Here is a 130440-nt window from a genome sequence, read left to right as displayed (position 1 = left end):
TTCCATATATGTATGTATGTATGTATGTACATATACTAATATATAATTTTTATTATTAAGTGACCCATTGAAGAAACAAAGGAGCAAACACTACATGGAGTGAGCAATACTACTCAGAGACATTGCTTTCCCTGTTTCACTTGCTTTGGTAGATTGTTATACTGTGTATAGATATCTCCTCACTGTTTTCTCTTAATTATCCTTAATTCTATTAAACAGGCAAACATCAACTGCAAATAATGCTTGCTTAATTATGCAGTGTTGGTGGTTGATACTGTATTAGTACCAGCTTTTCTTTTAATATTTTGGCAACACACAAATGAAACTGCTACAATATGTTTAAACAGCCTCTATCAGAGTAGTGGTCATGAATCTACTGCATGCACAGCAGCCTCACCTCTGCCCATCGGGGAGAGAAGGCCATCGGGGGTGGTGAAAGGGAGCAGTTCCCATCCCAAATGAGTTTCCAGATGTCCTTACTGGATATGGATCTGATGGCAGGAGGCTAGCAAATGGTTGCCAGGTGACCCTGGAGATAGGCTGGAAGAGCCGTCATGTAACACAAAACAATCATTTTCAAAATAAAGCAAAAATTCCCCGGGTTTTGTCATCATTATTATTTGTAATCTCTTCTGAGGATGGAGAAGGTTTGTCAGACCAGATGGGACCAGCATATATAATGAACGACACAGTACATTGCACAAGAACCAGAGGTAGCTGAGAGTAATAGGGCCCCAGGACTGTCACTATTGCATTAGGGCCAAACAGGACTATGGGGATGCCAATAAAAGATGCAGCTATTTCACAAGGACTTTGCAAAGATGCCATGTGACAGACGGCACTTTTTACATGCAAAATCTGACATAGTCATAGCAGCCACTCTTTACCTGTGCCAGGGTATACTTGGTCTGGACCTCCAAGGTGTAGGATCTTCTTGAGTTTGGCTTTGTGTGTCATGTTTTCCACAGACTCTGTAATTAAAACCAGAATAACTTGCTTACGTTGAACATTTCCAGGAACAGGTGTAAAAAACTTGGTGAAATGGGATTTCTTTTGCTAGATGCTTGACTTTGCTTTATTGTCTTTATTGTTTTTTCCATCTGTGTGCTGCCCATGTAGAAGTGGTACATTTTCCTGTCATTACACAACAGCTAAAATAGATCCATGGGTCCTGTCCCCATTTCAGAGGGCACAAAACACCTGAGGAGGGTCCTGTGCCAGCGTCAAGGTAATGAGAAAAGCTGAATCAACTCCTAGGCTGGATGGCAGTGGGCCCAAAGGGTGGTTTGGAAGTAACTAGGTAGAACAAGCCTTTTATAGTGAATTGGTCAAACTGTTTCAAGTAGATTTGTCCATGTGTTAATTTACAGGAGTCCTGTTTGAGGACATTGCGTTTCCTCAGAATGAGATTATAAACAGGGTTTGGCCCTTGGCCCATTGAATATGCACCATTCCAAACATAACAGGCCAGGTGCAGTTCTCCTTCCAGACCCATCCAAAATACTTTAAATGGGTTGGGCAAAATAGGTCTCAAGCCAGTGCTGGCCCTGCTTGAAATGGGAGTTTGGACCAGGTGGTATCCCAAGGTCCTTTCAGTGTGAACAGTACTGGAGTGGTGCAGTGATGAGGAAGAAACCTGGGCACTGTGAAGCCCATTCAGAGATCTTGAAGCATCCTAAAGCTCGTATTGCCAAATGTGCGAGGAGCAGAGATTCTCTTCTTTGCCGTCTTTACACAGAGGCCACTGACTGAATCAGTTAAGAGCTTGAAACACCTTCAGGGTGCAGAAGCAGCTCCCTGCATTCACAGGGCTGAGTCACACAGGCCAGAGACAGCCTCCCGCCAACGTGGGATTGGCACAAAAAGCTGAATAATGAAGAGATGTTTACGCTGCTGCTGCTGCTGCTGCTGCTGCTGCTGCCTTTACTCCGGGACTCGTTTTATTCTTGCAGGCTCTCAGACACTCACCATTCATGCACAGGTGCAACCATAAAGGGGCCAAATGTGGAAGGCAGGGTGTGACTAAGCCCAAAAATGAGCGACACGAATGCATTATTCATGCAGAGAGCTTACAATGCTCCACGATTCCTTTCTTCAGAGCAAATCACTCCGCTATCAACGTCAGCTACACGATTCTTCATTTCTGACACCTGCCTTTGTTCCTTTTCTACCTCGGGAGCGAGGTGACCTGGGTATTCGCACGAAATGGTTGCTCAGGACAAATTTTCCAGCAATGTTGGGTAACAGTCTGGGACATTTAGGGAGTAGCAGTGACACAAGTGTCAATAGGGTCTGGCCATCTTATGCCATCTGCCCCTCTGAGCACAGGAGTCCGTGTGTTGTCAGGAACTTTGCTAGAGAAATGTATTATAGGAAAAGAAGGGTATAAAAAGAGAGGAAGAGGAGACCAGAGAAAGCAAAAAGGGAAGCTGAGGATGGGAAGAGAGAGAAACTTCCAATCAACATTTAAAAAAAAGATGGAAACTTGACTATGTTGTTGAAAATAATAGGGGTTTTAACAGTTAAAAGGTTTTAAAAGGTCATTATGCATTTAGCAGCAAAAGAGCAATATGAATTTCTAAGCAGCAACATCTGGAAGATCAAAAGAAATCATACTTCAATCAACATGAAAATCTCTGCTCATTACACACAATCATATTTAGTTATTAATAGACACAGGCTAGACACTGACATTTTGCACATTTCATCCTATGATGCGCCAGGGACACTTCTGGCATTTAGTTTATCATTTTCATCAGTGTCATGGAAAGAGTGACCGATATGACCCCAAAAAATCTCACACTGTCAGTCATTGTAAGTGAATTTATCAACACATACGAAATAGGAATCCACATGAGAGTTTTAACTGTTTGCATACTAAATTACTTCATTCTTCACGCTTCAAAAAAAAAATCAGTTTTGCATAATAAATAATGATAAGGGCCAGCGGACAATTATATAGGTGGAAACAGTATGCAAAATACTTGAAATTCAAATTTGATGTGTGAATATATCCAGAAGTTGCTTAAGTAATCAGCTCAGCAGCTGTATTACCCATTGTTAGAGCTTAATACAAAAGCTCTTCAGCTTATATTAAAAGCAGCCCAACTTAAACTGCAGTTGGCACATGTCCTATTAGTATTTTCGTTTTGTGAGACAGCTTCCAACTGATTCAGATGTGCAATTAGGTCAATATTAAAATTAAATGGTCTGTTGTTTTAATTCAGAATATGAAGAGGTCTCTGAGAGGAAGGAGTCAGTTCAAAACCAATGTTGACTCCAAGATGAGCACAAAAGGAGAGTGCTGTAAACCAGCAGCCCCAGCTTAAATCTCTATCTACCTTGTGGTGTGAGGAGGAAGGCTCTTAGCTGAGAATTGTTTGCTAAACTGGCATATTCGATTTCATGACTGATTTTTGTGTGTAATAATTGCATTAAAAAAATAATGAGAGTGGGTTTCTTTCTAGTTTTACCAATCACTATGGCAAACATGCTGAGACGCTTCAGACAGAAATGTGATTTTACTTCTAATGACAATTATTTTTGGACTGAATTGTAATTTAGTTCGTTAATTAGATCTGTCACTGCATTTTCTAACTCGGTTATTGCATTCTTTGATGATTTTACCAGAATTATACTTCTATTTCTGCCACTTTGCATTCTATGCTTTAATAATTCTTCAGACAAGTATGCTAGGCAGTTGATTACATTTTGTGGCAGCCGTAATGTAAACCCTCTCCTGTGCTACATTGATTCAAAAATCACACTGGCCACTGAACCAACACTGCTCTGAACGAGTGAACTATTCAGAGGAATTCAGCCAGGGACAGATTGTGGACATGCTTTTTTAGTCATTAGATGGATATAAACAGCTACAAGCCATTGTAAATGAAAACAAAATTTAAAAAAAAAAAAAGATACCTTGAATGTTCTAAAACTCAGTTATCAGCAAAATGAGATCTTACTTACTAAATTATTTCAGGGCAAGTTGGCATAGGATTATTATATATTAATGAAATGACAAGATTTACCATTTCAACAAATTTAAAAATGAGATTGTTTTTATATGGGGTCTGGCTTTTTGCTGACTCAGAACTGTGGATGTAGTTAGAAAGTAATTTTGAAAATAAAGACAATATGGTCAAAATAGTCATGTCCAAAAAAAACTCCTGCACTTCCAAGCTACTAATTCCTTCCAGCCTCACTGTGTATCCAGACATCTGACAGTCAGGTGCTGTGTGACGCGGATTACAAGACAAAACCCTGACACTGAAAATACCCACCACTAAACATAGCTGGTACAGCAGTGAGCACCCCACTAAACTGTGCTGGTTGTGATTCCACTGTCTGCCCAGCACAGGCAACAGCTTGTAGATGCCCTGCAGCCCGGGCAGAACAGGGAACGATCACAGTTTCCCTCCTCTCTTTGCATGCTCAAAGGAGAAACATTTGCTCTGCTTCTTTTCCTGGAATTAAACTGCTTCTGTCCTCTTTGTCATATAAGAGAGGGATCACAGAGCCAGAACTCCACAAATTAACGAATTCTGCCTGACAGTTCAGTCCCATCCCTAAGAAAATGGATTTGATAGATGATTTTTATTAAACACATTCAGTGATAACACATTCAGTTTAAGAGCATTTTTATGTTTATTGTAGTGTTGGATTTTTTCAAAGTAACTGTCAGGCCCTAGGAATATGTCCTGTGATCCAGCATTCAGTTATTTGGCTTTAGGGATGCTATGAATTTCCTAGTAGTGCACTACAGGACTTCCAGGACACAGGGACCAGCTAATCACTTCCCAATAGTTTTCTTCCCACAATTCATTTAATTCATCCAAGTGGGCTCAATTTTCAATTCACTAAGCAACAGCAGAGGGTAAAAATATTTGTAATTCTAATAGTTGATTTGTAATTATTTCTTAACCTCCATGGATTTCTTTTCTGCAAGTGGATGCTTTTTTGAAATGTTGTACTGCAAAATAGAAATGGATGTTGCCTTAAAAGTCTCTATAAACCTGGAAAACAGAGCAATGCTCATATACCAGACTAATAGTTGGAAAGGAAACACCGAATCCAGGATAGGAAGGAAACACTGAATCAACATAGCCCCATGAGAAGCCTGCCCATTATTCTGTAGTCCAGCACTGAAACTGAGCACTAATTTTCTCTCTTTAAATCCTCTTCCATATGGTTTTTGATCATAAAAGTGCATTCCAAATAACTAGACTTTATAATAATAGATCTGAATCTGAACTGCTAAGATTTCCAAGAATTGTACTAAAAATAACCCGTATAAAGGTGATTTCCAGACTGAGGCACACATCCCAAGCAGGAAACGTTGGTGGGGATGAGCTCATGGGTTTGGAAATGGAGGTGCAAGAGAGGATGTCTCAGAATGTCTATCTTATCATCTCTACAGATTTTTGTCATGTCGTCATGGTTTAATTTTGGCAATTTACCTCCTCTACTATAAATGTAGTTTAGAAATCCAAGAGGCAGTTCACTTATGGTTTTCTTGAACATGGTTTTTCTACCCCAGTAAACATGTCGTGAACAATACTGATATTTTAATATCTACTGTGCTCTGTGGAGAGGGTAAAAGGAGAAGAGTGGTTGAAGAGACAAGACAGAGAAAGTTGAAGCACATGGGCACGTGGAAAAGGTGGGATATTTGCCCAATTCTTGCAAAATTAGACACTGAACAAAACAAAGCTGCTAAAAGTATAAAGCTGTAGGAGCACCATATGAGCAGGACAGGAGGGGGGTGGGTTTGAAGGGCAACAGTAAAAAAAAGAATCACTGATCTTTTAACAACCACTATTTATACCTACTTAAAACTTTGCAAAATCATGTGCAGAACTTTAGGTGGAAGGAGTAGTAAGAGAGCTCCTTTATATTGTGGTAATGCTACACATGTTCCTTGGATGTAGTAGGGTGCTGGCCCTACAAGTGCTTTCCTCCCACCTGCCCTGCTCCAGACACTGGGAGGTCACAGCAGAGCACTAACTCAGTGAGGACTGGACATGCTCTTCTCCTGGGACAGAAGAAAGCCCTGAGAAATCCTGGGGCATGGCTTCCACACTGGGTCAGTAACTGAGTGGAAGAAGGGAGAGGGGAAAAGGGAATAAGAGGGCTGTCGGGCAATCGGAAAAGCAAAGGAGCAAAAGCGGTTGTCTCTCGGCACAAAAACTGCCCTGTGACATCTGGTCAGGATGCTCGTGGAGCAGTAGGATTCGTGCAGGTAAAAAATGCCCAGCCTGACGGAGGCCTGAAGCAAGGCAAGGTGGGCTAGCTGTGGGAGGAATGTCAGAAGGGATGTAGTCACTCTGAAATAGAGATGCCTCCACACAAAACTTATACCAGTGCAGCTCAGTCCAAAACAGAGTCATGCTGCTTCCAAAGTGGTTTAATTAAAGCAGGACCAAAATGTCAGCTTATAAAAAAAGAAAAAAAAAAGACAAAGAAAAGAAAAAAAGAACCTTTGTATGAAGACACAAGGCATCTGGTGCCAAACCCTAAAGTTACAAGGGAGGGGAAACAAAATCCCAACATTTCCATCTTGCCAAAGACCTTTCTTACTGGAGGGAATTTCAGTTGAATAGTTGCCACTGCCAGCAGCTGGAGTTGCAAATGGAGCAGGGGAGCAGCAGAGTTCTCATTCTCTTGCCTTGCTGACCAAGGGCTCTGACAATCCAGCTTGTTATTTTCAAAGGCACAGATCAAAGCAGCAGTCCCAGAGCTTGCTGGGCCCCCATTAGTCCATTTACAGCGTTTGTACCATCCAGTGACCAGGTTTCTGGCAGAGGCTGAGATAAAATCCATTTTGGAGAGGAGTTTTGGAGAATGGCAGCACTGAAAAGCACTTCTGGTTTTGCCATGCAGGGGGAAATTCAATGAGAAATCCAGCACAAGGCTGCACACAGCTGCAGTTTTGGGGGAGCAATGTAAGGGATGGAAAAGGAGAGTTTCACTCCAAGTGGAAAAGTCATGGGTACCCCTTTTTCCACTGAATGTTTGCAGCTGGTTTATGGACATTCACATGCACTTTGGAAGGTCAGTTGAGAAAACTGAAACTGTGATTACTGCTTTTGCTCCAGACTGGCTTGGGCATCTGGGCAATTCCTCAGCTGCAAACAGCACCTGCCTTTACTCACCCTCATGCACACCACAGGCAAAGGTCCAGGTAGCAGCTCCAAAGATGGTTTTGGAAATGGCACCTCAATGCCAGATCAGGCAAAATCAGCTCATGACAAGAAGAAACGCAGAACAACTGCGAGAAAGGTGCTTATTTTTGTTAAACATTGTTACAGCTTTTCTAGTCTAAAAACAACAGCAAATAAAAGCTAGCAAAATTTTCCCTGAGAAATTTTGCCATGGAGAAAATATTTATGCCTGAGTTATAAACCCAAGGAATTAACAACACTACAATAGAAATGATAATAAAAAAACTCATACTACAATAGTGCTATGGGGAATGCCTAATTCTAGGAGATGTTCTTCCCCTTGTCTTGTTATGGTTCCTTTCTTCCCAAATTAGAAATAAATATATAAGTTAAACAAAACAAAAATGCCCACCTAATTGTGCAGATGCATAGTTAATTAATCACTTAATTTAACTCACTTAGCTTCAATAGGAAAGAAATGCAATCTGACAGTCAAGGCAATAATATTTTTTCATTCACTTTAGTGTTTGAAAACATCTACTTTTTTAAATAACACTTGCATTCATTGGATTGATGCTAATGTTTTTGCTTAATTTGGTTTTAGAAAGGTTGTGTAAATCTAATAGGTAAAGAATGCACCTTGGGTAAAAATAACAGTGCCATTATGTTTCTGGTAAATATTAACAAATTTTATTAAAAATAAATATATATATATTTGCGGACAGATTGATTAAAAAGGTACTTAGCTGTGGAAATTTGCTTTGGGCTGAAAGTTGATCAAAAAATCATGTGCTTATGACTCCAAAGCTGCAAAACACTGCACCGTGTGGTTTGTTATATTTTAAATCTGAGATTCCCATGTTAATGGCTCTCCAGTATGCATTAACATAATGCAGCATTAAACAAGCCATGCTACACTGCCTCCACAACACACTGCTGTCCATCAGCAGGGAGCTGGGCACTGGGGACCTGATCTGGAGCTCTGTGCAGCCAAAGGCTGATCTGCCTGCTTTCACTGGCTTTCCTTTCACCTTCAGCACGAGGTGGCACCTGCGCCCCGGCACCACTCACGTTAATCAGCGCTGAGCACGTGGTGCTGGTCCTGCTGCACCTCTTGCTCAACACACACTATCCATATATAAAGGCAAGGGCAGCTCAATATGACTCAGGAGGCAGGCAAAACGGAGATTTGACCTTGAGGATGAAGGATCAGGGCTGGATTGCTGGATTCATGCCCATCAAAGAATGCTTGGAACTGCGGCAAGCATACCTTCTTCAAGACCTGTGTAGTTACTGCCCTCAGCATCCTTATATACAGCAGTGTCAGATTGTTCTTCAAGGCATCAGGACCGTGACTCTTATATAGCAAACTACAGCCCTGCTTGTTTTGTCTGCTCTTAGAAGTGCAGACTTCTGAGAAGGAACCAAAGGAAAGCAGAGATCCAAACACACAATGCGTGCAGCACACAAGCTTAAGCTGCATATGCAGGTATCACAATGTGGTGTTTTCCAGACTAGAAGAAAATGAGGAATAGGGGGAACTATTAGAAGGGTTAGTCACAAAATCCCACACAGTGTATTCATGGAAGGTTTTTGGGAAAGACTTAAAGAAAACTTTCAAGTAAAGCTCGGTGCAAGTCCTGATATACTCAAACATAAGTATGTGCTTAAGTCTTGGACTGGGTCCAAAGCTGTAAAGAAATGATATCCATAATAATGCAAACTGCATGCCTCTCCATAAGCTACACTGAGCTACTACATTTGAAGGCAAAACCACTATGGCACAATGTCCTTGTTGTTTACAAATATACACTCACGCATTCATACAGATATATATATAAACACATACACATGTATATATATATATGCATAGCATCTATGAACTAAAGATCATAAGATGCTTTCAGCATAACTTTCATAGCTTAGACTGCCTACTCTGAGCTTTATAGATAATGGATTTTTATCTTACAAGTGGCGCTGAAATAACTGTCTCATGCCAGACTGGTTTGTTAGTTATCAGCAAAGAGAGAAATATTTTTAGATCATTGTTTCAGGTATGCTTCATGAACCAAAATAATTTATTTTCCATTTGATGTTAAGAGTTTAAAACTTTTTTGAAATAAATTTTCATGTCACTTCTAGCTGAAATGTGCTTTCAAATAAAAAATATCAAATATACCACCCTGACAATATTACAAAGGAGCAAACTTCCTTTGAAATCAGAAAAAAAATTATTCACAGTGAGATAAAATTTTTTTGCAAGTAAATATTTACTATCATGGAATCATCTTGGTTAACCAGCAGTTTTGCAAAAAATAGGCCATCCAGTTCTGTCTTTTGGGCCCAGCATCTGGTTCTCGTCGCAATTTTGAAGTTGTACACAGATTGGAAGCTGTTTAAGGCATGTCCCAAATCCCCCAGTCTTTCTTGTGTAATTATATATTTTGTGCTGTTGGGGTAGGAGACATTAGGGGATGGCATACACATGCAATGAATGGTGCTGGGGCTGCATTAGTACTGAGAAATGTAACATTTACTTTGGCAACGAATATATTAACAACAGGAAAAAAGTGAAAAGAGGAGTCATTACTCGTCCACAGTGTAGGAAACTATTTTGCTGAGCATGCTTCTGAGTGCACCACAGTCAACAAGCCCCTGCAGGTTATCTCCATCCAGCTTTGCCTTTGTCCAGAAGACAACTCAGCAAACCCAGTGGGTGAGCACATCCTCCTGCCTCTGACCACGGCTGTGACAAAGAGGCTGCTGCCTGCGTACTGCCACACCAATGCAGGGAGGGGAAAGCTAAAAGATGTGGCCCAGCTTTCCCCAGGATGCTGCCCCTGCATCTGGCTCTTCTCCTTACACCTTCACTGAGCAGCTAGGGAAAAGGGAAGGGAAGGAAAGGAAGAAGCTCAAAACCCAGATCCACTCTTGCGGCTACAGTGACCTACAAAAAGCTGTTTATCTCCTGCTTCACACATATATATATGGCCAGTCTTCGCGAGCAAAGATTTGGGAAAGGTCATTAACCCTTCGAGCCTGCGCAGTTGATTGTTTTAGGTGAGACACAGCGTGCGCTGAACTGAGCCCACCCTTTAATCCTGAGGTTCGTTCATCTGCCGGGGCCAAGCAAGCTTGGACAGTGGCAGTGAGGGTCTCAGAACGTAGGTTTGTTTAGAGTGACCTTCTCTTAGATGGATTGCCTTACAGGGCTGATGAGCTCCATCTGCCCGGGGGGCTGGGAATCGAACCCGGGTGGCAGCGGTGAGAGTCCTGCACCCTAACCACTAGACCACTAGAGGCTTCACATATACTGACGTCACATTTGTCAGAGGCATCCTTCTCCTAGGACAAAAAATGGGTCCATGATTACTCCTGGCACTTCTGGGGTCTCCAGCTGCCTGCAGACAATGAAGTCTGATAGACCCATGTCCAGGGATCTGAGAAGTAAACCAGTCTTGAGGAGCTGGAAACGGGTGAAGGAAATCAAAGGAATTGATTTCCTAAAAATTTTTATTTCCTAAATGCATAGCAATAGAGTTTAATGATTGCTCAGCTGAAAAGATAAACATCAGCATCTGGAAGTAACTCTGAGCAGGAAAGAACAAAAAGAGAAGGGCCAGGTTATGCTATCATTTATTTAATCAGAAATATAATGGGTGATGATGAAGGAAAAGGTCTTGCCAGCAAGGCAGTTTAGTTGAATCCTTAGTGAGGCATAAGCTTAATCTCAGGAAGTCTTTCTTGAAAAATAAATTCATATTGGCTTGAACACAGGCACTGTCACACAGAGTGACAACTGGCTGAGTGGCTGTAAACAAAAGGTAATGATAAACGGCACTGCACCGGCTCTGGGTGTCTGTGTGGAAGTGACGGCCAACGAGATACCATCGAGAAGGGGCTGGAGCTGTCAGAGAGCGAGCCTGGTTTTGTTTAACGTCTTTGCTAATGATCTGCAAAAGGAAGGAGAAGTGCACCGCGTTTACTTCCTTTGATTTTCAAGGAAAGAGGCAAGACTCTCACCTGCTCCTGGGAGACCCCTAATACCGAAGCACTGTTATCCCAGTGCCGGCAGAGAGATGGATTGCTTCGAGGCTGCGCAGGCAATTGTTTGGGAAAACGCCCGATGGTGGAGGTGGTGGCAGCAGTACAAAAGAATATGTAGCAATTATCTGCCTGGCGAGGCGGCTGTACAGGAGCAATCCAGCTCTTGACGTAAGCAAAATGCAGTAAAGCAGATAAATAAATCTGTGTGTGTCAAGGGGGGTGTTTTCAGTAAACCTGTAGGGATTTTTGCTCCAAATTATTTTAAGCATATGTGATATTTCCATAGGGAATTTCTTATCTCCTCCTTCCATTGTGAGAGTGTTAATTCACCTCGCAGACATAAAGAGAAAAGAGAAAGAGGTGAGATGGCATTCATTACCTGGATGTTGAGGTTTTACATGACAAGGAGGGGGAAGAGTAGCCAGGAGTGTTTGAGTGGGCACATCAAAGGAGGAGGAGAGGCAGAGAAAGAGAATGGTGAGGGTTAGGCAGGGATCCCACAAAATATGCTAAATCCAAAAGGAAAAGGACTGTTTTCTTTTCTGCATTTTAGATGAGGGCAGGCCTGGTTCTGCTGTGTCCTGCACACCTTGCTGCCAAAAACCGAGTAACACTGTTTAAATGAGAGAGGGAAAAACCTCAAGACAGGGAAAAGAAAGTAGATGTGGATGAAAAGGAGTCACAAATAACCCTTCATGCTGGAGGAAGGGATAATCCCTCCACAGCACAACAGACCCAGGGGATTGAGATTGCTTTGGTCCACTCCTGTGGCTAGAGGAAAGAGGAGGGGAAAAAGCATGAAAGCTCTGATGGATTTTTCCTGCACTGTGTCTGACTTTTCTTATTCATACAGGCTGCTCAAGAGGCAGATCACCTAATCACTCCCCTGATTTCTTGATCATTTCTGCTGTATTCCATAGGTGGTGTTATTGTCAGATGCTGAAAGCCATCAGCATTGGAGAAAGAAAGAAGCAGAGCAAGGCAAGGAAAATAAAAACATATAATTAGTAATTTATTCAAGAATTCAGCAAATGACTCTAGAAAATAGTGCAGGTCTGTACTTATGACCAGGTTTTGGCAAACTAAGTGTACTACAGCTTTTTCTCAATTTTGTCTTATTTTCCTAAAGGTATTTTTAGCAGTGATTTTTCCTGTGTTATAAGCCGGGGAATAACATCCTCATAGACAGGGGAGTTCTGCCATTTCATCGTAATGTGCAGAGCAAAGTATGTCGTTGCTCCAGATCAGTGTGATTGCAAAACCTTGACTATTGAACCTGAGAAGTGGGAGATGTTCCCAACAGCCTGAACCACATCCCCAGGTTGCACAGGTAGAGCAACAGCTGACGTGAACTGATGGTGTTTCATGGAAGTCAGTCTGGTTGTTCCCACACCTACCCTGAAAGCTCAAAATTATAGGACTTTCAGGCAATGTCATTCTGTGTGTTTGGACCAGATATGTGCATTAGTAGGTGCTGTTGGAGCACAAATAATTAAAATATAACCAAGAGTGTGTCCTGTAACTGCTGCAACGGAGGAACATCAGGCATCAGTATCCAACGGCCTTTTAAACAAATCTTTCCCCATTGCCATCATAAAGTGAAACTGGCCCTTGACTCTTTAAAAGGTTATTTCCCTCAGCTCTGAGTGGTATAAATGCAATATGATTTCATGACTGTAGACATGTGATACTGTCCAGAGCAGGCTGTTCTGTATCACCAAGATGCCAAAATTTGGCTAGCAGAAGTGGAAACACAGCAGGTAACAACCCAGCAGAGGCAGGCTGATGAAACTATTTTATTCTGTTCTGTGCTGTGACCCATGTTACAACAGAAAAATATATTGGATTGTTGGTCTATCCTTGTGAGCCAAAAAGAAGGGAGAGTTGTTGTGCCTCCCTGAGACACAGTCATGACCCCAGGTCAAGAATTACTGACATGATTGTCTAATAAAACTCTTCTCTTTGACTACGGCAATCAGGTCATGCTGGGAAATTTCCACCTCTCTTGTCAAAAGAGATTCAACAGTCAGAATTCAATCCTATTCCTATTCAAGGGCAAAGATGCCACTGGCATCAATAGGAGCAGCACTGGTATGAAAGAGTTGAAATGTCAAGTGTGTATTTGCAGAAACTGATTCTGCTGAAGACTATGCAGATATAATTATGTTGCTCTCTTCCCCATTGCTCTCCTTTTATATTATCTAAGGCAAAGTGCCCACAGAGGACACAGATGCACTCTATTAGATGTAGAGTGTGTATTGTTAAAAATATCCTCTCTAATACCAACTACATATTTACTCCTTTGTAACCTCATCAACTGTGACACTATGTAATTACAGATTGTTCAAGAGTCTTGTCTGCCCACTCAGTGCCAGAATGAAAAACAACTAAAGAAAACATAAAAAGCAAAACAGACAACTGAGCATGAGCCCTCCACCATGTTCCAAACGGGCTCAGTAACCAAATATACGCTTCACATCTCAGGGAGATAGTGCCCATCAACATCCTCCTCCTCCTCAGCAAGGCACTTTCAGAACACTAAAGTTGCTGACAGAAGAAAACAGCAACATGTGGGAAAGTAAAGGTTAGAAAGAATCAACATGGATGAGTCACTTTTAATTTTTTATTTCTGCTGCACAGACTTTCAAAAAAAAGCCCCTTTTTCTTTCTGGGTAATGATTTCCTCTCATGCTGAGTTGGTAGTTGGTGCACCCAGTGCCAGGATTCCACCTGAAGGCCTCAGGAAGGGCTGTCCCTGTTGAACAAACCTCAGTCCTTGTCCTGTAATCAGCCTCACATGGGCAGAGCATCAGTACAGGCAGAGCTCCGATGAGTTTTGGGAGCTCTGCATGGATGAGACAATCTTCCCACGCAGATCTAGGATCAAAAGTGGGACTTAAGAGAGAAAATAAAAAACAAGAGGATAAAACCCACTGTGAAATATCGGGTAATTTTTTAAAATATAATTTAGCGGTTGTTTAGTTATTATCCTGAAAATAAGGCGCTAACACTTTTCATGACTCATATTTTTGCTTCAGTTGAATACTCTCTTCATTGCTACAGTTGTAATTTAAAACTTTTGCTTCATCCTGAGAGGAAAAATGAAGATGTTTGAAATAAATCACTGCTGAGAACTTACTCCCTTAGGGTATACACAGAAACTAAACCACCAGCAAATGTTGAATTCTGACCATGGTTCTTCTTTGGGGAAGAGTTGTACTCTCCTTCTTGTTGTGGATTCCTCTCTCCCTATACACTAAATGCTTTGACCTGGTCAGTTATAAATAACTAATATTACAGACCCACGGCTTGCTGGGATGGGGACTGTATCACATTTTTGTCCTAATCTAGTGATGTTCTACACTGGCAGGTCTATCTTAATGCTTTCAGAATGTAAAAGTTTAGCGCTAATTATATAAATTAATAACTGGGGGGGAGGGTGATAAACGACTTCTTGACAGCAAATTGGTAGTGAAACTGTTACTATTCCTTTGTGTTGAACATGGACTTGCTAAGTTAAGTGGTTGGGGTTTTCTATGGTTTCACTGTGACTCTGCAGAGCACCGTACAGGATGCTATAGGTTATCACTGCTTTAGCCAGTGTTTTTTAACATCCACATTCCTCTTTGTAAAGCACTTTCCACATCCTCAAATGCTATAAAGAGCATTGACCTCACTGAGGGTTGGCTGGTTTATGCCAGTTGTGGTCCAGAACAGGGCACTGCTTATCAGTATTGCAGAAATTAGCTGACAGCCTGTTCAGGGGCAGGCTCTGAGTGTTTAGCAGAGATTTGCTTTTCAAGACAAAATGCCTCTTCCAGATACACAGAAAGTGATCACTCATCAAGCAATTCCTTTCAAACCTCTTCTCTTTCTGTCTTAGATAATTTCTTCATCTTCCCTCATCTCTTGTTAGAAGACAGTGTTGGTTTCTCACCATCCAGCATGTAGAATAAAGAAATGTCTGCCGGGGAGATATGTGGAAAGCAAGAGTTGAGAAGTACTTTTTAGACACAGAACTTCAGGTAACTTATAGAATGACTCTGTCAGTTTATATAGGCATTTCCTGGTGGAAAAGATACCTAATAAAGGGCTTTCAATCTTGTTGACAAAAGCTTGAACAAGATTGAATGGCTGGAAGTTGAAGTTAGACAAATTCAACTTTGAAACAAGATGTAATTTTCTTGCAGACAGTGTAATTAAACACTAAAAGATTATCAGTGAGGGTGAGGGTCTCACTATTGGCTGGAGGTTTCAAGGCAATACCACATACCTTCCTAAAAGATGTGGTTTCAATACAACCTCAGAGCAAGGCTGGGCAGGAAGGATTCTCTCTCCCTCTCATTCCTAACTGGCCAGATGGAGATGACTGGGGGTTTGGAGATTGGGATTTTTTATTTATTTGACTGTTTGAGGGTTGGAGTTTTTTTCAAAATTACAGACTTGCCATAACTGACAAGAAGGCACCAAACAAACTAGATCTGTCTTCTAACCAGACAGAGACAAATGCTCCTAGATACTACATTTGTATTTCTGGCTTACATGCAGAGAATCATATTGATTAAAGGTTGGGAAGAATTTCTCAGGTCCAATTGAAAAGAAATTAGCTCAAAGATGGGAGAAAGTACTACTTTCACTTAATTGTGATCAATTAGGTGTGTCCCATTTAATAAACTCTCCATCATCACTGGGGCCTCACACATACTTGGCACTATAGCTTTTTCTTTCTGTGTTATGCCTGTGGCATGCAACTGTTACCTCTGAAGACTTAAATTCTTTAACTAAAATCATCATGTTGAAAATATTTGTGAACCATGTAAAACTGAATTGACCATATTATACAGGAGATCAAACCAGATGATCTCATGGTGCTTTCCTACCTCAGATGAAATTACTCTTAAAAAATCAAGGGTTAATGTTGTTTTCTTTTATCACAATGTGAGTTTTGATACAAAATTCCTATAAATTCAAAGCTAGCACAGGCACATTCAAACATGCCAACTTTGCCAATACCTGTGAGTTCAAGACCTTCTTGAAAAGCTCAAGCAGTGCACAACACAGCAGCCCACTGCATTACACAGGGAAAATGGAGTTTTGCTTGCAAATAAGCTGAGTAATGTTTTAACTATTACACACTAATTATCTATGCTGCTTTTACTCACACAACCTGCTACCATATGAACATTTTTGCAACACAGGCACCTACTCCTTATGAAACATCCATAATTCTGGTATCATAGTCCTTTCTCCAGAAGGAACCTATCCATCACGGTATATGGCCTCTATTATATATGGCCTTTTCTACCCAGGCCATATATAATAGAAGCAATTCGTAATCTAGTAGAATTATGGCATGTGGGATCCACATCCAAAGTCCTGTTATTCCTCTTATGTCACTGTTTTATCTCAGTTTTGTATAAATGGCAACATCTTGACCAATTCTATTTGATCACAGAACATGGACAAAACAGTGAGGGGTGTCACTATGGTAATTGTTGCAAATACACAGTGGTTTCTGGAGATGTATTGGACATCTCACTGCTGGCTGGCTTCAGTTTTACAACCCAGCTGCCAGCTGACTTGGAAAGCTGAAGCAGCTACCAAGCTGCTTTTAAAGCAGATTCTGTGGCTACACTTGCAGTGATCCTGCCAACAGCTGCTGTATGACGGGTGGGAAGGGAAGGCCAGTAACCAGTTGCTTTGGAGTAATTGTTCTTGGCTCATTCAGAAAAAGGCTCTTTCCAGGCTCACAAACAAGCTTTGTGAGGAAGAGGATTGTGCTGCAGACGACAAAGACCAGCAGGGCTGAGATGTTTCACAGAATCATAGAATCTTTTAGGCTGGAAAAGACCTCTAAGATCATTGAGTCCAACCATTAACCCAGCACTGCCAAGTCCACCACTAAACTATGTCCCTAAGTGACACATCTACACATCTTGGAAATACCTCCAGGGGTGGTGACTCCACAACTTCCATGGGCAGTCTGCACCGGTGCTTGACAAATCTTGAAGACATTTTTCTTAACATCCAATCAAAACCTCCCCTGGTGCAACTTGAGGCTGTGTCGTCTTGTCTTATCACTTGTTCCTTGGGAGGAGAAACTGACCCCACCTGGCCACAACCTCCTTTCATGTAGTTGTGGAGAGTGATAAGGTCACCCCTGAGCCTCCTTTTATTCAGGCTAAACAACCTCAGATCCCTCAGCTGCTTCTCTGCACTCCAGACCCTCCCCTAGCTTTGCTGCCCTTCTCTGGACACCCTCCAGCCCATCAATGTCTTTCTTGTTATAAGGGCCCCAGAACTAAAAACAGGATTTGAGGTGCAGCCTCACCAGTGCCAAGTACAGGCACTGGTGAGTACAGGGGAACAATCACTACCCTGGTCCTGCTGGCCACACTATTTCTGATATAAACCAGGATGCCATTGGCCTTCTTGGCCACCTGGGCACACGCTGGCTCATGTTCAGCTGGTGTTGACCATCAGGTCCTTTTCCTGTGGGCAGCTTTCCAGTCACTCTGCCTCCAGCATGTGCTTATTGTGACCTCAGTCCATTGATCCGGCCTGTCCAGATCACTCTGTAGAGCCTTCCTGCCCTCCAGCAGATCAACACATCTACTGTATCATCTGCAAACTGACTGAGGGTGCACCTCATCCCTTCATCCAGATCATTGGTAAAGATATCAAATAGGAATGCCCCCAGTACCGAGCCCTGGGAAACACACTTGTGACAGACCACCAGATGGATGTAACTCCATTCACCGCCACTCTCTGGGCCCGGCCATCCAGCCAGTTTTTACTCAGTAAACAGTGTCCAAGCCATGAGCAGGCAGTTTCTGCAGAAGAATGCTGTGGGAACAGGTGACAAAGGTTTTACTGGAGTCCAGGTAAAAAATATCCACAGCCTTTCCCTCATCCACTAAGAAGGTCACTTTGTCATAGAAGATCGGGTTGGTCAAGACCTGCGTTTCACAAATGCTTGCTGGCTGAGCCTGATCCCCTGGTTGTCCTGTACAGAGACCTTTTGAAGGAGACAAGTGAGTTTCCTGAAAAGCTAGGGTCACCACAATACATTGTTGCAGGACATTGGTTTTGGCCTTATAATTCCAACACACATACTTCCAGAACATGTGCTTGTCTCAGCCTAAGACAGAACTAAATAGATCAAACAAATATATCAGATTGTATGCTGAATAATGTTTTTCTCCAAAGCCTGGCCTCACCTGATCTGCTATAAATGTCTACTCTGTAAATATCTAACATATGATGAGATAAATGCTATCACTGGGAAGAGGAAGGTTTGGATCTATAGTAGATTGCATCATATTGGCTGTTCTTTCTCACAGGACAATTACTCTGCAAACAGAACCAAATCTGAAACACAGCCTTGCTCTAATAACCACAATGGTTTGTGGCACCAGCAGTCTCTGAGTCATTAATCTCTTTCTTCCCAATCTATATCTCCCAATATCCACTATTCAAACAGTAAAATGTGAGAACATATTCAAATATTATGACAATAATATTCTAAACGAGTAGGCCTCGTCATTTTGACCAATGCCCTGGCTGAACTTATAGATTTTGCACTGAAGAAGTTTTTCACCTAGTACCATATCGTAAAGATGTATAAGCCACATCCCACAGCACGTTGACAACTTGCATGTTATAAAATACATTGTACAGCGTTGTATTAGGATTTTTCCTCTAGTACAAAACATAACATTCAAAAACTAAACATGAACTTAAGGGATACCCAAAAATTCAAAGAGATTACAAAACATCAGTAAGGGGCTGTTAACCTACAAAATTCTGAACAATCATTGCAAAATTCCTTCTATTCCACAGCATACTGTGGGACATTTACAGTAAAGTGCTTATTACAAGGCCAAGCTGCTTTGCTGTTCATTCCAGAGTGGATGTCAACAGTCTTCTCATTTTGCAACACCTTGCTGGGGACATTTTCGCAAGCAGTATCAGCACATATCACGTTCATTCTCCCAAACCAAATCCTTTGCTGCCTAGTCGCATGAAATAGTGTCCCATCCTCCATGAAAGGGCTACCTATAGAGAGGTTCATCCCATTATTACCCTCCCCACACAGTGGTCCTATTTCTTCAGATGTTTCACCTGTCAACTTAGTGTTGTATCAAGTGGTGGTACCTCACCACTCACCACCTAAACACTGCAGAATAGCATCAAAGTGCTCGAAAGCAAAGGAGTGCAAGATGGAAATGGACATGACACAGGTACTATTAAATGCCATGGCAAAAAACAAGGGGTGAAGAGAGATTCTTGCTGTCATGGCAAGTGAGAAAAAGAGCAGTTGCCCACTATTTTCTCCACTTTCAAGGCTTGGCACTGAGCCCACATGTCTCCTAGGAGGAGGATTTTCCCTGAAATCCCAGTCTTTAGCAAACCTGATGGGGAACATTAGAAAGAGCAAAGACGGTATGTTTTGAAAAACTCCCAGCAATCCCACAGAGGTGAGCCCAAATGGGATGAATTCGTGTCTGGGAAGCCAGAAGGAAGCCCAGGGATAGATTAAAAAGAACTCACCATATCCTTGTTCATACTAATAACAAGAGCTGCCTGTCTTAGGGTTTGCTAACAGACTGTTCCCAGTGCCCTTGACCTGAAACTCACTTTACTTTTGACATTTCCTGAGCAGCTGGCATTAAACAGAAGGTTTCTTTATCTGGGCTGCAATACTCTACTTTATCCTTTGTTGATTCTCATCAGCTTCATCTCACTATACAATGTTTGTGGATTAATGTAAACTCTATGAAGATTACTGATACCAGAAACCAGTTGAAATTACTTCAGCAGAAAATGTTTTAAATTATAGAAGGATTTTTTGAACAATACGTTTGTGCTGAAGCACTATTTTAAAACTATTATTGTTAAAAATCCAAAGCTTTTCTGTTTGTACAATACTTAATAGAAAAGGAGCCTTAGAAAGCTTGTTTTCTTTGTAAGTAAATTGAAAGAAGTCCTTTGTTTCTGAGGGAAAGAAACTTCTACTGAAACAATAACATTGAAAATTTGGAAGAAAATACAACTTTGATATTTTCCACGGAAATAGATTTGATTTTTTTTCAATCAGATGTCACAGATATGAAGAAAACAAAATACAATTTACTCCTCTTCCTTTGTTTCTCGTAACTGTTCCTGCATTCTGAAGGTTACCTTCTACTCCACCCTGGCCACACATCAACCTTCTGCTCATAATGCACCAAAAGTTCCCTTTCCTCATTCAGCTCTTTCCCTAAGAGCTGCTTCTTTTGTGAAAACTTCCTGCATCATTTTTCTCCCTGTTGGTGATGCCAAACCTTCTCACACTTGAACTATTGTCCAGTACGTATTGTATCCATTTGAGTCAGGTTGTTAGGTCCATACCACAAAGGCCTCCAGCCCCTCCTTCGCCCCTCAGTGCACAAACACAGCAAAAGTAATTATAAAATCTTAATCAGGAAAACTCAGCAAGGTTCCTCCTGAGGAGCTGCCTAAAAAGCATGCTGGGGTAGATGCAAGGCTTGCTGGAGTTCACGTCTCTCTGCCCCGCAGGTCCAAGCACTCTTAGTGAAGTTAGGACCAATGCATGAGGGCAAAAGCTGTGCTGCAGACATCATTACAATGCCCAGCTCTACTAAGAGTTTCTTACAACCTGACAGGATAGTTACAGAAAGAGCTTGGCTGCTCCTGGTTGAATTTCTTGTGATTCCTCAATAGAAAGCACGGGAGAGACACTAAGGTCATTTATAGCACTGAAAATATATATTTGTTTAAATTGCATATGTGCTTAAGAAGTCTTTTTCTCCCTCTTTGCTGACTATTTAAACTATTCTCAAATCTCATGGTGCAGGCAGAATGTATTTACATAGGTGTGGAAATAATCATCTTCCAATGCATTAGGCACAAAGTATTATATAGAAAAATAGAGATCACTAAATGAAAAGTATAAACTACAATTATTTGTTTCACAAAAACATGACCTACATTTCCTGCAAATACAAATTGTCAACTTTTTTTTGTTTTAATGTATGTTGCACAAAACCACTGTCACCAAAAAAAAAAAAATCAACAAAATTAACACATCCATATATACAATTTTTAATACTGTCTTTTCAGCAAACCGCTTTTCAGACTTTTTTCAGCTTTAAGCATCATTGGGTCTCTAATGACATATCTATAGCCTGGATTTTTTTTTTTTAATGGAGTTTTATAAAAGGTCTGTCAAGAATGGGTGGGATAGGCAATACTATTTCACCTTAACCATTTTCTTCAATAGAAAACATTTTAATAATAGAAAATAATAAAACATAAGGACCATTGCAGTTGAAGCTCTTAGGGACTGCCTAATGGCCAGAGCTGAGCATGTTTTCTACTCCTGTATGCAGTGTTTCACAGACTTTCACAATTATGTTTTTTCAGTGCTCATTGTTTTTTACACAACAGAACATTTTGTTTAATAATCCTAGGTATCATTCTACTCTGAATCACAGAAGGCTCAGATATATTTTGTCTCAGAGCTCTTACTTAAGTATTTACTTCTGCCCGGTCAAGAGCCATGAACCAGTCAGGATTTGAGGTGTATAAGGCATAAATTCCACGATACAAAATACATAGAAATTAATCTAATTCCTCAGTCATTTTCTTGCTGAGTAAATCATTTAGTGTGCACTTGTCTGAAAAACAGAGCTTTGAGGAGGAGCAGGGCTATCTCATCCCTCACATCAGTCATGAACCTTCAAGGTACCAAGAGGCTTCCGCCAAGGTCAATATTTGGACAGCTGAGGATGCCCACTCTCAGCTGAATCTGGTCAAAATTACACAATATGATTCAAAATAAGGATCAGGTTCATTATTTTCTCTAAAATTAAAAAATTTTCAATTCATGTTTGTCCATGGATGCTTGACACAGAAAGCATTGAAATAATTTGTCACCAGTATGAAAAGGAAAACCTAAACCCAAACTCTACATGAGCACGAGAGAGGTGTCTCTTCTGACATCAGTATTTAGTAGGTATACGAAAATATTATAATTTCTCTGGCATAACATCCACCACACTTCTTATTAGAAGAAGATTAGGGGAATTAAATTAAATGTAACAACCTTTTTATTCAGGTATGAAGCACCACAGGCTTTGTTTTGTGATCTGTGGGGAAGAATATCCAGTTTACGGAGGAGGGAAGCAGGCATGTTATAGCTGTGGCACTCACGGGGAACATCTCTTCAGGCAAAGGGTCTTGACACCATTAGCCAAGGCCTGAGCCGCATGATCCACGCGGATGGAAGGTCTTGGGTCATATTTGGGCAAAGACATCTTTTAGGAGGTGAGAAAAGCCAGCCCAGCTGCTGGATTCCTCACGCTCTATCGTGCTCTGAGGGGACAGTTTCCTCTCTAACTGTTAGAAAATACCACTTCTGGTGTTTGTATCCTATTTTGTCTCTGAACCAAAGAAGGGGGGAAAAAATAATACCCCAGCGGGTCACAGAGTTCAGCAAAAATCCTACAAGCTTTTCCTGAACAAATAACAGATAGTGACCTCTGGCCCTGCCTTTGCATGAGAATTGCCATCAGCATTCGGAGCCACTGCTGCGGCGGGGGACGCGCAAATACCAGATTCTGATTTAAAACTCAGATTATTTTTTTCTTTTTTTTTTTTTAATATATTTTTTTAAGAACCCAGAAGAAAAGGCTGGGGAGGGGGGGAAGGCCTGGTAGTTCATCTGCATTACAGATCAGACCCTCTTTGAGAAAACCAACCATCCATAATTCATTACATGTTTCCTGCGGGGCCTGGAGACGGCAGAGCCTCCCTGGCAACAGCGCCATGGCAACAGCGCCCCAGCGACGGCCAATCCGCGGGCGCCTTTCAGCCGCCGTCCGGCCAATCCGAAGCGGCGACACAACCAGAGGGCGGGCGGGCGGCGGCTGGGCGGGTTCTGAGGGAATTGCGTGGTCGGGGAAGTGCGTCCGTCCAAACCTTATCAGAGTGTGTTGGTGCTAAAACTAAAGGAAACTAAGGGGTTTGATCAGCAAGAAGTAGTATAATGATTTATATTTTTGCATATATATATATGTGTGTATATATATATATATATATTTCCTGACAAGCGTATGTATTTTAAAGCATCTTCCCCTGGAGGAGGACTTCCCTGAGGAAAAATGCCATGTATGCACCTGGCAACAAAAAAAAAAAAAAAAAAAAAAAAAAAAAAAAAAAAAAAAAAAACAACCAACCAAACAGGGTCTTATATCTGGTCTTACCAAAGCAGAAATTCTCCTCACCAGCTCGCTGTACTACTCAATAAATGAGAGATCACTCTAAAGAATGAGCTTGAAAATCAGATTATGTTTTTCCCTCCACTGCACCCTCCAGCGATAATCATTGTGTTGTGGCTTTGCCCCTTCCGTGCCCATGGCTTGTCTTACCTCACACAGTCATTGCTCTTGGGTGACGTGGGGGAGAACAAAGCGAAAATGCAGGAAATGTGGAAGCGGAATAGTGACAGAAACAACCCAAAAATGCTGTAGTAGAAACGCGTACATGGAAACAAAAAGTGCTGAAAGCATTGAGCCTTACCACATGCAATTCTTTTGTAAAGTTTTGTTTACTCTTGTCATAGTACTGCTAGACACACAAAAGTGTGTAATTTCCCTTTTTGAGGGGGAGGAAAGGGATTGAGCTTTGTTTAGATTAAATAAGAACAGTGAAGGCAGAAAAGCTCCTTGATCACTAAAGGCACGCAATGGTAACTTACCACAACCATCATGTTCTGTAAAATAGTATCATTTTTCTCGGAATGGCATAAGGAAATACTTGCTTTTGCAATATTTGTATTTAACATACATTTTAAAAGCAATACTTGTTGTCCATGCAGGTACAGAGGTCTATAAATCCTAGTATAAAACTGTATCTTTTATCTTTGGGGAAAATGAAAAGCAATCATTTATCCGAGCCTGAACATTGCACTTGAAGCTGAGATACTGTAGGTTATCTAAGTAAGTGTTTCACCCCTCAACCTAAAAGCTGATCCCAAATTCCACTCTAATGCATATGTTGCTCAGATAGTGAAAGCAGAGATTAGAAGATTTGCTATGGATGCTTCAAAGTACATTTTAGGACCCAGTGCCCTGTATTGAACTTCAAGAGATGATGCATAAATTGACTAAAGCCATGAAGGCTGCCAGGGGAAGATTGAAAAATACATTCCAATCTCCCCTCATATATTTTATAAAATGTTGCAAACTACCTGCTTCATCAAGGCCGTGCCTTCTGAGATTCCACAGATGAAAAAATACTGCATCGCTACCTTTTTTGATCTGACAAATGGCTGAGAACTCCACTTAATCATTCCTTTCTTTCAACAAATTAGTACAACTAATTACTATGTTTTCTGCTTAGAAGTGGCAGTTTCCCTCCTTGTTTGAAGAGAAACCATCTTAGGATTTTCACAGCAATATGTTGCAGCAGTTAAACCTGAAATCAAAATGTTTATTTTACCTCAAAAAAACCCCTCAACAACAATTAGTCTGAAAACATAATTAATGACCGTAATTTTTTTTTCTTGTCAAGAAAGATCAATTTAGCAATTTCATATTTTGCTCGCAATTAGCCACAAATGAAGATTTGAACATCAGGCCTGTGATGTTCATTAAAATAATTTAATGAACCCTGTGGTCGGCATAGTTAAAAATCAGAAATTGCCTTCCAAGATGGTTAAGTTGTCCCATACCTTTATCCTTAACTTTGACAGATTCCATGTAGGACTGGCATACTCTCTCTGAAAGGCACAGTGCTCTCTAATGAGCTGTTACAATCACACAACTTAAGCTAATGAATTTCTTATCCTCTTATGTGGATAAAAGTTTCTGTTAGAAGTCAAAAGATCTCTGCTTTTTAAGTGGATTTGTACTTTGCATTTGGGGAGGGAGGGGAGGAAAGGATACTGCAATGACTGAAATTCATTGTATTCTTCTTAACAAGCAGCACTGTGTGGCAATAACAAAATCATCACAATTAATAAAGAATCCTGACATGCTCCGTTTGAAGTGTGGAATGCTCCAAGGCGAAGGCACGGATCCAAGGGCATGGGTGGAAATAGGAGCTCACACTTGAATGAGTCAAGTGAGTCTGTCCAGGAGAGAGGATCCTTGTTCCCCCTCACATCCTTGAATGACTCTGGGTGTGGGGAGAAAGGCTCAGTACTGGGCAGAGGACCAGCATCCCCGCCTGTGTTACTGCAACACACAGTGTGTAGAATAATCTGTCACTTCCATGTGCAAAGGCTAAATCCTTCATGTGTAAGGGGGGCTGTCTGAAGCACTGATGAATGGCATCAGTCCCGAACTCCACAGTGGTGAGGTGATCTAGAATAACAATATTGCACACTTAGAAGAGGAACTCAAATCATTTTATAGCCATTTACCACCCAAGCCTCACAGCACCACAGAGATATATTTCACCCAGGCCATAAAAACTGCGTTGTTCCACATTTAAGTGCTGCCACTTCTAGAGAAACTATGTGTAATCTCTAGAGCTGGAAGGGAAAGTCCTGAATTATTTCAGTGCTCTGATGTGCAGGCTGAAGTCACAGTGCCAGGGGTCAAATCTGCCTTAAGAGAAGTCAATCTGACTTTGCAAAGGAAGTGGGGAGGAGGAGAAACGAAGGAAAAAAGAAGTCCCGACTACAATTTGTTCTCCTATAAATGGTCTTGGAGTGTGTCAAAAGGAGATTTGAATCTTGCCAAGGAGTTTATGTGGAGGTTCTGGGTACATGTTAATTTATGCTGCTGAACTAGTTTCTCTACTCATCCAGTAGAGAATTAGTTTCTCTACTCAACTCTTATGAGTATGTAGACAGCCTGCACATCTTTTTTGAGCAGTTTGCTGTTCATGTCATTTAAAATAGTGAAGGCTGAAATTGTAGGAACCCTTAAAAATGTAAAACTGTTTTCTACTTTAATTTCAGGACCAAATTCTTGTTCCAAGGTAAGTAGCTACACCATGCTTATTTCCTCTCACCTAGTAGAGGTGATCAGCGCATTGAGTTCAGTGGGAACTGCAAGCCCCGACCTGTGAACAGTGTTTGGCTCAAAGACTTGAAAGAACAGAAGATACCTGTAAAAAGTAGCTCTTGACAAGTGCTCTTCATTCCACATTAGCTCCTCAAAGATCTTCTCAGAGACTAATGTAAAGGCAGAAGCCCAATTGTGGCCTGACCCAAAGCACATGAAATTCAGCCAGAACTCTTGTGTTATTTCAAAAGATTCAGACCAGGCCATGAAGGAGTCACCTGCAACAATTCAGACTCCAAACAACAAGCAGTGTAGGTGATTTTATTTATTGTTTCCTGTCGGATAACACAGAACCTGAATTTTCCAGTGTATTTCACATGATCCTTGATTTCTTAAAGTGCTTCACGGGAGCTTAGTGTTTTCCCCAAATTTAGAGCTTATGTGTAGGGAGAGGTCAGTGGATTTGCTGTGGATTTGCAACTGCACTGGGCAGTGTCACCAAAACCTCCAAGTGGCTCAAAACCTGTATTTCAACATTTCACTTTTATTTGGATTTTAAAGCTTTGCTCAGCTAATTCTACTATGCCCCAGCAGCCTGGAAAATCCTCAGGAAAAAAAACAAAACAAAACCCTAGGGACTGCCCTTTTGTTATTGTCTCTTTCCAAAAGGGGCCCAGGTAGTGACTTGTGAGTTCCCTCTATACAAAGCAGAGAGAGGAAAAAAAGAACTAATCTCCCCTGCCCCCCGTGCGCGAGAGAAAGCGAGGGCTCAGCAGCGTGTGTGCGTCCCAGCGAGCAGGGCTGGGGCAGGGGATGACCTCTAGCTGCCTATCCACCACAAAGGGACCGTGGCATTGACACAGCCTAACTGCTCTCCTTCGGAGGGGACAGATTGAGAGGAAGTGACCCTTGGTGCCCCCCTTCTGTGGGAGACCTTGTGAAATAACTGTTGCTCTTCTCTTCCTTCCTTCCTTCAGGCAGGTCAAAGAAATTAATGGTGAGAAATCACTCGCTTTTACTTGGTTATTGGAAGAGCAAGAAATGAAGAGGCTTTTTCCTTGAAAGGGATGAGGAGGAAGTGTGGAGGTGCTAACCTTAACTACTTCTGTCTTGTGAATTGCAAAGTCGTTCCAAAACCAGTTCACAGGGTTTGTGGATGACAGGGCAGCAAGGCAAGAGCAGCAGGAGCTCTGGGTGAGGTTGTGCAAGTCTAGCAGGGATTGTTTTCTAAGGGGACTCATAAATGATCCCTGAGGCTCCATTCCCAAGAATCAGGAACATTGGGAGGTTCAGAGCTGTTTAACACAACTCCCTAATGGCATCTGGTTAGTTCTTAGTCAAACCCAGATCTGGGAGGAGAAGAAGGATCCTGGGGACTGCAGGAAGGAAAAGACTTTGAGAAACAGAAAAGGAAGCAGAAATGGTTAGGCCCACAGCTGTGTGAGCATCTCTGCCCATCTGTGCTGAAGTTCACAGTGCCAAACCTTGAACCAAGGCCAGGCCTGAGCAGGTTTGAGCATCAAGACCCTATGAGGAGCATCTGAGGGAGCTGAGGGTGTCTAGTCTGGAGAAAAGAATGCTCAGGGGGAAACATCACTCTTTACAACTGCCTGAAAGGAGATTGTAGCCAGGTGGGGGTTGGTCTCCTCTCCCAAGTAACAAGTGATAGAACAAGGGGAAATGGCCTCAAGTTGTGCCAGGGGAGGTTTAGGTTGGATATTAGGAAAGATTTCTTCAATGAAATGTTGGAACAGGCTGCCCAGGGAAGTGGTGGAGGCACCGTTCTGGAGGTAATTACGAGGCGTGTGGATGTGGCACAGAGGGTCGTGGTTTAGTGGTGGACTAGTGGTGGACTAGGTAGTGCTGGATAAATGGTTGGACCTGATGATGTTAAAGGTCTTTTCCAGCCTAAACCATTATGTGATTCTGTGATAAACATTTCATACGCAGCCCTAGTTCACATCTCCTGGCTATTGAGGGGCAGTAGGTAAAGCACGTGGACTCAGTCTCTCCCCTCCCTCTTCAAAGGAGTTTTAAATGTCTCTCAGATGCACTTGGGGTGAGTTGGGGAGGGAGGGAATGACCTTTGGATTCTCCCTCCAGAGGGAACCTGAGAAAATGACCTTTTGGCCCTCAGCTCTGCAGGGGCTCGGGAGAGGTCGGGAGGAATGACTCTTGGTCCAATCTTGCTCACCACAGGGGCTAGGGAGAGGAAAAAGAGAAAGAACTCCAGGAATATGTGATCACGGGAATTTTTGTCGTCTTCTGAAAAAGAGGCATGTTTACTCCATAGCCTCTGTGAGAAAAATAACCTGCCACCGAGAAACAAGCAAGTCCATTTAAAGCAAGAAAAAGCCTCAACTCGGTGACCTAGAAATCAATGCCAAAAGTAAAAGCTGATAAATAAATAAATAAGTAAATAAAATAATCAGCGATGTCGCACAAAATCAAGGGGTGCCCTCTGAAGAGGTGTAATCAAGGCTCTGAGCCATCAGTTATAATGGTTTTGATTAAAGAAAGCTGTGCAGAAGTAATCTATTTTATTTTTAAATGGCCTGATTTTCCCTCGCTATTCTCTTGGAGGCTGAACCTAGAACAATTTGGAGGAGGACATGAAATGTTTAGTGAAAAAAGGCAAGTGAAATGGCATGCATTTAATAAAAAAGAAAACCCACATCTGTTTAAGTTACTTTTGGGTTTTGATGGCACACATTAAAATTCACTGAAAATAGCAATGCTCTAGTAAAATAAAAACATGAAAGACCTTCCAAATCCTGGCTGATCAAGCCACACAATTCTGCACTTTTTCCACAAAACCTGCAATATAATTACAGGCTTAGTTGTCACCCTGAGATGGGGATGGAGCTCATCATATGCTGTGTACCTAGAAACATTTGGGGTTTGTTTATTCTGTGTATTCTTTACAATATAAAAAACTTTAAAACCTTCTTCTTACAAACTTCATTCACAATTTTTAACTTCTTCACTTGTTTCCAGTATGGCTGAAAACTTCTTTAAGTGTGAAAGTCTTCTCTTCTTATATAGGGTCAAACATATTGTCTTTGCTTGATAAATAAAGACAAATAGTAGAAAAGAACCTCAAAAGAATCCCAGCTGGGGTGGGAGGAGTGGGAGGTTTACATTTTCTTCCTCAAGAAGGTCAGATGTTTATTCAAGCCTATCCAAGCCTTTTGAACAGAGCATGAGCTGTGCTGGAAATCTCCTGAGAACACCATTTCTTAGAGAATGGAAGGGATAGCTGCCTTCAGAACAGCCAGCCAGGGTGCTCTGCTGACTTTAGAGTCTGGCAGTGCCAAAGGTGAATGAAATACAAGGTGCAGAAACGTAGTCCATTCCAAAAGAGTTATTTGAATAAAGCCGGGGGAGTTTTTGTAATAACCTGCATTGTGGCAACAAGAATAAAGTGTACATTATTTCCTGCTCAGCATTCCAGTTCCTCCTAGATGACGTACATGTTGGAATGAGGGGATTCTGTGCCCTCACCTAGGGTTTTGCAGGTCAACATTTTTAGTCAAAGTGTTTTTTAGGAGAACTTTGAAACATTATTATCAAGGCTCAGCTCTTTCCCCCTTTCTTTCCCTTTTTTTAAAATTGGCTGCATAAACTATTAGAGCTTGGAAAAGCAAAGGGAATCCAAAATTTCTATTAAGTGTGCAACTTTGATTAGGTAAGTTACATGTTTCTGTGGAAACCTTGGTCTAATCTTCACTTTCCTCTGGTCAAATTTTTAGGAAGATAAAGCAACTGATTGTGGTCGGTTTTCTTCACCTCTTGATGCTTCAGGCTTACAACTGTGTTATTTTCACATTTGAAGTTTGATATACAGACTGATATACACAGAAAGAGGTATGTTTTCATGAAAAAAAAAAACACCATTGTGTAATCTGCCCTGTAAAGCATCAACAGCACGTTTACAACATGGCAGAGCTGTTTAAAGCTGAACATCTTACCACTGATTCACAGAGGATGGCTGTGAACATGAGCACAGGCAAGATGCTGATGTCCTCTTCACAAAGGTAGGCAAGAGCATTAGACAGTGTCTGCAGCCACAGCTTCCTCTGCAAGGACTAGGAGCTGGAAGTACTGCTCTGCCAATAAAATACAAGAATCCAAACAGACCTGCAAAATACAATTTTTGTGAAGGCTTGGAAATTATCTTTGACCACAATGAATGGGCAAAAGCTTATTGTGTCCTCCAATCCCCACTCATAATTAACATTTGATTTCTAAAAGCGTGGCAATCTTGTATGTTCTTTTCAGTATCAGCATGTGTTCTCTATTCATAGGAAATCAAAGTTGTATGATGTTTACATTTCAGCAGCATGCTTCAGAGAATGAATTTAGCCATTTAAAGCAGAGCTGCTTTTAAATAATATTAAGATAAAAAGGAAGTCAAGGAACAGAGGACCAAATGAAGTTGCATTCCTCACCTGCTAAAATCACTTTCTTAAGTGCTGCCTTAGCTTCTAAAGTCTGAAGCTAAAGTAATCAATGGTCTAAAACAAAGCTGCTTAACCCATTTGTGAGGAATAATGTATATATGTGAGGAATATCTGGACCATCCTTTCTCCCAAGTGAGACTCACCCTCCACAGCTATCTGGAAGCATCCTACACAGGAACCACTAAGCATTTTTTCTGATGGGAGATAAATTTATGTCCTTTAAAAAAACTTTTTACAAGTTTATTTTTGTGCATTGATATACTGGCCATTCTGAGTGACAGTTGTGGGAAAGAACCACAGAGGTCATTTATAAGGCCTGTGGTACCTTTAAGTGCCCTGGTTATCTCTGCATAATGGTGAGCCATGCTGTGTAGGTACATCTTTGTGTTGCTCTTCAGGAGAAAATCTACTCTTTCAATGATGAGGAGAAGCTGGACAAAATTTGATTTATCCTGAAATAATGTCTTTTTTTTTGTAATGTTCAGGTCAGCTCTAAGAACATAATCACTTTAAATAAACAGGAATTCACCACCTAATTTTCCACATCAGTGTGGTGTACAAGTGCACTGGACAAATCCCCATGGTTATTAAGGATGGTGAGGTTGCTTGGTGTGTGACCTACAAAGCCAGGACTTGGCTTCAGCAGATGGTTTTTCTCTTGGTTTGTGTCCCAGTCTTGTTTAGTTCATATGAACACTTTGCAAGCTACACAGGGATGCCCGGAGCTCACATTCCATGTAGACAAAATGCAAATCTACCAAGTTTTTTGCAATTGATGATTGAAAGGTGTTTAGTACATTATTATTAAGTGAGAAAAAGCACTGTGCAACCAAAATCCATGTCTTTGACACCAGTAAAGTTCTTTCAGTTAATATTGGTGAGTTATGGTTGTAAGTAGGTGAATATTTGTGTGAACAAGATGGAAAATAATCAGAAAGATGACTGGAATCACAGTAGTGTAGGGATACTAATACAACCACCACTCTTGTACAAGGATTCATTGCGAAACCCTTGTGTTTTTGACAAAATACCACTGAGCAATGTGTGTTTGCTGTGTGTGTATTGTAGCACATACTAACACAAAACAGGGAGGGGGTATTCAGTGACACATTCTGATTAATTGGTTAACAGGAGCTTCCTCATACTCATTACAGCTATTCAGCCATATCACTTTCGAAATCTGAAGACACAATTTTATCTGAGAGTCCATATGGCTTATCAGGAAACTGTGCATATAGAAAACTACCACAATCCTGAACCAAGATAATATTTATCTAATAGACCATAACAGCTTGGAAAGAGTCAATATGGTCTCTCATTTGAGCATGCATTTTGATATGCATTCTACCTATCCAAACATAAGTCATTTACATTGCAAGCTATCTGCCTGATAAATCCATGTTTAGGTAATTCTCATAACAGTGGGGCTTTTTTACAAGAGAGATTATAAAGATGACTTGAATGTATTGTAGTCTGGACTAATTTGGAAATTACTGAGTATTTGCCTGATAGATTGTAATGGACTCTGATGGAGCTGTTGGCTTTTATCAGCTAAACCCATATTTTGATATGTAAGCAAATTTGAAAAAGCAAAATATTTGCAGAATAATCATCCGGGCTGCTCTGTTTGACTTGCAGCATCCTGCCTGCTCTGAGTCACCAGGTTGATGAAAGGAGCAGACTATTTGTTACCAGGGCCCAGACCTGGCAGAAATGAACCATTACCGTAAATTCTCTCTTGTCTCTTCAACTCTGAGAAGCCTGAAAGTATGGAGAGCAGATTGCTGGGGGTTAATGGCTGAGTAAAAAGTGAAGAGGTAACCCTGCTCACCTAATCCCATAGAACTCTGCAGACAATATCCTACAGTGAAGCCATACTTGCCCTGAGAGTCCCGAGGGGATCACTGGTTGTGTGTTTAGAGAGCCTTTAACAGGATAGTTAAATGGGCTTAATCATCCTCTCTCTCTCTATCTGTTTTCTGTTCTGTTTTCCCTTCATTGGAAAACCAAAGGAAAATAAAGAGAAAAATGGAAAGAAGGCAGAGAGCACTGAAATATGGAAAAAGAAAGTTACTAGCAAGAGATTGTTTAGGTTTTATTTCAGTTTGGATACTGTTCAAAGTGAAGGATCAGAAAAGTTTCAAGGATCACAGGTTTTTGTGAAAAATATACTGACAGAGATTTTTTTTTTTTAGGGAGACATATGTGGCAAACCACAGCCAAGAAAAGTAAGTCTTCCTGATGAAGGACTGTCCAAAATCACAGTGGCCCCTCAGCATAAGCTCTGAGACCACAATAAGAGGGATGAAGGTGTCTCTCCACTGAATGTAGAGGGACCCCACGTGGCTGGTGTAAATTATGTGCCTGCTTCCTAAATGACTGAAACTGGGAGAGCTGAAACCTACTCAGATTCTGCTTTTTCACCAGATCATCTCATTGAAGAAAAATGGAAAAGCAGTCAGGCAGCACCAGCCTTTCCAACAATTTTCCATAAGTTATCAAAGCAAATCTCCCCATATATCGATTTTAATGTTAACAATCCTTTTAAGCAAATTGATTTTATTCATGTGTTTATAGCATCTCCAAGTCATTTGGTGGCATTTCCAGAAGAGGCAGGAGGTACTGACACCGGCTGGCATAGAGAGAGAGTTATTCTGTGTTGGAAGCACACAGAGAGCAAGTGATGCTGCGTGCTACAGTTTTGGTAGGTCTTAATGCAACTGTGCATAGAGTTGCACTTATTATCGTTATGAGACATTTATGAAGTCTAAATTAAAATTCTGATAAATAATGTAAACCAAAATGCAAATTTTTATCAGATCTCACTTCTCTGGAGGAGTATCTGTGAAGCAGCGGTTGACATAGTGACAATAAAGTAGTATAATGAAAGGTAGTATTTAATTTCCTTGAAAATGCATTTAGATTTGATTATTGAGGGTCTGTCATCAACTGTTAAGCTGCTAGAACTGGCTTCAAGACCTACTAGATTGACTACATTACCCAAACCCTTCCTATTAGCTAAATAAATAAATATAATCCATATTCCAGTGTAGCTATTGAAGAAACAAGTTGCTGTGTGTTAGAAATGAAGGTGGCATGAAGAAATGAAGATTCTGAGCATAGACCTTGCACTAATCACTGCAGGTTTGCCTTACTTTTTAAGAAGGGGATTAGGAAGGAATATACTTAAAAGAAATGGGTTCATTTCTGCCCTGACATGTTTTGCCCATCTTACAAAGTGAATGAGAGGAGATGAGCCTTTCCCTAGTATCTCCCACTTATGCTGAGGTAGTGTGAGGATGTCTAGGATGCTCCAAGCTTGTTCCTATGTATTCTGCATGGTAATCATGTTACATTTAATTTCCATTGAAATAGCAACATGGTTTCAAGAGTGCATCGTCCTAATGCTTCCTACGTATCTTCCTATCTTGTCCGTCACCTCCAGTCACAGTCCTTGCTCTTCCTCACTTCCTACTGCCATCAAACCAGTGATAGTTGTGCCTGATGTTCTCAATAGTACTTCTGTCTCAAGCCCATTTCTGACCATCTCCTGCTGTGGTCTTCAGCTATATGTACAGCTTTTGTCTCAGCAAACTACACAGACGCATATTTCTAACCACGGAATCATTCTAAGAGCAGCCATCACTTTATCCCTGTTTTAAGGAGGAGGGATTTGAGACAAACAGTTACTAAGTGAAGAAGAGCAGTGTTTGCCACCAGCAAGGATGGCTCCTGTTTGAAGCATGTATTAAGTGCTTTGCATAATCAGGGTCCCAGACACCTACATGCCTCAGTTTCCCCTCCGTTTCACTGTGGGATTTGCCAGTGACAGACATTACTGGTGTGTGGTGAACTCCTGCTGACTGTGTGCTCATGATGTGCCATTAGCTTTTCCAAAAGTCTGAATTGCCTCTCTTTAATTTTAACTGCTTTTCTTCATAACCTCCAACATTCTTTCCCTGTAGATTGTGTCTGTATGTGATTTCTTTATGGGTAAAATTAAAATGCATCAGGAAAGTTCCTGAATAACAAAATGCAGCACTCCAAGCCTCCTGGAGTTTAACTCTATTTGTATGCCCACTCCTGCTTTCAGTGACTCTTTCAGAGGTTCCTGCTCACAGCTGCAGCTAAGTGGGCATGTCTAAAGGTGACAGATTGAGAATATATGTTCAAGTACACATATAAGTGTGTATATAGATTTCCATTCCTCCTTTGTTTCTTCCTCCTGTTCACTGACACTAAAATCACACACTTGCAATTTAAAACCCAACATACATTGTTATTCTGAAAAAAAAAAAGTATTGATCACCTTCATCCTTTTCCTTTTACAGAATTTCACAAACATTATTTCCCTCATTCCTAGTTGACAAGGGGTTCTCATAAAGCTAGTGATCCTCTTCTTTGACCAAATCCTTGTCATCCCAGCAAAAGTATTTCCTGTACCACAGGTTTCCCATGTAGGTCTAAGCTGACAGTTGACTAGGAAAGCTTCAGATCCAAATCAGACTTCTTGACACAACCGATATGTTCCTCATAAGACTCTGTGGAGTCTCATGGCTTGTATCGCATTATATTTACCTGAAAAATTCAGAGTCTGGTCAATACTGTAAAGCTTTCAAAGTTGAAGGCACTTGCACTGGCAGGGCTGGGGGGAAGCCATGATTCTGAGCTTACATTTTTACATCTGTTTGCTTCAACCACCCTTGTGCTGCTTTTGTGTTCACTGTCTTTGAATATTCATGTGATTGAATCCTGTGTCCATTAACATTCACAGAAAGTGAACCTCAGAGCTGCACATGTATTTGCAGAAGCAGCGGTTTACATTTGCACACTTAGGTATTCATAGCTAAAAGCACTCACTCGAGGAACAAAATCACTACCATTTAGCCAGCCAGTCCCATGCAAAACTGTTTATTACCCACAAAGAACTGATTTTTGATCCTGCTATAGAAATTTTTTTGCTTGCTTATGGAAAAAAATTGTGTATGGAAATCACTACTTTCCATACATTTGAGCAAGCAGAAGAGAAGCTTAGACAGATTATGTATTAGAAAGTATATGTTTAGGATTTGGATCCTCCTGCCACAAAAGCGTGACCTCTGGTAGATGTTAGTGGTATAGAAACTATGACACACAGCTGAGCAGATACAGGCTTTTCAGCAGAGATGTTACACATCCACCTGACACAGTTAATTAAAATGTCACTTCTATAGGAGTAAAGGGAGATGAATGTGAGCCAAACAGCTGAGCAGAGAATTTTGTTTTGCCTTTGAGCAATTCACTGTAATTTTGTTTAAACACAGGGTGGGGTTTTTTCCATTGTATTGATCAATATAAAGCTACAAAATTTACCCTAAAAAAACACTGGTATATTCAAACCATTTTCTTCACAACTTACATTTATTGGTCTTAAACTTTCCAGCCTATTCAGCGGGGTGGCCTGGCACACTATCATTCCTGCAAAGACCCCTTTTGATTTCAGTGGGAGTTATAACAATCTTGCCAGGAGGGTGTTTAGCATCAAATGCTGCACTAAGTGACAACGTGGGGTTAAGCCATGCTCCATCAGGGTATGTGAAATAGCATGTGGTTTGTTGAAAATGTAGCCTGAATGCACATACTAAATTGGCATAAATGTCAGGAGCATGTTAATGGTGTATGTTGATGACACAAAGCTGGGAGGTGTTCCCAACAGAGAAGAACATGGCACTTTGGACTGAAATAATGGAAACAGGGTGAAATTCATTCAAGATGCAAAATATTGCCTGGTACATCTGGAACTAACACCCAAAACACCTCCTGTAAGATGGGAGCTCCTCATTGGAAATAACTGAAAGGTCATGAGCTGATTGTGCAGCAGCTGTGAGCCACCAGCCTGGGGCACTTGTGAGAAGAATTTCTTCAGTCATACCAGGAGTAATATTTCTAGGAGAGCTAAGAATTTATAAGGCTAAATATTATGATCTACTGGGCTGATTTAATTGCTCACTGCCTTAAAAATGGAGACAGGAGTCTTGTGCTGTTTTCCTGCACTCAGACACATGCTCCCTCTATCTTCTGAGCACCATCTCTAGTTTCCTCAGACTCTTCTCATGGTCTTTTGCTGCCCTTCAATCCTCTCTCCTGCAATTTTTGGGAACCAAGTTAAAAAAAAGGGTTCTTGCTGAGTTAATAAGCTGCATCCATTTGCAGAGGGATTCAGACAGACACAGAACTACCACATGGTAAATGACAAGAGGAAAGGGAAAGGGTTAGGTACTTCTGTTAGGTCAGTTCCCATTTCGGGAAAACTGCTGCCACAGTGTCTCTGAGTAAGGCTTTGTCTAAGAAGAGCTCATCTGAAGCTTTGCATACACATGATGGTTACACAGGAATGGGTCTTTTGGTGGTATCTTTGCAGAACAGACAGAGAAGGAATGTTCAGACTGCCTCAGTGCCCTCCAGAGATGCTCCTGGGACAGTTAGGGGTTGGGATTTGCTTGCCAGTTGAAAAATGTATACTGCCAGTTGGCAGCCTCTGTGAGAAGCTTGCTCCCGGATCTCCAGTCCGTGATAGCAACTTGTTAACAAGAAGCAGACTCCACAGAGTCTGGCATGCCAGCACACAAGTGCTGCAAACACCATTATATGGTCCTTTTTGTAAACCTATTAGGGTTTTTCTGCCCTCTGCTGAAAATATGGTCCAGAACCTGACTTCTCCACTCAGTAGAAATCTAACGATTTTCAGCTAAGTGTATTTAAGACAAGTGTACGCAGCGGATCGAGTAAACTCAATGGCAAAACAAGAGAGGAGGCAATTAGCAGGATATATGGCCAGGTTCTTAATTACCACATTGAAAGCAAGTGGTCACAAGCATAAAAATACAAAAGACAAAGCTACTCAGGGATAGCAAACAGCCTTCAGCACCTAGACTCCCTCAGAGCCTTTTCAGCTGCCAGACCTGTGAATCGAGAGCTCCTGGAGACACCCTGCCTTCCCTCCCTGTTTTCATAATTATTTCATAATACAGGTATGCTTTCAATACAAGTATGCTTGTATTCCTGGTGTTGTAGCAGCTTCAGGAGCTGATGACCTGTTTTTAACCAGTAATTCATTCCTGGGCATCCCTTCAGCATCGGGAACTTTCGCCATACAGCAACTTACCTATCTTTGTCCCAGGGACTTTGGCACATGTTACACAAATGATGACTGTCTCAGGACCCAAATCTGGAGTAGTAAGAGGGATCCTTTAATCCTTTCCCATGTCATCACTTCAGAGCAGCCATGCCATGCAGCACTCTCTCCCCCTGAAGATGGTCCTTTACCGCTGTGCCCAAGTCTGCAGGTCTCAGCATCCTGTAAGTGGTGTCTGAAGGGACACAGCACAGTGCTGAGGAGTGCCAGGGACCCCATCCAGTCAGTGCAGTCAGAGAGCAGGAGCATGAGGAGGCTGGAAAAAACATGAAAGACGAGGTGTTTTCTGCCTTTCAGAAAGAGCACAGGGAAATAGGTCTGGAAAATAGAGCAGGAGTTGTGAGAACTGGGTGATTTATGCGTAGGTACACATGAGAAAATGAGAAGCAAAGTTTCAAACTGGCAATTGGTTTGGGTTTTTTATTGATTATAAATTGCATCTCCAAGCTATAATTAATAACCTGAGCCTGGATTGTACCTGCTATACAGAGTTGCTAACACATCTCTATAAAATGTCTTACAAGGCAGTAGCTAGACATAAATTCTGTGAAGCTTATGATTCCCAGCATGTTACCAACTTCCTATAAAGGCAGTCCCTTTTTATAAAACATGGCAGCAGACGTGGCCATGAAATGCTGCTTGGAAACATCTTTTCTAGCAACTGTTTTCAATGTTGATACACTTTTTGCTTAACCTCTCTAAAGGGCCCATTTTTCCCACCTTCCCCTTAGTTTTTGAGTAAAGCAAATGCAATAGTCATATGTGAAAGTATGTTCAATGACCATTAATGTTATTTTAATGTCTGTGTTTATGTCATAATTCACACTTTTTCTTTTGAATACAGTTATTTATACTCACAGCTGAAAATTCAGGTTTGGGCTTAGGGCTGTGTGATTTGGGCTGAGGTGGCATTGCCATGTTTTGACTTTGTGGATGGGGGTTTTTCTATATACAAAATTCTTTTAACTTGACAGGCCTAAAAAGGGAGCAAAAGCACCCAAATGCTTTTATCTCTTCTCTTACACATGACTTCAACAATCATATAATAATTTTCATTTTAAAGTGCACTAATGTCAGTTTAATCATTTTTTGAGCAACTAACATAATACAAAGGAAACTATGAAATGGAATATTTGTGGCTGCAGAGACAGATATCATTATTCAAGGGTAGAAGCATGTGAAAGGGTAAAGGGGGTTTAAAGAGATACTCTTTTGTTGTACTTAACACTGATAAATGACATACAAGTCAGGATAACGGGGCAGAGCTCCTGTCAGGGAGACAGTGATAAATGTGGAGGCTGGGACAGAAAGGTCCACTAAACAGAAATCTGTATATGACACGTTGTACATTTGATAGACTTGTCTGCATGGTCTGACTAAGCCACAAAGCGTTCCTCTTGGCTCAAAATGTGGCCCTCCAGCACATCTTATACAAACACTGAGCTCATGTTTGTTTTCCCATTTCCATGTGGCAGCAAAGATCAATTCCCCTTAATCAGTGCAACACACAGGGCTAAAAACAGTGAGGAAAAATGTTCTTATACAAATATAATTGATATCTCTTTCAAACTAATCATTGTATAATATGAAACAAAAAGCAGACTGACCTTTTTATTACTACTGCTGTCTCCTTTTAAAAAAATGCCCAACATCAGCCTGTTAATCAAAAGATTCATTTAAGAGAAAACAAAATCTCCAATTATTTATTTATGAATAGAACAGAATGTCTGTGATTTGTGCATTAAGCTTCCTACATCCCATGCAACACGACCTGTACTTCTCAAATGTCCTCAGTGTCAAAGATTAAGATGGAGGAGTGGAGACAGCTAGAAAAGGCATTCATGTCCTCCAGAAGCAATTTTAGCAGTTCACAAAAAAAAAAAAAATCCAAGAATACTCTCATTTAATATTCACTGTGCCCTCCTAACAGATGACTAAGTCTTGTGTTTGCAGTAGGAAGAACATGCATGAAGGAGAGTAAATGTGATATCAGCTAAGGACACGAAGGAAGATTGAATGAAAGCAATTCAGCAAGATTGGTGGAGGATCAGAGACTGATGGTCAGTCACTTTTGGATTCCTTTAAGCACACAGACATTTTGACCAGCACACACTGTCAGTCTCACTGAGCACTGAGAGTCTGGTGGAGCAGTGGAGAATTGCCAGGTTCTGGGTGGGGACCCTTTCTCTGTTACAGCCGGTTGTGAACATAGCGAGTATCATCTCATACCTTAGGTGAAACTACCATACGTAAGTCTGTGGGTACCAGTATCATAGGATCATACCATGGTTTGGGTTGGAAGGGACTTAAAAATCATCTAATTCCAAGTCCCCCTTGCCATGGGCAGGGACAGCTTTCACTAGACCAGGTTGTTTGAAGTCTGACCCAACCTGGCCTTAAACACTTCCAGGGATGAGGCAGCCACAACTTCTCTGGGCAACCCATTCCAGTGCCTCACCGTCCTCGCAGTAAAGAATTTCTTCCCAATATCTAATCTAAACCTACCCTCTTTATGTTTGAAGCCATTTCCCCCTTGTCCTATCACTCCGTGGCCTTGTAAACAGTCCCTCTCTAGCTCTCTCATATAGCCCCTTTAGGTACTGGAAGGCACTCTAGGGTCTACCCAGAGCCTTCTTTTCTCCAGACTGAACAACTCCAACTCTCTCAGCCTGTCTACATGGGAGACATGCTCCAGCCCTCTGATCATCTTCATCACCCTCCTCTGGACCTGCTCCAGCAGGTGCTGACACAGTTTAACAAAGATGAGTCATAAGGGCAGTTTGAAACCTGAATTTCAAAGTTATCCAGCTTCATGTCTACAAGTGCCACCTGCAGTACACTGACTGCTTTTGTCCCTTTCCCTCTCCAGCACATCTGGAAATAGAAAGGCACATCTGCACTCCAAGCCCCAATCACCCCTCGCTTAGTGAATTTTGGGCTGGGAAAACAGATGGGACAGAGCCTAATTCCCTTTCCAGCAGACAGAGACAGCAACCCAGGTATCTGTGTTCACTTTTTTGCTGAGAACTCCCTTCTTCCAAAGTCTACAGGGGCTGCAAAAGGGACCAGCAATGGTGCTGTCAAAAAGTTTTACAGGGAAAAAATATTGGAGACCTTCCACATAAGCAGCTTTGGTTCCCAAGCACTCAGTAAGTTCAGGAACAGGTTCTCCAGCCTGTTTTGAGGAGGACCATCTCTGCAACCATATAATAATATATAATAATGGCCAGTCTTCGCGAGCGAAGATTTGGGAAAGGTCATTAACCCTTTGAGCCTGCGCAGTGGATTTTTTAGGTGAGACACAGCGTGCGCTGAACTGAGCCCACCCTTTAATCCTGAGGTTCATCTGCCGGGGCCGAGCAAGCTTGGACAGTGGCAGTGAGGTCCCCAGGACGTAGGTTTGTTTAGAGTGACCTTCTCTTAGATGGATTGCCTTACAGGGCTAACGAGCTCCATCTGCCCAGGGGGCTGGGAATCGAACCCGGGTCACAGCGGTGAGAGTCCTGCACCCTAACCACTAGACCACCAGAGGCCCCCAGAGGCAACCCTATAACTGAGAGGAAACTGCAGAGAAGAGTTCCTGAAAGGTGGTAAATCACATGACCCTCTTATCCAGTTATCAGTGTGTAAGGTGCAAAAGCCACAGATTTTAACACAGGCAGAGGGGGGTCCACACCAAAGATGCGTATATGGGGGTAATCTTAAGAAGAAACAAGCCCCTTTAATAGATTTTGGTGTATTTTGGACCACTGCTTTATAGAAGTTATGTTTAACTTTATTATAATACAATCTCAACTTTGTGCTGAAATACCAACTGCTGCTATCCACTCAAGTCCTTTGCTCCTGGATCTGATGAGTCTTCAGTATGCTGGAATTAGTGGGAGGGAAGTGTGTGCTTGTTTTTAATGTGACTTTCCTCCTCACTGCAGCTCAGTAACAAGAGCTCGTGCAGAGAAGGGCTCGTTCCCTTCCCTAAGTTTGCACGTGTACACTGGCATCTTCTGCATCGGGTCAGTTCTGCAAAGTCAGTAAGGAACAGGGTTTGTATGTGCCCAAAATGGCCTACAAAATACCCTGGCAAATGGATGGAAGCTCCTTCAAAGCATCCCTTTTTGGAACATGCTGCTTTGATACTGCAGCTCACACAGTCCAAACAGATTGATTCGGGAAGGAAAGAAGGAGAAGAGAGGAAAATAATATGTTACCCCCCAGAAAACATGCTGTTTTCTGTCTTAATTTGTTACCTCTTGTAGTGTGGGTGAGAGCTGGCATCCTGATCCAGAAATCTCCTGTGCGTCCCTGTAATCAAGTAATGCATTAAACAACAGACCTCACATTCATGATTTTAAAACTGTATTACAAGAGTTTCTATATTTAAAATGCATTTCTGCTACCAAGTCTAAATATTGATCTCAGGCTAAAAAATGTTGCACTTTAGGAGGAAAAGAGAGAAATATGCTGCATTTTCCCTTTTTTGGCTATTACAGTACCTTTTCTGGTATTAAAATACTAAAAAGGGAAGAATTGATTAACTCTTAGCTGTTATGTATGTCTTGAGTTTTTTCATTTTAATACTGTAAATTTTTGACAAGAACTGAAATAAACTCTAGAGGGATTTTTTGAAGAAGAAAAGTCTATTCAATAGTAACGTAAAATGCAAATTAAATATTTGTTCAGTGTTTAGTCATTCCTCAGAGACTAAAAGAAATTCTTCGTCACAACCTCTATGCTGACCTTCACATCAAATTAGAAAGTTATAGTGTTTGTGTGGAACTGTATAGATTGTCTCTATAAGCAATTGTAAAGAAGAAATGAACATTTTACAGCAACTGCAATTTGTTTCAAGGATCATTTTGTGAGATCTCTGCTTGCCGAAGACTACAATTTACCTTTTTACAATTTCATTTAATGATGTGACATTTGAGACACTTCCTAATTAATTCTGTCGCTGCCTAAGCCAGCTGTGATAAATATAACCTGTGCATACAGGATTACATTGTCGTCTTTAGAAAATACATCCAATAAGAAAAGGTAGAGCTTCCATGATAGGACATTTATATCATCCATACTGGAAACAATAAAACTCTTACAGTTAATCTGGAGTAGCCATTGCACTGAACAGCTGGTGTGAAAGGCTGCACAAAGTAGAGATGGGGGCAAAGACTGATTCATACTTTACAGAATATTTTTCATGGTTTAAGTTGTTTTTTAGCACACAAAACCAGTTGTTTCAGAGTTTGGCATTGGTGGGATGCTCGTTCACAAGAAGTTTGCTAACCAGAATAGTTCCGGTGTGGAGCACGCTGGCACAGCAGGGCGAGGCAATCCCCCAGGAACGTGGGGTGTGTAATCCCCTTGGTAAACCAGAGGGAACGTCCCAAGCACAGCCAGAGCCCAGAGCGTGGGCTGCAGCTCGTCACTGGGTCAGCTGGGGGATGCTGTGGTTAAAGAAGTCACGCTGCAAAAATGGTCTCCTGCAAACCAGCGATGGGGTCATTTTAAAACGGCTTCGCAAGCAGCAGCTGTGACAACTGTAGGCACGGTTCAGAGCGACAACTGGACCACCAGGCACAGCAGACCCTTTGTTATCTGTGTACAGTCAGCCACGGGCCTTGCTTATCAATGAGCAAACAAAAAAAGTGTTTTTAAATCTGACAAACCCTTCTGGATACTGACCTAAAACTGTGCACTGCAAGTGCAAACTTCTTCCTTGCATCTTTACTTCCGAGTAAATATTTCAAGTTGCCTTTTTTTTTTTTTTTTGTTCAGTAAGTTAAAGCAGGGATGTGAAAGGGCAGTTTTTCTTGCCACAAAAGTTGGGGTTTTTTCCATTAAAGAGCAAAAATCTCTAGAATATGATTATAACAGACCTTGAACTGTTCATTATTTGCTATATAACAGATCCTGCTGTGGAGGAAATAGTAATTGCAACAACTGGAATAAGTCTCATACGTCTAAATTTCAGTTTCTATGGTGACTTTAATAAATATTCTTTTCAAGCTAAATTTAGGTACTCAGGAACATAAATGTTTCCTGCCTTCTGTTTCAGACAAAAACAGAATCACATTTGCACAGAGATGTGTTTAAGGCATATTTTGCGTGTCTTCCCCAAATTGCCACTTCCTCAGTGACTGTTATTTTTTTCTGGAAAAGTAGTGGATAAACATAAATACTAGTTTATTTAGCTTATATATAAGCTAAATATATATAAATATATATAATGTAATTGCAATAACGAGAGTAGACTTGATGTGGAAAAAAGAAATTTCCACTTGATGTGGAAATTCTGCAGCTTCCAGGGACTCAGTTTTCACCCTTGCTATGACCCTCACCCCCCAAAACCCTCAGCAGCAAGAGGAACAGCCTGGCCATCAGAGATTATGTGGTTGCCTAGATGCATCTGGTGGCTGCAGACTTGAGCTATGGATGTTCCTGGTCTAATCTTGGAGTCTTTCCTTGTGTTAGCACAGGTGCCCTGGAAGTTGGCCTTAGCCAGAGCAGGCCTTCCAACATCCTGTTTCCCCATGGAAGTTCTGAGCTTTAACACTGGTCCAAAGTGATATGAGAGTTTTTCCTTTCTTTCTTTTCCTCCTGTGTTTGTAGAACTAATAACTTCATACCATGTTAGTTCTTTGATTTTAAACCAGAAGTAATTTGCAACCAGAAAAATAATACCCATGTTTGGAGTCTTCCATCTGAGAGAAAGAAGGAGGAACGAGGCTGGAAGTGCTGGAGCAGGTTGCAGCTGGGTTTGGTTTTGTAGTGGAGGTTTCCCTCCAGTGGCTTCTCCAAAAAGTGCAGCTCTGAAGAAAGATCTGGGGTTTTATGCTGCTGACTGAAATGAGGTGCTCTCACGTTTCCCAAAGCTAACCTCATGCCCTGTTACCCTAGGGAAAAAAAGGCAAGGAATTAGGCAAACTGATGTCAACACACATGGCTCCTAAGGGAGTTTCCAACATTCGACTGACAAGAAATTTAGGCACGTCCTTCTCTTGAATGAAAAAGTTATTACCCTCCTTTGTTTAGCCTTATGGTGTAGATATGTTTTCTCTAATAACAAACCTTGAATGCAATTCTTACCCCAAAGAGCTTACAATCAAAAATTAAAAATATACAGGAAATAAGGAAAATTGTGAACAAGTATATTATATCGTATAACATATTTGTATAGTGTACTATGTCAGAAGTTTTGGGTTTTTTCTTAAGCCTTTTGGCAGAGAAGAATTAAAATAAGAGCTTTGAAGGCAGGTAATGATGTAGCTTTGTGGCTGTTTCCAAGATGTCTCTCCCAAGCCCCAGGGCCTGTGGAAGAATGAATAGAGGTTCTTGTTGGAAAAGTTAACAAGGAATTATGGCACCTGGGCAGGGAGTAACTGCCTTGACAGGCAATGGAAGCTGAGGCAGAAGGTAAGGAGCTGGACTGGAGAGCCAAAGCAAGAAGCTGATGTTCAGTGTGTCTGAGAGAAAGGTGTCAGTGTGGGAAAAGAAAGGTGAGAGGCAATCCAGGTTGGAAAATTACCCTTTATAGCCCGTGGATAGGAGCAGGGTAGGAATTGAATTTCTCAAGGATAACAGAAAGAAACATGCAAGGATCTAGGTGTGAAGCACTGGATGTTTGGAGGACAGGTTTACCTGAGTGCATTGCTGGGAAAGGTTGGCTATTAGAGAAGTCAGAAATCAAGAACCATTGAGATTTCAGTAATCACAGCTCTGCCAAATCCCAGCTAATATAATGGCCAGGTTGGGAGCCTCGGTGACAGGCAGAACAGTGTTATCACCTCCCATGATTAGGAAAGGATGTAGAAAGGAGGAAACATTGTGAGAAAAGACTAAAAACTGAACTAAAACCAACTGATCAGTCATAAAGGTGTGACAGAATTTTAGTCTGGACAACAAAGGTAGGATTCAGTTCCTCCTTAGGACACGGAATTCAAGGGATCTGCCAGGGTGACTGTGTGTGAGGCCCTGTTAGAGTCAGTGTCAGTCTGAGCCTTGGAGCCCAGAGGGCAAGTCAGCTGGCCAAAGGTAGTTCAGTACTTTAGGACGAGCTTCAATATTCCTGAGGGTCAACAAATTGCCTTGACTAGAGCTTCACTGTCTGCTGCAGGTGCTTAGACAGCAGCCCCATGGAGACAGTTCCCTATGGGTGCTTGCCACCAAAGGAATTTGGTAATCCAGACATTGTCAGCACTGAGGGAATACTGGGACACAGATCACTGCTGCCCCAGAAAGAGGGAAAGAGAAAGAGAGAAGAGAAAGGAGGAAATGGACACAAAAGAGCAGAATCAATAACGGACAATGCTTACTTTTAAAATTTTATGTAGCCTGAGTGAGAATTTTTTGAGTCCTAGATGGACTTCTTTGAAAGGTAGCTTTTGTTTGTTTGTTGTGTTGTTTTGTTTTGTTTATCTATCTATTAGATTTAAAACAGAGATACTGTTTTCTCATCACAGCATGACCCAGCACTGGCCAGGTGAGAGAAATTTTGACCACAGTTTAGCAAAGCACATTGTATGCAGCTTAAAGACTGTATCTCCTAAAGCCAGAAAATAATTCACACATCAGAATGCATCTAAAGACTTAACTTGTTTTTAACCATAATCAGAGAAAATTACTGATTTAAATACTGCCAGGGAATTGTAAGTCTCTTTCCCACACTCACTGACTTTACAGCACTTGATTTTTTAGCATTTAACATTAAAATATAATTGTTATGATCTTTATTTTTGGATGTGCTCTAGAGCCGCTTAATTCTCTGCCATATCTGGAATGACATTTGCCATGGATGTCAGCCAATAAGTTTGCAAAAGTTTTTCTGGTTCCCTGGAAACCTTCCTTAACATCCCACCCTGCCCGAAGTTTAGACAATGACACATCTCAGCGTTACATACCTCCCATGCCTCAGTTCTGAAAGGATTTTTCCCCTTTGCATATGAAGAAGAGCTGACATAGCCTAGACTGGCTTTTGAGACATTCTTGGAATAGTCAAGATGCTCCGTGTTTAAGAGAAATATTTATTTTGCAGTTCACAGCCAAGGGCAGCTGGCCTGGCTCAGAACTGGCTCTGGCTGATGGAGGCTGCTCTCTGCCTGCCAACAGATACGTGACCGACCAAAGGTATAAACCGGAGAACTGGAAGACTTTGCTACCAGTTAATAAAAAACCACAAGCTTATATAGATAACACAAACTGAACAGTGTTTGGCCTGCAATTTTTAGGAGGATTTACGTTTGCCCAAGCTTTAAACCATTTAGAGAGCCACCGAAATGCAGATCTGGGCCCCAGTCCAGTGCACCCTGGGAACAGAAGAAGAGGCACACATACCAGTGTGATTGAGTACCAGACTCCAAACTAAGAGACCCAAGCAGTGGATAAGCAGCTCCTGTGGCAACACTTCCAAAGGGAGAACATCAAACGAAATTAAAATCAATATGCAAGTTGGTTTACTGTAGAAAAAAAATAATAACTGCTCCATAATAATATTCTTCAAGGTTCTTCTCCATGTAGTGAAGTCCTCCAGTGCTTCCTCTGACTGTCAGAGAGATTTCCAGCAGATTTCCCAATTTCCAGGCTTTTTGCACTGTATCCCGTTTGTGGAGCATCTGTTTCTTCCAAAATAAGCAGGACTTGCTCCTGCTGGTGCTATCCTTTTTACACATAAAATAACACAGGTAGAACAATAACAACCAGATGTGAAATATGATATATTATAATCTATAACAGCAACATCTCTCTCCAGCCCAGGAGGGTTATTTCATTCATCAGGTTTAACGAGTGTTCAAGCAGTTTATGACACATACTGATTCACACAATCTAAATGCAGTTATGTCATTATATCAGATAAATCTTTCTAAGCAAGGATCTATCCTTTCACACAAAAAAAAAAAAATTATATCTATGCTACACCAAGGGCTCATGTTTTGGCAAATTAATTCAGTTGGGATTTAGGCTGGTGGTTTTAAATACAATTATTCTACACTAACAGTGAGTTTAGGGCTACCTAATATTAGTTCTGCTCCTGTGCTGGGTCAGTAGGAAGGTTCTAAGAACATGCAAAGAGTAACTAGCTCCCATGAGAACCCTGGCAGACAGACTGGTATTGGGAGTGTCCTGGTAATAGTGTGATTTTATTCCCAATTCGTGAAATCTGCAAATCCTACTTAGTAATAAAGCCTACGCAGATTGCAAATAAAGAGAAAAGAAAAAATGAATCCTGAATTAACAATATAGTGGTTTCCAGTCAGGGGTCAAGGTCAAAGAGCACATTGATAGTGAAATCAGCAGCCGTTATTTCCATGTGCCTGTCTCTTGTCCCCAGCCATACCTTATGCTGAAAGACACATGTATACATCACGAGCAGACTGCTGAGAGCTTCTGGCAGTGCTCCAAATGTAGGCTATAAGGAGCAAATGACAGTTGGGAATTGGCAAATTTCTGGATTTCTTCTAAGTTTTTGAAATACGGATGGATTTCCCAGGGGGTGAGGCAGTTACCAGTAAAATATTTCCCTGCCGTCAGAATTAGCAATCTGAAATAATTCAAGGAGGGCAGTACTGGTCTGCAAAATCCTAGTTAGAAGAATTCTCAAAACAGGAAAACTAGGCAGAGTAGGGATTATGGTCACTTTACTAACAATATAGAACAACACACATATGTTTATTTTGAAAGGTTATCATTAGTGCCAACCATAATAAAATGCCTGAAGCTAAACATGTAAACTCATAAAGGTATGGAATCCATTGAACCCACATATTTAGCAATGAGCAGTGGATTATTTGGTAGAGTTTGCCTTGATACAGCCATATGCACCAATAGCATCCTTGATTTGATAACATAATATTCATATACTGGTTTTGGAAGTCTTGAGGTTAGAAAGAGGGGATGTAAATTCAAACTGGAGTGATAGCTTCAGAATAAATTACCTGTTTTAACTTTGTGAGTTCAGTTTACCTTATCAATGCCATTCCTTAAGGTGTCTGACTTGCAACAGTGCTCTTTTTAGGTATTAGAGTGCCCAGGTTCTGCTTGTAAATCTAAGTAACTCATCAAAGGGTTATAAGGGTAGGGGCTAAAAAAACCCACTTTCTTATGAAGCTCTCCTATAGAAGGGACTCTATTGATGGCAGACATTAAGGTCAAGTCTACCAGATTTTACAAAATGTGACATTTCAGGGGCAATATTACTGCTGCAGACCCATGGGCTCATTCCATGGTGCCCACAGTGTTCATGGGCTGTATGAGTCTTCTCACCAGGTCTAGCATTGAGTACATTCTTTTGCTGAAGCTTTCCCACACTTACAAAATCCTGGGATAGCTGTTTGAAATATGCCCAGTTATTCTCCTCCCTACAAGTGAAGAGCCTTGTGTGCAGCAGGTAATGCTGTGAAGCCTTCAGACAGCTGAGGGATGTGAACTTGCAACTCCTCCATCCCAGCAGGAGGTTTCATCTGTAAATCGAGACCACCTTTAGGCACGTGGCCTTTCCAGGGTAGGCTCTGAAGGTGAGAATGGGCACAGAGCACCTCGTGTGTGACCACCAGCAGGAGCACAGGTGGCTGCACAGGCTTGGTGGTTGTGTGTCTCTGAATGCAGAGCATGTAGGGATGTTTAGGGAAATCTCCAAGGAGAACCTGACTTCAGCCTTGGGGCACTGTCAGATTTAGCCAAGGAAAGTTGGTGGCTGAAGGCTGGGCAGGTAGACTTTGAGCTTTGTCTTTGGAATTGCTTTTTTATCTCTTCGTGGCCTGCCCGTAGGAAGGAGATAACAGTTTTTCTTCAGCTGGTGATAAAGTGGCAAGGAAAATTAAAAAAGAGAAAAAAACAAAGGAAGAAAGAGAAAGGGAGACATCTATATAAAGCTAGACAGAGATGCATTACCTTGACAGCACCAGAATCTGAGGCTGAAAAACAGAAAATTGTGTTCGTCCTGGAATTAATAACTTTTAGAAGAGTGAGTTGGAAGCCCAAAGGTAGACTCCAAATCAAAACCATATCTGTTCTCTGTTTGGGGGAAAACTGGTGAAAGACACAAAGCTGGTGGGAGTAGGACTGAAGCACAGAGAGACAGTGAAGGACCAGTCACTGAACACACATGTCTGAAGATGGGCAGGTGAAGATGCCCAGTTATGCAGCCCTGGCATAGTTTTCTATAAAATGACTGCAGAAGCCATACAATAAGAAAGGCAAGGGATGCACCAAATGGAAGTGAGCTTCTATGTTTCCCTGGAAGCTCCCACCAGCCCAACCTGAGAAGCTGCAGGAATGAAGAAAAGATGGAGCTGGACTGAGCCAAGAGAAGATGGTACCTGGAAGTAACATCATAAAGGACTAGAGCAATGAGGTGACTTGTGCCAGAGCTGAGGATTCTACAGCAGCACTTTAATCACTGCCCTCCCCTCAACACCTGGACTCAAGTACACGCAGGAGCAAAGGCAGAGTCTCAAAAGTTGAGGGCTCAGTGAAAAAAAATTGGATTTTTTAATAAGGAATCATTTCTTCACACTCCAGCAATAATTTGCCTAATTTCAGCTCCTTGTAAAAGCAATCACACTGTCTGTGGGGACAGGGAGGCGGCGGGTGAGTGCAGGGCTCCCAGCATGGAGCAAACAGGCTTGTACGGCGTTCTCACCACAGAGGCTGTGCTAATGTGAGTATGCTCGGGGCATGCCTGGTATTTTTGGAAGACTGAGCAGATTCAAATAGCTGAGCGCTGATGTATCTGGGATCAGGAGCCCAGGTCAGAGAGGATTAAGAGGCAGGACTCGTGGTAGCGTCACTGCTTCCAGCTCTCCTGCAGCATCCGGGACCCTTCATCACAAACTGTGCCCGCTCCTTCTCACAGCCAGACCAGCTCACTCTCGTGTTCAGCAGGGTAGGACACGGGTCTTCACAGATTTATCCAAAGGTATAAATGTTTCACACTGCCTTTGGTCACTGTGCAAAGCAAAGCACTTTTAAAATTGTTAGAGTTGATCAGCCTGGAAGGAGGACGCAGGTACTGGTCCTGCTGGAAAAACATCACCTTGGAGATGGTATTATGTTTATTTTTTCTTGCAATCTTTGCCACAGCTGGAAAAAAACAAACAAAAAAACAAACAAACAAACAAACAAACAAACAAACCAAAACCACCACTTTCTATTTAAGTTGCTGTAAAAATCCAATCCGTGTGTGCTTTGATAGGAGATAGCCTAATCCTCTTCTTGCTTGAGTGGTCTCTCCAATTTCTGCTGTAGAGCTGACAAGTCCCTTTGGGTTTATGGTGAGGGATTTTTTTTTTTTAGTCCTTTTTTTTTCCTTCTTTTGCTCTACTGATTTTACCTCAGGGGAAATCACTGAGAATTATTTTTTTTTTTACAAGCAATAGCTTCTTATTTATTTAGCTAAGCTATCTAATTCCATTAAAGATAGCTGCTTTGAGGGTCTTTTTAAAGATTCCTCCTTTTGCTCTGGATTTTTGAGATTTTACAGCATCTTTTTACCACACTAGTTGGCTTGGATAGTTAGGTTTACATTACTTTGCCTAACAAGCAGGAAAATATATTTAAACCCCTCACAGAGAGCAGTTACAGGGTGTGTTCCACTTCAGTGGGATTCATGTCCAGTGTGCTGGGACAGAGTGAAGGAGAGGCAGAAGAGAACAGATTACACTGCCTCTGCACTAACCCATGTCTCCAGACTGTGTGTGCCTGCAAAAGAGAAGATTACAAATGCAGAAGATAAATAACTGAAGAAGTTTAATAACTTTTCCTGTAATGGATGTGCTGAAATTTTCACCTAAATCAAGACAGTATCTTCCTATAGCCCGTCTTGGTGTCGCATCCCAGAGTGGAGGACATCATAGCACAGGAACAGCTGGACAAGGAGTTACAGGCTGAATTATGCCAAAGGGCAGGAATGCAATGTTCCTCCAAATACCACTTCAGCTGTTCAGTTTTGTTTTCTCTTGAAAAACATGGGATAAACTAATTACATTATATTGCAGATAGCTGTGGATGGAAGTGAAATAGAACCCCTTATCTCTGGGAAAGCCCTCAGATGTGGCTGTAGTTGTACAAATACTTGCACTGCAAATACAATTACACAGAAGGAGAAGGGATGTAAGGAGAGCCACTGGCAAAGGGTGGAGCAGGGCACTCAGCAGACCCCACCCAACTCCGTCTCTGGTGTGTCTAGATTTCAGGGACAGGGAGAAATCTGTTGTGTCAGTGTTGGCAGTGAGGGGAAATACTCTGTAGGGTTGAATATCATCTTTATAAGCCACAAGGCTGTTTAATTTGTACTAGTCCATGTTGTTTCTCTCTGCGCTTGCCTTGTGAAACAGCATGATTGAATTCCTGGTCTGAAGAATTAATGAGCTAAATGCCCTGAATGAAGTGCAAGAGAAAGGAATTAAATTACCTTTTTTCTATACATGGGGAACAGAGAGATAGGCTGACTGGTAACCATTTTAATATTGGCTCAAGAAGACAGGAGCAGAGGCAAGAACTGCATGAAAATCCTCTAAGTCCCAGGCCACTCTTTTCACCATGAAACCCACCTTCTCAAGGACAGAGTTACATTTGTAATGTGGCCGCACATCATGCATCAAACCGTTTTCTGCCTCCAGCCCACCCTCACTCCAGCAAATTTCCAGCTTTGATTTTCATGTCTGTAAGGGCAGATTCCTCCACAAAAAAAATGGCACTTACCAACCCTACATGCTCAGGAATTGCAGAAAACCAGAAAGACTCTAAAGAAACAGTAACTATTTTTTTACCAAGCTGATAAATCAGGGTGACGGGCTGGGAAATTCAGCCATATCAAAAATGAGGATGAGGTAGCTTATGCAGCAGAAAGCTCTTGGCTGATGCCAAAAAGCTCTTTTAGTACCGGTTTGCATTTGACAGGAGAGTGAGGAACACAGCAGCCTCTTCCCAGGGGGAAGGCAGGGCTCTGCTTTATTTATGAAGTCAGGAACCTGACGGGAGTATGTTAAGCTTTGTAGAGCAAAGCTCCTTATAGGCTCATAAATGATGGCAGGATTTGGGGGGTTACTGTGTAGGTATTGGGAGTTAACTCATCACAGTAAAGGGCTCCGTGTTTGGAGCCATACAAATCAGCTGGTGAAGGCTGCTCTGAGGGAATGTGTGTTGATGGGGTTTCTTCACCACTGCACTTGGAAGGATGCATCAAGATTTAATTCACTGAATATCAGTATGTATTAGTGCAAATAGCTCAGCAACCGCCAGGGGTAAATTAAGGAATGGGTTAGCTCCATTCAGAAAAGCATTGTGCACTCCACAGGGTTTAATTTAAATAGGAAGACCTTCTTGGGATCTTTTATAGAGGATAATGTTGTCAAATTCTGACTGGATTCTAAGGTAGCAAGGTGGTACTTCCGTTGCTTGGCTACTCTGTTTCCTTATCAATATAAAATATCCTTTAAAAGTGAGATGCAGTGTAATGATGCACATAGCAATACCTAATGTTACATACGTGAAGACTTAAATAATTCCAGAATCTGTGTTGCTATTAGTGCATAACAACTCTTCATGTGTCACTATCCCAGTAAAGATACTTATCAGTAGAAATAAGGTACTAAAACACACAGTGCTGAGTCCTGCACCAAGGGCCAGGTGAGCACACACAGATACATCCTCTCCGAAGTGGGGCAGCAGGAAAAGCTGCACCTGCAGTAAGTGCATCCACGTGACAGAAATCCCAGACAGAAGGCAAGAGTCTGATATAAAAAGCATGGTATTTATTTTAAATTAATCTTCAAAGTGTAAGAATACAGCTGTGTCCTGGGGCTCTAATTTCAGATAAGGAAACAAAACTGTGCACTCCCTTTGACAGTTCTCTATCTCTTATCCAGCTCTTGCAAGTGGAAGAAATAAACTGCACCAAAATCCCTTTAACAACAGTGTAATTATATTTATCAAAGGGTTTATAATTGTAGCTACCCTGGCAGCTGTGTTTCTGCCATTTCACCCACTGAAACCCATTCCTTGTAGCTAACTCAGCACAAATCCTGTGTCTAGTCCTGGCCAGGGATGGTCCTACCTGGGTAAAGACTCTGCAGCCAGCCAGGCAGTTTTGTGGAAGAAGCTGGTGTTTGAGGAACTAAGTAAACTAAAGTACCTTCTGTACAGGATGATGCTTAAAAGAGATAAATATTCCAGTTGTGGATGGGTGTTTGTGAAATACACTCTGGGTATTTGCCATGAGATCATAGCTTCAATGCAGGCATCATTAAGTGAAATTATATGGTCCCATGTAATGTAGCAGATCAGATTTCCATAATATTCTCCTCTTGACCATAAAACAAAGAAGTTCCACTGAAGAGACCTAAATCAGACTTAGATAACCCCTGTGTTTGGGACTACCTGAACATAAATCTGCACAAAGATATTCAGAAAACTGCTGATTCCAGTGCTGTAAGAGTGATAAAGGCCATTCCAGTTTGCTTCAGTGTTATAGCTGCTAGGACAGGATCCATCCTCTTAGCCTAAGAAAAGTAGGCAAAAACATCCAGAAAGATGCTTAAGGTCCATATACATGTGGATGTATATGCATGAATATTTATTTCTATGGAGAAAGAAACAACTTTCAGGTGTTCACTTCTGGTTGATCAGAAATCAGCCCAAAAGCAGAACAAGAAGGCTGGCAGGAAGGAATAGTAAAACAGCTCCAAAATACAACTCTGACAGAAAATTGACTTTTTAAAATTAATGGTCAAACTCTTCTGGTCTGATGTACCTACTTCCTAAGGAAACATTCATCTTCATCAAAATAACTTAATGAAAGTCTCTTGGTTAACTATTGTTCTGAGCAGCTCAAGTCTCTACAGGAAAATAATTTGGGCCCTGTGTCATTGGCCCTTTGTGCAGCAGTAATAGGTGCATGTTCAGTGTTCATCCTTTCCCGTGCAAATATGCAGATGTACCTTTTTTGGACATGGGGCTTTCTTACAAGTAATTTTGAAAAAAACACATGTGCATTGTGTTGTAGGACAGAATCATTGTCTGATTAGTTGATTCCTAAGAGGTGAAAACTTTCACCCTGGACAGGAATCAGGCGGGTGGCCCCCAGTATCTGGGGTTTGGGGCATTGCAGCTCTCCCAGAACATCCACGCTTGGAGTTGTGGGGTCCCTGTGCCCCGCTGATGTGACCCATTGACCCATCACTCTGCTGTCCTGGGGGCTGTGTCTGCTTGACCTTGGCATGGGAGACACAACTGTGAGGAAGAGCTCAGGGTTTGACTTCAGCTATAACCACTTGCAGAGGTGCTGAATTATGCACTCAGTCAGACAGTAGCCTCTCTCTGTGTAAATACACCAAAATTGTAGTTTAAATCATTGTTAAGCCTGGAATAAACCAAAGAGCTGAGGGGATTTGGAGGCCACATGCATTGTGTTTGCATGGCAGGGCTTTGGTAGCGGATGGGGGGACTAGAGGGGTGGCTTCTGTGAGAAGCTGCCAGAAGGTTCCCCCATGTCCGGTAGAGTCAATGCCAGCCAGCTCCAAGATGGACACACTGCTGGCCAAGGCCTAGCCCATCAAGAATTACAGTAACACCTCTGTGATAACACATCTAAGAAGGAAAAACAAAAAATCATTGCGCAGAGGTAACTGCGCTCAGAGAAGAGAGCAACAACTCTGCAGACACCAAGGACAGTGCAGGAGGAGGGGCAGGAGGTTCTTCAGGGCGCCAAAGCTGAGGTTCCCCCGCAGCCCATGGTGAAGGCCATGGTGAGGCAGCTGTGCCCCTGCAGCCCAGGGGCGTCCACGGGGCTGCAGAGATCCACTCACAGCCCACGGAGGAGACCCACGCTGGAGCAGGGGGATTCCTGAAAAGAAAGCTGTGAAGCTGTGGGAAACCCATTCTGGAGCAGGGTCCTGGCAGAGACCTGTGGACTGTGGAGAGAGAAGCCCACGCTGGAGCAGGTTTTCCTGGTAGGACTTGTGACCCCATGGGGACCCAGGTTGGAGCAGGCTGTGCCTGAAGGACTTCGCTCCGTAGAAAGGGACCAACGCTGGAGCAGTTCATGAAGAACTGTAGCCCATGGGAAGGACACTGGAGAAGTTTGTGGAGGTCTCCCATGGGAGGGACCCCACACTGGAGCAGAGAAAGGACTCCGACTCCTCTCCCTGAGTAGTGGTAGAAACAACCTGTGATGAATTGACTGCAACTCCCACTCCCTGTCTCCTGCACCGCTGGGAAGCAGAAGGTAGAGTCCAGAAAGGAGAGAGAGGTAGAGGGAAGGTGTTTTTAAGATTTGTTTTACTTCTCATTATCCTGCTCTGATTCTGTTAGTAATAAATTCAATTAATATCCCCAAGTCAAGTCTGTTTTGCCCACGACAGTAATTGGTGTGTGATCTCTCCCTGTCTTTATCTCCACTCATGAACCTTTCCTTATATTTTCTCTCCCTTGTCCATTTGTGGAGGGAGTGATAGAGCAGCTTTGGTACCTGGCATCCAGACAGGGTCAACCCACCACATCACATCTATTTTTAATTTTTTTAATTTTAAAAAAGGTAATCCAAAGGGATGGAGGAGCTCCCTTAGTTCCTTTGCCCTAAGAGAGACACAAAAATTGTCCCCAAATAGGTAAGATCTTTATTTACTCGTTCTTTAAGAAGTGCAAGGGATTTTCTGCATGGGCATTGGAGGGAGAGGGCTGGGAGCAGAGCTGGCCCACGACAGCCAAGGCCAACTAGTAGGCAGCAGAGGTTGCTGCAAAAGAGCAAGAAAGAACAGAAAAAACAGGAACAGCCTCATGGGCCTCCCCAGACATCTCTGGGCAATGTCTTGCACAGCTCTCAGGGGAAGTGGTTCTGCTTTCCTGCAGTTAAATTGGTTCCATTTTTGCTATCGGTATTGTGGGATTTTAATAATAAACCCTCAGTGCTGACCATCATCTCTACAGTGAGTGAAGGGAAGCAATAGCAGGTGCTCAGGTCAGCTTTCCCCTTTCTCTTCCTCCCTCCATCATCTCCAGCATCCACAACATGTCTTTCCCTGCCAGTGTATTTAACTTCACACCTACACAACTGCTTTCTGTGTAGGCATCAAACCCTTAAAATGACAATAGATGTTTTCTTTATCATCATCTTTTAAAAAACCCTTAATAAAAGCTGAGATTAAAAAATATATATTATAAATTGCTCTGCAGCACTAGACAAACAGCCTTCACGCTCCAAAGGTAAAAGCCTTATTTCAAGAAGGCAAGCACGCTGATGGCAAGACACAGACCACTATCAATTGCTGGTCCCATAAATCACATTTATTTTCCAAATAATAGGAAGATTCATTGTTTTCTGCCAAGCAGTGTCACCTGGTAATAGGAGCCAGTCAAAGCAACAGTAATTTTCACACCATAAAAACAGTATCAAGCCTGTTCACTGAGTAGGATGAATGCTATTGATCAGGGGAAAAAATATAAAAACGGGAGACAAAAAGAGAGAAATTAAGTAATGATGTATCGGGTGTGTAATGAAAGGTCTGTTAACATTTCCATTATTCAGCTTCCCTCCCTGGATACCTCCTCTGAAACCTTTACAACCCCGCTAGGAAACCTTCTCCTCAAACCGGGGCTGCAAGGAGTTAATGGTGCGAGACTGACACTTTGAGAAGGGCAGTTCAAACTGTTGTACAAAAATGAAGGGAAAGGTCCTGCCCTGGCCTCTGTTTATTGACACAGGGAAAGCCCCAGAGCATTTCATTGAATTGAGTTTTTCTGCTGCAGAAAGACACAGGTCTAAAGGGACAGGGACTGCCGGAGAGCAGCGGTCAGGAGCAGGCACAGGGCTGTGGGAGAGGAGACATCTATGCCTGCCCCGAATCTGTCCCCTGTGTGAGGGGCTAGAAACTACAGCCCCGCCTCACTGAGCCCACTGGTAGTCAAAATAAATAGCACAACAAGAGCTGAACATATACATCCTTATCCTCAACATTTACTTGAGCTTTTAAAAAGAAAAAAAGCCTCATCCACCACCACCGTAGCAGATCATGCACACCAGGTACTTCCAGACTGCCCAGCTGAGGGGCTGTTTGCTTGTGCAGCCTTGGCAAATCCATGGGCATTTCAGCAGGAAGCAAAACAGCTGGCTGAAGGTCTCACCAGACCAGAGGTGCAGAGGGACCAAGACCAATTGATCTCCACTGATTCCATCAACCACATCCCATAGACATGATTTCATGCCCAGGGCTGCTGCAATGTCCTGAAGGGTCCTGTGTACTTCTGAATGAGCAGCAGCAACACAGACAGCAGGGATGGGAATAAAAAGCCTACCTTGAAAACTTCCATCTTTGTCAGGGCATCTGCCACTCTCTGGATTAAACTGAGAAGAATATGGCCAGTCTTTAACCTCCTGACTTTTCAAATCATACCTTCATATTCTCAGTTCTCAGCAGCAATGGGCAATGGCATCATCACCCACTTCTAGTCAATGCCAGCAGAAGGTAGTCCTAAAATAAAGGCTATCTCACAAACTTTCCCATCTGCCAACACAGACAGTCTCACCCTGATGACTGGAATATCTGAGCAAGCTTAACCCTTGCTAATAAAAGAGCAATGACTTTTTTGGGTGGAAAATAGATTCTGAGGCAGCTTATTGTTAGAAACTTAAAAACAAACAATGCTAAATGACAGACCTAAACCTATCTGCTAAACTAACCTAGGAAAAACTTAGTAATCTCTGCATGAACCAGAGGTTGTTTCATAGCTGGGCCAGTAGAAACACCTATAGCTCTCTACCTTTCTCAGCTGACACATCACAATAAAACATGATATGAGGTGACTCATTACCATCACGTTCTCTCACATTCATCTCATAATGCAACCTCAGACTTGCGTTACACGAGTTGAATAACATTTTCCTAAGAATTCATGATAGAAAAATTGTGGTTCCAAGGGAAGTAATTTTGTTGATTAAAAAAAGGCCACCACCAAACCTGGATCCTGGTGAGAAAAAAGAGGCTCAGGTGCACCCAAAAAACTCCTCCCTGCACACCGCAGCAGGGCTGGAGCAGAGGCATAGTAGGCAGGGGTTACCCATCACCCGAACCTGTGTCTGAACTGAGGGCAAAAACATATTGGGAAAAATTGTGGAGCTGGATCTGAACCAGAATGCAGAGCCAAACACACTCTGAGCTTTGACAACCTTCTAGGGGCTCAGATCAGTGGGCTAGTTTTGCCTTTGCCCTTTCAAGAATTACTGTTTGATGTCCTGCACCCTCCCATCTCTCTGGATCCTCCCACCAGTGATGTTTCCTCATAATTAACTCCCCAGGCATTTAAGATTTCCCAAATGACGTCAATGACCCAAAAACCCTGTAAGTGAACACTTGCATGCAGCTGTCCCTGCCCAAAAGATGCTGAAGGGAATGGGGAAAGTCACAGCCCAGATTGTTACAGATGAGAAAAATCTTCTGCATATTGGACAAGAAGGGATTGGAAGTGGAAAAGCTGTTGCACTGGCATAGGCAGTGCTGTGGAAACTGGGGAGCTTGGTGCCTTCATAAGGTTCTGGACTCGTCTCCCTGGTTGGCAGGGATCCTTCAGCCACTGCAGGGTTTCCATGAGAGCAGGCAGACTGGCAGTGGCAACACACACCACAGCCTGGGTGCTGCCAGCCAAGTGGAGGCACAGACAACTAATCCTTGGAGGAGCAACGAGTGGTGGCAGGAGCTGTGCCTGAGTCAGGAGGTGCCCATCCCATCTGCTGCCAAGGAATGCCCTGTGACGCGATTTCGGCTGAGGGGGTGGGGAGGTGTGTGGGACCACGCTCTGGAGATAAGATATCATCACTGCCATGAGCTCATGTGTTTGTATTTCAGAGCCTGTGAGAGCCTGGTGAGACTGAGGGCATCAGAGCCAGGTTCCAGGTGTTGGTCTGCTCTTCCTGCATCCTGGGGTGTGCAGGGCCTGGTTCTCTTTCTGTCAATTGGGAATACAAGTGGGTAACATGCTTGTCTGGATGGTCATCACAGTTTATGAAGCTGCTGTTTAATAAGCTTTCCCAGCTTGAGAGGGTGATCAAAGGTAGGAAGAGGCTTATCTGGGAGGAATGCTTCCATGTGCTGAACCTCTTGAGGCACAGAAGAGTTAAACAAAGGCTGGCATGAGTGAAAAGTGTAAAATCATGAGTGCCATGGAAAAGGTGAATGAGGATTTGGTGTGCAGTGTCTCTTCCAATGATGGGATGGAGGAGTGGAGGAACCCAAAGGAAGGTGTAAGAGAGGGGCTATCTCATTACCCAGTGGAGTCACATGAGGAATGCCTTGTCAGAGGACAATGGGTATTGAGGAGCTTTCAATGGAAAAAAAATACTGAGCAACAGAAAGACCATTTCTGGATCCAGGAGCCTCTGACCCCCCGAGTGCCACAGCTGGGACAACATTTGGTGAGGTACAACACGCTTAGCCTGTTCCTGTGCTTTCCCCTAGGCAACCACCATTAGTCACTATCAAAGACAGGACAGTGGGCCAGGCAGCTGACAAATCATTTCCATGGGTACAAAGCCTGACTCACAGCAATGGGGAGGCTCTAGTGCCAGTACCTTCTCACCTCAAATCCCAAAGCAGTAAAACCCATGTTGTCACAACACTACCAGCAGGGCAGGCTGTAGCTTGTGTTTGCTGCCAGGATCAAGTCAATCCTCTTTGGTGAATATCCCTTCCAGGTGCCATGGGAAGCGTTTGCTAAGTGCTCCTCAACCTCTCCTTAGAGCTCCTTCCCTTCCTCAGCTCTCAGCACGAAGTCTATTAAATAGGCTTCACACTATCTCTTGTTCTCAGTGCAACCAGCACTGCTCAGGTTAACATATTAAACCATCCCAAAATGTCACACATTTGGACTCAAAAAATCAGGTAGAAACACATATTTCATATATTTTACCTTATTACATTTTAGGGGTGTATGTGCACACTGGCTTCACCGTGATCTACCATTTTGCCATGTTGGTTTTCATCTAAAAAACCTGAAAGTAAGTTTTGTTTATTAAGTTAAAAGAAATTTTCCCAACTGCAACTCTCTAATATTGAAATTATGTAAAAATAACACCTGCCAGATAACACTTCATTAAATTGCAACCACTGGCAGTCTAAAGAACAAGCAAACAGCTCTGCATTGACAAAAGGATGAGCATTTCCCAAACAAGGCATGGAAAAAATGACATCTGCTGTTTCAGTAGAAAGGTGCATGTGCATGCCAATGGAAACAGACTGAGGAGATGCAATTAGACATCCAGACAGTGCAGTGAGGTCCCTCCTTGAAGACATCCTAGAAAATCTGTGATCACTTCCAGGCAGATATGGAGGCGTTTCCCTGAAATCGAAGCATTCAGGTTCATGAGTGCGTGTGTTTTGATCTTCCTCTCACTTCTTGTTTTTGGGCTGGTTCTGCAGTGACAACATGAGACCTTCAGGAAGAGGCAGGAGTAAAGTCTGGGATACTTTACACTGTAGTTAAAGATGTGCCAAATGACATGATCAGACTCTGCTTGTCGTGATGAGAGCAGCAAAGTAACGCACCCCACGCTTGGAAATGTCATCTCATGTCAGCTCAGCCACTTCAGAAGTGCTTCTCCTGCTATCAGTGGTGAACAGCTGGTGGCTAAGAAGGCAGCAACAAGGTACTTAATAAAACTGACACTTTCCAACACCCCACCTAATCTTTTTTGGCTAGAAAAGCTTGTGGGAAGACAGAGTGTGATGACACAGGGCAGGTGAACCGATCATAGTTCCAAATATGAACGTTTATTGAGATTTGTATGTGGCTGTAAGTTCCCTCTCTTATTTCTCATCAGTGGACAGGAAAATTGCCTTGCCTAGAGTTTTCAGTGCAACAGGTAGCAACTAGGAAAGTTTTGCAAATAGTGATAAAAAGTCTCTTAAGGCCAGATTCCAACTTGCTCATTGGAAAGAGGAGAATTAAATATACCTAGTCATGGGCAATCATTCCACCCTCCCCCTCCCACCAGTATGTGAGTTACAGGGCAGCAGGGCGCTCCCCAGGCAAGGTAACGTGAGAGAGCACTAAAATGTGAGCTCAGTTTGGACACAAAGGAGTGGGGCTGCACAAAAGGAAGATAACTGAGATCTGAAATGCAGGAAGGACTAACCTGTGCATCCCAGGAATACGCATTCCCGTGCAACTAGCACACAAAACAAAGGGGGGGAAATGTAAATGAATAGATTCCTTTATGGGCAGAATAAAACAATGACATCTGATATAGTAACAAGCTAATCCCACCACTTGATAGGCACCAGTTTGATAGCACATGTCTAGGAACATTCCTGAAGAACAAGTGGGTATGAGTCATGTTTCAGATGTGGTTGGGAAAACAGGCAACTTTATGCTTCCGTAATGATCACTGCACATTTTCTGGATATCTGACTCTTCAAAAGAAACGTCTTTTCAGTGTCTTATTTCAGAAGTATATAAAAAGGCTCATGAGATGGTTTGAAATTTGGGGAAAAAGCAAGTCTCAGTAAAGAAAGGTAAGATGACAGAGGAAAACAGAGTTTGTGTTACCTGCAGGAGTAGGATGTAGAGGTCTGCAGGCTGCCCACAAAGGTGGCACCAGCACAGAGCAGAAACTGGGCAAAAATTTGAAAAATACTTTTTTAGCATTTTGACACCTACATGCTCTGAGATCATTTATTTCAGGTCAAAGTCTTGCCAAACCTTAGTTCAAAGAAAAGACTGTGCACATCTCTAGAAGGTGTGGAAAAACAACTGAATTTAAACAGTTTTCACAGTGACAGCTTCCAAGTGAGGAGCAAGAACATTTATCTGTCAGCATTTTGTTTGTTTGCAATTTTGTCCCCTCTATCTTAAGATAAAATTGTTTTCAGTGTATCCTTTTAATTATGCTGTTACTCAACTATTCTCTACCCTAGTAAATTAATTTTCTCATAGAATACATTTTGGGTCTTTGAGCCCAGGTATCTGCTCTGTGAAGAATCATTTTGCAACACATTTTATAAATCACATCAGGTGATTTAAACTAGCTCTGTTTCTGTTCTCAGCTCTTCCACAGAAGCATTGTGGGATGGGCAAGAATCTTTTCCCAACTTTCACAATACATTTATTCACAGCCACTCTGGGCCAGCATCATCTGTTATCAGCTGTGGTGTCTCACACCCACCTGCATTTTTTCCTGCCCCAACACATATTTAAGTAACCACCTCATCATGAAGCCTTCACCTTTGGAGATGGATGCACTGGGATACAAGACCTCACATATGTGCCTGCTCATCCAGACTTGGCACCACATCCAGGCTGTCCTGCAAGGAGCACAGCCACATGAGCACAGTGCTGCAGCCACGCTTCATGGTGTGCAGTTAACCAGTTACCCTTCAGCTAAAATCCAGAAATAATTAGGCTGAGAAGGAATGAATTAGACTTAATGGCCATGGGCCCACATCTCTTAATTTTTGGGCAAGCTGGGGCAGATTCTAGGCAGTTACAGGAAAGATAAAGCCCGTGGTTCCCTCCTCTGGGGGCTCTGTGTTTCCCAGGAGTTTCTCCCAGTGGAAGGCGCCAGGCGTAGGAGGCCACCTTGCAAGCATGCCAGCAGCCTTCCAGTGGGATGAGGATGCCCTTGTTGAGACAGGCTTCCTAACTAATTTAGAGCCTGCCTGCAGGTCTCCTAATTAATGCTCTATCCACCTCCATCAAGCCTAACACAGGGATTGAGTCAAGAAGATATTTATGTACCAAATCTCAACCTGCTCTAACTCTTCAAGGCACATTCCTGATCTGGAGCCACTCTGTCCTATTACGTGAGGCTGCTCACAGCACAGGGACAGCCCCAGGGAGACCAGCCCTATGCTGCTGTCATCTCTCCCTTCCTACTTCTCTCCTGCTTTTTCAAAGCAGTACCATGTTCCCAACGAATAAGGAGCAGTAACAGCTTAAAACTGGAATATGTATGGGGGGCATTTCTCCTAGAGCATGGGAAGCAACCTAACCAGGATGTGGTTCACTGTTGTGCATTATTCAGGATGAATATTCCTTGCATGCCAAATGTGCAAGCTCTGCTTGAAGTATATGCTCCTCATAGTGATGTTTCCAGCCAGAAAGAACCCTCATTTTTCCAGTATCAGCCATTTGACGCAGAGAATGTAACGAGTTGCTTGTGAATTTAACAAAAGGAATTACCTGGAATGCTTGTGGGCATTGTGTGAATGTGGACTCTCCCCCTTGTGCTTACAGCCTAAACTTTAATGGAAATCATACACAGACAACTGATGCCAGCTGCAGTCTACAATACAGTGCAAGAGGACAAAGTATAAAGGCAGATTTTCTTTATTTTTAAATATTAGTAACACTGCACAAAAAAAGTGGTACTTAAGTGACAGAAAACTGGTACTCAGTCATATTTGATAGTAACCGTAATTTACATCCCCTAACAGAGTTCACAAACTCTATGCTTGCAGAGGGTTACATGGGGTAATTGAAGCTAAACCATTCAGATACCAGAGACACCAGAATTTGTTATATCAAACCATGCTAAAATGCAGACTTGACTTTCTGTTTAGCTTCTCTCTTACACCATTATGTGCATTCCTACATCTTTTAAATGTTAGGACGAGTGAGTTTCTCCAGGAATTGTGGACTTTCAATATTGCCAGGTTTAAGGCTGTTACATCAACAACATATTGGCAAGAGGAAGACAAAAGGAACAAAACAAAACCATAAGCTGCTAACTCCTACCTGGAGGTTAAAAAGAGGAAGACAACATACTGACAAGAAACATGCAGGTAAATGCTAAAGGCAACAGAAGGGCTCTGTACACACTGAAAGGTTAAGAGAAGCAATGTGTCATGCACATGAGACAAGCACGGGAAGCAAGGAAGTCATCTTGCCAGAAAATACGTATTTATTTTAAATCTAAGACATCTTTTCAAGCTAAAAAAAAATTAGTCCTGCAATAAAACTGATGTAAAACATTTTCATACATGAAAGTATAAGTTCTTTGCAGAAACAACTGGATAAAATCTTATATGGATGCTGAAAAAATGTTTGTTATCTAAAGCCTACTCAGCAGAAACAAAGAGCAGTTTTAAAGTAGCACTTGGATCATTTGTCTCTAGGTTCTGAAAATAAACTTTTAAAATAAGGAATGATTTCACTAAATTATTCATCAGGAGTCAACTAAGCTTAAAGAAATCAGTAGGAGTACATACAGGAGGCCATCCTTACACTACGCTTCTTAAAATCAGAGGATATAACCTCAGGATACAGTCTAAAATGTAGGAACATTTTAATATCAGAGACAAAACTGCTCAGCCTGGGGGGGGGGAACTAAACAAAACCCCAACCATTAAAATCTCTTATTAAGCTTGCATAAATTACCCTATAAGAGCTCATGTCTCAGTCCCATTCCCAACGACATGACTGAACAGGACTCCTCTTTTAACAGGCCTGATGTTGATGCCACCGACCAAACAAACAGGCATTTGCACAACCCTTTGTCTCCTGCAAGACAAATAACAAACACTAGAACAGAGTCGTTTTAGTCCCAGGGAAGGAAGAGGCAAGAAATTCTGTAATGCCTTCCAATCTTCGAACATAAAACACTCCTAACCTCGACCAGCCTTGTCCGAATTCCCTAACCTGACTGGCAAGAAAGCCACTCCGTGAAACTAAAAGGAATAACATAGTGCAATTTTAGTACAGTTTTAAACATGAGTCACTTCCTTGCTAGCAGTGTGAACAATCAAAAAATATACACAAAAGAGGTGCGCTCAAAGGTAACATGAAGTTGTCATTATTATAAAGGTATTGGCATAGCAGAGAAGTCCATTTTAGTAACTCCCTTTGGTTGACTTCTTCTTCTTCTGTTCCTCTCTCTGCTTCTGCTTCCTCCTCTTGCTGACTTCTTTGTATCCTGAGGAAACATGGCTTGTAAAACACTTTTCACAGCATTCATGGACTTTTCCCTCTAGCAAAAGCACATGTTCTCTGAATGGTTTAAGGAATATTAAAGAAAATGTCTGGCTTCCTAATGTATTGTTTTGGGTTTTTTTTTAACTACCATTTCCACTATATCCCCCATTCTACTATACCCCTTACATAGGATAGAAAGAAAACACTACCAATCTTTGAAGTTTGAAAAGATCTGGAGAACTTTCAAAATACTTCAAAGCCATTCAGGAAAAGCTTCAAAATTAGAGCACATGCAAAACTAGAATAATTTTCGAAACGGAAGCAATAAATAAGACTTATACAGCAGGAGCTATTTAAGTACTGGCATTTCCTGCTCACAGTAGTCAGAGTTACCACAACATTTGCATTTCCATTTTAAGACTAGGGAATACCAAGAATCCTGAGTAAATAAGAAGGTGCTCAGTGTTCACCAATATATATTTTCTATGCTGGTCATCAGCCTGCTCATGCTTAACTATGCACCACAGGTTATATTCTACTGCAGCTCCAATGGTGCATGAAAGCATTGAGTTCAAGCAACAATTATTTGCTACAGGTTCAGTAGGCACAAGCTTCCAGCCATGTGATCATCATTCCAATGGTTTATTCCCCCCACAATGATGTGTGAAAAACAGTTCTTGCTGTGCATCACACCTTTTCCTTCAAATTTGCAGTAAAATCCAACTTGCTGGCAGACTTGCACAGGCAGTGAACTGTGTGAACCACCACAATCTACCCAGGTGCATTCATAAATCTAAACTGAAAGCCAGTAAACATTTCCCTCAGACAGTCCTTCTGTGGTGCTTTCAGACAGCTGGAGGGATATTTTAGCTCAGTGGTGCTCTGCCACTGGGAATCAGCACAGTCCAGTGATCGGGGCCAGCACAGAGAGGATGAGCTGCTGCAAGCCAGCTGAGAGGCAGGGCTGGGAGTGAGAGGAATGACCCTGGAAGGGGACAGCTCTGCCAGTATGGAAATCTCTTTGTTCCCTCCATTTTGTCAGCAGGCAGGCAGAGATGGCCCTGAGGAAGCCGTGTCACCATTGCACCTGGTTCTCCATCAACTTAGTATCAAGAGCAAAATTAAGATGGGAAAAGGAAGTGGTGGGAGGCTGAAGGAGCACAAAGCCACGCTGTGGCTGCAGTTTGCTCCTCATCAGAGCTCCTCCCAAGCACAATTAGAGATGTGCCCACGGCAGATCTGCAGTTCTTCAGTTTAAGCTTAAGACTTGGGAAGAACCACGAGATAAGTTTTTAGGCTAAAACCATTTGAGATGTTATCAAAGGCTTATGCATGAGAGGAAATACACTCCCTTGTAGCAAAGGGAAACTGTTCTAGGTTATCACTCTAGCTCCTACACTGTATCAACAGCATGACTTCACCTTTTGCAATCGCCTGAGTCAAGAGGCAGGATATTTATTTAGAAATTCTGCCATGAGCGATCAGCCTGCACAAAGTTAGCATGGAAACCAGTTTTCTTGTTTAAGGAAGAGAAAACTGGCAGTGCTTTGCAGAATTGCAGATGACGCTGGGTTTTCCCTGCACCCTGCCACCCCCTGAGCTACAATCCTGTCCCTGGGGACACTGTGTGAACATGCACTCACTTAGAATCCATCCAGGAAGTTTCCTTCCATGTCAGCCTCTCAGTCACCTATACATCACCAAAAATAGGATCCCTTGGCATTCAATTTACTGAGTAAGGCACCCATCCCAGAAGAGATCAAGCATCTCTCTGCTTTCCCACAGAGGTCAATGGAGGCAGAAGAGACATGCTGACTCCTGAGAATCAGTCATCCAGGGGGTGTTATTCAAAGGATTCTTCCCTTTACTGGAGGGAAAAACAGCGTCATATCAGTTGATCAGAACTAGTTCAAATAATAGCTATGAAACAATAACACAGATATTTGGGAAAGGGTCATTAAACTCTAGTAGGTTATTAGCGTCATAATTTTTGCATTTTTCATTCTCAAAACACTATTGGTATTTCTAAAAGGCTTCCACATCCAGGCATGATTGCATTTGATGCTGTTATTTTATAACGTAATACTTTTTTTTTTGCAACAGTCCATTTTCTTCAAATGTTTGAGATTTTGAAAGCAGTTCCTTTGAAAGCAACCCTTCCTTAAAAATACTGTGAGTCAATGTAAATTATGACTTGAAGTGAATGTCACATAATTCATTGTCTTATAAATGAAACAACTCAAAAGTTAATGTGGTATGAAGATATTTAAGCTTTTGACAACACGGTCTCCTACCAGCCTTCAGAATGATAAGGGTGAAAAGTGGAAATCTTTCAAGCTTTCTTTTATCACTGACACACAGAAACAGATTGGCCGAAGTAGAAGATAAGAAATACAGAGTATTCCTCAAGAGAAAAGTGCCAGGTCTTTTCTGTTTTGAGCCTGCTGTGATAAATAATTTCACTCTCTACCATTTCCTTTTCTACTCCCAGCTAAGAAGAAAGGATAGGTCAAACTTTGCCAGCCTGTAAGCTCCAGTGATGCTATGCTGGGTGATAACAGCCAAAAACCTGATCCAAACAAGTAAAGCAGCTCCTAACATAAATAAGAACTGCACACTAAAGACGTAACTCTTCGGTGCATATTTCACTCAAATACTTCAACCAGCACTAATTAAAAGCAAATTTAGCTGCCTTGGTTACAAGACTAGCCCCAAAGTCATGAAACAACAAAATCTGAATTAGAAAGCAGCAGCCCCACAACTATTTGATCACTTTGCAGTAAGCCTGTGTCCTGGCGAGTCACCAGCATCACAAAGTGTCCATAGAAACTTCCCATAGTGAGTGCCAGGCTGAACTGGCTTCAGCCTAACAGTCCTGGTCTTGGAGAAGGGCTGTTCAAATTTCCACCCTTAGAAGCAATTGTTCGCCATCTCAACTCTAGAAATGCATCACAGGGTGGACGGAGAACAGGTTTCTGAGAGCTTCCCCAAGCTGTGACGTTTGGAAAACAGATTCACTCAAAAGCAGATAGATATCAGCCTAACTTGGTATTTCTTGCTTTTGTCAGCTGCCAGGACCAGAGACGGATGGAGCAAGAATCCACACCATCTGGAATTACACCTAGTTTACTACCTGCATAATTATTGTTTAAAACAAACAGTAACAGCTAACCCACTCTTTCCATTTCATCTCCTTCTCTTCTACTTCCAGAAGAACCATAAGGAACACAGAAGCTACTGCAGCTTTCATAAAGGTGCTGAAAGCTGAAAACAACTTCCAACAACACTTAGGTGTAACCCCCTCAACCCCCGCTCCGCAAGGACCAAAACAAATTGGGAAGCCTCTCCACTGTATCCTAGATTGACTTTCCTTCTGGCTTTCTACCTCCCTGCCATCTGCACCTCCCAAAGTCACGAGTTTGTTCAGTCACTGACTGTGAAACTCATCACATTCTTGGGTGGCAACTGCGAGGGAGGCGTGCACATCGGGCGGCCGATCCAAAGGCACAAGTGTCCTGGGGAAAACACTCCTACCCAACACATTTCTGGTATCCTACTTCTTCCTGCCCTGCCTGACATCTGCCTGCTCCACCAGAGAGCAGCCATGGGTCTGCTCCACCTTCCTTCCTTCTGCCAGCACAGAGGAGCACAGGAATTAGCAGAGGGAAACAAGGTGTTCAGTCACAACTCACAATTAACATGCAGTGTTGCTGCTTCTTGACCCACATCAGTCAGCAACGAAGGCCACGGCCTGATCTTTACAGAAGATCTGCAAAGGTGAAGACTTTGGAGGAATCTCATTCCACTTTCAGAGTGAAACATTGAGGTTGGGGGTGGGAGGGAGACCTACTAATTTTTTGCTAAGATTGTGGCCAGTCTTTTACCCTCCTTCAAACCATGGAAGCAGTAATGGCCCCAACACTCACACAGAGCTTTAACAAGGCAGCAAGGCACTTTCAAGGTGGGTTATGTAGTGCTCTTTCTAATTTTCTGCTCTTAGAAATGTTTCTCTGTTCAAAACAATAAATTGCAATTTCAAAGGCAGCTAGCTTACTTCTGAGCTGCAGCCACCCTCTGTTATTTCAGACTGACCACACTCACATATGCCATTATAAAAATTCACTCCAGATCACAGCTTCATTATAACTTCAGACACGTGACTCACTCTGCAATTACAGCTTTGCACCACACTTTCACATCCCCTCCTTTCAGCCTGAGCCACTGCCCAGCACACACCACAACCTGACCTACTAATTCCCTCACCGCATCTGCAGCTCCTGCCCGTGCCATGGAGCACTGTGGAGAGGGAGCCTGCCTTTACGTAATGACCTGAGGTGACAAAACATCCCACCCTGTCTAGGTATGCTGCTCCACTGTTTAATTATCTGCACTGTTAAATCCAAGGGGCGAGTTCTCCAGTTTCACTGGCCAACCCAGTGATGTAATCCCAACTTTGATGTTTCGGGGGACTGAAAAGCTTCAGCAACTTGCAGGGGCCTTCCTTCATGCTTGCTCACCATGCTGTTTTCATTACCAATTCTGCCTAGAATTGCCTCAAGAACATACCAAGCCAGATACAACCTGCTTGCCTAGTAATAATAGGTAGGTAATAGTATAGGTAATGCTATTACTGAGTAGATTTCCAAGGTTTTACTACCAAATGGCAATCAAAAGCTTGCAGGTCTATGCAGCCATGAAAGCCCTTCCACGTGCAACCCAGCTATCCTCGATGGGAAGCAAACGGGTAACGGGATGATTTCGTACCAGCAGCCAAAACACCATGCGTGAAGGCAGCTCTGGGCTAAGCCAGGGAGCAACCAGCCAGTCTCCAAACCCACCAGCCAGCCTTCCCACCCCCCGCCCCAGAAGAGTACGGCTGTTCCCACTCACACACAGTTACAGCCAGGGGATGTGGAGCAAAGGGAAAGGGAACTCCATCTCTGCACCGCCAGGATTCCTCACATATTAGATTTCCATAGAAAACAGTGGTTTTGCTTTCCTTTCTCTTTCCATTACATGCCCAAAACTATGTGATGGAATCATAAAGTAATTAGTTTGGACAACCAAGCACATTGCTGTTAGTAGTTAGTAAAGTGTAATTCAGGAAACCACATGTTGGTAAAAAGAACAGAGACTGAATTAAAGATGAAATAAAGTACAAATAGCTCAACTTTCCAGAAGAGGAATCCATGCCAGGAAAGGATCAAGATTAGTTAAGCTAGCTCTGTTAGAGTGGTTTCCTCTTCACAGATGCCAGCAGATAAAAATGCAGCAAAAATGAATAATTAATGTTGTAAGTTGTAGGTTAATGCAAGCTATTTCATTCAAAAGGAAGAGCAAACCTTGCAATATTATCTTCCAAGTAATGAGATTTCGTATCATGTATTTTTCAGTATTTTAACAATTAAACAATTTCAGCCATTCTTGCTGGATAAAGGTCAAAACGCTCAAAAATCCAGGGCAGTAGTTTTTTAGGGGAAGTTACCACCACCTCCACCATTAATGTCACCATGGCTGCCACCCCCATGTCTCTGCTGGCATTAATGTCACTTGGACACAGCTCAGATCCCCCCCGTCAGCCACGTATCACACGATCAGGGAGCACTTCACTTGCAGTATCTGAATTATTATTTTAAAAATTCCTTGTTTGGAGCTAGAAAACTGTTTGAGATATGCAGCGACTTCAGAGCACAAGAGGTGAAGTTTTATTCTAAATGGCCATTACAAAACTAGGAACAGCTTCCAGAGCAACTTCCACTAAAACACGAAGTGTAAGATGGAGAATCAAAATAAACTCTAATTTTTTATTAAATACCCACTGTGACAACTGGAATCCTGACTAAGGAGAGGATTCATCTCCCCTCTGGATATTGGATGACAGCCTAAATGAGCTGGCCAGACTTTCCTCTTGGGCACTAGAGAGATGCCACTTCCAGAGGGATTCCCACACATTGTCAAAATTAAACCTATCCCCTTCTCCTTCATTTAGATTTCCTACAGACTTACAAATCAAAACTCAAACAGTCCCATTCCTAGGGCTGGGAAAAAAAACAAAAAACATTTCACTGCAGGTAAATCATTAATGACTGAGGGTTTGCTTGAGACGCTCCAACTGGGACAACGTCTAAAACTGCCGCGTGGTCCTGCTGCCAAGGGCCCCACACCAGCGGTGGCAAAACTATCTGATTTGAGGTGGAACAGTGCCTGGTTTGAGGCCATTGGACTTAACAATTTTCCACTGAATTGAGAGGTCTCTGGACCAAGGCAGAAAAAGATGCTGTTCTCCCCCAAAGCTGGCCCGTGTAAGCACGGCAGCTGTCGCAGTGATCGATGAGAAGCCAAGCGGGAGCGAGTCAGTGGCCTCTGTAATTACAGAGCTGTGCTGGTGAAGCCTCCTTTCTGGGCAAGGCAGTCAGCAGAGGTGAACACCCATGAAGAACAAGGGCGTTACTGGCCAGGGCTCGTGCAAAAACTTCCCAAGGAGGGATTAAGACACTCACGTAGGTTTTTATGACTGACCCGACCAGTCCTTCAGCAGCCCTGTCCATCAGAGGAACAGCAGGCAAAATATTTAAATCAACAGTAAAATCTTAGTCTTACTTCAGTCACGTTTTCCACCCTGAGTCTTTTATGGCAACTCACAATCTACTGGTAGAAGAGAGGATTTTGTGATTGCACTAATACTTCTGGAAATTAATTTTAATTGCAAACTTGTGCGTCTTGGAGCATAAATAAATTCACAGCAAAAAGTCCTAAGCAATCTTAAAAACTGCTCCAAAAATTGCATGGTGCATGTCAACCTCAGCTGCCCTTCAGAAATCATTGCAGAGTATTGCTATGAGTGCAGAGACCCTCACGTCTCCAAAGGCACAGCCAAGGTTTTGTTTTGCCAGCTACAGACACAGGAGACCAAACCTGTAACCCTTGAGTGGGAGATTCAGGACACCAGCCCAGAAGTTACATTCAGGCCTCTGTAACTTTTTTTTTTTTTTTTTTTTTTAAGGAAAAGTTTCAACTTCACCATCCTTAAAGACAAAACTTCCAGCAACTGATCAGGAAGACATTTATCTAAACGCTTCTATTTTTTCAACCTGTCATCCCACATGGTAGTTTTAGGTCTTCCATACAGAAGGCAGTGTTAGATTTAAAGGCTCATAAACACAGTGGAAGTTGGTGCAGCACTGGGAGTACATGAGTGCCTGTTTTGGGGGACAGTGCATATTCTTCATGTGCTGCGTTTACCCTGAGGAGCCTCATGTGCTCACACTTCCCAGCACTTTGCCTAATCCCACACTACTGAGAAGGGCCCTTGGATTGGGCATCCAAGTAGAAAGGCATCTTAATGTATCAGAAAAACCTGTCCTGGCAGTCCTGGATGATCTTTGACCACAGGTTCCAATTAAATCAAGTAGTTATGAGGAGTCTGTTGTCCAAGATAGCCTCTGGACTACATTGCCAAAACATTACAGACTGGAAATATATCAAAGGACTAATTACTTCCAAAAATAACCCGGACAATTGCCACATTGCCACATTTGCCTGAACGGTCTCGGCCTTCTCTATTAAGATTTAGGTGCCTAAAATTGCAGCTTCCAGAAATAGTATCAAGTTGCTGAACTTCTCCTTGGACAAGGAAGCCAAGCACAATTTAAGTAAATGAATGTGCAAAGTACTGTGATGAGTTAACCTCTAAAAGGCCTTCACTTTTAACAACAAAGAGCAGAGGCACTTCAGCAGCACAACAATATTTGCCCTGGATCCTTAAGTATCCCAGGGCGTTAGTGAATCTAGGCTAAATGGAAGATCAGAGCTAAAGCAGGATGAAGGCACATAAGCTGCTGTTTATGATCTATCAAGGAGCTAACATTAAGTCAATACACAGCACCAACTTCTTGCTTGGCTTTTTGTTTTTGGCTTCTGACTAGCTGATGGATCGTCCTTTGCGTGTTCCTCCCCACCATGCTTGTGCACACCTGATAAATGAAAAGGGGCCTCGAAGCTGCTCATGACCCGGTTTCTATCCTGTTCTTCCACCTCGTCACTATTAAAATGAAAGGCATATCGAGGGGAACTGGCAGGCTTGTGAGACTTCTGCAGGCGAGCGTTGGCCGGCTGGGAAGGCAGCGCGTGTTGTCCTCTCCGTCGGCACTCCTCGGCAAAGGCTTCTTCATCTGCCTCCCCTGAAAAAAGCAAAAAGTGAAAGAGAAGTGAGCTGCACACAAAATGCCTAATTTTAGCCTGAAAAAAAAGAACCCCTCGGAAATGGGTTGGACATTAGGGGTCACAAAACTAGTGTCTTGGCTGCGGTTAGTCACAGATAGCGCCATGTATCTGCAGCTCAGGGAGGGTCTGGAGCAGAAAGCTCCATCAGTGGCCTCTCACTACACTGAAGCTACCCAAAAAATCCAGTAGATATGACAACCCAGGGGCCACTGTTCCCTTTTTCCCAAAAGACAGCATGAGGGAGCTGAGCACATGGCCCTGGACAATATTTGTCCTGTGCAGAGCATGTTATCCCACCTCACCTGGACTGTCTGCCTAGGGAGGGTTGGCCCTGCTCAAGGAAAAGTTAAAGGGAAAGGAGGGATAAATACCCAAGCTGACTACAGGAGTGGTAGGATACAAAGCCACTGTGGGTTCAGAGGGGCCAGATGTTGGACATCACAGCTGGAAGGATGGTGGAGATGTGTGAAGGACCACATGAAGATGAGAAATCATGTTGAAGTTGTGAGAGGTAAACACAGTCCAGAGGCAAGGCAGGCACACACAGCACAGGCCAACGAACACAATGGAAATAAAACCCAATGTTTGCACCAACTGATATGAAAGATGAGGTAACTCCAGTCATACTCATGCTGTTTTGCAGATGACACTTTCCTTTGCTGCAGAAACCGTAACAGCACCAGTGCTGCAAAGTAGAGAAATCAGCTCCCGTAACACACATAAAACTCAGCAAAACCACACATTGAAAAGCAAACAGTAAGATACCAAAATGCCAACAAAAGACATTCAACTTGGAAAATAAGGGGCAAGGGAAAGGGAGAGGAAAAAAAAAGAAGGGGGGGGAAGAGTGAGAACAAAGGTGTGTACCGCATTTGTTTCTTAAAGGCTTTTTAAAGTTTCATTAGTTCAATTACTTAAGTACTTTTAAGAGAGCTGATGAAATATGGCATCATTTTATTTGCATCAAAAGTGGTGTGTCACATTCTGGAAGTTTTTCCTGGGATGTGCCCGGCATCAGCTGCTCAGGGAGGGGTGTGTGCTCTCAGCTAATGCGTGTGCTCTTAGTTCATGGCTGGAAAATGCTTTGAAGATGGAAAAAGCACCACGGACGCAACACGGGACAGAGCAGGAATACCCACTTTGTGTGTGCACCAAACCACCAACACTCTCAAACACAACAGGTTCCATTGTCTTTACCTTGTAATCGTACAGGGGGAGAGGCTTCCAAGCGCATGAGGAAAAGGAGGCAAGGTATGTTTAAGAAGTCATTTCACAGTGCAGTGCGGGCACCCGAGGCCTTGCAGGAGAAGAGGACTCCAGGTCGTGCCTCACATTCCCCTACTGTGTGTCTGAGCACCTGGTGTGCTTGGGTATTATGCACAGGACACTTCTTCCCAGGTGATTAAATGCCCATCCCCACCTCAGGACTAATGCTTTTGTGCCCTGGGGTCTCCCACACACTTCCAAAGCAAATAGGACAAAATCACAAACTCTGGATTTAGACTGCCTGCATCGTGCCAGTGTAAAACCCTGGGTGTGTGGTTCTCCTTGCAGTAGGAGAGGGCTGGCAAGATGGTGATTTTCCCCTCATATGTGGCACAGCACTTCAGCTACGAGAAGTGGAGGTCAAGGAAAAGCTCAGAGAACTCCAGACGCAGAATTGCCATCATTTTCCATAAGAGGCTACAGGATTTTACACACTTGTACAAACAGCACTGAAGCATGTATCAGGCTGCTGATACCAGGTCTATGAAGATAAACCAATAAAATTCCAAGAGTAAGAAAGAAAAGCATAGGAAACCCAAGTACATCAGTTGCACATACAAAAACGAGTCAAGAGTATTCACAAATTATAGTGCACCAGAAAAAGGAGATCTCTCCCTTCCCACAGAAACACAAACTGCATGGCTCTCCTTTTGATGTGGAAGTCTTGATGTACGTTTAAAATTTATACTGGCAAACAGATGCAGGAATGGGAAACGTGCTGAGGCCATTCTTGAAGCTCTGTGTGCGTGCATCACAGAGACACGCCAGTCAGACACACTAACACAACCCCTCAGTACTGGACACAGGGAACCAGAATGCCTTTGGAATCATAGAACATTTCAGTTAAAAGGGACCTTTAGAGCTCATCTCCCCCAGAGTCCAACCTCCCTATAGAGTCCAATCCCGCTGCAAGTGAGCAGGGACATCTTCAACTAGATCGGGTTGCTCAGAGCCCTGTACAACCTGACCTTGAGTGTTTCCAGGGATGAGGCATCTACCAACTCCCTGGGTAACCTGTGCCAGTGTTCATCACCCTCACTGTAAAACGATTCTTCTTTGTATGTAAATTGACCCTCCTTCACTTTAAATCCATTACCCCTTGTCCTGTCACTACAGGCTCTACTAAAAGGTCTGTGTCCATCTTTCTTATAAGCTCCCTTCAAGTATCAAAACGATTAAATCCATCTTGATCACCCAATGGAGTCATTCAGTTTTCCATCTCCCCAAGGCAAAGATAAGTTTTAGTTACAAAAAGACCCCAAAAAATTGTCCAAACTTTTTCCCCTTTATGAGTTGTGGGACAGCAGGATGGCTCCACAAATTAAATGGTGCAACACCATGTCAGCTGAGGTTCAAATACTGAACTGACTCCAGTGCTGTGCATGGTATAAGCCATCAGACCTTCCTCTGATCATCTACCTTTAGCACTCCTGGCACAGCAAAAAACTAAAGTGTAACTTGCATCAGGTGGTCTCCCTTGTTCTACATATTTAAACGTATTTGAAACAGCTTTACCACTGGAAACAGGAAACTTGACATTTACTCTGAGAGAGTTCAGCCCCACAGCATCACCACTAAAAAGTGTTTAAACATCGCTAGAGCTTTGTCAGTGGTGATACTTGTCCTAGAAATGGCTTTTAGGAAGACAGCTGGTATGGAGGAGGAGGGTCGTACCTGAGTTCAGAGCTGGCATATCCACTCAAGAAGCACCTTTCAGGGGTGCTCAGGCTTTAAACAGTCCTCAGTTCCCCCAACACCTCCTTCTTGCTGTCTCCTGTGCCTCCAAACCAGCACACTCACGTGAGAGCCTGGGCAGACACGCTGTGACCCCAAGCAGGGACTGACCCAGGTTAAAAATAACACTCTTTTTGCAAGCCTATGTTTAACCCAGCTCAGTGCCTGGAGCCAGCTCATCCTGCAGCCACCCCAGCTGGGGCAGAGAAGGGGGCAATTATCAGGGGCAGCTGGAATCAACGTCCAGGCATTAAGCAAAAGATCTTATTCCCCTAATGCAAATAATAATTAAAAACCTTGCAGCTATTTCACTTGCAAAACCAGCTGGGAGAAGTTACATTTCTAAGGGTTAATTCTGAAAATGAAGGATTCAGCATTACTAGTAACATTTAAAAACAATAATTACAGTTGGGTTTTCTGGTGCACCGAATGAGCAGCAGCTTCTGAGGAAAAAGAAATGAACCACGAGCTGTGGCATCCTAAAAAGCTGCATTAGGACTAAAAGCTGCCTTCTGCTACAAGCAAGAAGGGCTGGGAAATAATTTCTCATACCAAAGCTGCTGCACGGAAAGGGGAAAACAGGGATCCTTCGAGTTGTAGCTAACCAGTAGAGGGCAATATTGCCTATCGCGAGGGTATCATCAGAACAGCCGCTGCCAACCTGTATTTATGTGGTAATACAGCGATTTTACATGCCTAACACAAACTGGGAGTGCAATTCTTGGACTAGGTGGGCGCTCTGGGGGAGCTGCCAGCTACACCAATACATGCTCCCGGGAAATGGAGATAACACACAGGAGCAAAAACACTAAGGCAGAGATATCCCAGGTGAGGTGGGACAGGTAAGTCATGGAGCACTACACACGGAAGCAGCCCTGCACGGGCCAGCATTATTGTTTTTGTTTTACTTTTGAGTAACATCCTTGCATGTCCTCGAATTGAACTGAAATCCTACCAGGAATCAGCAGTAATTAATGGCAAGACAGTAATGGCAGAAATATGCAAAAACAAACCAGGGCAAACATCCTGAGGATACTGAAACACTGATTTGCATTTGCCAGGTCACTTCCCGCGCAGGAGGGAGTGGAGCCTTCGTGGTTCCCGTACGGCAGCCCTCCTGCTCACAGGCTCTCTTCTTACACACCTTACCCAAGAAATATATATATAATCAGGGTTTTCCCCTGTATTAGGAAAGAAGTAGGCACACTAGAGTTTGCTCATCTGAAGGAAGACTTCCCGAGGCCACAAACACCACATCTCCTGTAACCAGCACCAGGAGATGCAACTGGTGAGGGACATTCGGGTTTGTCTAATGACGGGACAGCTCCGAGCCAAGCTCCAGCCATACAGTTGTGCAAAGTCGGCTTGCAGGAAACTTACTCTATTCTAATCTTTCTTGAATGATGGCCAGCAGTGTCTAATACTTCAAGGCTTTAAAGTTAAGGGGCAGTGTAAGCTCTCTCTGAGCTGTTCCCGATGTGGACTGACAACATAGAGTGCAGAAGGAAAAAAAAAAAAAAAAAGCTTTTTTTGACTTTTTCCCCCCCTTCTATTACAAAGGCTTGGAATTTACCCTATGCCTATGGAGGGCACTGGAGTTTCTGATGACTCAACTACATCCGCTGCTGCTGTGGAGAGCTGAGCTGTGATGGAAGGAGAAATCAAAAGTGAAAGAAAAAAACCCCCATTTAAATACATTTATCTGAAGTTGATCACACTACAAATTTTGTAACCTGTTGATAAGGTTTTTCTACTGATAAACTGTTCCGTTGTTACAGCAGTTCTAGTATTAATATCTACCTTAGCAGAAGATACCAGGGCTCTTCTGAGACTAAAGTCCAACATTTGCTGGGAAATCTCATGTTTTACAGGAACTCATTGGATCTGAGAACTCATCGTACAGACCTGTCTACAGGCCTGGATTATCCTGTGCTGAAAAAATCCTGGAGATTAACTGGATCTTTTGTTTCTTCTCTTAAAAGCTCCATATCTAATGTATTATACCACAGAGAAAATATCAGGAGACCAAGTAACTCTACTAAAAACACAGAAGTAATGGTCTAATTTGGGGGACCACACTCGAAAGTTGTTATCAGAAAGCTGCCAAATCATCAGCTCTTTCAAATTTCTGTTGGAAATGAGTGATGCTCATTATAAAACACCAAGCCCAGGGTATTTTCTAAAACCACATGTGCACACAAACCCCCCTAATCCCTCCTGAAACTGTAGGCAACATGCTCAGCCAAGAAAATACTCCCTCACCATTACTGGAGGCTATGTTGAGCAAGTTTTTCTGATTAATTGTTCTTAAACTTGTTTCTAAATGCCAGGAAACACAGCAGGATTTATAAAACCCTCTTTCAGCCTGTGGTCTCTTGGGTTTGCCAGGCTCGAGAGTAACCAAAATTTGCATCAAGTCCTCTTTGGAAAATATCTCTGGGTTTGACAGTGACAGCCTTTAAAAATCTCTCTCTTGCTATTTCATGTGATGCTTACAAGAAAAAGCAGCCATTTTAAAATCCTCTGATTAAAAAAAAATGCACATAGTTTTGAAAGCTGAAAGAGCCTGAAATCACTCAGAAACTATCCAGGGAATGCCAGAGCAGCTGCCCCATCTGCACCATCACTTCTAGGGCAGAGCTTTTGTAAACTATAAAGGGAGTTTATTTCAGCAGTGATGTTTATCAGCTAAAGCACAGGACAAAGGACGAGGTTTTGAGTTGGCTCACAGAAATCAGTGGCTTTCACCAATTATTGGCAATCATTTTCCTTCCAGAGCAACTGCACATTCCTCAATGATACAGAGAGCATAAGGAGATTCAGGGTTTCTCAGTGTCTGTCTGACACTTCCTTCCTGCAAAATTCAAGGAAATATTTAGCTGAAGTGGTGCACCCGGAGTGCTCAGCTGGTTAGAAACTGAAGATGCTGGCAGCTCTCGATCTGTACCCTCTGCAGAAACCTGCTGCCATGTCCCACCTCCTCCTCTCCCCGTCTCCCATCCTGTGCTGGTTACAACAGCTCAGCTCTGCCAGCACGAACAGCACTGCAACTCAGACGTGCATTATGTCTCCCTGCTCCAACCCAAAAACTCATATTGGTTTTGGAGGGATTTGGGCTGGGCTTTCCCAGGGCAGGACCAGCACTACTATCTCCCCTGATGTGGGAGGTGGGCATTTCCTGCAAGGAGTGGGGGGGGAAATCCAAAAGTGGCAGGAGACAGTAGGGGAGATGGTGGCAAAGTCCTGGGAAAAAACAAGGGTGTGGGATTTGGGAAAAAGGACAGACTGATGGGGCGCCTCTTGCAGTGCTATTTCTGTCCCAGGAGGGCATGGCTGCAGCACGTCCAGTGTCCGGGAAAGGGCAGGGCTCAATGCTTTCTGCTCAACACACATAGCAAACCTCTGCCCTTCTGGCTTTAAAAACTGGCAATGGGACTTGCTCCTTTTATTTCTGCCCTCGTATTCAGCTGCTCCAGTGCCAGCTCACACTGTTCCTGCCCAGCCATACCCGTGTGGCACAGACCCAGGGCAGGGAAAGCCCCATGCTGGGTTCGCTCACCCTCCCTGCCCTGCAGCAGCTCCCTTAGAAAGCTCAACCTTTTGAGTTTTGTTTTTCTTTTTTATCCATCTGGATTTTACTTGCCACCCCCGTACACACCCAAGAACCCCACTGTATCCCGCGTTCAGCCCAGCGTGTACCAACATGAATCCTGCTTTCCTGGCACATCCCAAGCTACCTCAACACAACATTTCACCACAAAGATGCCCCAATCTGCAACGAATTGGGAAAATTAAATGAGTTTTTAGCACATGCTAAATACAACAGTCCTGCAAAGGGGTACTTTGACAGGAAATGTGATCGTGCTCAGTGGCTCCTGGGGATCGATGGCTACAGCCACTCCTGTCCAACCAGGTCAGGTGGCACCGATCTCTGGAGCATGGCATAGAGAGGGGAGCTGCTGGGAGAGACTGGAGTTACCTCATTGCTGCCAAAACTTACTCATCATCAGATCTTTTAAAGCTCAAGGAATGGTCCTACATTATCTCTGAGGCCAGAGAGAAGGACAGGCTGAGCACATCCTGCCTATTACAGCTATTTTGCTTCTGTGGAAGCACACCAGGGCATCCATACAGATTATACTAATTGCTCTCATCTTAAAGATCTGGGATGTAGGAAATGGCAGGAGGTAATACCTACCAATCCCCACGTTTCCAGCAAGCAGAGAGATGACCCCATTTGCATGCTGACGCTCAAAGTGAATTTAATTAATTTTATAAGGCTTTATCACACAGGGGTGTTTTACTTGTTTCTGCAAGAATTTTGAAAGGAAATAAAGAACGAGAAATAAGCTTCACAGCTTGACACATATAAATACAAATTATGAAGATTTCAAGCTCAGAGTTTAAACAAATGGACCTGATTTTTAAACAGCAATTGAGATTACTTAGAAGATGATGCTTTTTGCACTTTTCAGGGTCATGTCAGAGGTCTACCCCAGTTTCCTGCAAGTCTCATTGTACACCACTACATTGCAGACCCCCTTAAAAACCTGCACCAGGGGCTCCTACTCTCAGGGTTTCTCTCCCCAACAAATGCCCTTCACAACATGTAGCTGAGATGGAGCTCAGACCACTGTACCTGTCTCTTACATGGCCCCTCTTCCTCCAGAATTGGTATCATTGACAGGAAAATTCTTGATTTGGTTTGATATTTACAAGGGCAGATAGTGATAGGAGAAGGGGGAATGGCTTCAAACTGAAGCAGGGCAGGTTTAGATTAAATGTTAGGAAGAAATACTTTACTGTGAGGGTGGTGAGGCACTGGAACAGGTTGCCTAGAGAAGATGTGGATGTCCCATCCCTGGGAGTGTTCAAGGCTGGGTGGGACTTTGAGCAACCTGCTCTAGTGGAAGGTGTCCCTGCCCATGGCAGTGGGTTGGAACTGGATGATCCTTAAGGTCCCTTCCAACCCAAACCATCCTATGACTACATGAAACAGAGACTTTTTTTTTTCATCTCAATTATATTTCAACCTCAGACAGAAATCCCCGTGCGTTTCGTCTCTACCATGAGGAAGCCACGCAGATCAAGTTTCACTTTGAAATTGTATTTGAAGTGCAAACCAAAATCCTACTGAGGGAAGAAAAAAAAGAACTGGCCCTTATAATGAAACTTAATACTCACTACTGGAGGAAAAAATGAATAAACAAAAATTTCACAGCACAACTACATGCAGCCCTGCCAGGCCCTCCACTACATACCCAGACACAAGGTGCCTTCCACCGGTGCTTCCTCTCTCCTTGTGCCTGAGCAGAGCCCTGGAGACCTTCGAATCTCTCACACTCATTCTCCAGAACCTCCCAGTGCCAGACAAAACAGCTCCTTCACTGGCCCCAAAGAGAAAACTTTGCTTCTTGCTTTCAGCCCTCCTAGGAGTTACCACCACCAGGTCAAGCAAAATTGGCTTCTAATTAGAAAACTCTTCAGTCAGCAAAAGCAGAGAAAAAGTGTTCTTCTACTTTCATAACAAACTCTTTATCTTCATAACTCTTAAAAACTAATGAGTTAAAGTATCAAGACGTCATCTTATATTCCTATAAGTGCTCACTAAAAGAGCATCTTCAAACAGTTCTGAGCAAGCCCTAATTTGTAAATTACACAGTTGTGTTACATATTTTTCCATTGATTTTGAGCTTTAAGCCAGTCTTCAAAATCTTAACGCACAGCAAACCAAGATTACCGTAAAAGAAAGATACGTAAAGAAAAAGCCAGGCAGTTAAATTTAAAACGAAAAGAATCTCATGAGTGACTTCAGAAAAATGTGATGAATGACTTCCCCAGCTGTTTTGTCAACACTTCCATAGTAATTTGGCAAAAGCACAAAATCACCAGGTTTATATTTTCATCAAATGGCCATTAGTGCCGTTGAAATCTCACAGACGCGAGACAGTAAGAGCAAGCTCCACCTTTTATATTCCACTGTCCACACTTTTCAGGTTAATCATTTGAAAACTATTCTCCCTCCTACCCTGAGCCTTAAATACGACACTAAGGTTCTGGCACTGAGGGTTTCACTTATTAATTACAAAAAAAAAAAAGATACCCACCCTCTCCAATTACACCCCCCAATGTGCAATTTATTCCTCATCCACCCTCCCTGCATTACTAGGACTAGGGCAAGCAAATCCCATCTCCCAGCGCCTGCACACATCCCTGATTTAAGTTACAGAGCTCCAGAGACCATCATCTTTTAAGTGACCCCTAAAACAACACATGCCCATAGAAATAGGACATCTCTTCTGACAGCTCAATAGGTTTCAAAGTCTTTCCTGAACCTTCACCACAAAACTCAGTCCTGTTTCTGACATCTTCCTGATGACAGGAGCACCAAGTGATTAGTTGCTGTTCAATTTTTGATGCACTAATGAGAAGTCTGAATTTTTAAAAAATAGTGTTTCAAGTTGACAGTCAATACTAATTTTGACTAAATACTCTAATTATGAACTTGTATAGTGGCCTTAAAGGAGACACAACTCTCAAGCTGCACCATTTTTGTTGTTCAGCATCTCCAATCCATCAGGGAACTCTCAAAGTTTCCAAACACTCTTTCCCACCCACAGTCAAGATCTTCAGCCTGTGCCTTAAAACCCACCATAGTTTAGAAATGCAACAACTAATTCTTCAAATCCTATCAATAACTGAATGTTTATAAATGCAAATGTAGGCACACATATAAACACATATATTTAAATACACAAAAATAAATTGTTCTGTGTATGCTGCTCAAACTGAAGTTCTTACCAAAATGGCCAATAATGAGAGCACAGAAATCAACATTTTCTCAATTAAAAAAAAAACCAAACACCAAACCAGGAACATGACTACCATCCAACACTAACAATACTTACAATTCTCCTTTGTGCCTGGGAACAGTATCGTCAGTCAGTTTATATGCTCCTTCTGCAGAGGAGATCCAGTGGGAGCAGGGAACATTTTACCAAGAGAGCTTTGTGAGTTTTGGAAACAGGAGAGTTTCAGAGGAGACATTAATACCTGCCTGGTGCACCCATTTATCCCAAGGAAGACCACCCCAGACTTGCCGATGCCCAGAGCAATGGCTGTTCCCATCCTACCATGCTGCAATGGCACCATTCCACCTTCTCCTCTTTTAACAGATAGAGCACCAAGGACAATAACAACCATTTCCAACCACAACCTCTGGGGCTAAAGCAAAAAAAGGGGGACCAGTATTTAAAAGCTACCACAAGGGCAGAGAAACTGGAGGGCTCTGCACTCCAGAAGGGTGCAAAGCACACCGGAATGTCCACTAGCTCTTGGTGGAGAGGTGGATGAGCCCTTGGAAGGGGTGCACCTACCAAAGCTGCACAACAGAACAACAACTTGACACTTGAAGTTGCCTTAACGAGCTTTTGCTTAAAATCACCCAGTGTAAGGATGTACCCACATCTCCTGTAATTCTGTAATAGCAGGGAAAGCCTTTCCAAACATTTCAGTGACTATCTGTCAGCCGGCTCATTATACCATGGTATAAATATTTGAAAAACTTTAAAAGCAAATCATCAAACATGCAGGTTTGAGCTGTTTAAACACAGATGACTTTGTACTACTGGCAGCCCAAAGAGCAGCACCCAGCAGAGCTACTCCACCTCCTCCTCCCTGAACACCAGCAAAGTCGGAACCTTCTCAGAAACACTTGCCAAGAGTTTTACTAAGTTTGAAGATGTCAAACTTCATTTACACTACAGTGTTTCTCCTTAGCCTTGTGAATAATAATTGTTCCCTTTGCAGAGTTGAAAATGTCCTGCAGTCAGCACTGTGACAACAAAAGGAAACCCAGAACAGACACACAACAGATAGGGCTGACGCTCACCTACACTGTTACCATGCAAGTCCATGATTGACATGAACAGTCCCAGACTTTGAACATTTGAGAACACTTCATCACTTTCCAGTTAAAATTCTGACCTTGCCTGAACTGTTGGTATTGGACACAGCCTGCTATCCCTACAGAAACAATCTCCTTTTACAGTAATATTTAAAAATACTAAATAAAAGAATCATCAACTGTTTTTCTAAGAAAAAATTTGCTTAGTCAAGACTGAAGACTGGACTGGAAACAGAATTACAGCTGGCAAGGCAGTGACATCACCTTCCAGGAGATGGAATCTGTTTGTAAAAGCCTTCAAAGCACTGAATTTCACTTGAGAAGATACCTCTCTAAATAAAACCACACTGTTGTAACACAAATATATGGACATTGATGACAGTTCAGCAAGGACCTGAATGTGTCCACCTCTATCCCAATTTCAACTGAAAATATGGAAGGCCTACATTTTAAGGGAAGATTAGCCAGAACTGTCACAAAAATAGAAAACCCAAGAGGCTTTGACCTCTGTTAACAATTTTTCATCTAACCTACATTAAAGCTGCACTTCAAGTTGAGAGCTTGGCCCTGTGCCACTTACAGGTCCATACTCAACACCAGAGACACCAGCAATTTGGGAAATTTTGTCACCACACCCAGAAAACACAGCAGTGAACTGAACCCAGAGCCCAGCACGAACAAAGGGCTGGCTTTTGGCTTCAAGAGAAGCTGGGAGGCACAACGCAAAATCCTACTCCCCCTGCAAACAGCGCTTATAAAAGAAGTTTCCACTCTCGGAAACTATTCTGTCCAGGGCAACAAGCACCTCCCCTGCAACAGAGCACCCAGCATGGGCCTGCACTTGGCTGTTGTGATTTATTCTACGAAAAGGGTTACCAGGGATGTAGTCATCATCTCCTATAAACATTTCAGGAGCAAAGCACACACGTGATCTCAGAGCAAGTGCTGGAGGAGGGGGAAGAGTGGAAACCACGTAAGAGTAATCAATTAATCTTATGATCTCGATTTTGTTCATCAAGAAGAGAAAGGAGGTTTAAACACCTGCATCTTCTCAGAAAAATGTTTTATTTCCCTGAGCTGAGCTTCTTGTTTAAGGAGTGACTACAAGAAGCACCTTCTCGATTAGTTACTGCATTAGAAAGCACTTAAAAGTCACTTTCTGTTCTGTAACACTTTTCAAGACAGAGTTATATATAATAAATAAATTACTAATGGCTACAAAAATGCTATTGGTGGGCTTCAGGACAAACTCCACTACTTTCTTTTAACCTTTTTCAACAGGGCATTCTTCCAATTCTTTCGGGCAAATACTTTCAAGAGGGATCAAAAGTAGGGCAATAGCAATGTTTCAAAAATATTTTAGAAACTGTTTAGACACTCCTCCCCTGGCAATAGATCCTGCAATTTATATACCATATAGTAGTAGCTGAAATTGATATAACACCTCAAAAATATGAATATGCATAATAAAATACACATCATTTTCTTCTTACTTAATAGTGGTAAAAAAAATCACCTACTCATCATTTTCTACCTGCTTCTCAAAAGAAATCACTGTATCTAGCCTAGGAACACCTGGTGATGTCTCTTCCAGTGATGTAACAGGGGACTCAAGTTGTACAGCAAACAACACTGAATTTTCTAACTGAAATAAGTTCCACGCAGAATGCAACTCAAATCTTTGAAGGTTCTTGGAAAATATGGATAAAACTGATAGACTTGGTTTGCTTTGACAAGTTACAGCTCTGATACACTTAAAAAAACAATTAGTTTTGCGGATGTTTACTGCTAACGAGCAGCCAATACACAAAGGTGTGCATTGGCTACACACTTTGCAAACTACAGAAATATTTCTGTCCGAGCCTTCTTTTAAGCCAGAAAAGGGCAGAGCAGTACAGCACGTACACTTGTTTGCTTTTCCATTAACAAGATTCCTTGTGTCACTACAGCTGGCCATGTCCACACTGGTGGCTGGCAAAAGCCTTACACTTTTTATTACTTGCAGAGAAAGAAGACTGCACAAAGGCTATTTTAAGATCAGAATACTTAGCTCTCAAAATACAGTTAATTTGACCATTGAAGAACTAAGACTTTTTTCCAGAGTTCCAGCACTCCCCAAGCAGGATACCTTTCCCAGAAAATCTGGAAGGTCCTTAAGAGATACCAAGACTCTACCATACAACAGCTTACATTTCGGTTTTCTTCCAAAACTGTGTTTGATGGTTGTATGACCCAAGTGCTGCTGAGTTATAATTCTAGGAATTTGCCTTTCCTCAAGTTTCTCTTTGAAATAAACTTAAAAATGCAGGCCTGGGTATATACAAAACCCAAAAAAGCATCCACAGACAGTTTTTTCACACATATAAGCCCTGTGGGACGCTTCTCTGGCTATTCCCTGTAGAACTATTTTTCTGACATATTGAAGTCTTAGGCATTTAGCACACTAGCAAAAGTGATTTAATTAACAAAAATCCAGCTTTTTTCATCCTAGTCACTCAAAATTCAAAACGCACATATTGCTACCCACGTAAGATTTAACACACACTAAAAATAAAAACTTTACATTGTTAAAATGTTGCCCAGATTTAAGAAAATGAATAGTTCATTCTGCCATGTGAATCTTCGATGTGTCATTAACAAGAGACCTCCTAATCTTCATCTCAGGAGTTGAAACTAGGCTGTCTCAAACTCTGCAGCCTGTTGTTGGCGAGAAGACAGGAGATATACAAGGGCTCACAGTAATGGAAATTTCAAATCAAATTCCCTGGGACAGTCATCACAGACCTCGCCCTGGTTCCTCCTCTTCACTTAACACACAACTTGTTCACTACAGTCAAGCAACTTACCTGCACAGATCCAGAATGTCTTCTCCCACATGAAGTCCACTCTTGGCACCTACACATCCCAAACTGGATGCTTTAGGGCAACAGTCATCAAGGCTGCCCCAGGTGCACGTGGTGTTGTCTCCTCTCTTCCCAGCTCCCCTGCTTCCTCGGCACCTCCCGAGACACAAGGCGGTCCCCACATCACCAAAGCGTCCCCCAGTCTCAAAACCACAGTCAGAGAATATGACATGTGCATTAACACTGACACATCAGGAAGGAAAGGGAAGAAGCCAAGACACAGACCATGAAGGAAGGCCTGAAGGAGCACTGTGCTCTGTTGCATCTCAGTCTGTGCCCCAGGCTCCCAAGCTTCCACTACTTCTCTGTAAAGCCTAAACACTCCCTCCTCACTAAAAGATATTTTTCGAAAAGCTGGTCTTTTTAAGACACTGAAAGCCAGAGAAACTACTGCTCTTGGCAGGTTCTTCCAACAGTTAATCATCCATGTGTTAAAAATGTATGTTTATCTTCTCATTTGAATTTGTCTAGCCTGATACAAATATTTATACTCTTCTTCCAAACAAGGAGACCTTTAATATGCACAGTTTTTTCTTTCTGGTGTACACATTTTTTTTAGAATCAAAGTGGAATTTGGCACACCATCCTCAGGCTGCAGAAGCACCTCCCTTGCCTGCGCTGGAAGGGAAACAAGACTCCAGAGCAGCCCAGAGCCTGGGCCGGCAGGGAACAGGCAGGGTGAAGAGGAGACAAGGCAAATGCCCACCCCTCCTGCATTCACTGGGACAACTCCTGATCGTGTTTTCCTGATAAGAAAGGCAAAGACCAAAGGAAGAAAAAAGCCCTTGAAATTTATGTCAATAGCGCAAAACAGGGTGCATTGTTTTCCTGCTTCTCCAACCCCAGAAAAGATGGTTGGTAGCACTAGAGGTGTTTAATAAAAGAAACATTTTGGTGGTTGTCCTAACTCTGAAGGTGAATCTCCCTAAGAAAAAAATCTTCCACCTCTTTGCACTCACTCAGGAGCTCAATCAAAAACCGAGGGCAGGAGGTCTGTGAACACTACTCGTGCTTGCATGCAACACCAGGCACACCCAAAACAGCTCTAAGCGAATTTCTAGCCCTCTATTGCTCTCCTGGATAGCCAGTTCCCAGTTTGTGTAGCACAGATGAATAATGAATGCTCCTTCCTTACTGAAGGGCAGTACATTCGGTGATAAGGACCTGCCCGTATTTCCCGTAAGCCCCAGCAGTAAGAAATGTATACGTTGAGATTAGAGATTAATTCTGGGGGGGGTGTGAGTGACTACTTAGCAGGGCATGTCCAAATAACTCAAAGCACCAAAGTGTCTTCTGATGAGAGGCAGCGTTACTACAGAAAGCCTGGCCAGGGTCCTCTGAAGACAAAAGGCTCAGTCCTCCGACTGGCTAAGAGAGGCTGCAGGAAAGGTTGAGCCTTGGCCATGGGAGTTTTCTCCCTTTTCCTCCAGAAATACTTTCCTAGAGAAGTTCAAAGCAATTTTGGTCTAGCTCCTCCTGGAAGAATGACAGAGACTGACACTAAAGGATGTGCTCTTTCACAAAAGCAAAGCTCAGTACACCATTGTTGAGTATGACAGATATTGCAACAGGATGAAAAATTCAGATTTAGTTTCTGTAAAGAGCAAAAGGCAGCCTCCAACTACATGTCAAGGAAAGAAGTTTGCCAGAGGTGGCTGTGGTGACAGTTATGCAAATGTGTGATAAATTAGCAAGTTAATCTTACTCCATATATCACTTACAAAGATTAACATAGACATGACATTTATTTCTGAAGGGAAACCGAAAGACTGATGGGGCTGCCCAGCTTCTCGACCAGATGTCTCAAAGCCTCTGCAGACCTATGACTGTTGATTTTTTTTCTGGGAGGTAAACTCCCCTCCTGGACCACAATTCAATCAAGCTTGTGACGGCAACCAGGATAGAAGATTCCAGAGCTATTGCTTTGCATCTTCAGGTGGCTCAGTAACACCTCCAAGTAACTCCAATTACAGACACAGCCAAAATAATTTTCTCTTCTGGCCATCAGGAATGTGTGTTCCACAAAATGAATTTTATGACCCGTCACCTAGGCTGGATTCATCTCCCATACTAGTAACTCAAATAAATTTACAAATAAGAAACAATGTAAAAGATTTCATAGTTGACTTTTAACAGTCAAGAAAAGGAGGAACTGAAGCCTTCCGAAGGAACTGTCATTTGTCATACCACTTAACAGACTGGCATCCTTACTTGAGTTGTTACAAACCAGGTGTATTTAATCTCAGAATTAACATTCAGTTGTCTGAAAGGATTCAGCCCTATTTCTGCTCCTGGTAAACATGGCACCTACAGGTTTGGGTTTTCCCCCGTTTTTTTATGAAATTCATTTGAAGTTGGCTGCATTGAAAAGAATAGCTGAAAGAGCTCTCATCTGTGATTCAGTAGTAAGGATAAATTATAGGGCAAAGCAAAGTTTTAAGAGTTATTACCGGAAGCCTCTAAAAATCTATTTTCTTGGTTGTCAATTTTAAGTCAAGCTCAAAAATGATCTATTTTTAGTGAGTTTAAAATGAACCCAATATGCTGCAAAAGCTGACATTATTGTAAAAGCCAGAAAACTAAAGACACAATTCTACTTAATAGCATCCTTCTAATAGAACGCTTTACTTCTCAATTAAATATACTTTAATCCCCACCATGACATTTCCAAGCTGGGATCTTCTCAGGCAGAAGTCTTCCGCTTCCTTTATTTAGAAGGTAATTAGCACTCAGGCCATCAGTGCAATCTATCTCACACCAGGACATCCCAGCTTTCAGAACTGGGCACTATCACATCCAAGCTGCTGCACATCTTTTGGCCACGGTAAGCATGACAGGGCACAGGGTACTCGTGTGGGTTTTTGATTAACTTTCTACCAGCTGTTGTAAGTAAGATAACACCTAACGCAGCACTGAATCTGCCAGAACAGAGTTTTCAGAGAAGTTCCAGTGAGTGTGAATCAGCAGTCAGCTTGCACAGGTTCAGGGTATGGCTCTGATCATCATGGGATTTTAATTATTTCTTTTTTTTTTTAATCTGACAGCATCATCTCAAATGTGAGGTTCACTGTTTTGTGAAGGTATGACCTGTGTAGCAGAGTATAAACCATCCACCTTCCGCTCTAACCTTTCAGGAGTGCACTTCACTCAACAACCAACTCTAGCCATTTTTTCCAAAACCAAAGCAGACCAAGAAATAAACCCACTAGAATTATAAACTCAAAAGATATAGTTTGCAATGCTCACAAAGTAAACATGCTTCATTCCAACACTTGCAACCAACGGACTATTTCAGCATTTCATGAGGAAGCTAAGAAGTTCTGTACCTAAGACAACCACTTGAAGACAAGCAATAACAAACCCAAACTGTTTGAGTACTATGTCAAGCAAGGCTGTGGTCACAATTCAGTCCCAAAGTAAACAAGACCAGAGGCAGCAGACAGTACAAACAAGCTTTCTTTTCTTATGTTACAAAAAGGCAAAGTTTCAAAGTTTGGTTACTGCTGACTGGCAGATTACAGATGTCCATATTGCCACTACCCTGTGAGAACACCATGACTTATAAATAAGCCTAAACACCAAGACATCCAAAAATCACAACCAAAGAGGCAGGTTTTCCAAAAGACCTAAGAAATGTTTCCACAAAAAGGTTAACAAGTATTCTATTAATAAGTTAAAGCTTTGCACTAACACTGAGTACATCTCAAAGATTCTCTGACCATGAGCATCAGACAGCTACAGCATTCACTTTGCAACACAACCACCTTTAGAAACACTATCCTGTTACCACCACAGATTAAACTCAGGCAAAATGGGTAATAAACTCACTTCTCAAACAGAACACAACCAGATTAATTAATAAAACTCACATTTCCAAAAATAAAAAATAAAATATAACTTTATCACTGGACCATCTCAGAGATGTTCTGAAGCACAGCACAGTTAAATACAAAGACAAACCTCATTACACCTGACGCCAAAACGCTGGAGGCAAAGAAACAAAACAGCCAAACACAAACACTGACAAGAGAAATACAAAACCCTTGGGCTTAGAGATGATGCGTTTTCAAGTCTTTAAGTCTTTTGCAATCTTGTTTTCAGCATTCTCACTCAGTTCATCAGTTAATCACAAGTTGATACAACATCCATCTTACAAATGCTATGTACACGTGCTCTGCAGAGCAGCTTTGTCCCCTATACCACAGGACAATGCCTCTGATTCTCAACAAAGAAGGTACTGTGAGAACTGAGAACATCAAGGGCTGCAGCCATTTTAAAATGTGAAGCATTCTAAGGCAAACTCCCAAACTTGTTCAGTAAAGCTGAGTGAAAGGGGTAGGTGCCATGCAATCCAAAGAGAAACTTGAGTTAGTGTAATGCACTGAAATTACTGCCATGCACAAGGGATCAAAAAGAGGTTGCACCAGAAGAAAGCATTACAAAGTTATTGTGTCCAATGAACTTTGAAGCAGAGCATGAAAGAGTAAATGACTTAGCAGGTTCAAAAACTCCATCTTAGTTTTTCCAAACAACTGGAGGAAGCTCAATTTAAACGGGATAGTGTCCCTAAATATTCAAAATTAACCCCTCATGTGTGAAGAAATGGCACTTTTAATCCAACAGCACTTGGTTTTGAAAGCTGCCTCATCCCACCATAGATTTGATGCTTAGCACTTGCTAGAATTAAGAACTTTTTCTTTTATTAAGTATTTTGTAGTATTTTGGCCAAAACTGAAGTTTAAGGAAATTTGCTGTCCTTGATGATCCATCACTTCTAGTGAGCAGGTCTTGTATATCCATGCAAATTACATATTAGAAAGGAACAACGTAAAATTTTTTTCAAAGCAACATAGTAAGTAGGTTTTCAAGAGAAAATAATTCAGCAGAAGAAATTCTGAATATATAATATATACTAGGAAGAATTTTAAATGACTTGACAATAAACAGAATGCAGATTTATTTTGTGTTTTAAAAATGAAGCTGGATGCAATAAGTTGCATCAAAAAAAGGAGTTGGATGTGGTGTTATTTCAAAAAACCAACTTATCTCCTGCGTACTGAAAGAGATGGAGACCATTCAGTTTAGGTCAAGTGTAAAGGAGTCTTTTACATCTGGAACTCGAACTGCCAGTCCAATGATATACTTGGACCAAGACCACATATCCACCCAGATCAACCCCCAGCCTATACAAAGGCTGGTGTGTGGGTATCTCACTACTGCAGGAATCTCTACTGCCTAATTCTGCCTTCTGCTGACTCATTCCTTGTGTTTTGACAGTTTCTCTTTCTACCAAGAAAGTGCAGCACTGCCATTTTAGTGCCGCGTTTTGTCCAGCTCTGACAACCAGTTCCAGGGATCCAAGGGCAGAACAGATCTTTGCTGTCCAAAAGCACCAGATCTTGAGCACATTTACAGCACTCAAAGATCTCATCCTGGAACCCTGATGTGTGACCTGTTTGTGTGTAACACTGTGAGAAGGACCACACTTTTCTAGGCAAGAAGATCTAAGACAAGCACGTGGATACCAATTTAAGACTAGCAGCTGTGCCACCCTAAATGTGTTCTTAACCTGAGTGACGTAATTTAAATGTTAAAGATGATCTGGGATTAAACTAGAAGGTGAAGTTTGGCAGTTTAATGTAAAACCTATGGATATCCACAAGAAGGCATTCAAACTCAACTCCAGATTGTCCTAATTTTATTTGACTTGGTTAATCAATTTTGAAGCACTTTTTACAGTTTACATAATTTAAAGGAGCACACTGTGTCCTATAAATATAAATTAACATTTTTAATAACTCAAGACATCACAACAAAGCCAGATTTTAAAATAAATTGCTTGTTTAGTTATCTGGATCAAGAAGTAACATACATGGGGAAGGAAAAAACAGCATTAACAAGAAAACACTATTTAGTTCTAAACTGAGTTTGTGCTTCTACATCAAAAACACAACACTGAAGTAACAGAAACTCTGCGAAGAACTTGGAAAGATACATAACTTCTTTAGTCCCAAAACCAAATCACATATTTATTTCTTCTTCTACATGTTATTTTGTTTGGCTCTATCAAATTAGCATTAATGGTAGAGGGACAAAAGTACAATATACTAACTTTGCTACAAATACGTATTCTGTTGTAGCAGTTTGTTAGCTTGTTGGTTTGGCTTAAGTTGAAATGGTTTTCCTTCATAAAAAACAAGAGCAAATTTTTTCAATGTATTTAATAATCAACACACATTTGTTAGTACAAAGCAGATGGTGTTCAGCATGAAGGCATTAGGTGATCATTTGAAAACACCATGCTTTTTTTTTTTTTTGTCTTTTTTAAACACTAAGCCACCCTGAAGAGTTTTGTGAAAGCCAGATGTTCAAAGCTGGTGCACAGATGAAAACTGCACATCCATGATTTATGCACAGAACTACCCAGAGCCTGGCAGCTGTTAACAAGTGCCATTAGTTACTCACATGCTTTCTCAGTGACACACCGAAACCAAGTCATCTTTCACTAAACTTTGAAAATCTGGTTTTAGCTACAAATGAACACTTTGCTTCGCTCCATTAATTTAACAAAGGGCATTAATCCACCTCTTGATTTTTGGTTGAGGACTAAAAATAGGAGTGAGATACTATAATGCCAATAATGTAGTACAAATCTTCAAAGTAATTATTATTTGATCACAAAATGACAAAAAATCTTATTCAGAAAAACTCTTTTTGAGGCTTATTATTGATTTCCTATGTATTTATGTTCAGTATGGATTACTTTTTGAAGAAATCTCAGAACTTAAAACTTTAGAAAACGTTTTTAAGCCTAGACCTACAATACTTGCATACTAGGGTAAAAGATGGAGTTAGAGAGTCAGCCCCTGAATGCTTCTAAAACAATAAGTGCTTCAAATACAGGTTTAGAAAAGAAATTAAAAATCATGTTTTCAGTCACACTGGAGAAAACATCTGCAAAGAAAAAAGGCCCTCATCCTTAAGACTGAAGAAAAAGATGGTAAGAAAAAAAAAAAAAAGCACCGTTTTCCCAAGTTGCCCAAATCACACACAGACACAAGAAGGTTACAAATGCCATTCATGAAAGAATGCACCACAAACATCAGCATTTATTCATTTTGAATTTTTTTTTTAGCAAATGACAAAAGACTCAGCTCACTGGCTTCACTTTTGTTTACCTTTTGCTTACATTACACATTTAAACATTTGTCAAAACTTACTAAGTTGTCTGCATTCATGCACAACTAGAAAACATCCTTAATTTATTTAAACCAGAAATGCATTACCAGAAATGTATTAACATTGTTCACTACTAAACATTTAAAAAAAAAAAAAAAAAGTTGAAATTATTAAAAAGGTTATCCTGGAACTTTTAACTTCACAGCAGACTTAAAACTACTAATTGGCTCACATTTCAAATTGGAAAAAGCAAGATTCATGCTAGTGTTAGTGTACATCTCGCCCTAGCACTACTGAAGGATCATGGTTCACCTTGATCACAGATAAGAAAAGAAAAGTGCATACAGAAGTTTACAACAATTTTAAGGACAAAAAATGGTCCAATTGATGTGGTCCCAACAATTAACTCAAAAGTCTATGACAAATACGAGCTTCCGTGAGCTACTTATACTACTTAAGATTGAGTACCGATATACAGAAAGTTGAATTCGTTTGAAATCTTCAAAAAATGTTCCTGTCAATCCTCAAATGGTGGCTGTTATAGCTTAAAATTTCTGTTAAATGCGTGCGTTGAATTACTTGTTATCCAAGCGTAGCTGCTCCTTACCATTTATTGTTAGCGACCTTAACTGGCCATCTTCTTCAACTTCTACTCTCTCTTGTCCATTCTCAACAATCCTGCAGGACAAAAACACCATCAGCCATTTTAAAGCACTGCAAGCAGTTTCAAATACACACCAGACCTTGGTTTTAGATAAGGAACTGTAACAGAGCTATAACTATAACACAACTGCTGTTGTCAAGCTTTTGTATTTACCAGCGCAGGAGCTGCAGCCAGGAACCATCTGCATTTTCCCACCAATATTGCTTATTTACAGCAGGAAAATGGCATTCTGGAAGCTGGAATCCTCCAGTTTGTAGAGTCCACAGTTACAGCTGCCACCTCATACACTATCACAGTTGTCCTGACACTATACTCTTATCTAGTACTAAATATTTTGACAGATCAACTGCACAATCTTGACATTGCATTTAGTCCCTACCTGTTCATGAAATGCATAGTATTCTAGATACAATCACAATTTTGCACAATGTAAGGCACACTAGACAGTCTTCAACCCACTTTTCATTTTATCAGAGCAAGTAATTTGTAGATCTCCTATACACCAAGTTTATGACCATCATGTACGGTCCAAAATTCAAGTATCCCTGACTGGAAAAAAGGATTATTAAAGAGCTTTGTGGGTTTGGGGTTTTTATCCTTCTTTGTTTTAGAAATGGAAAGACAAGGAATGTTTAAATTATTTTAATCATACTTAATTTGTGCCTAAATTTTAGCCATCTGGGAATTCTCCCCTTGTGATTCAAATGAGGAAACCACACAGATGAATACAAAACCTTCTGGAGATCAGACTTGTTGAAGAGAATACACCCATATTAAAAACAGAGGGAACAGCTTCTTGCCTGAAGCAAAATATTACTCAGAGAAGATTTTCATTGGATATGTTGGGATATGAATCTTCTTTAGACTCAGCTGCTTTGTGGGCAGATATTCCACAAAGCAAGGGGATTTCTCAGAGATAGTAACTGTGTCTTCCTAGACGTGGTTAACCACATTTCTTGCTTCTCCCCTCACTTCCTAGATATGGTAACAAAGATATGACAGCAGCATACCTGATATAGTCTATTTTTAATGTTAAAACAAACTTTTGCATAAACACTTTCTTTGGTCTCTCTCACATGGCACAACTCCCTCAAAACTTTTGAGGCAGTTTTCAGATTTTTCTGGAATACACTCACAGAAAAATATCATGACCACACCCGCATGTGATGACAGAGGCTGCTTTCTAGTGGTCAAGATGACAGGATCTCTTCAGTACAACAGGACACAGAAGAGCCTTGCACTTTAAAATATGGGACACAAGTTACCAGACAAAAAATAAATTTGTCCTTCCTTGCTTTTCCATGACTTTTTATTAAGTACTGAAATTACATTTAACTACTTGTTCAGTACTCCTATAATTTACTGATCATGATGTTCCATTTAGGTTATTCTATAGCTAAAAAGATTTGGGTTTGCCAAATGCAATGATTGCCCCATCACAAGCATGAAATAGCCAGAAGCTACACTGTGTTATTAATACTTGAAAGTTCATTTTCCAACAAACAGGAACATTTTTCTCCAAAGCAAGCTTCAGTTGCTTATTTCACTTAACAGACAGAAGAAAATTACTACAAAGACTTCACTCAAACACTACCAATGAAAGCAAACTAGAGCAGATGTCAGGAAAAACTCTTTCATAATGTCTGCAAAATTAAAAGTCCTCCCAAACCCCAGCTAAAAGCTTCACAATCAGAAGAAACCAAGTACATGTTTCCCTTCCAGAAGTTCAAGGTGACTGGGCAGACAGTAGACAAGGACCACAATAAAAGATGCAGCACTACACAGGATGTTCTGAAGGCCTATAAGACCTCCAGCTACAGCATTAAGCAACTCAATAATGCCAAGAAGAGTGAGAGAATCCAATACAGCATTTCAAAATGTTTTCAAGCAAAGAAATCCAAGTAATATAACGAACAGAACAACAAAAGTAAAAAAAATACATACATGTATCACTATATGTATGTGTGCAAAGATATAGTATATTTATATGCATGTTATAGCTATTTAAGTCTCTGCATATAGTTTCACAGAAATATATTTATATCTCTTACCTCTTTGTAGTAATTTTTCTGCCATTAACTATTTTAGTTGAGGTTGATACTGATTTGAAGTTGCCCATCCCGCCACCACCAAATGACGAAGAGGAGAACGACGAAGTAATGCCCCCATGTCCCAAAGAACCAAACGAAGTAAAACCTATTGGAAAAGAAGGCATTTGACTAAAAATGTATTTTTGCATGACTGTGGGATCCAAATTTCTCATCCCTTCAGACTACATCCTAGTTTCAGGATGCCCTCGGTTGCATCAACACAGCAGCAGTGACTAGATGTTATTAAACATCAGTGTGAGAATAAAAACCTGACTCTGGCCCCATCTATTTCTCTCATATGGACCCACAGGTCAAGTTCCAAATGCACAGCATTGTCCAAAAACCATTTGTCAACTCTTCCTCTGAAAAGGCATTCAAGCTTGTCTGCTGAACTCAACCATTCCCCTTTCTCTCCACTCAGGGTTAAAGGCAGCAACTCTAATGAATCTGATCATCTGCTTTAATGCAGGTGTTGGGATGCCCTGAGCTGGCAGACAGAACTAGTCTTATATCAGTAACACCCCAAATAATACCCAGAATCTTAACACTTAGATTCATTCTGAAGGATGCCGACTGCCAGCAGCTCTCAGCAACCTCTAGATACCCAGGTCAGCATTCAAACTGGCCACCCCAGGCTAAGTAGTACCACGGGGTTCAGGCACACATTTTTTCAGTGTATTTTCAGGATCTAAAAGCCATCACACTCCCAACACCTAAAAGCAAACAGAACAAAAGCAATTCTAAAGCTATAAAGAAACTGTAGCACCGAAATAACGAACACAGAAAGTATTACTTCTTAGAGGTCTGTTCACATTACATGAACTTTCAGGTAGCCCAAATACTGTACCTATAGTTTTATTTACATTCACACCTTACAGAGAGAGTTCAATTTAAAAAACCACAGCCCAAGAATTTCCTGAATGGAGAAGGCAATTTATTATATTGCAATCCTTTGTGAACCAAACCCACGTTCCTTCTTAAATGTTGTGATATTTACCTGCGTCAAATGGAGTAAAACCACTTCCAAAAGTAGGGAATCCTCCAAAGGCAGAGAAAAATGATCCACCACCTCTGCTTCTGCTTCCCCTTGGACCCCGTCTGCCCCCAAAGAAGTCCTCAAAAGGGTCTTCTACAAAACAGAAGACAACATTTAAGAGGTTAGCATTACTGAGTGATTCTGTATTTAATCATTAGGGATTCTTTATTAAAAAAAAAAAAACCAAAGAAAAAAAACATTTCTTGTTACAGATAAAATTCTTCCTTTGAAATATTTCATGCTACTGAACTAACAGTCCCCCAAAGGTAATGCCTATGATCTTTCTGGACTAAATTCTGTTTCACTTTTGGACCTAAAAATAATTTTATATATAAAAAGTAGTTGATTTCCTTATTTTAGCTGTTTGGCATTAAAAATCAGTACACCTAAGGTAAAATATAGCACGCAGCTACCTGAATTTTCTCACTTATTTCTATTCGAGATTGATTGTGGATCACCATGATAGGTCTCTGAAAAGTAACTTCCAGATAGGTTATATTAATTATTGAAATATAAAAACAGCAGCCAGGGATTGATGACTCATAATCCTGAAGTGTTCCAAGTGTTAATTTTAGCACTTGCCACATTAGATACTTCAAACACGTATTCTGATGCACATTTAGGCAGTAAAGTACGGAGGTTTACACAAGGTATCCCAAAGAGGCATTCAGTCAGTACCAAGCAGGAGAAAGAGGGGAAAAACAGAGAAAGGGGGTCATGGACAAAATGCTATTTCAAATTCAAGTTCCAGTGTTATGTCACTCAGAACAGCTGTTGTTCCATCCCCAGCAGGAAGACAATAGTCTCTTTCAAAGAAAAAAGGAAAAAAAAAAGAGGCACAGGGGGTGCTACAGGACACAACATCAGACACCTATACAAGCAATCTTTATTTACTTTATCACATTTTCCTGAAAAAAGGAAAAATAATTATTACTAGAATTATCCGAAAACTGTGTTTTTCTAGTTCTCTTGAGACAAAGAACAACCTAAAAAACTACACTCATAAACCAGATACTCAATAAACATAATACTTGCATTAAAACCAGAGAAGTTTAGTAACTACAACTACCCTCTTCATCGATCTCAGCTCTCCTAGAATCAGTGTTCTACAGTACCCATGATTTTACCGAGTTCTGCAAGTAGGGACTCAATATTGAAAGGTAATAGTCCGAAACACTGCTCAGAATAAGCTCAGAAAATGCAGACCCTGGTGATGGCAGCAATACCAGTATGAAAACAAGGAAAGATTTGCAGCTGCGTGACTGTTCAGGACCACAACTGACAAAGCAAAGGTCAGAAATGCAGTATTTATTCCACCTCAGGTACCCCCACAAAAATCCAAGCTTATTTATGACACATCTCCAAGTTAATACAATATGCATTATGCATCATTAAGTAATCAGTAGATAATAAAAATATATAAGTTACCATCTGGTTTATGTGCAATTACTTAAAGGGGAAATGTCACAATGTGTTTATGCTGAACAATGGCAGCCACTGAGGGTCAGACATACACACCCATCAGCCAAGACATAACAATGCCTAAACCAGTTGGAAAATCATCCTATCCCTCCCCTAGCTCCCACAGTTATTGAAACAACACGGGACCAAACGTTTATCTTACATACCCTAGACAAGCAAGTGTAAGATTTTTTTCCTATCTCAGACTTTTTGGTTCGTAGTTTCTTTTTTATTTCTGTCCATGTAAAACATGGACAATATGAAGATGACCCACTAGTACTTTTACAGAAATTAAACCAACAATTTGGCATGGAAATATAGGAATTATTATAATTTCCAAAACAAGCACTATGCCAGATTTTAAAAAAGGCCATTTTGTCAGCCTAGCATATCAACTAGCAAATAAACCCACTGCAGTTAATTGTTTTGTAGTCCAATTTATTCTCACTGGAATGACTCATAGGTTCACTATGAAGGTCATTCACTCACGTGTACAAATGATCTATATTATATTACTCCCACTGTTAAGCTTTCTATTTATAATCCAAATTTTCCTGTTACCTGGAGTTTGAATAGAAACAAAACAACCTATATCACGTAGGCTTCGGGTTTTTAATCCCCCCAGATATTAGCCTATTCTGCAAGTGAATCTCTTCTCCTTAGCACAACAGCTGCAGAAACACAAAGTTATTTAAGGGAGGATCACAGAAGCTCCCAGAGATCCTTGATATCAACCCAGCTTCCTAATGGATTATTGCCACACCAAAACCTAACCAAGGCCTGGACATGCCTTATTAGCCTCTGGCAACCCTGCACTCCAAAGAGAGAGGCCAGCACTTGGCATCAGCACGTGCTGCAGCCTCAGGTGACTGCTGTCAGCAGCCCTGTAATAATCCTCCAGTGCTCTTCCAGTAACTCTCTCGAGTGAGGTACTCGAACCACTGTCCCACGGTGGACTGCAGAATGCTCAGGGAGATGGATTAGGCAGAGACAGGAAAAGGGGTAGGACTTTTCAGGGAAAATATTTATTATTTTGACAGCCAGACAGGTACAGCAGGCAGAAAAAAAAAATGCCAAAAACACTGAGGAGAGAAGGCAGCAGGAGGCTGTTTGTATCTACCATCAAACACACATTAATAGAGCAACCTTACAGCTACTCAGACCCTGTTAATGCTTTTATTCCCTAAATCAGGATGATTAATAGCATCACTCAGTAAAATAATAACATTTCAGCCTTGTAGGTCTATTTTTGTGATTTAGCAGAACCTTTCCATCCCTGATAATCTTTTCACAAAGAAAGCTCTTTCCAAACAGTTCAAATGCAGGGTGTCGGGGTTTTTTAATGACTCATCTTATTATAGTCATTTTGGTGCTCACAATCCATTTTTTATTGAATGTCAGAAGCATATCAGATTAACAAAATTAAGCAATAAAGAAAAAACAACTACACACACAAAAAATATCAAGGCCTTTCTAAAAACTGAAAATACTATACAAATACATGTTAAAAGCTTCACAAAACCAAAATGTTAAACTACTGTCACTTCAGAGTATTTGTAAATACTGTTTGGAGATAAAATCAGGTTACTCTAATCCAAGTATTATCAAAACCTTACGGGAGGACAGAGTTTTAGATTCAGTTTCAATAAAAATGTTGGAGTACATTTCTGAGCAGAACTTGTGGTGCTGTCAGAACAGCAAAGATTGAGAGAGAACAAAAGGCAAGAAATTTCAAAAAAGCCAGTGAGACGGACTTCTAATCTATCAACAACAGCAGTTTACATGAAACTTTTGGGGAAAAAGGTAGATGCTTAAGCAAAGACCTCATGGTAGCCTGGTACCAAAAAAAAAAAAAACAGACAAAAGGAAGGACTTCAGGACTCTTGCTGTTTGTTAGTAGGTAGGAAGACTGCAGTTACAGAAGTCAAAAAGTTAATAAGACTGGAACACAAAACTCCCAGCAACACAAAAGATTATATACTAACAAATCTGTCTGAAAATAACTGCATTAGTGATAATGTTTCCAAAAGAATTTACTTTCTTTAGAAAAATCTTCGCTAATTCAAACACAACAGCTGTGTTGTTCCTCTGGGTAAAACATTAAACCTGCTCCCTGCAAACCATGGAATCTTACCTTGCTTTTCTGTAGTCACAGAAAAAGAATTTCACCTCTAAACAGGTCAAATAACAACAACAACAACCACTGTAATAAATATCTCACTGCAGTTCAAAATAAGGCAGGTCATGATCCCCCCACGCTGAGGAGTCCTCAGCTCTAACACAGAGACAGGATTTTCTCCCTTACAGCTAATTGCAGAATACTACTGAAAACATGTGATTGTTCTCCTTTCCTGCCTTGTGATCACTGAACCAAATAACAAGTTGCATTAATTCATTGATGCAAAAGAAAACACTGAGTTGTTACTTTCTGTTGCATCCATGGGCTAATCTGATTCAGTACTGGCAAGACTGGTGTATCTGAAATAGAACGGGCAGGAAAGCACCACACAATAGGGGAAGAGAGGGAAGGAGGCAAACCCCAAAACATCTACATTTGAAGTACTCCACAACGCAGTTAAAACTGATGAAATTCATTATAGCAATCTAAGGCATTAGTTGAAATCACAATACATAATAAACTAGAAGTGTCACATTTCCTATGGCAGTCACTCCTACCAGGACACGTGTATCCTGGCCCTGGTTTGGGGAACTAGACACTAACAGGCTGAGAAGAACATCTCCAGATGAAAGGAAGTTCAGCCACAACAAGTCTTTGCTAGAGTTCACAGTGTGGCTGTAAAAGCAACTGTACTGGTTACAAGGTAGGCAGAAGCAGAGGTGCCCAAGGGTCAGAAGGAGCGAGGGAAGATGCTTTCCATCATAGAACGACACCATCCCTGACCAAAGAACCAAGCACATTCCACTGCAATGCCATCATTCACCTCCAGAAAATAAAAAGTGTTGAGATAAACTGTGTGCTGTCAGCAAATGTTCTCACATGCACGTACTGCTGCAGGAGGAGATGCCTATAATCTTATAGGGACAGTATGCAAAGGAACCTGAGCTGTAAAAACAGGCTGCCTGCTCAGGCACCACTCACTGGGCCACCTCCCCAGCCAGTGACTGTTCTCTCCTCTATTCTTTGCCACCAGAGCCACGCTGCTGCCTCTGTGAGAACATGACACGTGAGCTGAGTGCCTGTACTGCAGATGCAGGAGGGTGGCACTCGCTGCAGCACAGAAGAATGCTGAAAGGCTGTTCAGCCACTGCATAAGGACACAGTCAAACTGTACTGTGCTGCACTGCTGCAGTGTTTCAGTGAGCCAAGACTGCCTGCCCAACATCCTTTCTTCATATCAAAAGCACACTGTAATGATTTTATAGATCCTGCCAGAAGAGAGTCTGAAATGCAGGTCTGGCCAAGGTGTTCATGCAAATGGCTACAGATATGATACCTACAATACAAAAGAATTCTTGGAGTAGGTGTTCTCTATCTTGTCTATTTGAAAAAAGTTTCAAAGATGCAGATTTGCAGTAAATACACACAGAAACTACAGCTCTAGAGTATACCCAGGCACTAAAAAAACCACATACTATCTGAACTGGATGGGCCACGGAAACCTGTAAGCACTTCTGCAGGGAAATGTTTTCTTCCTTAACTTCAAAATAAGCATATTGTTGATGTCACTTACTCAGGAGACACTAAGATGCTGCTGCAAGCACTGTTGATTCACCTGCCTAACGTTTCAGGCATGGTCTTTGAAATTGCTCATTTTCATAAATTAGATGTCAAACAGATGTTTACCCCACTTATTAAATAAATTACCAGCAGAAGCATTTGAAAGTCTTTCTAATGATATATAGCAGAGACCTTAGGGTTAGTTATTTTCTAAAAAAATAGGAGACTTAAAACATTACCTTTGAATGCCATCTACACAGTAATTACAAAGATGCTGGAGTTCAGTAATCAGCATTTCATATTTATCAAATGAATGCTCAAGTGTTCAGGCATACCTTAAAAATGGAGGAATCTTCCATTACCACTGTATAACCTGCTCTCCTTGTGCAACGTTCAGGATTCTTCCTCTGATCAATTTTATTCAAGAAAACCAAATCAAACCATTTTCTTGGGGACTAACAACCTGAACTGGCTTGGGATGCCCAAGACAACCTTTGGCCAGTGTGTTATCAAACAGCTTCTCAATCTATCTAATGGGACTTTAGACAAAGATTAAAGTTTGAAGACAGACAGGAAAATTTGGAGCAAGGCCTCCTCCCCTTCAGCAGGAGAAACTATGTATTAGTTTGACCATGGAACCACAGTATTACCTAATCCTGTTTGATAATGCTGTGTGAGTGAGACAATGACTGTATTTCAAAAACCCTCTGCAAACTTCCCAAGTTATTTCTGAAAAATTTAGAGTGGTAAGATTTGGACCATTGAAGGGATAATTACGGCCTAAGACTAGTGGTTATGAAACAAAACTGTACATTCATACCAAAGCAATGTATGCACATGCAAATCTCTAAGTACTTCATAAATTGCACCAAAAGCTGCAAATTTATGTCAACAAAAACATTAATTACCAAGAAGACACTGCTGTGCAAGACAGCTTTAATTGAAAGCCACCTCCATTTTCAGTTTTAATAACCCATTTTACTAACAAATACATTTTGCATTAGGACACCTAAACAATCAATTATCAGAAATGGGATTACATGTGAATTAAATCCATGATCCGATCCTTATACAAATCTTTTGCTACAGCAAGAAAACTTTCTATCCATGAGACAAATAGGTTGATGAAGCCATCCCACTCCTGAAAAACATCCTAAAACACAGATCATGTAGAGGTTGCAATGGTTACTGTACACAGAATTTCCTCTTTCTTGTCTTGTGAAGATTCTTTAGCCTGGATACTCAGAGTAACTCACAGTACTTTTCCTGAACACTCGTGCTTCTTTTTATGCAATCAATATTACAGCACTCAATCTGCAGTAATTCTGTCCTTTGATGGAACCAAACTACATACCAGATAACAAGCTAGTTGACATTCTCTGGGACAAACATTTATATCTAGCTAGCCACATAAAGGTGTTAAGTTTAATTTTACCTTTCGTTTCCAAGACAGTAGATTTTTAAATACCACATTAACCAGGTAACCAGAATTCTCAAGGGAAAATTACACAGAATGTATAAGGTTTATATGCATTATCTGGTATTAAATTTGTATTAAAATACATCATGAATCCTACTTTACAGTCTAAGAAAAACACTTAAGACATTTATAAATTACTATCTCCAAATGCACATTGAGAATAATAAAATGTTTAGGAACTATAGCAAAACTGTCAAGACTACAATCTGTGTTGAAAAGAGACTCCACAAACAGACTTCTCTTGGACATCAAAGTCTAGAGAGGGCATCCATTGGGACCAATTTATCACATCACATCAGTAACACATTCTACCAGGGAGAAAAGCATGGTTCCTTGTGGGATTCGTTTCAGTAGACATACAGGCACCTAAAGCAGTTTGAAACGCCCTGAAACATCCTGTCGAGCTCCTAGAAACAGCTGCTGGAGGACACTGGTCTGCTGTAGGTCCTGAGTTGTAATTTCTAGCCCATACAGAAACTACTCGGGCATCACAGACATATCTGGTGACAGCTGAGATGGTTTAGAGTGTATGTGAAGCTTAAAAGTCTAGAAGAGGTTAATTGACTCCTTAAGGAGTTGTCTGAAGTACTAAATGGCCTGTTGGGGAATGTTATGATCTTGTTATACCACCTTCATCTTTCAACATAATTCCTCACTGATATCTTCCAACATAGAACTCATCCTTGAAGTGAGAACCTGAAAAGCCTCTAAACCAAAACCAAGTCAAATCTTTAACAGCCCAGAAACAGCCAAGCATTTTTGCCTACACCAAATCACATCTATTTCTGTTCCTCACAATCCCTGACACAGCAGGTCTTTATTCAATACACCTCCATTACCAGTGGTGACGTTGGGATCCTCTCCTCCTATATGAACTGGTAAAGTACAGCAGAACATCCTTGAAAAGTTTACAAGTAAAACACAAACAAAATGCTAAACAGAACATAAATAAACCAAAGCAAGGCAAGCACCAAATACAAATGAAGTAGGATATAGTTTCAGTATAAAGCAAGCTTACTGAAATGAGAAATCAATCCCTACATTAAGAGTAAACAGTCAGTTCTAATGTCAAAGGCCAGTCAGAGAACAGCAGGTGTATGGCACAGACAGCTGAATGCCAGACACTGGTATACCAAGGCAGTACTTTGCAATACAAAAGTAGTACTGCACAGGAAGCATCAACTTTTCTTCCCATCATAAGGATTAACATCCATCCCTATGTCAAAGACACTTAAAAACTATCACCAGAAGAGCTCACCAGGAATACAGACTCTGCTGTAACCAGGGGTCACAAAAAGCGAGCCCACATGTCTCAAAGTTTAGGAGTTAACCAGCAGTCATAGTATCAGAGCAAGTTTTAAAAATCACCCCTATTTTTACAAAGAATTTGCCTGAAAAAAAGAGCGAAGAGAAACTGTGACTGTCTCCAGTGCAACACACAGCACATAACATTAACTTTGCTCCATTTGGAAGTGTTCAGAGCTGTCTTTAACAGTATTATAAATTTTCATTTGAAAAGTCTGAAGGGACTCATCACTTAAAAATCACCACAGAAGTCTTCATACATTCTCCTCTTTTCTACAGATGAATAAAGATGCCTTTGTTTATAAAGAAAACTTACTGTAACTGCAATATCAGTGCAATACAGCTCAGTGGAGTTTAACAGACTCAATTCATAGCACAATTTTAGAAAACCTTCACATCCATAAATTTACAGGAATTATGCATATGAATGCTGCTCTTTACATACTCAATGCCAATCAGGATAGAGAGTCCCACCTGCATTATGTGGGCTTCACTATGTGCCACTTCAAACTGCATAAAAAGTACAAATGTTTCAAAGTATTTATTCAATTTCATCTTTGATTCAACCAGTGTACATTTTTAGAAAACATGACCCCAGTCCTTATCCAGTTGCTTAGAATATCAATTATAACCTGAGTAGCTCCTTAAGAAGTCACTACTTCCACAGAAAACTCATCAACAAGTTGAAAACTCCTCATTTTTAGAAGACAAATTCACTTATTCTTCAGGACAGAACTGTTCCACCAGTGTTTCAACACAGCAGAATCTACAAGGGCTCTAGTTCACCAACACAAATATTCATGCCATACACACAATTCTGCTGCTTGTTTTAGGCATTATAAAATGCACTACATTGAGCTGAAAGCATCGATATTTTCATGTGGTACTACCTTAAATATTTGTGTATGTGTAAAGACAATTGCCAACAATTTTTTATAAAAATCTGTGAAAAAAATGTTTGGAGTTACAATTTCCCATGTTAGAGAATGCCTTCAGCATCTTAAAGCAAAAAAAAAAAAAAAAAATGAAAAGGTGCTCATTTTGAAGCCTTCTGACTAGAAAAATTTCAAGAGCTTAAGCTCAAAATCCAAAGCTCAACATAGGCTTTTAGGACTCTGGTCACTGACACTGCAACTATCCACATGAAGTAGAGAGACAGCTTAGAAACTATTAGTTTTCTTTAACTGGAGTGCACATAACACTGCTGACAGTGCCAGAACCTTACTGGGCAAGAAGCAGAGCTTGTGCCTCACTACTCATATCTTAAAGCTGACGATGACAGTGGTCAATACATGAAGTAGATAACCAGCTTCTGAATAAATAAATAAATTTGAATATTAAGCAAGGGGGGTATGTTGTTAAGTCCACTGATGTAACAAGGTAAGATGTATCACACAGGAGAGGCTATAGCAGCTGCAACATCCCAGGAAAACTTCGTTAGCCGTGGTACCTCCACTTGATAAGTGGGATAACTCTACACACTATGCTGTACAGTCTTCCTTCCAAGGAACCCAAAAGGTAAGTCCTCAGGTTTTTTTAAGCCCATCACTATTTTAAAGCAGAATTTAACTTCATGGCTTTAAGGTTAATCATGAACACTGACTTTTTCATAGGCAGCAAGTTAAATCTCCTGCTAGGGCTGATGAAGTAAATACAATCAAAACCAAGGAGGGTCCATGTCAGTCTCCCACTGGTAGGTAGAATATGCCTCACCTATACAATTTACTATAAAGATATATGAGAACCAACTATTTTATTTAATAGATCTTAAATGAAAAAGTAAACAAAAGTGCTAAACACGCTCTCCCAGCTCCTCCTCTCTAGCTTCCTACTCAACACCTTGCTCAGATTTTTCTAGGGTTTCTACCACTCAATCACGAAATGGCTGAGGTTGACAGGGACCTATGGAGTTCATCTGGTCCAATCCCCTGCTCAAACAGGGACACCTAGACTGGGTTGCCCAGGACCACATCCAGATGCCTTCTGAGTATCTCCAATCATGGAGATTCTACCACCTCTCCAGACAACCTGCTCCAATGCTCAGTCACCCTCACAGTGCAATCATGCTACCTTAAGTTCAGGCAGAACCTCTGTGCTTCCATTTGTGGTCATTGCCTCTTATCCTGCCAGCGGACACCACTGACAACAGCCAAGCTCCACCTTCTTTACACCCTCCATTCCCAATGCACTGATAACTCTCACCTTGAGCCTTCTCTATACTGAACAATTCCAGCAATTCTCTCAACCTTCTCCTCAGGTGAGAGAAGCTCCAGTCCTATAATGATCTTAGTGGCCCTTCACTGGACTCTATCCAGTAACTCTGTTGCTTTTACTTGGGAGACCAGAACTGGACCCAGTACTCCAGATGTGGCCTAACCAGTGCTGAGATCACTCATCTCAACTGAAATCATTATTTAGCACTTCTTAAAATTTTTACTGTACTGCAGACAGTGAAGAAATTGCATCTTCCCAGTTCAGAGCCCATTTCACTCATTAGTATTTTCCTAGATGCTTCCTCCAATCTGCCCTTTCCTACTTCTGCTGATTTCCCACTGGATCCAATTGCCCAAATTCTGCTGCTTATCCTCTACCAGATTCTTCCTCTAGCTACTCATCTAATTCCTCAACTAGCATTCTACTGTATTCAACCCCTTTTCTAATCCTTCATTAGAGTCATCCAACAGCTGATGATACCTAAATAGCAAACCAGAGAAAGATATAATTAAAATCTGAGCTGGACTAGACCCTTAATGCTGCCAAAGATAAAAAATTACTTTTAAAAATATTGAAACATTTACATACAGTATTATAGAAATTAATATCAGGAATAACAGGAATAAAGCTTTGTTTTTCAAGTACCCTTCTTGCAGTTTTCAGTATGCAACCTTCTCGCAGTAAATACTGAACACGGGATCTGTTCTGCTTTATAGATCAGCACTTTGATGAGTAGAATATACACAGAGATTGTATAAGAACTCCAGCACCTCTGAAAAGACCTTCACTAGAGCAAGCAACATCACAAGTCAAAGGACCCTCACCACCAGGGTAAAAAGATCACTTTGACAACTTTATCACATATTGCTTCCTTTAATGAGCACTTCCTAAATGAAGCATCGAGGCCTCAAGAACTATTTCATCTGAGTCTTCAGGGGTTCTATACCCCAAGCAAATAAGTGACATGAATTTGGGAGAATGTCTAGATTATGTATGTAGCTGTTCTTATTCCAACACAAGAAAATCACTCCTGCTCTGACACAAGCCCACGGTGAGAGCTACGCTGTAACAGTTATAGGTAACGTGCCCAGTTCAGAAGTTCTCAAAGCTTTATTTTTTTTATTTATTTAGAGATCAAAAGAGATGAAATTCAACAGACTAAGTCTGCCTGCTTGAATTCTTGAGAGGAAATTCCAGCATATATTAGTTCCTTCCAATCTACAGAGACACAGCAGCCATGACTTCATGGTTTTGTAAACAAGGCTTTCCAACAAAACATGTATTGGCAAGCCATATCTGTTCTGTACTATAAAATCAACCAAGAAACATGTATGAAACAAATACTTCAAATATAATACAAAATACCAATTGTTTACCTCATTTTCAGAACTATTTCTAATAAAACTGTATTAGCTGTATTTGTTTTGTAAGCGTAAAGTTTTAGCCACACTTTAGATGCACGTAACTAAAACCAGGGGACTACTTACCAAAGAATTCAAATGAAAAGGGGTCCCTTCCACCAAAAAACTCCCTGAAGACATCATCTGGGTTACGGAATGTAAATCCAAAATCAAATGCATTATCGTGATGATTTCCACCTGCAAAAAAACCATTAAGTTTCAATTACTTTCACACGTTCTCACTAACAAAACAGTTCAGTCCTATATGGTATTTGAATCATTTAAAAATATAAACAACTTCTAAAGTTTCCCTTTCAGGTATCATTTGGGTTAAGTACACACAATATTTTTTACAACTGGTTCTCTTTGTCTGTTTTTAGAAGATAACAGTAATACCTTTGACAACACAACTAGAAAAAATGTAAAACAGTTGTAATCTCAATTTTTAGAGGATTGGAAGATTTCACCAGAATAGAGAAAGTAAAGAACTGCTGGTTGTCAACATACCTCCACCTCCATTTATTAGGCCTTCTTTTCCGTATCTGTCATAGATGTCACGTTTTTTAGCTACAAGGAGAAGTTGGACATCATGTCAGTAAACAGGTACATTGATTTTGGGGGGGGGGAAGGACTTAGCTGGTATTCTCAGTTAAACACCTTCTCAAAGCTCATTTATTTAACAAAATTCTAGCATATAACTGCTGAATGTTTTTAATGAGGATTGCCAAAGCAATTTAGGTTCAGAAAGAACAGGCACTAAACTTCAGACTTACTACCATTTAGTTCTAGAAGCTTCAGTCCTGTTGTATCAGAAGAAGTTTGGTATAAGGACAAACTTCACAAGGAAGTTTGCCCTTTAAAAGAATACTTTAAAACGAATACTGCAGTCTTCTTCTTTACACAGGTACAAAGCTTTAAGGCTGTAAAGGACCTCTGGAATTCAACCTGCTACTCCACACAAGTCTAAGCACAAAGCTGGTCAGATCTTGCCTGAATAAAGTCCTGATCTCACCAATCTGCAAGAAAAGATTCTACAGTTTCTCTGAAAAGCAGTTCCAGAGCTCAGGCATTCTCACTGTAAGCATTCTCTTCCTTCTATCCACCTCACAAACCTTGACCACTGCTTTTTTTCCTTTTATTGCACAAGAACACACCCACAGTAAGAGAGTTATGAGAACGGAAGAACGGTGTTTATATGACTGACTGCAAAACCCCTAAAATTAACTTCTTTCGGCTTAATAATGGAGAATGAAGTGATGTTACAAAATGCCATGGAAGGATGTGATTCAAACTGCTTGCTCTCCATTATTTTAGAAGGCATAAAATGACTATAAATCTCACTCCAGACCAGCCTTACAGTATCCACGAGAAAGGGGAGAAAAATGAGCTCTACATTACTGCATAGGATCAGATGGCACTGTTGGTACTAGAAGGGAACCTGAAGAGCTTAAAGAGGCAGATAGTTGGCTTACTTTGCTTGCACTGGTGTGGCAGTATCAGCCAAAAACCAGTCTGGGCATCTGATTTTAGATTCTCAATTTTATCATGCTTTTCCCACTGGAATCTCTTCAGTGAAAGATGTTTTAAAATTTAAATAGCATCACTGAAAGAACATGCAGTTACCTCAAACAGATGCTGGAAACTAAACCACTTCTGACTAACAGGAATTAAAATTTTATATAATGGTCATCATCTCCAACTAATAGAAACTTGCAATAGGTTCACACACACACAAATCCCCAAAGCTCGTTTAATTACCCATATTGCCTCTCTAGAAAGCAATTTTTAAAGAAAGCAGGTTAACCTACTCATCAATGTTAAAAGACCAAAGCAGTAAGGTAGATAAACTGTCAGGAGCAAGAAACAGCACTCTGAGGGCTCACAAAGCCCAAAGTTCATCTCAAAATGTTACATTTTTAAACCACAAGGGAAGTGTGTTCAATGATCACCTAATGTCAGTATTCCTTGCTTAAGTAACCTCTTACAAAACTGTTCTTCTGCCAAAAATCTCTCTTCATTCAAGCCTGTAATGATGTCAGAAAATTTCATTAGGTCTGCAGAGGAGCTGACTGCCTCTTGACCACTGGGCTCAGGATTCTGGTATCCCTGCTGCACAGATGATTGTTAAGACAGCAGTAAGTTAGGATTTGGTCTCGATCCAAAAACCAGCAGCACTTTTAGATGTTCTAAAATTCTAGCAGTGTACTGCTTCCAAAGAACTTAAAGATCTGTATAACCACCAGACCAGTACCCTATTTTTATCTTGCTCAAAAAATTAGTTCAAGAAGGTTAAAGTACTCTAGAAGACAATGAACTAATGATAAATTAAGTTCTGTTTCTCCCATGTCAATTAAGTATCAAAACCAAGCAAAGAAATAGTGTGTACTAGACTGCAGCTCTATAAATCAGGCTGAACCCTGAGAGGTAATCTAGATGCCACTAGTGCTTTAAATATAGCTTTCCCATGCTCACTGTCTCAGGTGAAATCAAGGACACTTCAGAAATAGCATATAGACAGCTGCAGTCAATTACAGAGGAAAATAATCAAAGTAGCTTAAATCACTTTGTTATGATTCAGACTGCTTCTGCCAGAACACTGGCAGAAGTTAATGATACTCTTCGAGCAAACACATGGGTGAACTCTAAACTGCATTCCTGCACTACATGGGTCAGGCTAAGCACCTCTTTCAGAACAATTCAAAATAAACACCATCTTTATCACTATCTGTATCACAGTTGACTGAATTTACAGAACTCACCCAAATGCAATCTGAATTTTCAGCAAGGTTTACAATATGCTTGAGCTTTGTCAAGACTAGTTTACTGCTACAAGAATTAGAAGCAGTGGGCCCAACAGCAGATGCTTCAGGGTTGGTCTAGCCTGACTTATTGGATAAACCCAATAATACCCCTATACCGATGGTAACATTGGCTTTCCCTGCTAAGATAAAATTAATCTTGGTATTTGCAGACTTCTCTTCAGAAATTTCTGAAGAGGGCCCGCCAGACACACAATTTCAATTTTTACAATAAAACTAATTTGGTTACTCATCTAGAGAGATCCTGATATTTTTGTTTCAAAATTTCTGCTTGTTCTGTCTTATCTGCCAGGTTCCTTCTCTCTCTTTTGAAAGGGAAGTAATCGAGTTGCATAATAAACCAAATTAACAATACCTCTTCATAGCATCATACATCAACATTTTCAGTCTGATACCCAGAATAGAGAAAGGCAATTCAAGAACCCTTTTAAAATACCTACCATCTGACAAAACTTCATAGGCCTCAGCTACTTGTTTAAACTGCCGTTCTGCCTCATCTTTATTGTCTGGATTTTTATCAGGGTGCCATTTTAGTGCCAACTTACGGTACCTAAGTGGAAGGAAAACAAAGGATATTGTACTCTGAAATGATGGAATATGCTATACAGATAAACACAAAATGTTTCAAACAAGTTGTCAAGAATTAAGAGTATTTAGAAATTCCCCAGTGCTTTGTATCTTGCAACCACACTGGCATTAACAGATTCTGCAGGCACACAAAGAACCACCTTCTCAGATATGCTTTTAAGAAAAAAGTGGTCCAATGTGCTTCGGTTATTTTGAAATTATTCCCATGCATTTCTGATGATCAAAGCATAACATTCCAAAACACGTCTGCTGTGGGCTTCTCCTTGAAGCTCTATAATTATTCAGTACTACAGGCAACCACGGGGAGCATCGAGAAGGATCTGGAACATGTGAAGCACCTGGTACAGTCAAAGTTGATAAAGCTTCAAGAACACACCAATACCAGACTGCGGCAGCATCTTATCATTAATGCCTTCTTTGACTGCTACACCTGCACACAGTTCCTATCCTCAAATGAAACATTTTAGGCAAAGTGTTCATAACTACTTAGAGGGGCAAAGCTAAGCTTGCCCTTAGGCTGGTGTGGAGTGTTTCACACAGTCACACCAGATCACAGTTCAAACATTTGAGCTGACAAAGTAGCACGTGCAGGAATTAGCAAAAGAACAAGGGAAGGCAACAAAGTGCAGATCCAGAAACCACATCATTATATTTGTTCCTTAAAATACATAACACACACACCAGTGACACTTACGCTTTTTTAATATCCTCTGCTGAGGCATGCTTTTGCACTCCCAGAACTTCATAGTAATCCACCATGTTTCAGGAGGTGTCTTGTTAACAACAGCTCAGTCTTTCAAGTCCTGTAACAACAACAACTTGTAAGCGAAGCTTGTCCAGTATTGTTACTTCATAAAAGTCAGGTAGGAGTCAGGTATCTTCTAGTACCAAACCTGATCTGAGAAGGACAAAATTCAAATGTTCCAAACCCCAAAAAATAAAAACACTTTATTTTAGGTCGACAGGTCAAACAATTACTTTAATTCTGATTTTTATGTTCTTTAATCTCACTGAAGCACAGTACACGGACACATGGGTAACCAGCAGTTCCTGGAACAAAATAGACTGAAAAGCCTGATTTAATCAATATATTAAAAAGAGTACGTGGGTCACGGTTTTGATTATATATTAATAACTCTGAATGCAAAAGAAAGCATATATCATGCTCACCTAATGTCATCTATGACACCTAAGTCATGTCTTAAGCATATATGAGCAGAAACAAAGGGTCCTTTCTTCCACATCTGCTCTTCAGAACATTATTTTCACTGAGATGCTCTCTTCAGAAAAGCAACGAATGTGCAGGTCTTGGAAACCTAAAACTCCACCTATTGATTCCAGTAAGCCTTTCTTGTACTCAGACCTTGACAAAAAATTTGCAAGTTGCCAAAGCTACTCAATAGCCTTTACTTCCTTTATGTTTACCAACAGAAGTACATTGCCAGGCAAGGTTGTTCCAACTGCAAGGTTAACCAACCAACTCAAGTACAGAGCCACCTTCTGCTTCTTAGTATAAAAGAATAAAGTTTTCACAAGAGTCCTAAGAAACCTACAAGTTAAAAAAAAAAAAAATTAAATACTGACAGTTTCTTGTCAATATTAGAGAATAATTATAAGAAACAGTTATATCAACCATTACTCCAACTAAATGAGGACTAAGATGAAAGAATCTTTCTAAAAGTTGCAATAATGTCTTATGTCTTCCTGCGAAGGCTTCTCTCCAACACTGCAACAAGTCTCCATTCTGGCAAAAATTCCAAGCACCTTTCCATCCTACCACTGCTGCTGGTTCATTCCAAGTTTTATGAACAAGGAAACACCAACATTTTCCACAAGTTATCAACTTGTTGCAGGCAAAGTCACACAAACACACTCAGAACATAACAATACAGCAATGTATTAGTCACATTTTCTTATCTCATGCATCAAGAACAAAAATTCATTGAAATAACTTTTCCCCCCTCAAGTCATTCAGTGTTTTTCATTTTAGCCCACACAGTCTCATTTTCCTGTTCTTTCACACAAATACCAAGCATGATGTAGCCCAGTGAAATATTCTGAAATTAATTTATTGTACTCGTTTTACATATATCTTTCAACATCCCAGAATATAAACAGTAATGAGAGGCTTCCTTTTAAAATAAATTGGTATAGCTTCAAAATATGTTGTTGCTGTAGGTTAAAGCTTAATTAACTTTAATTAGGGATGTGGTTACACACACATTTCCTCAAATGGCAAAACCAGTTTAAGAGATACCCTGCCATGCTGCCTCCCCACTCCAAACTACTCACAGAAGTAAATGTATTGGAGGAGCTATTTGTGTTTAAAACTTGGGTGGTTTTAGCAATCTACTTAACCATACAGTCCCACAAACACAAAATTAAAGTGCAGCAGGTAAACAGACCTCTAATTGACTTTGCCCTTTGAAGAAATCCCCACACCAAAAAAATAGCAAGGGTATAGTTAATATTGTGACCAGTGTCAAAGGAAGTTGGGAGACATGAATTAAAATGAACATTAAGGACGCCAATAATAATATACTAACGTCAGGGTTCAACATGTAAACATACAGAGTACCAAAAATATCCCAGAATATTTGCTATCAACTGGCCTCACTAGTTTTGCTGTTTCCCACACAAGGACTAGAAGAGCTCATGAACAAAGAGGGGAAGAGCAAGGTCAGCATGGGTTAAGTCTGCTATCAAATCCCCACAGCCAATCCTTATGAGCAATAGCACATATGGAACATATAGTTACAAAAAAAAAAATCAGAGTATATCTAATAAGAGTCAAGTTTAAGGCTAGAGGTCAGAGTCCCTCCTAACAAGGATACCAGCAAACAGCAGGAAGCCACAAGACAGGAGCACAGACCATACCACTACGTGTTTTTTCCATATTTTCCTTTTCTTAAATATAACGCTTGCATTAGCTATCCTCTCAATTCAGACACCTATCTTACAGGGAAAATTGAAACCTCAAGCTTCTAGCTAGAATAAGTATGTAGGAAAAGCAACCCACATGTAAAAAAATAAATCACATCTTTTCCTAGAAAACTCTGGGCACACTGGTAGTCATACTGAATTCATCATATATTTAAATACTTTGCTGTTTGTTTAAAAACAATGCTGCAGTGTTGTTAAGTTCAGACTCAATACAGACATCAATATATCCTAAATAAGAGAAGCCTGAAGATGGAACCAAAAACCAATGCTGAGGTAACATGACCACCTCTTAACAGATGACTCTGGCCCTAAAAAGCAAAACCCTTCAAGAATAGAGGAATTATGTGTTCCAAAGAAATGTTTGGGGCTTGCATATTCTGTCTTTAGTGAGCATGTTATTGTTCAGTTTTTACTTGCCGCTAATATAGAGTCTGGAATTAAGACAAATAGCAGCTCTCTAAAGAAAACAAATTGTTAATATTCTCCTTCTCCTAATCAAACAGTTCTGTGACAGTAAAGAGTTCATCTCTGATTTATTGTTATTTTTATCTGCCAATTACCATAAACCAGAAATTGTACTGCTGAAATTTTAGTTATCATAGGAACTTTTTTCTTGTATGTAAAAAGGTTTTAGCAATATTTACACCAAGAAAATAATCTGCAGCTTTTTTGTTCATCTTAATTTTAAAAAAAAGTGTCAGCTAATATTTAGCCCCCTGAAAAAAACTTGGATTTTTGCTCAACAGCAAATAAGACTGGGAAAAAAAAAAGGAAATCACCCACACCCAAAACCCCCCCTCTCCCCCTAAGATCTCAACAATACTTGCAAACTAGAAAAGACCTCTGTCTGCAATCTTTTCAGGACAAAATTATTTAAAATAGGTACTCAAAGAAACAGCCACCATGAGCCTTATAATAAAACAGAATATAGATGACCATCAACTTTGACAACAGAAGATGGTCAATTAAAAAAAAAAAATCAGTATTTGTAAGGCTAGCAGAAATCTGCATGGTGAAAATGCCTAGATGTTTCAAAGATGCAAAAAACCACCCAATTATCCTAACCAAATTGACATGACAAAAATCTTCTTCCAACACCAAATCTGTCAAACAATTCATCTCCAAATATACAAGCAAGGCTCATTAATTAGGCACTCGGGAGCTTTTTCTGAAGCCACAAGGAAGCCAGCCCACATTAGCTAATTTCCTGTCTCCATCCACACAAAATCTTCAAATTCTCAGAAGAAAGATAAGCAAAAAATCTCCAGCTGAAAGAAGTTGTTTCATGGCCTTTGTGTTTGCAGTTCGTAGTCACTTGTGCTGGTAACTGCCCTGCGTTTGCAGTGCACTATCAGCTACTCTAACTCCACGAAAATCAAACAGATAAGTGTTTATGTGAACCAAAAGTTTCCATAGTTTATAGAGTTCTCAGTCACCACAGAAGAAGTCGGCTTTATTCTGGCTTAGGGAGCAGTGGCCCTGAACACTCACACTGACTCAAGGCACCGACAGGAGCACATGACCAGGCTGGACCCTCCTCGTACAGCACAGCCCAGAGCTCCACCAGTTATCCTGAAACCCAGTTCATAAACTCTCTTCACAGCACAGTCCTCAGCTACATAAAAGGCATGAGAAGCATTACAGAACACAGATATGTACAGAGCCATAAACTTTTATAAAATCAGATTACAAAGAAAAGCAAAGCAAGTAATCAGCTGCACAACCAGAAGGGATGACAAAGCAGCACCCCTAACTAAATACGGAAGGGAAAAAAGTATCCAAACAAGAAATTCTTAGAGCAGCCAGGAGGGAATTCAGACAGCAAGGGGCATGCGACCTTTGCAGTCAGCTTAGTCAGAAAACGTTATCTATTTCTGGCCATGAAGCAACAGGCAGCACAGAGAGTCCTGAAAGATGCCAGAATAGCTCAAGCTTTGTGACTAGTGCAGTCACCTGGAGAGCCAGATGGAGTTCCAAACTCCTGATTCATGCAGTTCGCAGAAGCAGCCAGTCATCAACATCCTGTGCAAGTCCCACAGCCATCCAGTTCCTGGTACCTGCTGCTTTCCATGAACATATGTAAAGGACTGCATCCTGCTGGCAACCCGGAAGGAATAAATACCCAGTTCTGACTCCCAGTTCAGCTTGAGCTTGAATCTGACCTACTCAACAGCAACTGAGCAACCTAGAGATATCTCTGGGATGTTAACAGATGATGCTCACACTCAAAGATCTTTGGGAATTGTAATCTATGATTAAAAAATATGATTCTTCATATTCCAATAGTTTTATTAGAAAGCAATATGTGAGTGGGATCTGATGAAATTTTACACTCCTTCAAGTATGCACACTACAGTCATGCTAGTGTTGTTGTGGATCCAGGGAAAGACAAAGAATTCCAACAACACACACACTTTCAAAGTTTTCTAGTATTTCTTCATTTGACTTTTACACAGCTAAGACACCTTTGCTAATCTTTTTATTATTTATAGTCCAGTAAATTCAGACACATATATAAATACTCTGTTTAGAAGTAACAAACTTCATCTGAAGTTCAGTCACTTCATTTGCTCACAAGCTACAGATTTCAAATGCAATCTACAAATTTTAATCATTTGCCTTATCTCTCTATTTTATCTACCCATCTAAAAGAGGGTGAACAAAGATCAACCATAACACTGTTTGCCAAGGCCTCTAAGACACATTTGTACCAGCAGTTCAAAGAGCTCTCATTGGCTTGAAGAAACCACTGTCTTTAAAAAACAGATACTGGTTACAGAACCTGACTTCTGGTGCCTCCTATGTCCTGACCAAACCCAAATCTCACACCATGACTCCTCAGAATGAAACACCGCTCAGGCAACAATCAAACACATTTCACCTAGCACAACTCAGCAACGCAGGAAGCCATACAAGTCCCAAAACCTTGGCCAAATCCCAAATAAAATCAAGGTATCTATGTCACTTCTAGCAAGAATATCTGGGATGTGCCATATGTAACTGAACTGAAACCATGAGCAGTCTCTTGACTGAACTTGCAAAGATCCACCGTGCCAGCACTGTACAAGAGCTAAGACAAAAATGCCCACACTCTTTACCAGAAAAACTTACTAAGAAGTTTAAGAATTCTAAGGAACAAAATGAAACTTACTTTAATTCTGATGAGTGCAATAACAGAGCAAGAAAACCTGTATAAGTTTTGTGATTAATTAATCTGAAAATACATTTAAACAAGGCACCAACATTAAATTCTTCCCCCCACTGATACCAGCACAGTGCGGTGCAGACTAAGGCATATTAAAAACATCAGTAGTTTTAACTTGTGCTTACCTGAGCTTAGAAAAGCTGTCAGAGTTTAACTTCACAGGTTCCTGAAATTTATTGTTTCACGGAAAAATGTAAACTTACCATACAATTAAAATTAGTAAAATGTACTTAAATAGCCATGTTTATACTCATTATTTTAATACTACCACAGCATCCCCAGGAGATGAATCTAATCAAATGAACATTCCAAAAAGCTTAGTTTAAACTCATGCTCAGAACAAACATCCTGCCTCTATGTCAGAAAACAGAGTGGATTTGGATACAGTTATTATTACACAAGAGCACGCAGTTCATACAGGGAAAAGGAAGCTGCTGCTTTTTTACCTTGAAGTTCATGTTCCATTTTAAAAAAGCCAACAACAAAACCCCACCACAACCAAAAAGGAGACACCCGTACAAGGCTCCCTCACCCCTTAAGGCAAGAAGTTACAAAGAACTCTGTCCATTCCTCTCCTCCCCAAGGGCTGCAAGACACACCTCTGACAAGAACTACGACTGGTGTGTTTTACTGCCTGGCACAAGGAAAGCCTGAGAGGGTAACAGGTAAAAAAACATTAAAAACAGTGAACCAACAAAAATGGAAAACAGAAGAAATCCAAAATCTTCATCTGTGAAAGAAATGTCTAACAAAAACAGGGAAAGGGAGCTGATCAGTGAATAGGTCACCCTCACTCCCCTGGCTGACATTCTCCTGCTTATCCATCTATCTCTGAGCAGGCCCTAAATCGAAGGAGATTTATTCACGAGCTTTCCTTAAAGCAAAGGAGCATTCTTCCAAAACACAACAACTCAGGTGTCCAAATTTGGAATTGTGTCACAAATATCTGCAACACTGGAACCCTCCTAAAACTAACCATAAAAGGCTACTTTATACAAAGTCAAAATATTCCTATCTTATTTTAAAAAATATATGATCTGCATTTGATTAAACAATTAAAAACAGTGAAAGCCTCAACTGAAAGATCGGGCCAAGAAAGTTTCAGCCAAATAATCACATGCAATGAGATGATCCTTTAGAGAAAAGAAAATAGTTAAAAGTTTCTACACGCTTTCCCTGAAGTATTTTTGGAGTCATGATAATTTTATTTCAGACAAACAGAATAAAAAAGTTTCATTAACGCAAAGAGCAAGTTCTTTTTCAGAGCACTGACAGGTTGTCATAGATTCAGACTACATTTTAAGGTAGAAAAATAATTCTAATCAAAACAAATAAAGTTTTTATTAAAACTGTCTGCAATGTAGACAGGAATGACCTCACAGTTATTATATGAGCTTTAAGATCCTTGTTAGGTTCTGAGTCCTCACTAACATCAGTGGGATTTCAGTATTTTCTCAGAACAAATAGAAAGCATAAATGAAACCTACAACGAGTAACTGGAGGAGTGAAATGCATATGCATTAATTATTTCTTCCCTAGCAGTTAAATAAACAGAAGGAGAATAATGCTTTCGTTAAGTCTAAATGTAAGAAAAATCTAACATCCATTCAAATGTATTTCATTCAAAAGAAAAAATATAACTTACACCTACTAATATCCTCAGTTTTATTTTAAATCTATCTTGAAATAAACAATCATCATAGGCAAGATCCAACAAGTTTTGACAAAACTAAGTAATTTCTCACTAATCCTTGAATCCTTGTTCCTTGAGTAAGACAAAGGAAAAGCTGTTGACAGAAAATGCTTTCAGGACGTGAGGCTGAGGAGGTTCTTTACAAATGCTATTAGAGAAATGGAGCACTTCCTACTTAAGGAGCACAATGCTAGAACATTAAACCTCACACTACTAAGTTGAAAATTAAGGCAATGCATTCCCTTCAAAACATCACTGTTTACACGGTAAGAAGCGGGAGGTGCTCCAGCCTGGAAGTGCAGTGCCCTGGCAGGACAAGCTGCCCCCCCTTCACAGCCGCGGCACAGGAGCAGCTCAGGCTCACACGGGTGGCTGCGCTCGGAGCCCAACCCGGTGTGACATTTCAGTCGATTCCAGGCCGGAATTGCGACGCCTCTGGACTTGGGTACAACACAATCACTATCCTCATCCCTCGCAGACCTCACTGCACCAGCGTGTTAAGTACAGATGCAAAACAAACCAAAAACCAGGTATTTCTTTCCCCAGGACAGTCCACGCACTGTTAAGAACTACTACATCCTTGATATCATCATCCATGATGATTTAATATAAATTGTTCCCTCTCTCCGTATACATTCCAAAACTTCTAGTGGAGGAAAGAAAGAATACAGTAATAAAGAAATGTGTGTATCTATTTAATAAAAAAAAAAAAAAGTACCAGAACACATTAGCCCTCTAACTAAAACTTCAGTGTTACACAGAGGTGAAGCCTTGCATGCTTTCTACCCATGTCCAGCCAAGATAAATTAGCAAACTGCATCAATCTAGGAAAGACAAGAAAAAATACCAGAGAGAGAGAAGCTACCCGAATAAGAACATGCTGTAGTATGAAAGCACAAGTGCTAAAAACGCAACTCTGATAGAGAACAAGGGGAACCCTGAAGTTTACAGATAGAGAAATTATTATTAGTACTGCAGTCTAAGTAGTGCTGCCAGTAAAAGTAGCAATTTAAATTTCTCCTTCGCTATCTGAGATTATTTAAGAAAATTTAATAGTAATTTAGTTTCCATTTCCAACACTCTCTTATTCTCCACTGAGAAGGCAGCACAGGAGCCAAGAGGAAGGAAAAAAGTTAGACCACTGTTCAGTTACAGTTAAAATTTTAAGAAAAAAAAAAGTAACCACAGAGACAAGATCTATAAATACATTTACTCACTGGTCCAAACAAATCTTCTTTGACAACATAATCCATCAAACTAAATGGTATTTTAACTACCAGGATCTTGATCATCAGCTGAACATAAAATCCCTAGCTGGAATACAAGGATCTTCAAAGAGTAAACAAAAATTAAGGTCAGCAGGCAGCAGTGACTGCAACCTCTGCTGCAGGACCGGAGAGGCAGAGCCTTGCTTCATTCCAGCTGTTCCCTCTGTGTCAACACCTTGTTCTTATCACTTTTTGACACATTATACCCTGAAAATTCCGGGTTTGATCCCTGATTGACTACGCAATGTCACAAGCCTGGCCACGTGCACACTAGTGCTGTTACGAACTTAGCTTTTACCATGTTACTGCGTCAGTTTATTACTATCAGAATTCAAAACAAATTTGTTCAGTATTTTGAACAATCTCTGTTAGCATGGCTCAACCCTACAGCACCCAAGGAGAGCTCCGACAGTAACACAGCTCAGAGTGTTGCTGCAAACATGAACGGTGGTCATAAATCACTTCCCAGCCCACTGCCCCCTCTGAAGCCCAGCAAACACTGATGGCAAACCATGTTTCTTACCTGCCGGTGTCAACTTTCAACTCGGCTCGGAGCTTGGAAACAGCGAGTTCAAAACAACCAACCCGCTGCCGACCTCACCCACAACAAACCTCGCTCCTGACCCTGCTCTGAGTAATAAACACTGAGCAGAACTTCACCGAACTGCTTCTATCAGAGAGGAAAACAGTGCGTTTAGCTAGAGAGCACCAAGGCTGTTAGAGACCATCAAGCACTGTATCCCTTAAACCACTAAACCACATCACCAGTGCCTGTTAAACACCTCCAGGGACGGTGACTCCACCGCCTCCCTATTCCAATGCCTGATCACCCCGAACGGTGGTAAACTGTTTCTGATACCTCATGAGCCCGTCCCAGCTCAAGGCCGTTCCCTGTGTCCCCTCACTGCAGGCAGGGCACAGACCGGCCCCCGCAGCACAACCTCCCGCGGAGAGCTGCAGAGAGAAGGAGGGCACGGCAGAACCGCCCCGGCAGTGCCGTGCGAGGGGAGGGACTCCAAGGAGGTCTGTTTAACGCACCGAGGCTCGCCCTCACCTCCTGGCAGCCGAACCCACCGCGAATGTTTCCGCCCTCGCGGCGACCTGGGAGCGACTGTCCCGGGATTCGCAGCTGGAGCTGCCCCGCCGGGCCCCGGGGGGAGCCCCGCGCAGCCGCTCCCCGCCGCGGTCCCCGCAATCTCCCCAGGGCCGGGCGGAGCCCCCGCGGCTCCCGGGGCCGCTCCGGCACCGCAGCCCCCCGGGCCTGCGCGGGGCCGCGGCAACAGCGGCGCGGCTGCCGAGCGGCGCGGTCCGGCGGGCGCTGCCCCCGCCTCTACCCCGGGCCGTGTCCGTGTTCCGTATCCCGTGTCCCCGTCCCGGTCCCGGTCCCCGCTCACCCGCGGCGCCCTCTCCGCGCGGCCCCGCTCGCGCCGCTCCCGCCGGGACCCAACGGCACCGGCCGCAGACAGGAAGCGCCGCCAGCGCGCGCCGTCACTTCCGCCCCGCCGCTTCCGGAAACTTCTGGAAGGGCCCCGCCGGGGCTTCCCCCGGTGAGCGCGCAGCGCCCCCTGCCGGCGGAGCGGGCGTGCCCGGGGGCATCCGAACATCCCAAAGGGATCGCTCTGCTCCCTGCTCCAGAGAATCCTGACATCAGGAAGGGAGCCACAAGGATCATCGAGTCCAACCCTTAGCCCTGCTCAGGACAATCCCCAAGAGTCACATCATGTGCCTGAGGGCATTGTCCAAACGGTCCTTGAGCGCTCTCAGCCTTGGTGCTGTGACCACTTTCCCGAGGAGCCTATTCAGTGCCCAGCCACGCTCTGGGGGAAGAACCTTTTCCTTACATCCAACCTAAACCTCCGGTGGCACAAGTTCAGGCCATTCCCTGGGGTCCTGTCCCTGGTCCCCACAGAGCAGAGATCAGTGCCTGCCCCTCCTTTTCCCCTCCCAAGGAAGTTGTAACCTCAGTGAGGTCTCCCATCAGTCTCCTCCAGGACCAAGTACCCTCAGCCTCTCCTCATAAAACTTCCCCTGCAGACCCTTCCCCACCCTCATGGCCCTCCTTTGGACGCTTAATGTCTTTTTTATCTTGAGATTCCTTCTGACCACTGCACATACAGGTGCATCTCAAAGCAGTCGTGCTTAATACGAGGGGAGCAAGGGGCTGAACTTCTGGGTTCTGAGCATTCTCTACATGAATGCTGGAGCTGTAATAAAATTTCAGTTCTGTGTAGCAGTGATGAGAAGCTGCCCCACAAAGTGCCCACCCCAGTGCCATCTGCGGGGAGGACTGGAACCAAGCACCAAGAAACCACAAAACCTTCCCTTTATTTTCAGGTGTTTAGTATATGGCAAACAACCTTATCACGCAAATAAACGTGATCTGCAATATTGGCTTGAGCCATTGAAATAGCACAGAAATTGAACTGGGAGAAGAATCCTTACCCCCGAATTGGCAGTGGCTCCACTGGGCAAGGGAGCAGCTCCCCCCGGGCACTGCTCCCCCCTCACAGCAGCACCACTGCCCTCGCCCCCCAGGGTGAAACCCCGCTGGGTTCCCCGGAGAGAAAACACAGAAAGCAATGCCTGGGTGTGGTGCTGAGGGAAAAGGAGAAGAAATGACTAATAATTTTAAGAAACACTCTCTGAATAGGTGAGTTTGGCTGCTGGAAGCGAGAGGACAAAATTTCTTCCCCCTTTGTGTGTCTTATTTTAGTCTCAGAAATTGGGGGTGCCAAGGGGATGGATCCAGGCTCTTCTCAGTGGTGCCAACCACTAGGACAAGAGGCAATGGGCAGGAACTGATGCACAGGAAGTTCCACTTGAACATGAGGAAGAACTTCTTTACTGTGCAGTGACCATGCACTGGGACAGGTTGCCCAGAGAGGGTGTGGAGTCTCCATCACTGGAGGTATTCAAGAACTTCAGGACACAATCCTGTACACAATGTGCTCTGGGATGACCCTGCTTGAGCTGAGAGGTTGGAACAGATGACCCACTGTGGTCCCTTCCATCTTGACCCATCCTGTGATTCTGTGAGGGGAAATGCAAAACATAATGCCTGGGTATGGTGCTGAGGGAAAATTAGTAATTTTAAGAAACACCCTTTGAATAGATGAGTTTGGCTGCTAAACGTGAGATGACAAAATTTCTTCCCCCTTGTGTGTTTAATTGTAACTCTGGCACAGAATTCCTTTGAGGGCAGATTCCTCCCTCTCCAGCTGGCACCTGGACAGAGTCTTGCGTTTGGTCAATGTTTTGGAGCATCCTTTGGGTTATATTCGAGCATGTGGTTTTCTGACTGTCATGGCTGAGAGCAAAGTATAAGGAGCCAAGTTATTATTCTATTTTTAAAATGTGGACTTTGTCCCTGCTTTAAATTGCTGTAAAATTATAATTCTTGCCCTTTATTTAAAAAGTGGAGGAGGCGCTAATTTACAGATCACCAAAGCAAAGTTGAGGGAGTTTCCACACATAAAATATGTGCTTCCCAAATACAGTCAATTAAATGGCTACCTATTATTTAGGAGGTGTTTGCGTGGGAGTGCAGTCAGTTCAAAAACACAAAAGCCAGCTTGGAATAAGGCAGAGGGAAACCTAAAACAAATAAAAAAGGCAAGTAGTAGGACAACCCTAAGTATAGGCTTGGTGCTTTGGGGAAATACAAGCTTCAAAAAAAATACTGTTCCATGAGACTTGACGCTAAATTGTGGTCATGGAAACAAGTCTTCAAAATTAGATCAAAGAGACACCTCGCTCCATCATTAGTTTCTCATTAGCAAGTAGCTGTGATGTCCAAGTTGTTGATCCATTTGGAAAGAAAAAAAAAAACAGATGAGTAGTAGGTTAGATGGGCTCTTCCTAACAAGTAAGGTTCAAACCTCAGAGGATTCCCAGCCTAGCAAGTACGAAGGCAAGCAGCAGGTCTGTACTGTGTGGTGCAGGAGGAGGTCATATGAAATTTTGATTTAATGCTTGTAGTGGGTCTCTGTGGCTGGGTTTTGGTAGCGGGAGGGGAAGGGGCTACGGGGGTGGCTTCTGTCAGAAGCTACTGGAAGCTTCCCCTGTCCAGTGGAGCCAATGCCAGCCAGCTCCAGGATGGGTTTCCTGCTGCTGGCCAAGGCCAAGCCAATCAAGAGTGATAGTAATGCCTCCAAGATAACATATTTAAGAACAGAAGGTTGTTGCGCAGAAGGAATTCCAGCCAGGGAAGAGCAGAGTGAGAACATGGGAATATCAATGTAGACACCAAGGTCAGTGCAGAAGGAGGGGCAGGAGCTGCTCCAGGCACCGGAGCCGAGGCCCTGCAGCCCGTGGTGCAGCCCATGGTGGGGCAGCTCTGCCCCTGCAGCCCATGGGGGAGCATCGGGGTGCAGAGACCCCCCTGCAGCCCATGGAGGAGCCCAGGCTGGAGCAGGTGGATGCAGGAAGGAGGCTGTAATGCCGTGGGAGGCCCAGGATGGAGCGGGGTCCTGCCAGAGACCTGTGGCCCGTGGAGAGGGAAGCCCACACTGGAGCAGGTTTTTCCTGGGTAGGGCTTGTGGCCTCTGTGGGGGACCCATGTCAGTACAGCTCATTTGGGAAGGACTGCACCCCATGGAGGAGTGACCCATGGGACAGCAGTTTGGGAAGAACTGCTACCCGAGGGATGGACTCACACTGGAGAGGTCCATCAAGGACTGTATCCTGTGGGAGGGACCCCACAGGAGCAGGGGAAGGACTCCAACTCCTCTCCCTGAGCAGCAGCAGAAACAACAACTGACCGTAACCCCCATTCCCCATTCCCCTGGCACCACTAGAGGGGAGGAGGTAGAGTTTTAGAAGGAAGGAGGGGTGGGGGGAAGATGTTTTCAAGATTATTTTATTTCTCACTGTTTTGCTTTGATCCTGTTAGTAATAAATTTAAGTAATATCCCCAGTTGGAGTCTGTTTTGCCCATGAAGGTTATCAGTAAGTGACCTCTCCCAGCTCTTATCTCAACTCATGAATCCTTCATTGGTTTTTTCCCTCCTCTGTCCAGTTGCAGAGGGGAGTGAGAGAGCAGCTTTAGTGGGTATCTGGCATCTGGCCAGGGTCAACCCACTACAATGCTTTAAACATTTCTTGATGTGGAAATAAAGAGATTTTTCCTCAACTTTTTGTAACCAATGACAGGGGAGAACAAAGTATGAAGAGTCCTAAAAACATGACCTGCAGTAAACAAGACAGAACTAGTGCATGAGGCAGTTACTTTGCTTTGTTTACAGAGCAGATTTGATATAAAAGGTACGATGGATGCCAACCATAAAATTTGCTATTTATCCACACAAGCAGAACATGTCAAAGAAACATGATTTTACATGGAATTACGGGGTTGAAATCAAAACATTGTCTACATCAATGCAACCAGGACCATGGCTCCTTGAACTCAATTGTTATCATTACATTAATTTGCCCACAGACTTTCTGACACTGTTCTGACTCTAGCCAGTGTAGCTCTCCATTAGCACCTTTCAGATACAGGAATACTATCTGGGAAGGCTTAGAGACCAGTTTTGCATTTGGAGAAAGTAAGGCATGAGGAGGTGAAGTGCTCTCTCACAGCTGAGGGCAGGGTGAGCTGTATGAGATCCAGTTTGGCATTTTCTATAGTAAAACACTGAGAGTGTAAATAAATGTTTCCAAACAAAGTTATAAAGACAAACAAAAACTTATCTAATAAAGAAAAAAAAATCCAAACTATATTTTGGTTGGTTTCTGCTTGTCTTTGAAGTGGGATATGAAGACATTTCCTGAGACTTTACAGAGCGGGTAGTTTGCAGAGCCACCAATTACAAATATAATTTATTAGGGCACCTCTTTTTTTTTTAACGTATGATCTTTGACAGCTCAGATTGTGTCTAACACCGAACAATAACAAGAAGTGTTTAATTTTTAAAAGTTTGTTTATATTGTGCCCGTGGTATCTAATTTTCTGCTCTCCGTGTTACAAGGAAAGGCATAAACACACGGCAAAGCCCACCAGAAGAGGTACTGCAGGATAGACTGAAGAGATCCATGTGAGTGTGCAAAGTCATTGTCCCCAAAACTCCTGTAGTAAAACAATGTGACCCCAGCTTGTCCCCAGCTGACCTGAGCCGGATTCTGCAGAGCTGCTTACAGGAATCTCCCCAGTGCCCCAATTCCGAGAGATTTACCACCTCACGCCTGTGAGCACCAGGTTTGGTGAGCTCTGGAACTGCGCCCAGGCAGAAGCCAATCCCAGCGTCTCTGCAGGAGGCAGCTTGGGCTGGCACAGAGTGCCATGGGACCCCCATCGACTTGGTGACACTTGGGAACAATTGGACAGAGGGAGCAGATAAGGGATTTCTACTTATACCTCGGAGTCTCAGGTGTGGGGAGAAGTCATTCCAGAGACTCCAGGCTGAGGCTGTCTCTAACTCAGTGTCCATCAGGCTGCTCCTACCAAAGGGAGAAGTTTCTACTTCCCACCTGTGGTTCAAGCTCCCCCTTGATGGGGGTAAATGACCTTGGTAAATGACCAAGCATTCCACCTGAAGTCATCTTGACAAGGTTTAACCCTAAGCATTTTTTTGTGCACAGAAACAATTGTAACACAGGTTACAAGTTAACAGTAATTTGGGAGTGCAAGACTAAAAGGATGAATCTGTAAAAACATTAACAGTGACAGATTTTTTATCCCTTTGGTCACCTTCCAGTGGAATTTAACAGAGAAACATAAATTATAGAGTGATTTCAAAACATGGTCTTGTTTTTTTAGCTTCTGTTTGTTTTCTGATCAGAAGAACATTGCTTGTAGGTAAGTAGTGAAGGAAATGCTGCTGTGCTTGCAGGTAAGCAGCGAAGGAAACGCTGCTGTGCCCAGTGCACTCCTTGCCTTAGCCCCAGGTGGCAGCACACACACCTCTTACCCCTCCAGATCTTCAGTGGGTCAGCTCAGCTTCTGGGATCTTTTTCAGGCTAACGTCTTTAATCCGTATGTGCCCAGGCAAAATCTCTGCTTCTCCCAAATCACCTAAAGTTCAAAATAGATACAGTGGCTATGATTACTTTGCTTTTAAGAGTAGCACTCTGATAATGATGTTTGTAACTATAGTCAGGTACTGCTGAACCAGCAGCTTTTCCCTTCCTTTCTCTCACTCAAGTCACATAGTTCAAGTACCACCAAACAGGACTGACTAGTTCCCCAAGAATTAATTAAAATTCTTCTGACCCATAGTTCGATTTGATCTGTATATTCAGTCCCACTCTAAGATTTCTCAGAACAAAACTTTAACATTAATCACACGGTCTTACAGTAGTTTGAAAGTCTTTAAATAAGAATTGCCTCTGTCAGTGTTTTCCATGCAATGGAAGGGCCTATGTACAAAGTTAACACTGCATAAGGTAAAGAGCCAAAGCCACCTTGCTTCTCTTCAGAGGAAATGTCACAAGGAAAGGGGCAGGACTTGTAGAAAGAGGTAGCATGGCAACATAGAATGACAGAATATCCTGAGTTGGAAAGAACCCATAAGGATCATCTAAGTCATTGCACAGAACAACCCCAAGAATCCCACCGTGTGCCTGAGAGAATTGTCCAAATGCTTCTTGAGCTCTGTCAGGCTTGGTGCTGTGACCACTGCCCTGGGGAGCCTG

At 41.8% G+C, this 130440-nt stretch overlaps 1 protein-coding gene across 5 annotated transcripts; it reads right to left on the bottom strand.

Moving 5' to 3' along the window:
- Positions 1-64152: 64152 nt before the first annotated feature.
- Positions 64153-124298, bottom strand: DNAJB6 (DnaJ heat shock protein family (Hsp40) member B6). 5 transcript variants are annotated; one of them, XM_017819366.1, is made up of 10 exons: positions 124203-124298; positions 114394-114502; positions 113552-113661; positions 110800-110859; positions 110380-110490; positions 98715-98846; positions 97679-97823; positions 95571-95641; positions 73726-73932; positions 64153-65753 (listed from the first exon to the last, which is right to left on the bottom strand). In XM_017819366.1, exons 2-10 carry the CDS (start codon positions 114456-114458, stop codon positions 65671-65673), a joined length of 984 nt encoding a protein of 327 aa, XP_017674855.1. In that variant the 5' UTR covers positions 114459-114502; positions 124203-124298; the 3' UTR covers positions 64153-65670. The 5 variants fall into 5 exon arrangements, with proteins under 5 accessions (XP_017674855.1, XP_017674851.1, XP_017674853.1 ...); XM_017819362.1 differs by lacking the exon at positions 64153-65753 and having other exon boundaries at positions 71435-73932; XM_017819364.1 differs by lacking the exon at positions 64153-65753 and having other exon boundaries at positions 71435-73932; positions 124143-124259.
- Positions 124299-130440: the final 6142 nt, after the last annotated feature.

The sequence above is a fragment of the Lepidothrix coronata genome, unplaced genomic scaffold (genome assembly GCF_001604755.1).
Source record: "Lepidothrix coronata isolate B3197 unplaced genomic scaffold, Lepidothrix_coronata-1.0 Scaffold74, whole genome shotgun sequence".
Lineage (NCBI taxonomy): Eukaryota > Metazoa > Chordata > Aves > Passeriformes > Pipridae > Lepidothrix > Lepidothrix coronata.
This window is presented reverse-complemented; position numbering and strand designations above follow the sequence as displayed.

What these genes read in the sequence shown, in the direction of transcription:
- DNAJB6 (XM_017819362.1), bottom strand. Translation starts at nt 114,458, where the DNA reads ATGGTGGATTACTATGAAGTTCTGGGAGTGCAAAAGCATGCCTCAGCA. An exon ending in GCAGAGGATATTAAAAAAGC is followed by an intron (nt 113,662 to 114,393) that starts GTAAGTGTCACT and finishes CCTTCCACTTAG; the next exon opens with GTACCGTAAGTTGGCACTAA. An exon ending in AGAAAAATTACTACAAAGAG is followed by an intron (nt 95,642 to 97,678) that starts GTAAGAGATATA and finishes TTTGTCCTGCAG; the next exon opens with GATTGTTGAGAATGGACAAG.